The sequence below is a fragment of the Cricetulus griseus genome, chromosome X, assembly GCF_003668045.3.
Source record: "Cricetulus griseus strain 17A/GY chromosome X, alternate assembly CriGri-PICRH-1.0, whole genome shotgun sequence".
Classification (NCBI taxonomy): Eukaryota; Metazoa; Chordata; class Mammalia; order Rodentia; family Cricetidae; genus Cricetulus; species Cricetulus griseus.
The window spans coordinates 68662413-68794313 of record NC_048604.1 but is presented as its reverse complement, the minus strand read 5'-3'; the positions used below and the strand labels follow the sequence as shown (position 1 = coordinate 68794313).

The window sequence follows — 131901 nt, the reverse complement described above, 5'->3', positions numbered from 1 at the left end:
TCATAGCAAGCTGAAAAATGTAGACTTGTGATTTATTTTTAGTCTCCCTCAGCAGAATGGTCAATAATCTGAGAAAATCAAAATCTAAGAAACTAAAAAGATGGCTCAGGGATAAAGACAGTTGCTATGAAAGGCTGGTGGCATCCAATCCCTGGAACCAATGATAGAGAACCAAATGGTGAAAGGTGCCTACTGATCTCCACACATGTGCTATTGTATGTGGGTGCCTGCACTCACACATGCATGGTATAACACACATACACATACAATAATAATACATTTCCAAGACATACTCATCAAGGAAGCTCTTCAAACCTCAGACAATCTCAAGTTCTTTATTTCTCCTAAGTCCACACCCCATCCTCTCTCTCTGCTCAGCATCTCTCCTCCATCTCTCTCCTCCCTCTCTTCCTCTTTCCTCTCTCTAGAGTACCATAATGTAGCCCTGACCGGCCTGGAGCCCAATATGTGGACCAGGTGAGCCTTGAACTTGTGGAGATCCTCCCGCTTCCACACCTGCATCAAGCTCTTTGTTGGTATCTTTTTGATCTGATTGGGATCCAGGAGTAAAATGAATTGAGGGAACAAGTGTGGACAGTAGTGCACATGAGGATTTGGAAGCTGGGGAAAATTAGGGGATGGCAGGGAATGTCTCCAAGGATGTGAGTTCCACCCACAGAGGAGTTTGATGAGAGGTAGAGGCTTCCTGGGTTTATAGGATACATAACAATTCTCACTGCTCCCATTCTGGATTCGAGGGGCAAATAAAGTTTCTCCTTTGAACTAAAGCCTCAAGAGTCCTGTCTTCCTTCCTTCCTTCCTTCCTTCCTTCCTTCCTTCCTTCCTTCCTTCCTTCCTTCCTTCCTTCCTCCTTCCCCTTCTTTCTTTCACTATGTAGCCCTACTTGTACTGAAACTGAAGTTGAAACTGTAGACCAGGCTGACCTAACTCAGAGGTCCAATGCCTCCTGAGTCCTGGGATTGAAAAAGTTTGTGCCACTACATTCAGCCAAGAATACTTCCTAAACTTGGAAGCAGTTTACCCTTTAAAAAAATTTAGCTGGGTGGTGGTGCGTGCCTTTAATCCCAGCACTTGGGAGGCAGAGGCAGGTGGATCTCTATGAGTTTGAGTTCAGCTTGGCCTAAAGAGTGAGTTCCAGGACAGGCTTCAAAGCTACAGAGAAACCCTGTCTCAAACAACAAAAAAAAATCATTACATTTTTTTAGATGTACATGGTACCACATGCCTTTAATCTTAGATTTAGGAGGCAGAGGCAGATGGATCTCTGAGTTGGAAGCCAACCTGGTTTACACAGCAAGTTCTGAGTCAACCAGAGCTACATAGTGAGACCCTATCTCAAAAAGCCAAAACTAAAAAAATTTATTACATTTTAATTTATTTTGTGTAGGCATTCATGGGGTGATGTGGTATATGTACTGGTACAGAGGTCAGAGGACAACTTGTGGCAGTCGTTCTCTCCTTTTACCATGTCTATTCCAGGTATGGAACTCCATTGTCAGACTTGGGAGCTAGTGCCTTTACCCTCTGTCTTACCCTTACCAACCCACATTTACTCTTAATGTTATCTTTCAAGGGGTGAGTTGACATAGGTAGATTTGATAATATTTTTTAAAGTTAGAGGTGTCAGCCAGACATGGTGGCACATATCTGTAGTCCCAACACATGAGGCTGAGGCAGAAGGATCAATATGAGTTCAATATTAGTATAGGCTATATAGCAAGAGCCTATCTTAAAAACAAGAACAAAGTTAGAAGAAAAGCAGCCAGGTATGGACTAGATGTTGTGGTACACACCTTTAATCCTAGTGCACAGGAGGCAGAGGCAGGCAGATCTCTGAGTTCAAGGCCAGCCTGGTCTATAGAGCAAGTTCCAGGCCACAGAGGGCTATACAAAAATATCTCAAAAATCAAAACAGTGATCCCCCAAAGCCAGGTGTGGTAGTTCATACCTATTGGTAATCTTGGTACTTGGGGCATTGTGGCAAGAAGATCATGAGTTCGTGGCCAACTGAAGTACACAGCAACTCTGAGGCCACCCTGGGCTATGTAACAAGTTCAAGGCTAGCGTTGGTTTCATAAGGGAGACTTTCAAACAAAAAAAAATTGTGGTAAAATTACTAGAGAAAGATACATATATGCATTCATCTTAACTGTGTAGCATTTTTCTATCTTATCAAAATCAGGATAACAGCAACTGTCCCAAACTCCTGAAGAGAAAGGAGGTAGGGATTAAAAAAATCCAGGTAGTTCTTATATATGAAGTTTATATATAAAATACCAAATGTTTAGTGTTAACAAAGTATGGTACTAGTTCATTTTATAAAGCCAAAACTTAAAGTATAAGAAATTTCCAATTGTGTGTTCTGCGTAGTAACAACAAATCACACAGCTACTCTCTGTCTCCCCCCCCCCCGTGTGTGTGTGTGTGTGTGTGTGTGTGTGTGTGTGTGTGTGTGTGTGTGTAAATGCATATGTGTGGAGGCCAGAGTTCAACATAAGTATCTTCCTTAATTGTTCTTCACCTTAAAATTTTAAAGACATTCTCTCACTGCACCTATAGTTCATTATTGATTTGGCTAATCTGACTTGCCAGTGAGGTTCAGGAATCCCCTTCTCTCTCTCTGCCTTCCCAGTGCTGGAATTGCTTTTATTTTGTTTATTCTTTTGAGAGAAGGTCTAAATGTCCTGGAACTTGCAAAGTAGATCAAGCTGGCCTTGAACTCAGAGATCATCTTGCCTCAGCCTCCTAGGTGCTGGGGTTAAAGGCATGCACCACCACGCCCAGCTTGGGGTAGCTTTTATGTGGGTACTAAGGATCAAAACTCAGGTACTCATACATGGACAGCAGACACTTCACCAACCTAGGTATGTCCCCAGCCTTATTTATTTTATCCCCTCTTGTTGGGAATGTCTAAACATGATCAGGTCTCTTCTAGTCCTCAAAAGTTTCTCTTCATTTTATGCCCCTCTCTGGCTACTACTTAACTCCCTTTTCTTTCTTCTGGAAGTAACTATATTCTCTTTTCATTTCTCTTTTCTTTTGTGGTGCTGGGGATCATGCTGGGCTAAGTGTGACTCCCAAGGAGCTAAACCCTGAAACCTGTGCTGTCCCCCACACCTTGTTTCTTGTCTTTCTTTGGGTTTTGTATTGTTTCTTTTCAGGCAGGGTCTCATAGCTCAGGTTGGCCTCAAACTTGCCATCTATGTCGCTGAGGCAAAGTAGACCTTGAACTGTTTTTAAGACAAGGTTTCTCTTGTGTAACAAACAGCCCTAGCTGTCCTGGCACTCGCTTTGTAGACCAGGCTGGTCTGGAACTCACAGAGATCTACCTGCCTCTGCCTCCCAAGTGCTGAGTTTAAAGGCGTGCAAAGGTTCTATTTCTTGATAGTCATGTTTTGCTGTTCTATGAGGTGATGATATTTGCACTGAAGATTTGCATCAGCTTCAAGATTAGGGGGGCTGGCATTTGCTTGTCCACAATGCTACATACTTCTACTCACATTATTTTACCTAATACTTACAACTATTCTGATGTAGGTATTAGTCACTTATTTTTTATTGTTTACTTTTTGTTTTTTAATACAAGATCTCACTATATAATAGCCCATGCTGGCTAACAACGCACCATGCAGTGTAGGCTGGCCTTGAACTTGTGATCCTTCTACCTCAGCCTGAGCACTAGAATTACATGTGTTTATCACCACACCATTTCCCAACTTCTTAGAGATGAAGAAGCCAAGTAAATGGGGTGGGAGATGTGGCTCAATTGGAAAATAATTGCCCAGCATGTGAGGTCCTAGGTTCTATCCCAAACACCACATAAACCTGGCATGGTGGCATGCACTTGTAATGCCAACACTCAGGAATGGATGCAGGAAAATGAGTAACACAAGATTGTCTTTGGCTACATAGAGAGAGTACAAGGCATATCTGAGCTACATGGGATTCTAACGCCTCCCCCCGACCCCCGCCAAAAAAGGGAGAAAGAAGAAAAGAAAAATGATAGTCTGAGAATATAGCTTAGTGCTAAAGCTTGCCCAAGGTCATGCATTCAATTACAAGCACAAAAACAAAAAGAGATACAAGAAAGAAATGGATTACTTGGGTTGCTTGAGGCCACATAACTCCTAATTAAAGCCCCAGTCACTGTGGAGAGCTGTCTTAGTGCCATCTGAGAACATACAAACATCCTGACAGGGATCTTAGAAGAGAGCATCCCCAGCCTCCCAGTCTGTCCCTTTGACCAGCCTAACTGGGGACCAGAGAGCCTCTTGCTGAGTGACAACATGCACCAATGTGAGCCTTTTCTAAGTCACTCTGACCCCCTCTGATAGCCTGATCTCTGACCTCACTGGGACTACAGCAACCACACCCCCTACTTCCTCCAAATCAAGACATTCTCCCAGGTATACCTGACTTCACACTCCCTGGCACCAGCCACTTCAGTGTTACTGTCTCTGGGAGTCTCTTGTCTAGTATCCTCTCTTTCTCTTTCTACTCCCAAAGTCCCAGGTCACTGCTAGAGGGAGAACCAGGCAGGCAAATATAAATTCATGCTGTCCAGTTTCAAGTTGGCCCTTGCAGCTGCTCAGCAACCCTTTATTTGTCTCATACATTTCCTGGCACTCTCCCGCAGGGCTGTTCAGACCATCCTCATTTTAAATTCCCCTCCTCCTGTTCTACTCTTTCAAACTAATATATAGACTTTCATCAGATGCTTAGAATTCCACAACATTGTTATAAAACTTTTTTGTGTGTGGAGAATTTACAGCACAGACAAAAGTAGGCAGAATAGCATAAAGAAACATTTACCAAGCACTCAGAAGGAATACAAATTTCTGGGCAGTCTTGTTTCAAGTATCTTTCATCCTTTTCCTTCCTCCTATATTATTTTGGAGAGAATCCCAGACAGTGTATAATTCCATACTTAAGGGTTTCAGTGTGCATCTCTAAAAATAAAAATCCTAATTGTAATGCATTAGCACATAAAATAAATGACACCCAATACAAATTGGTATCTGTATTTACAAGTTCATAAATGTAAAATTATAGTTTTTTGTTTGGATCACTGTCCATATAAAGTTAGACCCTGTGACTGGTGGGCAGGTGTTATATGGCACCTTTTCTCTTTTCCTTTTAAATGTTTCTTATTAGCATATATTAATTATATACAATAATGGGTTTCTTTTGGGGAGGGGGCTTTCTAGACAGGGTTTCTCTGTGGCTTTGGAGGACATCCTGGAACTATTTCTTGTAGACCAGGCTGGTCTTGAACTCACAGAGATCCACCTGCCTCTGTCTCCCGAGTGCTGGGATTAAAGGTGTGCGCCACCATCGCCTGGCACAATAATGGGTTTCATTGTGACATTTTCGTGTGTGTATATGATGTGTTTGATACATTCACATGCACATAGCCATTACTCTCTTATCCCCTTGACCTTCTGCTAATTCCTTTCCTCTTCCCAGTCAGCCCCCTTTCTAGTCTCATATTTTTGTTTTTCGTGATCCAGTACGTGACGTTAGGATTGTTTACTGGACAGATTGTTTAGTGACTACATCACTAAAGAGCATGCTTCTTCTTCTCCCTTCAACTGTTAAATGTATATAAATCCCCAGGAGCCAGGCATGGAGGTGCATGCCTTTAATCCCAACACTTGGGAGGAAGAGGCAGGAGTTAGAAGCTAGCCTGGTAAGTTTCAAGACAGTCAGAGATACAAAACCTGTCTCAAGGAGACCCTGTCTCTAGGAGAAAAAGTCCTCATGGAGGGGTAGATCCATAAATCCCTCTCTTCCATGATAGGATGATGGCAGGCCCAACCTTGTGCAGATCATCACAGCTGTTATGAGTTATAAGAGTGCAATAGCCATGCCCTGTCTGAAGGTTAGCATCTATTTATCCTCCCTTCATCTCTTTATTCTTCCCATAGTCTCCTCCAATATTCCCTGAGCATTGTCATGGGTGATAAAGATGTCCCATTTATGGCTGATCACTCAGCAGTCACTTATTCTCAACACTTTGACTAGTTATGAGTCTCTGCGGTCACTGGTTACCACTGCAAAAAGACATTCTCTGATCAAAACCAACATCATTTCTATTCTGTAAACATCAACATAGTTATTTAGAAATTATGTGAATGGACATGCCCAGTTATCAAAAGAACAGTAGCAGCTAGCTTCTCCCTGGCCATAGGCTTTTGACTAAGTTTACAGTACTATATATGCCACCCTTAAACTAGTAGTTCACATTCTTCTATTTTTTTTCTTCTTGCAATTGTTTTAAGAATCTTCCTGGGGCCAGGCAGTGGTGGGGCACACCTCTAATTCCAGCACTCAAGAGGCAGAGACAGGCCAATCTCTGTGAGTTCAAGGCCACCCTGGTCTACAAAGTGAGTTCCAAGACAGGCTCCAAAGCTACACAGAGAAATCCTGATTTAAAAAAAAAAAAAAAGAATCTTACTGGGGCTGTAGCTATGACTCAGCAGTTAAGAGCACAGGCTTCTCTCACAGAGAATCCAGGTTCAATTCTCAGCACACACTCACAGAAGTAGACAACTGTCTATAACATCAGTTCTAGGGTATCTGTCTCCTCTTTTTTTGTTTGTTTGTTTTTTTGAGACAGGGTTTCTCTGTGGCTTTGGAGCCTATCATCACTTATATCTTCCTTGGAAGTTTTTTTTTTTTACATTAATCATAGAGTTTATTACAGGGCAGGAGAGGAAGACTGTGAGAGGAAGAGACAGACAGGGTAACAGAGAGAGTGTGTAAGAGTAAGAGCATACTTTTTTTAAAGTTATTTATTTATTTATTTATTTATTTATTTATTTATTGGTTTTTCGAGACAGGGTTTCTCTGTGTAGCTTTGGAGCCTATCCTGGCAGTCGGTCTGGAGACCAGGCTGGCCTCGAACTCACAGAGATATGCCTGCCTCTGCCTCCCGAGTGCTGGGATTAAAGGTGTGTGCCACCAACACCCGGCTAAGTTATTTATTTTTATTTCACATGAATTGGTGTTTTGCCTTCATGTATGTCTGTATGAGGGTGTCAAGTCCTCTGGAATTGGAGTTACAGCTGTGAGCTGCCATGTGGGTGCTGGGAATTGAACCTGGGTCCTCTGGAAGAGGAGTCAGTGTCCTTATCCACTGAACCATTTTTCCAGCCCCCCTTGTAAGGTTTTTACTGAAGAAATTTTGGACTGTTTCTTGGTAGTTTTGAAGCCTGGGTTTTACTGACTGTGTCTGTTGTGTTCTTTTTAACCTGTTCTATTTACCTCTTTGTATTAACATCATTGTCCTGTTTTATAGTGGTGTGGAGAAATTGTCCATGTGACAAAGGAAATGGGAGATTGCTCACAGGCTTGGAGAGTGACTCAGGACAGAACTGGGACCTCTTTACCAGGACTGAAACAGATGGTTGCAGTCAAAGCTCAATAAATAGTAACACAGGTCCAGAGAAGGTAGGATGTGCTAGGGGCCTTGTAGTGTCCAATTTCCACACAGCTGGTATGTGGACCAGGTCAGGCAAGGAACATTCAGGCTGAAGTCAGAGCTGAAAAAGGAGAAGCAGCAGTTTGAGGCAGCAGCTGGGATTATTGCTCAGGGGACTACTCTACTCACTACTCCTCTTTTCTAAATATATCTTATCTCCCTCTGTGCCTTTGCCCAGGATGAGTCCTCTGTTGGAATACCTTTCTCTTTCTTTCCTCATATACAACAACCAATGTACATTCCTTCTTTCTGTATTTTAACTGATAGGGTCATATTTAAGGAGAAATAAATGAGAGAAATGTTGATTACTTTTCCAGGAAGGGAATTGGATAGGTAAGAGAAAGGCCTGGAAGGCAAACAGATAATACTAATTTGTTGTGGAAGGAACAGTTAATCTGATCAGACTATCCAGCATGGAGTCTTTTGAAGTCCGAGTGTGACAGGAATTTGTAGTTTCAGAAGATGGGCGGTCTGAACAGCCCTGCGGGAGAGTACCAGGAAATGTATGAGACAAATAAAGGGTTGCTGAGCAGCTGCAAGGGCCAACTTGAAACTGGACAGCATGAATTTATATTTGCCTGCCTGGTTCTCCCTCTAGCAGTGACCTGGGACTTTGGGAGCAGAAAGAGAAAGAGAGGATAATAGACAAGAGACTCCCAGAGACAGTAACACTGAAGTGGCTGGTGCCAGGGAGTGTGAAGTCAGGTATACCTGGGAGAATGTCTTGATTTGGAGGAAGTAGGGGGTGTGGTTGCTGTAGTCCCAGTGAGGTCAGAGATCAGGCTATCAGAGGGGGTCAGAGTGACTTAGAAAAGGCTCACATTGGTGCATGTTGTCACTGAGCAAGAGGCTCTCTGGTCCCCAGTTAGGCTGGTCAAAGGGATAGACTGGGAGGCTGGGGATACTCTTCTTCTAAGATCCCTGTCAGGATGTTTTCATGTTCTCAGATGGCACTATGACAGCTCTCAGCAGTGACTGAGGTGTTTGTGGTTTTTTTTTTTTTTCAATTAAAAAGTTGCATTCATTTGTTGTGTGTGTGTTGGGAGAGGTACAATGTATGCCATGGTGTTTGGTGGGTCCTGGTGATCAGAGTCAGTCAGTCCTGGGGCAGTAACCTTAACTCGTTAATTCGTCTTGCCTGCCTGTATCTGGACGTTTTGTTTGTTTTTTAGACAGGGTCTTACTGACTGTAGTTCTGGCTGGCCTGGAAGGCAGGTTCACCACCTTGGCTCAACTAAAAAGAGATCTGCCTACCTTTGCCTGTTGAGTGCTGGGATTAAGGCAGTGTGCTGTCATGTCTAGCTACTTTGTTATTTTTAAAGAAAGTTATTATGGGGATGGAAGATATTAGTGCACAGACATATATACAGGCAAAACACTCATACACATAAAATGAAAAAAATATTAAATAATCCCTTAATCATCAAATCTTTCAACTCTCCCTTATTGGTGAAAATGTATAGATATGTCAGGCATGATGGTATACGCCTTTGATCTCAGTAAACAAGATGCAGAGAGGTAGACTCTGAGTTTGAGGCCCAACTGGTCTGCACAGTGAGTTTCAGGACATCCAAGGGCTGTGTATAGAGACCTTGTCTGCCCCCTCAAAAAATAAGCCAGTAAAAGGAAAGAAAATATACCAATAATTTTATAATAGGCTGGTTACAGGTAATGCTAGCTACACCTGCTTGGGGCTTGGTCAGGGTGATGTGAGAAAGGTTTAAGAGTGAGGGGCACACATGTGGGGCCCCTTTTACTTACCTTGCTCCCTGACACTTGGCTAGTCAGATCTGGGTGAGTGGTATTTTCCTAAATAAACTACCTTTATCATCTAGACCTGACTCCATATTGCCATCCACTACATCAGGGTTGTTAGCAAAATAATATTCATTGAATGAGGCAAGAGTGGTGGTGTGGCCAGGTGTTGGTGGCACAACCTTTAGTCCCAACACTTGGGAGGAAGAAGCAGGCGGATCTCTGTGAGTTCAAGACCAGCCTGGTCTACAAGAGCTAGTTCCAGGACAGCCTCCAAAGCTACACAGAGAAATCGTATCTTGGGGTGGGGGAAGTGGTGGTGTCTGCAGGGTTGTAATCCTATCATTTTGGGATGTGGAGGCAGAAGAGTGAGTAGTTCAAGGTCATCCTATGTAGAGAAGTTACGACTAGCCTGGGATACTTGAAATTCTATTCCAATAAGCAAACAAACCTACCTATCTAGCAGATGTGGTGACTCATATAATTGATTAATTAAGTTGAAGATGGTCAATAAAAGGGAAAAAATCCAACATTAACCTGTCTTTCCCAGGGGAACTAGACAACAAAATATTAGTTGTGTCTTTTTACAAACGTATTCCAACAAATTAGAATATCACCATTTTTTAAAGAAAAAAAATCTAGGTGTGGAGCATGGCATGGTGGCAAAAGCATTTAATCCCAGTACTAGGGAGATAGAAACAGGCAGATCTCTGTAGACCAACCTTGTCTACATAGTGAGTTTCAGGACATCCAACACTACATAGAAAGACTTTGTTTTGATAGATAGATAGATAGACAGACAGACAGACAGACAGATAGATCTGGGTGTGGTGGTGCAGGCCTGTAATCTCAGTCACTTAAAGCCCAGGTTGGCTTTGAATTCACAGCCCTCCTGAATGTTAGAATTATAGGCCTGTGCCACCATACCTGGCTCAGGAAGGCCATTCTAGACAATCTCTTCTAAATCAGCACCTAGTATTCCACTTATGTTCAGTGAAGCCTTGATTATTCTTCCTATAACCCTTATCAGCTGAAGTTTCCCTCCATGAGAAGCAATAGTACAGAAAAGTTAAGAGGACACACTATCTTGTCAGATTGAATTCAAGACGTCTTCTCCACTTTCTAGCTATATTACCTTGACAAATTTATGAACTATGTGCGTCAGTACCCCTAACTATAAAACAGGAATAAAAACACTATCATGAGGTTTTTGAAATAGTAAATAAAATAACATATATAATCCCCTCAGCACAGTGACTGTACAGGGCCCACTGCTAAATGTTAACGTTGTTAAATATTATCTTATTGTATGATCATTTATTTGTACATTGTTTCTTTTCCACTAGAATAAAATGCTATATTAATACAATATCCCCAGAGCCAAAACTTAGCAAGCATATACATAATTCATGATTAATAAATGTTTGTTGAATAAAGGACTTTGAGCTGGCAAGAATGGATAGGAGCCAGGTGCTGGAATGTGTGCCATTGTCCTAACTACTTGAAAGAGTGAGACAGGAGGATCCAGGTCAGTCTGGGTTACAGGAGACCCTGTCTCAACAACCAAACAAGAGCCAGGCCTTAATTCCAGCACTCATTGGGCAGAGGCAGGTGGATCTCTTGTGAGTTTGAAGCCAGCCTGGTCTTCATAGGGAGTTACAAGCCTATGGGGCCCACACAATGAAACCCTGTCTCAGAGAAAAAGTGGGAGTAGGCATGTAGAATAATAACAGAGAAGAAGAAAATCCTAGGGCTGGTGGTACAGCTTAGTGGTAGAGTATAGCTGAACATGTGGGAGGCTCTAGGTTTGTACCAGTGCCACAAAGAAGGAAAGAAAGGAAAACCCTAGAAGTGGAGGTGTGTGTGTGTGTGTGTGTGTGTGTGTGTGTGTGTGTGTGTGTGTGTGTGTGTGCGCGCGCGCACCTACATGCACTGTCATGTCAATACCATTGCTGACATGTGAAGTTCAAAGGGCACCTTTTAGACTCAGTTTTCTGTGTACAGCTTGTGGGTCTTGGAGACCAAACTCGGGTCCTTAGGTTTGAAAGATGAGGGCTTTTGCCTGATGAGCCATCTCTCTGGCCCCTAGAGATGACAATTTTCTGATAGGATGTATATATATATATATATATATATATATATATATATATATATTGTTTCTAACATTTTAAGTTGAAGTAGTAAGTAGAAAGTTAGTACTTTCTTCTTATGCCTAGGATTTTTTTTAAATACTTCCAATTTTCTTTTCAATATTTATTTCATGTGTATTAATGCTTTGCCTACATCTATGTCTGTGGACCACATATGTACTTGGTACCAGCAGAGGCCAGAGGACGGTGTTAGATCCCTTGAAGCTGGAGTTACAGACAATTGTGAGCCATCATATGGGTGCTGGTAATCAAACCTGGCTTTGCTACAAGAGTAGCCAGTGCTCTTAACTCCTGAGCCATCTCTCCAGCCTCTTATGCCTCAAATTTAAACCAGGATCTTGCATGTGCTAAGAAAGAACTCTCCTACTGAGCTCACCTTAAGCCCTGAAAGCTAGGACCTTAGAAAACATAGGAAAACAAGCTGGGTGTGGTAGCACACATCTTTAGTTTCAGCATTTGGCAAGCTGAGACAGGTGGATCTCTGAGTTTAAGGCCAGCCTGGACTATCCAGTGAGTTCTAGGACAGCCAGAACTACATAATAGAGAGACCCTGTCTCAAAAAACAAAAATAAGCCTGGCAGTGGTGGCAAACACATTTAATCTCAGCACTCAGGGGGTTCTCAGTGAATTTGAGGCCACACTGGTCTACAGAGCAAGTTCCAGGACAGGCTCCAAAACTACACAGAGAAATGCTATCTTGGACCTCCCCCCCACACACACACACACACAAAACAAAGCATAGAAAAACAATGAATGGGAACTAATATTATTTGAATATTGTTGTGAGAATGTTATCTTAGAAATGGGTTTGAGAAAATTGGCATGTAGAAATAGAAAAGCAAGAAGATACTTATTGGTAAATAGAATATTAGAGTTTGTGAGAAAAGTCAGCACTCAAAATAGGTATGAGTATTACCTGCATCCTTCTGCTACTTTAAAATATTCAACTTTATTCATTTATTCAGAATTATTTAGTATATATGAGTGTTTTGCTCCTATGCATACCTCTGCACTATGTGCATGCCTGCTGCCCTTGGAGGTCAGAAGATCATCACAATGCCCTGGAAATTGAACTACCCACACAGACACATACATATAGATCCAAAGAAAATCCATAACACTCAAAGGAAAAATTGAAACATAAGCTCTCATATATGATCCTCCTGCTACAATGTTCTGTGTTCTGGGGTTCCACTATGTCTGGTAGTATTCAATATTTTCATATAAGATTCCCTTCATTTTATGCCGGGTGTTGGTGGCGCACTCCTTTAATCCCAGCACTTGGGAGGCAGAGGCGGGCGGATCTCTGTGAGTTCGAGGCCAGCCTGGTCAACAAAGCGAGTGCCAGGATAGGCTCCAAAGCCACAGAGAAACCCTGTCTCGAAAAACCAAAAAAAAAAAAAAAAAAAAGATACCTTCATTTCTAAAGTGGAACCAGTTTGCTGGATGGTGGTGGCACACACCTTTAATCCCAGCACTCTGGAGGCAGAGACAGGTGGATCTCTGTGAGTTCCAGGCCAGCCTGGTCTCCAAAGTGAGTTCCACGACAGGCTCCATAGCTACACAAGGAAACCATCTCTGAACTACCCACTTCCTCCCCCCACCAAAAAAAAAAAATGGAACAGGTTAATAGACATGAGTGAAATGAAAATTAAAAGTTTGATTCTTCCAATTTATCCTTCAGAGAAAGTCACATTTAGCAGTTTAGTAGACTCATCCATCTATCTATTTCATTTTCCCTTTTGGGTGCAAGTGGAGACCTGTGAAACAGCATTTGATTCTGTAGCCCTGGATGAACTAGTAGAGATCCTCCTGCCTCTTTAATTACAGGCATGTGTCATCATGGCCCATGATTCATCTAGTTTCTAGGCATTTCAAATATACACTAGAACATTTAAAGCACTGTTTTTCAACATGTGGGTCAAGACCCCTGTGGGGGGTTGTATAGCAGATATCCTGCGTTTCAGATATGTATGTATTACATTGATTCATAACAGCAAAATTACAGTTAGGAAGTAGCAACAAAATAATTTTATGGTTGTGGTCCCCACAACATGAGGAACTGTAGTAAAGGTTCGTAGCATTGGGAAGGTTGAGAACTGCTGCTCTAGAGGTATAGACAAAGTCTGAGCAAATGCTCACAATACATAATATGCAGAGTTTTGTTTTTTCTTTCTGGATAATTTGGAATAAAAGAGAGTTTTGGTGCTGGGGATTGAACCCAGGCTTTTGTTCATGCTAAACATTCACTCTGCCACTGAGCTTCATCCCCAGCTGCCAATCATTTTGTAATAGTGTCCTGTAACTTCTCTAATCATTGACTATATCATCTTTATATAAACCACTTTACATGGAACTGGGGATCAAACCAGGAGCTTATGTGTGGTAGGCAAGCACTCTATTACTGACTATAGCCGGCCTCTACATATAATCCCTGAAGATATTTCCTTGTCAATGATACTCATTCTTGTGTTGCATTGTACCTTATTGGATGGATATTTTATACACTGATTGTTCCCCTATTGATAGACACTTAGGTTAGTTTTTGTTTGTTTTGTTTCACTTTTTTGAGATAGGGTTTCTCTGTGGAACAGGACTGGCTATCCTGGAACCCACTATGTAGTGCTCTTTTCTTTTTTTTTTTCTTAGGTCAGAGATGTAGTTTATTATTACAGTTCTTTTTATTTGATTTATTTTAATTAATTTTTTATTTAAATTAAAAACAATGTTATTTTACATACCAATCCCAGTTTCCTCTCCCTCCCATCCTCCCATGCCCTCCACCAACCATCCATTCCACCCCCATCCACTCCTCAGGGAGGGTGAAGCCTCCCATGAGGGGTCATCGTCAATGTCTGTCATATCCTTTGGAGCAGGGCCTAGGCCCTCCCCCTTGTATCTAGGCTGAGAGAGTATCCCTCTATGTGGAATGGGCTCCCAAAGTCCATTCCTATGCTAGGGATCTACTACAAGTGAGGCCTCCTCACTGACACCCACAGTGTTAAAAAGTAGGGTTCTTTTTTAATTTCAAATTCGTTTTCAGCCAAGCATAGTGATGCATGCCTTTAGTCCCAGCACTTGGGAGGCAAAAGCCAGTGAATCTCTGAGTTCAAAGCCAGCTTATTGACTTCCAGGATAGCCAGAACTACACAGAGAACCTCTGTCTTGCAAAAAGAAAGGAAGGAAGGAAGGAAGGAAGGAAGGAAGGAAGGAAGGAAGAAAGAAAGGAAGGAAGGAAGGAAGGTTTGTTTTGTTTTTTATTTTTTTCAGACAGGGTTTCTCTGTGTAATAGTCCTGGCTGCCCTGGAACTCACTCTGTAGACCAGGCTGGCCTCGAACTCACAGAGATCCGCCTGCCTCTTGAGTGCGGGGATCAAAGGTGTGCCCCACTACCACCTGGCAGAAGATTTGTTTTCATACAATATATTCAGATCATAGTTTCTGCTCCCTCATCTCCTCCCAGGTCCTCCCCACCCATCCAACTCCACACCTTCCTACCTTCTTTCTCTTGTGTGAAAACAAATAGGCCAATAAAAAAACACACAGAATAAAAGGAAACAGAGAAAAGAAAAAAGCACAAGAAACACATTCACATGCAGACACACACACACACACACACACACACACACACACACACACACACAGATTCACACAAAACCCAAAAACCCCCACAAAATCAGAAACCATAATAGTGCCAGGCAGTGGTGGCACACACAGATTTTTTAGTCCAGTTCCCTGATTCTCTTTCCAGATGCAACCACTATTGCTAATGGTTTTTGTTGTTGTTTTGAAAAGGGGTCTCAGGGTCTCACTGTTTAGCCTCTGGTGGCCTGAAACTCACTACATAGTCCAGGATGGCCTCAAACTGGAGAGTGCTGGTGTTACGGCTTGTGCCACCATGCCTGCTGCTACGTATGTGTTTACACATCTGGTCTTGTTTGTTGATAAAAAGCAGAAATTTACTTTCTTTTTTCACTTGGAATATATCAATATCTCTTTCTGCTTTTTACAGAAATAGTTACATGCTATTATTTTATCACTAATTCATCTCTAAGATTGTATTATACCAATATACACACAGTGAGTTATTTTTCTATATGTCTATGTCATACTTTAACCAGTCCTGAACATTTCAGTTATCTGCAGTTTCCTGACATGCAAATCCCCTTGAACACATTTATTTGCACACATGTGCAGTATAATGCAGGATAAACTTCTAGAGGTATTGCTGGATATCACAGCAATACCATTACCATTCCTTGGCCTGTGTATCCCACATCTTCCTCTTCCTCATTCTTTAGTACTCATAACATTGGAGCTAGAAAGGCAGAATTGACTTCCCCAGCTTCTCGAGTGGTGTACCATGGATGAAACTCAATCATGCCTGTAAGCCTCATTGATTGGTTCAAGCAACTCAGACTTACCCCCATGATACCATTTTCCTGTTCTAGGGGATTGTTTAGAATGCAACAGAAAACCAATAAAATGATTGAGGAGATTTGCTGTTCATAGAATATTTTTATGTTTTTCTTCTTCTTTTCTTTTAGATAGTGTGGTATGACTGCCTTCAAATACTTCATTCCTTTTGCTACCAAGGAATGAATCAAATTTAAAATGAAGCCCATAGACTTTGGAGGGCTGAGGGAAGGAAATTAGGTCTTTGATATTGTTTTCTCTGAAATCAAACTAATATAATACCTACTTCTCTGAGGCTTGCAAGTGAATGAGCCAAGAAATTTTCTTTTTTGTTGAAGCCTATTGGAATTGGGTTTTTTTGCTACTAATTTTTAAAAAGATTTGAGCTTTTGTTTGTTTGCTTTGTTTTTTAAGACAGGGTTTCTCTGTGTAGCCCTGGCTGTTTCGGAACTAAGTAGACCAGGCTGGTCTATTGAGTGCTAAGACTAAAGGCATGGGACATCATGCCTAGCAAGGATATGTACTTCTAAAATTTTTTGACAAGTTGCCTTTCTAAAACTTATACCAACAGTTGAACAACAAAAACAGGAGGGTGCCTGTTTATCTATATTCTTGCCAAAATAATATATTACCATACTTTCTGATATGGCCGTTTAAAATTATTAATTCTTTGAGAATTTCATACAATGTATTTTGATCATATTTACCCCTCCCCCAATTCCTTCCAGATACACCCCCACCTCTCTACCCAACCATGTAATCCAGTTTGTGTTGCCCAAATACTCTTGGTGGGAGGGGGTGCTTTTCCTGGAGTATGGTAAACCTACTAGGGGTTACACCCTTAAAAAAACTGACTCTCCCTTTCCCAGCAGCTATCAAATGCCAATAGCACCTCAGTTAGGGGTGGACTTCATGCCCACTATTGTAGGCCCCATTCAATTGTGGGACTTTGTCTGGTCTGAGCTTTCGAAGGTCTTATGCATACTGTCTTTCTGTGACCTCTTCCTCAATGGTCCCTGAGCCTTGGAGGGAGGGAAGGATGCATCTGAGATGCCCCTGATACTACCATTTTATAATACAAATTATTGTCTTATTTTGTATTTAATTAATAATCCTTTCATAATCTCAGTAAAATCAGGTTTATTTGTGTTTTTCACTACCACATCCTTCATGGCTCCAGGAATTGGCCTAACAGAGGCTGCAAGAGAATGAAGAAAGGAGAAACACAGGGATACATGAAAAAGCTGGGATCTGGTGGACTAAGCTGTCTGGTGGAGAAGCTGCAGCATCTGGAAGCTCAGGGTGTTTACTATATACAGCTGAACAAGGAGGCAGGTTTAGCTAATGTTGGATTAGGAGAACTTTCGGAGGGGAGCAGTCTTCAGGCCATAAATATCTGGGAAGAGAAAGCTTCAGTGGACGTTTTCAGCACACAGTGTCAAAATTTGTACTTAAACAAGAGGAAGGCTTTGCTATCCCACTAAATCTCACCCAGGAGAAAGGCTATGCCATTTGTCTGAGACTAGAGTCCTCCACATGGCCCGCTCATGTCAATAACACACATCCACTCAGGACTGCATACACTCAGGGTTTCCTCTGCTCTCCACATTTCACCTATTTAAAATCATATATGTGGGTTGGAGAGATGGCTCAGAGGTTAAGTGCACTGCCTGCTCTTCCAGAGGTTCTGAGTTCAATTCTCAGCAACTACATGGTGGCTCACGGCCATCTATAATGAGATCTGGTGCCCTCTTCTGGCCTGCAGAGATACATGCAAGCAGAGTACTGTATACATAATAAATAAATCTTTTTTAAAAAATCCTATATGCTAGGCATGGTGATACACCTTTAATCCCAGCACTTACAAGGCAGAAATAGATGCATGTTTATGAGTTTGAGGCCTGATTGGTCTACATAGCAAGTTCTAGGTCAGCCAGGACTATATATAGTGACACTGCTTTAAAAAAAAGCTGGCTTGGCATGGTGGTGCACAACTTTGATCCCGGTACTCGGGAGACAGAGGCAGGCAGTACTCTGTGAGCTCAAGGCCAGCCTGGTATACATAGTGGGTTCTAGGACAGTGAGAGCTACATAATAGAGAGATCCTGTCTCACAAAAGCCATGTATATTTCATTCCTGTGTGAGTATATATGCCATTCATGACCCCTGTCCAGTTTTTTGTTTTTTTTTCTTTATTCTTGGGCATTTTGTTTACTAAAAAAAGTCACTGGGAAAACTCTAAGGATGACCTTTATCATATGGGTTGAAATATGTTTCCTGAATTTCTCTCCTCCTTTTCTTCCTCTTCTCAACTCCACCACCCCTCTCCCCACTTACAGAGATCCTCCACACTCATCCCATATTTCTCTTTTGACAAAAAGAGTGTTTTTTTTCAGGCAGTGTACTGTTTTAGTAATTTAAAATGTATAAATTAATGCTATTAAGTACTGCTTATTGTATGAGTTTGCCTGCTAGTAACTAATGTAAGTGGAATCCCACCCCACTTGTGCTTTTGTCTGACTTCATCCACTTAGCATGTTTCAAGGTTGATTCATGTTCTCTAATTCTACCTCTGCAGTCCCAAATGACAAGTTTCTTTAAATTTATTACATGTATTCTTTGTATGTGCATGTGTGTACATGTGCTTGCTACAGTATGCGTGTGGAGGTCAGAGGACAATTTGCAGGAGTTGGTTCTCACTTCCCACCAAATGGGTCCAAGGGATTTGGATTGTCTCATTTGTCAGCAAGTACATTTACCACCTGAATCATCTCACTGGCCCCAACGTTTCTTTTCAAAACCTAAGTAGTGTTTCATTCTGTGCACATAAATTATCTTTTCCCTTATCTATTCATCTGTTTATGTATGCTTAGGCTGATCTCTACAATTTGGCTATTGTGAATAGCACTGCAATTACTGTATTTTCTCAATTATAATTAAATTCAATGAAGCGGAGTGCAGAATGGTGATAAGTAGATGCTGAGAGGAGTAGAGGGAATGGGGAGATGATAGGCAAAGGTCTGAAGCCTCAATTAGAATGAATAAGTTTCATTTTCTTTGAGATGTATTATACTGTGTGTTGAATACAATAAACAATAATAGTGTACTGTACATTTCAAAGTGGTTAAGAGGACTGAGAGTGTATGTATGGAGCACAGTGATGGAGGGATTTGTAACGTGGGTATTTATTTATTTATTGTTCTTTTCTTCTTTCTTTCTTTTTTTTTTTTTTTTTTTTTTGGTTTTTGAGACAGGGTTTCTCTGTGGCTTTGGAGGCTGTCCTGGAACTAGCTCTTGAAGACCAAGCTGGTCTCGAACTCACAGAGATCCCCTTGCCCCTGCCTCCCAAGTATTTCAATTAAAGGCATATGCCACCATCACCAAGCACATAAACACAATTTTTAAAAAAGAAACTGGACATGGGATCTAGGGAGACGGTTCAGTGGGTCAAGTGTGCCTGTAGAAAAGCTGGTCACAGCACCGTGTATCTGTGACCCCATTACTGGGGTGGAGGTGGAGATTCGTGGATCCTGGGGCTCACGGGCCAGCCAATCTAGCTGAATCAGTTTCAGATTTAGTGAGAAATCCTGTGTCCAAAAAAAAAAATGTGTAGGGCTGGAGAGATAGCTCAGTGATTAAGAGCACTGACTGCTCTTCCAGAGGACCCGGGTTCAATTTCCAGCACCCACATGGCAGCTCACAACTGTCTGTAAATCCAAGATCTGACACCCTCACACAGACATACATGCAGCCAGAACACCAATGCACATAAAATAAAAACAAATAAGACATTTTAAAAAATAAAGGTGTAAAGCAATAGAGCAAAATACCTGACTTTGACTTCACGTGTATGTGTACCTCGCTATGCGTAGAGCATGTATAAACATATACCACCCAATCATACACATACAAGACAAAAGAAACCTGGTCTGAGCTAGGTGAGCATGGGGCTGTACCCTTATAATCCTAGCACTTGGGAGGCTGAGGCAGTAATATTGCCTTGTGTGTAAGACCAGCCACAGCTACATAGGAAAGCTGTGACTGAAAAACAAAAGCACTACTAAAATAGAAATCCAGTGAGATGGCTCAGTGGCTAAACACATTTTCTGCCAAGCCTGACTACCTGAATTTGATTCCCAGAACTCACGTGTTGTCTGTCCTCTGACTTCAACTTGTGAGCTGTGGCCATTTGCGCAAACACATACTCACATATGCATGCACACACTCTAAATGAATGTGAGAAAATTTTGTTTTAAAGTATTAAAATTTTGTTTAAAAAAACAAGAAAGGGGGGCTGGAGAGATGGTTCAGTGGTTAAGAGCACTAGCTGTTTTTCCAGAGGTCCTGAGTTCAATTCCCAGCAACCATGCCGTAGCTCACAACCATCTGCAGTGAGATCTGGTGCCTTCTTCTGGCCTGCAGACATACATGCAGGCAGAACACACAATAAATCTTTAAAAAAAACAAACAAAACAAGAAAACCCAAGAAAACGAAAAGCTGTGTGGTGGTGGCACATGCCTATAATCCTAGCACTTGGGAGTTATAGGCACGGGGATCTCTATGAGTTCAAGGCCAGCCTGGTCTACAGAGCGAGTTCCAGCATAGCCAGGGCTACACAGAAAAATGTTTCAGAAAAAAAAAAGAGAGAAGAAAAAAGAAATTGGGTCTTGCTATAGTGCCCAGACAGGCCTGACCTCTTCGGCCCAAGAAATTTTTTCTTAGTCTTCTGAATATCTGAGTGCACACCTGATTTGCATTATTTTTTCAAGACAGTTTCTCTATGTGGCCCTGGCTATCCTGGAAATCACTCTGGAGACCAAGCTGGCCTCCAATGCAGAGATCTGCCTGCCTCTGCCTCCAAGTGCCGGGATTAAAGGAGTGTGCCACCACTGCCTGGCTTGCATTTGATCTTTTTCATCACTGGAAATTGAACCCAAGGCCCTATGCTGCATAAACACTCTACCACTGACCTACATTACCAGTCCCTTTTTTATTTCAAGACAGGTCCTCACTAAGTTATATAGTCTGGCCTCAAGCTTGCAATTCTCCTGCCTCAGTCTCCTGAGTGGACGTGGCAGGTACATGCTACTGCATCTGGATTGCAGTTAATTTAGTGGTTATTATTGAAGTTCTGGGGATTTAACCTAGGTTTTAAATTTTTAAATTTGTTTTTATATGTTCAGGTTTTTGCCTGCATGTATATCTGTGTACCGTGTGTGTGTGTGTGCCTGTAGAAGAGGGTATCAGATCCCCTGAGACTGGAATTACAGGTGGTTGTGAGCAACCATATGGTGCTAGGAATCGAACACAGGCAAACACAGGCCCTGTGGAAGAGCATCCAATACTCTTTACTGATGGGCCATCTCTCCAACCCATTGTGTTTTAATTACCTCTGTGTGTGTGTGTGTGTGTGTGTGTGTGTGTGTGTGTGTGTGTGTGTGTGTGCGCGCGCGCGCGCGCGCGCATGCACATGTTTGTAAAGATGCCATTGGATATCCTGCTCTACCACTTTTCACTTACTCCCTTGAAACATGGTCTGTCACTGAACCTGGAGCTAGACTGGTTGCCAGCAAGCCTCAGTGATTCTCTTGACTTCACTCCCCAATGCTGGGGTTACAGGTGTGACCATACCCAGCTTTTTGAAACATTGAAAAATTGCTAGGCATGCTGGCAAATGCCTTTCTTTAATCTCAGCACGTGGGAGGCAGAGGTAGGGTGCTGGGAACCAAACCTGGGTCCTCTGCAAGAGCAGTAAATGCTTTTAACTACCAAGATATCACCATACCCCCCTCTAACTCACTTTCTCTCTCTCTCTCTTTCTTTTACAGATTTATTAATCCCAGCACTCAGGAGGCAGAGGCAGGCGGATCTCTGTGAATTTAAGGCCAGCCTGGTCTACAGAGAAAGTTCCAGGACAGCCAGGGCTTCACTGTGAAACCTTGTCTCAAATAAAGAGACTTATTATTATTTATTATTATTATTATTATTATTATTATTATGTTTTTTTTGATACATGATTTCTCTGTGTAGCTTTGGCTATCCTGAAATTCTCTCTGTAGACCAGGCTGGCCTTGAACTCACAGAGATCTGCCTGCTTATGCCTCCCAAGTTCTGGGATTAAAGGCATTTTACACCAATGGGTGCCACCATCTTCTGGCTTATTTTTCATGTGTAGTGTTTTGCCTATATGTATGTGCACCACATGTGCCCTTGATGCCCTCAGAGGTCAGAAGAGGGCACTGGCTCCTCTGGAACCGGAGTTGTGGATGATTTAAACTATCTTATTGATGTACAGGCACGTGCCATCATGTCTGATTCATCTTCGATTTGATTAAAGAAGGTGTCTCTGTTCTTGGGTGAGTGATTTAACCCTGTCTTTTAGATGTAGGGCCTATCATGTTGCTTTGCTTGCTTTGACCTTGCCATCCCTCTGCTTCAACCTTCCAGGTAGTTGGGATTACTGGCATATGCCGCAGTACCTGGCTAGTAATTTATCTTAACTCTCAGCATTTTGCTTTATATAAAATATGGACAAAGAGCTGGTGAGATGGCTTAGTAGGTAAAATTCATTTGCTGCCAAGCCTGATGACCTGAGTTTGAGCCCTGGAACCCACCTGAAGGATTGAACTGACTCCTGTGAGCTGTCCTTAGACCTACACACACACACACACACACACAGAGAGAGAGAGAGAGAGAGAGAGAGAGAGAGAGAGAGAGAGAGAGAGAGAGAGGAGAGAGAGACAGAGACAGAGACAGAGACAGAGACAGAGAGACGGAGTGTGTGTGTGTGTGTAATATGGGCAATACAATCTACTTCAAAAGAAATAATCTAGTCACTTTCTGGTATGTTACTAGACATAGCAGTTAGGTTTCAATCTGGAAAATAGGAACCACAGAGAAAATTTAGTAGTGACTCAATGACAGGTACTGAGAAGCTAATGGGGGACTGTGAATCAACCCAAGGAGTAACAAAAGAACTGCCACCACAGAGCAACCTCATCTGCAGCTGGAGAGGGGGAGGGAAGAAAAGGGGGAAGGAGAAATACCCTACTTTTCCTTCCTATTGCCTGCCTTTTCCTTCTGCCAAATTCTGCCTGGAGACAGCTGTCCAGGAACTGAGAGCCTGCTCCTGCTCCCTCTGGCGGTCAGCCCTCTGCAGTGCCGTGCTTAAGAGAATGAAGAGGCTCTGTGGCAAATGGCAGAGAATGACAATGGAGTATTCTATTTAATTTCTATTAAACAGGCCTGGAAAATACCTTTATTTAGAAAATTCTTTTTTTAGCAGTGTCTTTACCACCACATTCAGCTGGAAAATCTTGTACTAAATACAATTCAAAGTAGCAAAATTACTTTTTGAAAATATATTGTAAGCTGGGCGGTGGCAGCACACACCTTAAATCCCAGCACGCACTCTCTATGGTTTTGTAGACAGTCTCCCGTAGTCCAAGTGGGTCCCAAACTATCACCTCAAACAGGCTTGCTTGATCCTTCTGCTTGTATCTCGTGAGGCTGGGCTCACAGATGCATAACCACGCCCTGCATCTATCTTTTCTTTCTACCTCCTTCTCTGGCCATGTAGCTGGCCTCTGGCCTGAGCTTTTACAAGTGCTGGGATTATGGAGTACACCACCACACCTGGCTGAGGTCCTCTGTCCATTGTTTCTGTTCACTGAACACATTTAAGATGGCTGATGTGGTAAGTTTCCCTGGAATTTCAATAACTGGGCTGCCTCTGATAGAGATCTGTCGTATCTTTTCTCTGAGATCAAGCCAGGCTTTCCTGTTTATTTGTATGTTTTTGTTACTTTTCTTTATGAAATCTGGGTATTGCAAGTAAACTATTAGCTCTGGGAAGATGACTCTTCCCCTCCTTCAGTGATTATGAATGTTGCTTGTTGAAGGTTATAGCCGTCTGTGACTTATAAACTACTTTTGCAGTCTATATTCTTTGTTGTGCATTGCTACTGATGCTTTTAATTACAAATTATGACATTTACAATTTATTTTTTGTGTGTGGTAGGGTGTTTGAGCTCATGTCATGGCTTGCTTTTAGAGAGGACAGTGTGCACGAGTCAGTTCTCTCCACCACATGGGGCTGGAGGACTGAATTTAGGCAATTAGGCCTGCACAGCAAGTGCTTTTCCCTACTGGACTGTCTTGCAGACTCGGTTTGGGTGTTTACTGCCATCCTGTCTCGTGTCTTCTGTGTGTGATGCTTTGACTTTTAAAATTTGCCCCTGACTTTGGCTTGACTGATCAAATTGTCTTTGTTCCTTTTTCTCTCTAGTTTTAGACACTCTTCTAAGTCAACAAATTGTCACCTTTATATCTTTCTAAAAAAGAAAAACACGTTTTCCTAGCTAGTTTTATGTCAGCTTGACACAAGCTAGAATCATGAGAGAAGGGAACTTCAATTGAGAAAATGTCTCCATAAGATCAGGCCTGTAGGGCATTTTCTTATTTAGTGATTGATGTGAGTGGGGCCATCCCTGGGCAGGTGGTCCTGGGTTCTATAAGAAAGCAGGCTGAGGAAAGCCATGAGGAGCGAGGCAGTAAAGCAGCTCCCCTCCATAGCCTCTGCATCAGCTCCTGCCTCCAGGTTTCTGCCCTGTTTGAGTTCCTGTCCTTTGATGATGATCAGTGATGTGAAGTGTAAGCTGAATAAGCCCTTTCCTCCCCAACTTGCTTTTTGGTCATGGTGTTTTCATCACAGCAATAGAAACCCTAAGATAAAGAAACATATATTTTCTGTACATAATAAATATATATAATATTTTCCTTTTCCCAGGTAAGATTTGTGATTATTTCACTTTTGCCTCAATTGCTTCTTCATTCCTAATGTTTTTATAAACTTGTTTTGATATTTTGGCTCTCGATTTATGAACTTAGAAGTCTTGGGGCTGGAGAGATGGTTTAGTGGTTAAGAGCACATACTGCTCTTACAATTCCCAGCACCCATGGCAGATGACTCATAACTGTCTGTAACTCCAATTCCATGGAGACCTGATGTCTCTGACCTCTGTAGGCACTAGTACTCACGTGCACATACCCACATACATAATTACAAATAATAAAATAAATATTTTTTTTGGAGATTCAAGGGAGCTCAGGAGAGAATCCACTACATGCCCCAGTGCCTCTTAACACGTGCTGGGGTCTAGCCATCTTGCTGCTTATTCCTGGACAGGCCCTTGCTCACAATACCTCCATCCTTCAGTTCCTCAGAGCTGAAGAGACAGACACTCACAGCAGTTGGCAGTGTGTCTGGCAGTATCTCACTAGACCCTTGGCAACCCTGGGGACACCTACCACTCCCACTTCACAGGGAAGGAAACTGAGGCACAAAGAGAGCAAGAGTACAAGGAAATGCAGTGGGCCTTTGAGCCCAGACTCCCAGATGCCAAAGCTCTCGATCCCACAGGCCCACCTCGGCGGATTATCTCCGCCTTCAGCAGCCCCTCCATGGCATCCGACTCAGCCAGGTCTAAAGGCATGTCTCCAGCACTGTTGATGGCGGCGATGTTGGCCCCATGGCTCAGGAGGTACCTGGCAATGTCCAAGTACCCACAGGAGGCTGCCACATGCAGCGGCGTCCTGCCCTCGTTGCCCGCCTGGTTCACAGTGGCACCCTGCTCCACCAGGAAGCGCACCACCTCCAGGTTCTCGTCTATGAAGGCCTGGTGCAGGGCGCTGATGCCGTCGGCACTGGTGGAGTCGAGCACCGCTTGGCGGGCGGCGGCGGCGGACGGGCCGGGCCGCGGATCAGGCGAGCCATCCAGATCGCCGCCCGCACCGCTAGGAATGCCGACGGTGTGAGCGCGACGCTCCCCGGGGCCCAGGTCAGCCTCTGCCCGCGCCCCCCACTGCCACAGCTGCTCCTGCTGCCGCCGCCGCCGCCGCTGCTCCGGGGCCCGCTGTCGGGCAGTCCTCGCCCGACTTTGCGCCCAACACCCATCCGCTCGCCCACCAAGCGAGCTGAGCGAGCGCCGCCCGGCGACGAATAGCCGCCACCCGCCCGCTCCGAAATAAATATTTTTTTAAAAAATTAAATTCCTGGGTTGGAGAGATGGCTCAGTGGTTAAGACCACAGCCCGTTCTTCCAGAGGTCCTGAGTTCAATTCCTAGAAACCACATGGTGACTCACAACCTTCTATAAGCTCTGGTGCCCTCTTCTGGCCTGCAGACATACATGCAGGCAGAACGCTGTATACATAATAAATAAAATCTAAAAAATATTAAATTCTTAGCCAGATGGTGGTGGCACACGCCTTTAATCCCAACATTTGGGAGGCAGAGGCAGGTAGATCTCTATGAGTTCAAGGTCAGCATGGTCTACAAAGCGAGTTCCAGGACAATCAGGGCTACACAGAGAAACTCTTGTCTCAAAAAAAAAAAAAATTAAATTCTTGTAGGGAGCATTGTTAGCCCAAGTGGTTTAACTTCCTTTAAGATACTCTCTCTCTGTCCCTCTCTCTTACACATACATGTGTACATATATGCATATATTCATATGTATTATATAATTTTAGGTAAATATAAAATTATATGATTTATTGAGGCTTTATCAAAGAAAAAACCTTGGTGTTATTTATCCCTCATCCCTCCTTCCCTTCTGTACTGACTTCCCTCCTCAGTTGGCATCCCCTCCAAGTTTTTCTATTTTATATTTCTTATCACCTGTATCTTGTTATTTTCCTATGAAGCTCAACACACCCACCTTTACTCCATGTTTTTATGATCACATCTGAGGATTTGGAGCTGGGAACCACAATGAGAGAGAACATGTGGTGCCTGTCTTTCTGGGTCTGGGTTAACTCACTCAATATGATCTTTTCTCTGTCCACCTAAAAGTTTCCTTTTTCTTTACTATGGACAGTATCCACAGTGTATAAGTACATTGTCATTTTTTTTTTCCGAGACAGGGTTTCTCAGTGGCTTTTAGAGGCTGTCCTGAAACTAGCTCCTGTAGACCAGGCTGGCCTCGAACTCAGAGATCCGCCTGCCTCTGCCTCCCGAGTGCTGGGACTAAAGGCGTGCACCACCAATGCCCTGCTTACATTGTCATTGTCCATTCATTTACTGAAGGACACTAAGGTTGTTTCCATTTCCTGGCTATTGTGAATAGAGCAGCAGTGAACATGGCTGAGCAAGTATCTGTGGGGTAGGATGTCAAGTCCTTTGAACATATATGCCAAGGAGTCGTATCGCTGATTTAGTTTTAGTTATTTGAGAATTCTCTATGCTAATATCCAGAGTGGCTACATCAATTTGCAATCCCACCAACAATGAGTGGGGCTTCCTTTCTCCAAAACCTCACAAGTATTTTCTTGACCTTAGGAACTATGACTGGAGTGAGATAAAATTCTCAAAGCTAAAAAAAGTCTTAAAATTGTTTTATTTTGCATTTCCATAATTGCTATGGATTATGAACACTTTTTGAGGTATTTCTTCACCATTTTTATTTCCTCTATTGAGAACTTTCTATTTATATGCCTACCCCATTTTTAATTGGATCATTTGCTTCCTTGATTTTTTTTTTGTTGTTGTTCTTTGTATATTCTTGACATTAATCCTCTGGCAGATATATAGCTGACAAAGATAACAAAAACTCTAGTACCAGGCACAATAAACCTCCTTTTGAATGGTTGCTAAGTGTAGTCCAAGTGACTTTCAAAACTAGACTAGCAATGGAACCTTGGTTGCCGTCATGTGAGGGTGGGCCTCCATTGCTAAAGATATTGCTCACTGAGGACATAGGATTAGGACGATAGAGCTGGAGCTGACCTGAAAGCCTCTTTCCTGCCATCTAGCTTCCATGGTGACAGAAATATGTTATGCAAGCTTCCAGTGGAGGGAAGCAATTACATAGTCCTACCTAGCTGCAACATCTATGAACCATGACAATCACCAGCAAGGCAAGGAGCAGAATGTGGCACTCACCTGTTGGTGACAAACAGCTGTGTAAAAGGCCCACTTACCAGGAGGGAAATCATGCCTGGTTCTGGAAAACTAGCCAACTTCCCAGGGCTAGTGAGGTCATGGACCTTAGAAAAGAATCTACTACTGCCACTTCAATAGACCATTGCAATTCTTACTACAGTCTAAGTGTTATCCTTACACCCACAGAGAAGTGTAGCTACCATCCCCATCGAAGACGCCTTGCTTTACAGCAATGGAGATCATCACAGAAAACCACCACCGGACACAATGCAGAGAACAACAGATGGTGTGGAGTCCTGCCCTAACAGACGCATCTACATCATAGCTCCTGCATCTATGGCTCAGGGAACTTCATGGAAGAGTGGGCAGAAAGATTGTAAGAGCCACAATAGCAGGACATCCACTGTGAAGTCTCTCATAGAAATGGCTGCATGAAAATGACCAGGACAGCTGGGTGGTGGTGGTGGTGGTGGTGGTGGTGGTGGTGGTGCACGCCAGGACAGAGAAACCTTGTCTTGGGAAAAAAACAAAAAAGAGAAGAAATAATTTTTAAAAAGAATATAGGAAAGAGTGACTACAAAAGAGTGGATTAAAATGCAGGAAAAATATTACACTTCACGGTTTAAAATGTCTGCTCATTTTATTTAAGAAAAGTAAAGGCAAGTATAGATGGACGGAAAAATACCTACAACATATGTACGTAACAAAGGCTTTGGATCTGGAGCATGCAAAGAATTTTATGACTCAAAGTCAGAAAGCAGCCCAACAGCAGGGACAAAGGGAAGTGGCTAGGGCATCACATGCTGTAGTTCTATCCCTGTCAGGCAGAACATTGCGGCTTAAGCAACATAGCCAGAACTCATCTCAAAAAAGATAGTTTTTAAAAGGAGGCTGGAAGACGAGTGGTTATTGAATGGTAATTTTGTTCTTACTCTTTTGGCTCTTCAGCCTTTGTGGGGGACTCGCCACCCAGCTGCCAAGTAAACCACACGGAGCTCATGCTTAGTTATGAATGCCCAGCCTTAGTTTGGTTTGTTGTTACCCACCTTTTCTTAACGTATATTTTTCCTCGGGCTTTTCTCTTTCTTATCTGTAAATCTTACTTTTCTTTTTATTTTGTGGCTGGCTGGGTGGCTGGGTAACTGGCTTCTGAGGTCCTCCTCCCATTGTTCTCTTCTTGTTCTTGCTTTCTTGTTTCTCCTATTTTATTCTCTCTGCCTGACAGCCCTGCCTATTCTTGCTCCTGCCTCGATGTTGTCTGTTGAGCTCTTTATTAGATCATCAAGTGTTTTAGACAGGCACAGTAACACAGCTTCACAGAATTAAACAAATGCAACATAAACAAAAGTCACACACCTTAAAATAATATTCCACCACGGGTGGTGGTGGTGCACAACTTTAATCCCAGAATTAAGGAGGCAGAAGAAAGTGGATCTCTGTGAGTTCAAGGCCAGCTAAGGCTGTATAGCAAAACCCTATCTAGGAAAAAAATAAATTCGTGTACACACACACACACACACACACACACACACACACACACACACACACACACACACACACACACGGAACCGGGGAGCTGGAGAGATAGTTCAATGGTTTAAGATCACTGGCTGCTGTCCTAGACATTCTGGCTTCAATTCCTAGCACCCACAAGGTGACTTTAAAATGGCTGTAATTCCAATAGCAGGGACTCTGATACCCACTATGGCCTCCCAGCCATGGAAAGAATGTGCTGCATAGATACACATGCAGGTAATACATCCATACTCATAAAATAATAAAATTAGAAAATTTTAAACAAAACAAAACATTGTAAAAGGGAGCTGAGAATGGTGATATGCACCTATAATCTCAACATTTCAGGGGCAGAAAGAACAGAATTCAAGGCCAAGGCCAGCCTGGTCTACACTGCAAGTTCTTTTTTCTGTTTGTTTGGTTTTTTGTTTTTCAAAACAGGGTTTCTGCGCTGGAGAGATAGCTCAGAGGTTAAGAGCACTGACTGCTCTTCCAGAGGTCCTGAGTTCAATTCCCAGCAACCACATGGTGTCTCACAACCATCCGTTATGAGATCTGGTGCCCTCTTCTGGTGTGCAGATATACATGGAAGCAGAATGTTGTATATATAATAAATAAATAAAATCTTAAAAAAAAAAAGACAGGGTTTCTCTGTGGCTTTGGAGGCTGTCCTGGAACTAGCTCTTGTAGACCAGGCTGGTCTCCAATTCACAGAGATCCGCCTGCCTCTGCCTCCCGAGTGCTAAGACTAAAGGTGTGCACCACCACCTCCCTGTGCTCCTGGAGTTTCAATTTTATTTAAAGTATTTTATTTTAGATTTATATGTATGCATGTTTTGATTTCGAGTATGTCTGTGCCCCACGTGCATGTCTGTTGCCCTCACTTGTCAAAAGAAGGCACCAGATCCCACTGAATTGTAGTTAATAGATGATTGTGAGCCACCATGTGGGTGCTGGTAACCAAACCCTGGGTCCTCTGCCAAGAACAGCAAGTGCTCTTTAACATGGATCTATCTCTCCAGCTCTAATATTTTATTAGTGGCGTGTGTGCACGAATTGAGGCTAGAGGATGTTTTGGGAATCTGTGGATTGTTTCCTTTGATCATGGGCTTTAGAGATCAAGTTCAGGTCTTCAGGCTTGTGTGACAATTACTTTTACCTACAGGGCCTAAAATTGTATTTAATGTTTTCCCTTCTTCCTGCAATCATTTTTAATCCACCTTTTATCCTTCCCATCACTACAGTCCTTGTGAAAGTGCACACCATCTTAGACATACTCCTTGCTCCCATCTGCAGGTTTTCAGGCCTTCCCCTTCTAGGGATCTTCTCCTTGAGCAGATCTGAGTCTGCCACTCCCTAGCTGAAAAGGCCCAGACTTGCACTCCCACCTCTAAACCTTCCATTTCCCAATCCTTTTCATTTTGTCTTTTGAGGCCCAGGTCAAATGATAGCTCCCCAGTGAATTCCCAGCTTCACTATAACCTTGAAAGGAGACTCATAGCCCTATTTATTTCATTCTGCCTGTACTATGCTCTCCCATACTCCTATTTATTCCATTCTGCCAGTACTGATTGTGTTTGCTTTGGCCTGAGTAGTAGCGAAAAGGGTGGCATGCCAGTGGCCTTGTTCCTATCTTATATACACTTTTTTTGTTTTGTTTTGTTCTGAATTGCTTTGGAGGCTGCCCTGCAACTAGCTCTTGTAGACCAGGCTGGTCTTGAACTCACAGAGATCCGCCTGCCTCTGTCTCTTGAGTGCTGGGACTAAAGGCGTGTGCCCCCACAGTCCGGCTTACACTGCAAGTTCTAAGCTAGCTAAAGCAACATGAGATTCAACAAGAAACAGGATAATGCCAGGTTGCCAGGTGTAGTTGCTCAAGTCTGTAATCCAAACACTCAGGATATTGAGGATGGTTAATGTGAGTTTGAGGCCAGCCTGAGCTACATGGTGAGACCATCTCAAAACAACAAAATTAAATGACAAAAAGCATAAAAAGGAACACATCACGGAGGAACATATATAAATAACTATAGCTAAATGAGGAAGTGCTCATGTCATTAGTTATCAGAGTAATACAAATAAAAACTATACTGATGGGGCTTGAGGGATGGCTCATCGGTTAAAAGCACTCACTGGCTGTTCTTCCAGGGGACCTGGATTCAATTTCCAGCACCTACAAAGCAGCTCACAGCTGTCTGTAGCTCCAGTTCCAGGGAATCTGACACCTTCCTACAGACACATATGCAGGCAAGACACCAATGCACATATAAGAAAAGTAAATTACTAAAAAACTATCTGACATATGACTATATATTCACTAAAAGAGCTAAAATTAATATCATTGGCAATATTCAATTCTAAATAATGAGGAGGATTTGGAGGCATTGGGATTTTCATGTAAGACTGTGAAACAATAGTTTTATAATATTAAAATAGGTAAATATATACCTACCCAATGACTGCTATTCAAGATAAATGCAAGCACATACCAAAAAAGACTCATAGCAGCTTTACAGTGCTGAAACAGAAACAGTTTTCTTTTTTTTTTAAGATTTTATTTATTGTTTACAACATTCTGCTTCCATGTATATCTGCACACCAGAAGAGGGCACCAGATCTCATAATGGATGGTTGTGAGCCACCATGTGGTTGCTGGGAATTGAACTCAGGACCTCTGGAAGAGCAGCCAGTGCTCTTAACCTCTGAGCCATCTCTCCAGCCCCAGAAACAGTTTTCTATGTATCCTTGTCACTGATGACTGCCAAGCCAGTAAAAGGAATGAAATGCTGTTTTAACTATATTTTGTATACGTCTCATGAACACACTGAAGAAAATTAGTGAAAAGGGGGGCTGGAGAGATGGCTCGTGGTTAAGCATATGTAATTCTCTTGCAGAGGACCCAGGTTTGGCTCTCAGCACCCACACTGTGCACTGGGAACAACTGCTTGTAACTCCAGCTTCAAAAGATCTGATGCCGTCTTCTGGCCTGCAGAGCACCACACACAAATGGCATACACTCCCACAGACATGCACATAAATAGAGTAAATTAAGTCTTTAAAAAATTTGCTGGGCAGTGGTGGTGCACTCAGGAGGCAGGCAGATCTCTATGAGTTGGAGGCCAGCCTGGTCTACACAGTGAGTTCCAGGAAAGTCATGGCTTGTTACACAGAAAAATCCTGTCTCATAAAACCAAAAATAAATAAATAATAAGAACAATAAATGAAAAGAAAAATAAACAAAAATAAAATCAAACTAAAGAAAAAATTAAAGATAAGAGCCTTCCAATCCATTTGATTCTCACAACCAACATCAGGTGGCTCACAGTCCTCTGTCTCTCCAGCTCCAGGGGACCCTCTAGCCTCTATGTGCACATATTCACATACAAACATGCACACCTACACGTAATTAAAAATGATAATACATTTTATAGAAAGAAGAAAAACACAAGGAATACAAAAGATTCATGCTGAGCTGGTGTGTGGTGACACAAACACCTGTAATCCCAGCATTTGGGAGGTCCGAGCAGGCTTGTGAGTTTAAAGCTAGACTTGGCTACTGGAGACCCTGCCTCAAACAAAACAAACAAAACCCACAAAGAAATGTAATTAGGTAATAAAAGTAGACAAAGTATTGGTGTACACTGTAATATGGACAACTTAAACTAGCCTCAAAAGATGAGATTATCTCTAGGAGATGTAAATTAACATCTGACTCTGCACATGATTTTAGCCAAAAGTCTGGGAAGAGCCCACATCTCACTCTGCATTGGGATGGCACAAACAGTTCAAAGAATGGTGCATATAAGTATATCTTTAATAACAGAGTCTATGTGTCTGCAAATGAAACTAGCATTGCAAGGCCTAGGGAAAGTTTATTAGAAAGCTGCTTACAGAGGGAAGGACAAATATGGACAGTTTCATTTCCCCAAAGTCACCAATCCCCTGCCTATCAACCTCCTATGGTTTACAGCTCTAAGGCTACAGTGTGCAACATTAACAAACCTGAAGTTAGAGCGCCACCTAGTGTTACAGGCTTGAACCAGACTGGGAACATTATTTTTGTGTGTAGCCCATTTATGTCCTTATGGGGGGACTTCTCTGGATTAAGCAAACACTGTCTAACTGTGAGCAGTTTTGCCTAAGTCTGACACACACAATATCTACCTGGTGGCTTGTTACAAGATGGGTTTACTTGCTAGGCAGTGATGGCGCACGCCTTTAATCCCAGCACTCGGGTCGCAGAGGCAGGTGATCTCAGTGAGTTCGAGGCCAGCCTGGTGTACAGAGTGAGTTCCAGGGCAGCCAGGGATACACAGAAAAACCCTGTCTCGAAAACAAAGCAAAAGGCCGAGATGGAGTTACTGTAGCTAGGAGCAGAGAACTAGTCTCACTATATGTAAGATCCAATTTAAGTGTTCAGGAAAGACACATTTATAGGAACCATAAATAGTTGCTGGAACCTGGAGGAAGGAACAAGGAGAAACTAAAAATAGGCAATTTTAAATGGTGATGAAAATGTTCTAAGATAAATTTTTTAATTTTATTTTTATTCTTAAGTATGAGTGTTTTGGCTGTGTGCATGTATGTGCAACACTTCATGCCTGTTGCCCAGAGAGGTCATAAGAGGGCACTGGATCCCCTGGAACTGGAATTATGGACAGTTGCAAACCACCATGTGGGTACTGGGAATGGGCCCTGGGTCTTCTGCAAGAACAATGCTCTTAACTGCTGAGTCATCTCCGTAGCCCCATTAGTTTTATTATTATTATTGAGACAAGGTCTCTACGTAGCCCTGCCTGGCCTGAAACTCATTATAGAATCAAGATTGGCCTCAAACTTGCAGAGATCCACTTGCTTCTGCCTCTTAAGTACTGAGGTTATTTATTTATTTATTTGTTTTTTTTTTTCCGAGGCAGGGTTTCTCTGAGGCTTTGGAGGCTGTCCTGGAACTCACTCTATAGATCAGGGTGGTCTCAAACTCAGAGATCTGCCTGCCTCTGCCTCCTGGAGTGCTGGGACTAAAGGCAGGCGCTACCACTGCCTGGCTTTTGTTTTGTTTTTGTTTAAGTACTGAGGTTAAAGGCATGCTTTACCACACCCAGATAAATTTTATGTTTTAAAATCATTTTATATTTTCTTTAAAGTTTCATAAATGAGCCATGCATCTACATCATTTGGGCACCTCCCTCTTCCTCCTTCAACTCCCCCTGCAAATCCATGCTCTCTTCTTTAGTATTGTTTTACACACACACTTATATACAAATATCTTACCTACCAAATTTATTTAATTATTTGTTTTGGGGGGGGGAGGTAGTTGAGACAGGGTCTCATTATGTAGCCTTGGTTGGCCTGGAACTCACTGTGTAACCCTGGCAGGCCTTGATCTACCCGCTTCTGCTTCTACCTTCCTGGTGCTGCTACTAAAGTTGTGCACCACCATGCCCAATGGTACAAAATTCTTGGAAGTAGGTTGTATACTCTAAGAATGTTGTAGCAGTCAGTAAAATAACAGAGAATTGAAGCTTGAGGAAGGAGTGGAGCTCAGGGGCAGAATGCTCACCTAGCATGTGTGAGACACTGGGTTCTATTTCCAATGATCCCAAACAAACAAAAGGGTTCCATGACCAGGTGTGGTGGTGCATGTCTTTAATCCTAGCACTCAGGAGGCAGGGACAGGCAGTTCTCTATGAATTCTGGGACAGAATTCCATAACAACCAGCCAGAGCTACATAATGAGACCCTGTCTCAAAATAGACACAAATCAACAACAAAAAGATAGATCCACAATTTGACCCATATATTTCTCCATATATTTCTTTGAGACAGGGTCTTTCTATGCAGCACACGCTGACCTGAAACTCAGGACATGACTTCTGCCTCAGTTTCCTGAGTGCAAGCTATAGATTTCAATGCTTCCTTTCAATAATGGATAGAACAGACAGACATAAATTTAACAATGATATTGTAGAAATGAATAACACCATCTTTCACCATGATCTGATTTGACTTTTATAGAAAATTCTCCCCAGACCTTTAGTACAACTGACTTGATGATGGAAGTGCCATTCAGGCTGTAAAACTCAGCATGTAGACAGCACCACCTGCCAAAACTAAAACAAAGGCCTAACCCACCAAAGCCCATAGTTATGGGAAAGTCTCTTAATGTCTAACCTTGCTTTTTGGTTTCTGTAGTTCTGCTTCTGGCCTTGTTAACTGAAATATGTCAACCCAGAACATGGTTTTTCTGCTTAAAGGCTCACCCTGATAAAAGCTCAGTGCTCCAGTGGGGTCCCGCACACCCTGGGTAGTCACCGGCCACCTAATAAAGACTTTCTATTGTCTGAGCAGTATTCTCTATCCCACAACATTTCTGGAGTTCCCAACAGATCCCAGAGCTCAGACCTGGAGACACCAAAGGTCTCAGAGCCCCTTGGATGGAAGAAGAGTGAGGTGGACAAGGATCTCCTAGGGGGTGCATAACCTGAGGTGTTCCAGGTCCCCAGGGTTCCCTTTGATCAGTTGCTGCCTAATGTTTCAGGGGTTCTGACACCTCCACCCCAAAAGGAAACAATCAGAAAGCCACCTGGCCTGTCACCTCCAGAGGTGAGTCTGGTTAAGGCACCTTCTGTTTGCACATATGGGCGTGGTGGGACATGATTGCTGGTCCAGTGTCTGGACCTATGTGAGACATCATTGGATCTGTCTGTTTAGGTGTATGAATGTGTGGTGGCCACCCCTGGTTCGCTCTCTCCCTCTCTCTGTTTTTGAGTTTTTGGCTTTCTCTGGTGTGAGACCTTCCTCACACATGGCTTAGGATCTGTGTCCCCTCCTGTTGGGGACCCGAATCTTTTTGGCTCTGCCAGGTCACCCAGAGAAACAAAACAAACAAACGAAACCAAAACCCCACCTGTCCCACTCTGCAAGCAGGAGTGTGTGCTTGTTTTGTTGCCTGACTCCTGCTCGTAATCAGAGTTGGCCCTTGTGGGGACGGGCTGGTCATCTCATCCAGGGTCGCCTGCCATCCGTCTAAGTGGAATGCACACAGGGTGAGGGGGACATAGCTTCCCCAGGTGAGCATTCTCTCTGCTCCTGCCTGCTCTAAGCAGCCCCAGGGAAAGGGGAAAATTCCCCTGGGCTGAGCCCAAAGGAAAAGAGAAAGTTCCACTCTTTTCTCTGCCACGATGTATGTCTCCTTTTAAACCAATGATCCACAAAACTCACCATTCTCTGAAAAAAGTAGAAAAACAGCCCCAGGGCTGGGCTGGGCAGAGGGCTCACTGCCAGACAACACAGCCTGGACAGAACCACTTTCCCCTTCTGCCCAACACTGACCAAGGAAACTTAAACAATTTTTTTAAAAGATTCATTTATTTATTATGTAACAGGATTCTGCCTGCACGTATGTCTGCAGGTCAGAAGAGGGCACCGGATTTCACTACAGATGGTTGTGAGCCACCACATGGTTGCTGGGAATTGAACTCAGGACCTTTGGAAGAGCAGGTAGTGTTCTTAATCACTGAGCCATCTCTCCAGCCCGACCTAAACAAATTTTTGCTAGGTCCTTTTGAAAGGATTAAAGACGGCTTCATGGGAACTGCAGTAGATACTTTAACTGAAACGATCTGGGCCCAAGCCAGGTCCCTCAGGCCAGAGAGCAGAACTGATTGTTCTGACCCTGGCTCAAAGGGGAAAAATAAAAGTCCACCAACATATACATGGTATGTCAGTCAGTGTGCTTTTACTACCGGCCATGTCCACAGTATGATCTATAGAGAAAGAGGGCTTCTCAAGAAAAAAAATTCTTGACCCTCCTGAAGGCCATTTGGCTTCCCCTACAAATTGCTGTCCTCCACTGCCAGGCTGCTCACCTGGCTGCTGGACAAATGCCCCAAGACCAGTGAGGCCTATTGCTATTCTGATGACATACCATGCCCCAGTGCTGTCTGAGACTCCATGGAAAAGAAGGAATGGACAGCTCAAACCCACAGGTTGATGGAGGACACCAGAGGGAAAGATATTCTCCCAGAAACAACTGGCAGGATTGTTGGCAACTGATCTTCACCAGGATAATCATCTGGGCTCCACAAAACTTTCGCATTTGCTCAGACCAAGGTATGTTATACCTAGACTGGACAGCCTAGCATGGGATGTCTCAGCCAGATGTCAGGTTTGTGCTCAAGTGAATCTAAACCATAGAGTCCTTACCCAGGCAGGAGTCCAAATAAGAGACCAACAGCCCCACAAAGTCTGGGAAAACTGACTTCACCAAGATCCAGCCTGCTGGGGGAAGATAAAAGAAAATACTTGCTATTTTTTTTTGTTTTGTTTTCTGTTTTTTTGAGACAGGGTTTCTCTGTAGGTTTGGAGACTGTCCTGGAACTCTCTTTGAAGACCAGGCTGGCCTCGAACTCACAGAAATCTGTCTGCCTCTGCCTCCCGAGTGCTGGGATTAAAGGTATGCACCACCAATGCCTGGCTTTTACTTGCTAGTTTTTATAGATGACTTTTTTCTGGGTGGGTAGAAGCATTCCCCACCTGGACTGAAACTGCTCAAAGAGTAGAAAAAAAGCTCCTCCAGGAACTGGTCCCCTGATTTGTCTCCTCCTAATAATGAGGTCTGACAATGATCCAGCTTTCCTAGCCAAAACCTCTCAATTAACATCCAAAGCTTTAGATAAAAATTAAAAACTTCATTGTGCATTTAGACCTCAGAGTTCGGGCCAGGTGAAAAGAATAAGCAAGACATTAAAAAGAAATTCTAACAAAACTCTAATTGGAGTCCAGCAAAGGATGAATAGGCCTCCTTCCTTTGCTGTGGTCCACTGCTCCCCCCATATAGGGAGGGATTTATCACCTATGAGATTATGTTTGGAAGATCTCACCACTGCTTCCCAGGCTCAGAGACCAGCAGTTGGCAGAATTCCCTAACCATTTGTTTCTCAAGTTACTGTAGGCATTCCTGTTCTCCATAAAGGTTATTCACTGGACTATTAGAGAGACACAGCCAACCCCTGAGTCCCCCACCAGTTTCCCCTTGTTCCGGTGCAGTGATACTATCTGGGTCAGGTAGGTAGCCAAAGGGGCACTGAAGTCAACCTGAAAAGGGCCCCACAGGTGATTCTCTCTTCTCGTATGGTGAAGGTGCTGACATCACACCGTGGATCCACCACACCCAGGGCAAGAAAACAGAAGCTACAGATGCTGCTGCCGAATGGACTGTCTCCAGACTATGGACCATGGAAATCAAGGTTTCATTGGACCTCTGGTACTTTCACTCTCTGCCACTCAACCTCCTCCTGAGTCTTGTGTTTTGCACTATGGGTATAAATAAAGGGTCATGGTCCAGCCTCCACTGCCCTCAGGCTTGGACTGGAAACTGAGGAAGACAGATATAAGAAAGGTATTAGCTAGTGTGACTATAGACCAGCTACCCATATTCATCTTGACCTTTGCTCATTGATGCCCACTTTAAGTGTCTGGTTGTATAGAGAAAAGGAAAGATATGGGAATTTATCTTTTGATGTAGGAATGCAGAGTTTACAATTCTGTGCAAGCCCTGAAACAAAGAAATTTCCATCGCAAAAATTGGGTTTGTAAAACTTGTGATTTCCAGAAACATTCCTTTAAGAAATTCTGGAAAAACCTGGGAAATCATATTCTATGCTGAAGGGAAGGACCCTGGGTATAGAGTTAATCATCCCCAGCCAGAAATCAGCCAGGATTGCTGGTTATGCTTAGATACCCAGCCCTGGTACTAAGAACTGGGCTGAAACTTGTCTAATATCAAACCCTAAAGGCACTTCCCCTTATTCTGCCTCACGGGTTAATTCATCTTGATAACAGCAATATTACTGAGCCCCTGGGACTACTTTGTGGGTATAGTCCAGTGGTTTGACTAAACGTGCCTTTTCTGGTGCTTTTCCAAAGTAAGTAGACAGGTTGATCAGGACCTCAAGGTATTAAAATAACAGTTAGATTCACTTGCAAAAAGGATCCTACAAAATTGAGGAGGCTTAGACTTACTTCTCATGATGTCTGGCTATGGGAAAGACCTGTTGTTTCTATGCTAATTTATCAGGAGTAATTTAAATAATCTTGCCATGGCTGGAAAAAAACCTAAAAGAGTGAAACAGACTAAGACATAAATTAGATAATTGATACCAGTATTTGTTCTCTTGATCCCCTGGCTATAAGCACTGACTGTGCCTTTAATTATCAATTCTGGTAGGATTAGTGGTGGGCCCCTGCATCTTAAACTACGTGGCCAGTTACATATCAGTTCAGTAAAATTAATGGTCCTTAGGACCAACTACGTCTCTTTAGAGCAGGATGAGTCCACAATTTGACTCATTCACTAAGACCAGTGAGCAATGTAACAGAGCCCCAGACCTTAGTAGGCCCTGAGCCCTTAGCACACTTGACTCCATGATGGAAGTATCATTCAGGCTTTAAAACTCAGCATGTAGACAGTACCATCAGCCAAAATCAAAATAAAGACCTAATCTATCAAAGCCCATAGTTCTGGGAAAGTCTCTAACTGTACTAACCTTGCTTTTGGCTTCTGTAGTTTTGTTTCTGGCTAACTGTTCTTGTTATCTGAAGTATGTCAAACCAGAACTTTTGTGTGTGTGTGTGTGTGTGTGTGTGTGTTTAAAAGCTCACCCTGAGGGGCTGGAGATATGGTCAGTGGTTAAGAGCACTGACTGCTCTTCCAGAGGATCTGGGTTCAATTCTCAGCACCCACATGGCAGCTCACACCTGTCTGTGACTCCAAGATCTTACAGCCTCACACAGACATACATGCAGGCAAAACATCAATGCAAATAAAATAAAAATAAATTAAAAAACATCTCACCCTGAGAAAGGCTCAGTGTTACACTAGGACCCTATACACCTCATTTATAGTAAATACTAATAAATACTTACTATTGGCTTAAACCTGTGTCCAAGTATCCTTCTCTGGTGAATACCCCACAACACTAGTAAGTAGGCAAATGCATTCTTTTTATGTATACAAGGACTACTTACCAGGATTGAACATATTCTAGGCCACAATGCAAGTCTCTTTTTTTCAAGACAGGATTTTTCTGTTTAACAGTCCTGGCTGTCCTGCAACTCGCTCTGTAGACCAGGCTAGCCTTGAATGCACAGAGATCTGCCAGCCTCTACCTCCCAAGTTCTGGAATCAAAGGTGAGCACCATCACCACCTAGCAAGAATCCATTTATTGATAAACAACAAGCCAAAGAAGAAACATAAGGATAATGTAGAAAACAACTAAAACCAAAGGAAAATGAAACCAGAACATATTGTAATTACGGGGTTCTGTGAAAGCACTAGCTGGGGAGTGCTTTTTTTGTTAAAGATTATTTTTATTTGCCTACATGTCTCTACGTGAACCACATGTATATAGTATCAATAAAGGCTAGAAGAAGGTGTCAATCCCTTGCAAGTGGACAGCTGCCATATGGGTGGCTGGGAATAGAACATGGGCCTCTGCAAGAGCAGCAAGTGCTCTTAACCATGGAGCCATCACTCCAGCCCCAGAGGTAATTTTTTAAAGGGTTAAACTGCCTACATTAGAGTACTAAAGGTACAGCTCAGAGGTAGAGCACTTGCCACGCACTGGGCCTGGGGTTCAAACTCCAACACAACAAAGTTCATAGCTCCTTTCCTCTGTGGGGTTTGGTCTCCAGTTTAAGCAATGAAAAGACTCCTTCTGCTTCATTCTTTTCTTTTTCTTTTTGTTTTTTCGAGATAGGGTTTCTCTGTATTGCTTTAGAGACTATCCTGGCACTCGCTCTGTAGACTAGGCTGGCCTAGAACTCACAAAGATCCGCCTGCCTCTGTCTCCTGAGTGCTGGGGTTAAAGGTATGAGCCACCACCACCCGGCCTGCTTCTTTTCTTTATGAGGACTTGTGCTGATGATTGGTCAGTCTTCTGTCTGCAATGTACCAATCACTGGTTCTACCTCAGGATTAAGGCCACACTATTCCCCAATATATTTAAGGAACTTGATGAAGTGTTTTTAGTACTTGGCTGCCCTGTGACCAGTGTCTGGCCAAATGATGTCTAGGAATTTACCTACTGTACTTACTCATGCAGCACTGTCAACAAAGTTCTTCATGATATCATTCTGCTTCAGACTAAACTTATGTATATCTCAAAAAACTCTACTATACCAGCTGGGATACCTCTGTCCTGTGTTCTGCACAATCGGTATCCTCTTTCCTGTGAAGCTGAAAGTAGAGGAGACTTCACTGGCAATCATCTTGGGTGGGGAGTAGATATGAGAACGCACAGAAATGAGAAAGCTGCTCCTGCAGTACCACCAAACTTTTCAACATCAAGTGAAGACCACCAGGTCTCCCAGGAGACTCAGACCTCTGGAACCAGCAGGCTTCAGCCTGCTGAAATATGCAGCTTCATGGATCAGAAATTGTCACTTCTCTATTTCTCGGGAATGCAAAAGGCTGGATGATGTTTCCTCTGATCCATTTTTTTAAAAAAGTGAATAATTTGCAATTTTAAATAAAATGACATGCTGCCTTTATGTAGTCTCATTTTTGAAAAATCTGTCCCTTCTTTTAGCTGTATCAAGTCTGGTTAATAAATAAAAAATTTCCGTTAAAAAAGTTCATAATAACTGGGGGTTGGAGAGATGGCTCAGAGGTTAAGAGCACTGGCTACTTTTGTGTATGTGTGTGGCATTTTTTTTTAGTTTTTTATTTTTATATATTTGAATTACAAACAAGATTGAATTACATGATGACCCCAGTTCCCTTCTCCCTCCCTTTCTTCCTCCTCTACCACCCCCCAACTAAAATCCCACCTATCATATGTCCTTTCTTCTAATCTACACCTGACTCAACCTTTCTGCTTCCCTTCTCACTCTCGTAGCTTCCTCCCCCCTCTTCCCATGTTCTCAATCTGCTCAGCCTACATGCCCCTCAACCGAAGAATGGAGAAAATGTGGTACATTTACACAATGGAGTACTACTCATAAGAAAAAAACAATGGAATCTTGAAATTTGCAGGAAAATGGATGGAACTCGAAGAAACCATTCTGAGCGAGGTAACCCAATTACAAAAAGACAAACATGATATGTACTCACTCATATGTGGTTTTTAGACATAGAGTAAGGGATTGCCACCCTACAATCCACACTGCCAGAGAAACTAGTAAACAAGGAGGACCCTAAGAGAGGCAAACTTTGTCCCCTGGAGAAGGGGAAAGGGTCACCATCCCCTGAGCAAATTGAGAACACTGGCTACTTTCCCACAGGTCCTCAGTTCACTTTCCAGAAACGTGTATAATGAAATCTGGTACCCTCTTTTGGCCTGCAAGCATACATGCAGGCAGAACACTGCATACATAAGAAATAAATACATCTTTTTTTCAAAGTTCATAATACTTTGTATTTTCTATTTTATACCTTTCTGTGATGAGCTCTTATAGCTCAGGCTGGCCTGAAACTCACTGTGTAGCTCAGGATGGCTTTGAGCTAGTAGTGATCTTCCTTCCTTAGCCACCTGAGCACTGGGATTATAGGTGTGAGCCACTGGCTTCATAATCATTTCAAAGTCAAAGTGGATTTTGAGGTTCCCCTCTGCCAAAGAAAACTCATCTGTAGTCCTCAAAATGAGTTCAGTTTCCCACTTAGTGCACAGGAACACAAAACAAAACTCAAAGCATACAAATATAGACTCAGGGTTGCAGTTTGATGGTAGAATACTTGCCTGGCATACACAAGCCCCATATTTGATCCTTAGCATCTCATAACAACAAAAGAGACATAAGCAAGTTAAGAAACCCCACAAAACTAAGAATGAACAATGTGGGAATTAGTGCAACAGTAAAGAAACAACAGCAGCTAAGCCTGTGTGGTTCCTGGGCCTGCACACAGCTCAGCTATAGGAGGCTGAGGCAGGAAGATGAACAGTTCATGCTCCAGACCAGCATAGGCATCTTAATGAGACCTTACCTCAATAATAAAGAATAAAAGAGGGGCCTCAAGATGGATCAGTGGGTAAAGGTGCTTTCTCTGATGACCTGAGTTTGATCCCTAGGACCCATGTTGTGGAAGGAAACTGATTCCCACAAATAGTCCTCAGACAGCCAGGCATAAATGGCACATGCCTTTAATCCCAGCACTTGGGAGGCAGAGGCAGGTGGATCTCTGTGAGTTCGAGGCCAGCCTGGTCTACAGAGCTAGTTCCAGGATAACCTCCAAAGCAATACAGAGAAACCCTATCTTGAAAAAAACAAACAAAATCAAATACAAAAACATAACACATAGACCTCTGACCTCTATTCATATGCCATGGCACTCGAGCATGCTGGAGATCTTGGGTTCCATCCCCAGCACTGAGAAAACAACTCAGAAACTGTGGGGAGAATGAATAAAACCAGATACATGAATGCCAATATTCCTTTTTGCTGTATTAGTTGCTCTTTGAGACAGGTCTCATTCTGTAATTCAGGCTGTTCTGGTATTATATATAGCTCAGGCTGGACTTGAACTCTGGGCAATCCTCCTGCCTTAGCCTCCCAAGTGCTGGGAATAAAGGTGTGTGCTAGCACACCAGCCCTGGCTGATTTTCTGCCTCTTTATGTATAAAACACAGTAAGAGGATTGGTACTGGCTCAGGACCCCCCCAAGACAGCACAAAGATTTATTTGCCCCAGAGGGACAAAGGTAGGGGCTGGAGAGATGGCTCAGAGGCTAAGAGCACTGACTGCTCTTCCAGAGGTCCTGAGTTCAATTCCCAGCAACCACATGGTGGCTCACAACCATCCGTTATGTTGGGTGCATGCAAGGTAGGCATTCTATCAAATGAGGTATATCCCTAACCTAATGTATGATCTTTTGAAAGTTATTTCACTCATCTGACATTTTTAAATTGATCCTTTTTAAAAAAGATTTTATTTATTATATATACAACATTCTGCTTCCATGCATATCTGCACATCAGAAGAGGGCACCAGATCTCATAACGGATGGTTGTGAGCCACCATGTGGTTGCTGGGAATTGAACTCAGGACCTCTGGAAGAGCAGACAGTGCTCTTAACCTCTGAGCCATCTCTCCAGCCCTGATCCATTTTTTAAAGATTTATTATGTATATAGTAGTTTGCCTGCATGCCAGAAGAGGGCAACAGATCTCATTATAGATGGCTGTGAGCCACCATGTGGTTGCTGGGAATTGAACACAGGACCTGGAAGAGCAGTCAATACTCTTAACCTGTAAGCTATCTCTCCAGCCCCCAAAACTGATCCATTTGATATCACACATCAGAGTTTCCATTTTTTTTTTCGTTTGAGACATGGTCACACTGTTTATTTGTTCTGAGATCCGCCAGCCTCTGCTTCCCCAGTGCTAGGATTAAAGACTGTGCCCGCACACCTGGCTCATTTCTTCTCACCACTGAATATTGCACTGTATAGATATCTCATTTTTGCTTGGCTTCCGAAATGATAGTTAGTCAGGTTTTCACTATTGTTTTTGGAGTCAGGGTCTCATTCTGCAATTCAGGTTGAACACAAGACTCTTGGAAGTCCTCCTGTTTTAGCTTCTCAAATTCTGGGATTGCATGTGTGAGCCACCATGCCCAACTTCAGTTTTCAATTTTACTACAAAGACCAATATGAGCATTTCTACACAAGGTTCTCCGTGAACATAGGTTTTTGTTTGAGAGTGGGTGTAACACTGGAGCCAAGACTATATAGCAACCTTCCTCCCTCAGCTTCTTGAGTATTGAGATTACCAGAGTAAGCTATTATACTGAGCTCTGTGTTATCAATTATTATAGTAGTAGAATTTGTTCCTGGCCTCGTGTATGTTGGGCTAGGTAAGTGTGCTATCACTGAGCTACGTGTATTACATATTTTTCGAGACAAAGGTCTTACCACATAGCTCTGGCTGGTATCTCCCAAGGGCTGTTGTTACAGGTATGAGCTATTACATCCAGTCTTTTTTTTTTTTGGTTTTTCAAGACAGGATTTCTCTGTGTAGCTTTGGAGCCTATCCTGGCACTCGCTCTGGAGACCAGGCTGGCCTCGAACTCACAGAGATCCACCTGCCTCTGCCTCCCAAGTGCTGGGATTAAAAGTGTGTGTCACCAACGCCCGGCTCACATCCAGTCTTAGACAGTATTTTTATTTTGTGTGGGTATGTAAATGTGTGTGTACAGATGAGAGGACAACTTGTGGGAGTTGGTTCTCTCCTCCCACTGTGTGGGTCCCAGGAATTAAACTCAGGACATCAGACTTGGTGGCAAGTACCTATACCCACTATATCACCTTACCAGCCCTGGATATATGTTTTTCCAATTTTATTTTATAGGTATTTTGCCTACATGTATATATGTACACCATGTTTGTATAGTGAACATGGAGGCCAGAAGAGGGTGATGGAACCCCTGTACCAATCATGTGGGTGCTGGGAACCAAACCCCAGTCCTCTGCAAGAACAGCAAATGCTCTTAACAGTTAAGCCATCTCTCCAGCCCCTGGAGATACATTTTTCATTCTCTTGGGTACAAAACTAGGAATGGAATCTAGATCACAGTAATATAAAACTATGTTTATTGGTGCAGGAAATTTAACTAGGGCCTAGTACAAACTAAGCATACACTATCACTGAGCTCTGTTACATGTCCAATCTCTAAAACCATGTTTTAAGATAGGTTTGTCTCGGGCTAGAGAGATAGCTCAGAAGTTAAGAGCATTGACTGCTCTTCCAGAGGTCCTGAGTTCAATTCCCAGCAACCTCATGGTGGCTCACAACCATCCGTTATGAGATCTGGTGCCTTCTTCTGGTGTGCAGATATACATGGAAGCAGAATGTTGTATACATAATAAATAAAATCTTTAAAAAAAGATAGGTTTGTCACTAGGTGTGGTAGTCCATGATTTTGATCCCAGCACCAACAGAGGCAGAGTTCTAGGACAGCCAGAACTACATAATAGAAACCTTATCTCAAAAAAAACAAAAACAAAAACAAAACAAAACAAGAATCAAAACAAGCCCAGCATAGTGGCACATGCCTTTAATCCTGGTACTGGGGAGGCAGAGGCAGGCAGATCTCTGTGAGTTCCAGGCTAACCAGGGCTATACAGAGAAACCCTGTCTTGAAAAACCAACCAACCAACCAACCAACCAACCAATAAATAAATAAATAAATAATTAACAAAAGTAGACCTAGTCTTAGAAAAACCAAATGAAATAAGTAAACAAAAATAGATAAGCATTTTGTAACACTGATAATACCTAAAATTCCTTTCTTTTTTTTTTTCTTTCTTTTTCCGAGACAGAGTTTCTCTGTGGTTTTGGAGGCTGTCCTGGAAATAGCTCTTGTAGACCAGGCTGGTCTCGAACTCACAGAGATCTGCCTGCCTCTGCCTCCCAAGTGCTGGGACGAAAGGTGTGCACCACCACTGCCAGGCCCAAAGACCCTTTCCACATACTACAAGCCTCTATCTACCTCTCATTGAATCTGCTTTTCCTCCAGCACAACCACCCAAGAGGCAATATAGTATAGTGAATAACTACTAGAAGGTATGTTTAAAAAGATCATCCCAGGGGGCTGGAGAGGTAACTCAGTAGTTAAAAGAGCACTTGCTGCTCTTTCAGAGAACCTGAATTCGGTTACGGGTACCCACACTAGGTGGCTCACAACCATCTGTAATTCAGGCTCCAGGGGAGCCAGCGTAGGCTACATACACAGTGAGTTCAAGACTAGCCTGGGAAACCTAGGAAGATCCTATCTTAAAAATTAAAAATGTAGCCGGGTGGTCTACAAAGTGAGTCCAGGACAGCTAGGACCGTTACACAGAAAAATCCTGTCTGGGAAAAAAGTGAGAGAAGGTTCAATCCCCAATACTATAAATAACTCCTCCACACACACACACACACACACACACACACACACACACACACACACACACACACACACACACACACAAACCAGGAGCTGTGGGTACGGCATGAATGAGGCACTAGGCTAAATCCCTAGTACCACACTCACAGAGAAACTATATCTTGGTACTTTGTTTTTTATAATTTGATTTTTTAGAGTCTTATGTGTCCCGCGCGCGCTGTATTTTCTCGGGCGGCAAGAAATACACGCAGGACACTCGGATCCTTCTGCAGACAAGCTTTTAATGCATCTTGTGAGGGGAGAGCATAAGCTTACCAGAGCGGAGACACTGAACCAAGAAAACCATCCCTTATAAAGGCTGGCCAGCCGCCTGGGACGTGTTACCCTATGAATGGCTTCAGCTCCTCAGGCCAAATGAGCCACGGGATAGGCAGAGATCAAAGGAATGGAGATTACCCAGCGCCTGTGAAGTAATTTACATCTTGGTGTCTTCAGGCACCATTATTGTAATGGATAATGCAGGAACCGGCTCCCTACACTTATGTAGCCAAAGTCAGTTTGAATTCCTGATCCTCCTTCCTCTACCTCTTAAGTTCTGGGACTAAGGGTGTTTACAACCACACCCTAATATCTTTTTTTAAATATTAGTATAGCAATATTATCCTATTGACTTTTAAATACTAAAATGCAGCATTTCAGTTACCTATGAAGGCTTAGGCAGACTTGTGTTGGGGGGGGGGTAGAGACCCAAAGACCACTCAGCTGGACCAAAGTCCAAATTGAATATATATTAAGTGTTTCTTTGTCTAGAGAAACAGTTTTATTTTTTTTCCAAGACAGGGTTTCTCTGTATTGCTTTGGAGGTTGTCTTGGAACTCGTTGTGGAGAGCAGGCTGGCCTCAAACTCACAGAGATCGGCCTGTGTCTGCCTTCAGAGTGCTATGATTAAAAGCTTGCGCCACTATTATAAGGATTCAGGCATTATGCTGGCCTTCCCATCACCTGGCAGAATCACTCAGACAGTACCCTGGTTAGGCCAGGTACAAAGGACCCCTTTAAAAGACCTCTAGCCAATAGGCCAGGAGGAGGTGGTGCACGCCCTTAATTCCGGCACTGGGGAGGCAGGGACAGGCTGATCTCTTTGAGTTCAAGACCAGCCTGGTCTACAGAGCAAGTTCTAGGACAGCCAGGGCTACAGAGAAATCCTGTCTGGCAAAACAAAAACCAAAGTAAATAAATAAATAGATAAAATAAAATAAACCTTAAAAATAAAAGGTCCCATAAATTCAGTTACTTGAAAACTGAGGCAAATAATAGAAAATTCAAGGGTAGGCCTGGGAAACTTAAGTGAGATTCTGTCTCAAAACAAATGCACAACAAAAGCAAAGTAGGAACCTTGAATAAATTCTAGGATTGGAAACAGGTGCTTCAATTCCAACAACTCTAGAAATTTAAATGTTAACTGTATGATAATGTAGATGTCTATTTTTAGAAGTGAAGAACAAATATGTACTTAAATTTTTTAGACAGGGTCTAGATGGAACTTATGTACACCAGGTTGGTGTTGGCTTCAGAGACAAGCCTAACTCAGCTACCTATACTCAGAAAAATAAGTGATTTTTTTTTAAGTACTGGGAATTGAACCTAGGTCCTAGAACTCACCCATGCTGGCAAGTACCCAGACAGTGAACTGTATCCCCCAACCCTGTATACTTACTTTCTCTCCCTCTTTTGTTTCTCGTCTCTCTCCCAGCTTTTAAATGTTTATTTTGGTGCTGGGGATCAACCCTAGCTAGAGTTTTGCCCACAAACGCTCTAAAAAACAAAACTATGGGGCTGGAGAGATGGCTCAGCCGTTAAGAGCACTGGCTGCTCTTCTAGAGGACCCAAGTTCAATTCCCAGCAACCACATGGCAGCTCACAACTGTTTATAACTCCAGTTCTTGGGAATACCACACCCTCACACAGACATACATGCAGGAAAAACCACCAATGTGCATAAAATAAGAATAAATATTTTTTCATTTTCTCTTTCTTTCTCTTTTTTTAGTTTTTCGAGACAGGGTTTCTCTGTGTAGCTTTGGAGTCTGTCCTGGCACTCGCTCCCACACTGGTCTTGAAGTCACAGAGATCTGCCTGCATCTGCTTCCCGACTGCTGGGATTAAACGCGTGCACCACCACAGCCCCGCAGAATAATCTTTTAAAAACCATGAAAACGGCCCAGCGTTGGTGGCACTCAGGAGGCTGAGGCAGGCGGACCTCTGTGAGTTCGAGGCCAGTCTGCTCTACAGAGCGAGTTGCAGGACTGCTTCACAGAGAAATCCTGTCTCAAAAACCCAAAAAAAAGAAAGAAAAGAAAAATAGCTTGTGTCTAATTAAAAAAATAAATAAAAACTATGAAAACTAAAATCTATGAGAACGAAAGGTGTGCGCCACCACCGCCCGGCAGAATACTTTTTTAAAACCTATGAAAATGTTAATAAATGCAAATATCGAAGTTTCGGTTGCTTATTTTACTAAGCTTTACTTTTTTATTTTTGTTTTTCGAGACAGGATTTCTCTGTTTAACAGTCCTGGCTGTCCTGGAACTCACTACGTAGACCAGACTGGACTCGAACTCACAAACATCCGCTTGTTTCAGCCTCCCGAATGCGAGACTAAGCTTCACATTTTGCTATGGGGAAACGTACGGTCAAAATAAGTAATTAGCATTCCTACCTCTGGCAATTCAGAGCCAGACGTTCCTTCGGGGAACGGCACAAACCGGAAGATCCGGTTAAAATCCTTACTTCCGTGTATTGTAGCCGGTGAACCGAGGTTTTCAGGGGGCATAGGTCGTGTGACCTCGGAACTTCTTTCTTATTGGAGGAAAATCTGCTTCTCTTGCCCTAGCAACCAGGACGTTCCCGCGCAGCCGGTGGGCGGGACAGAACGGTTCCTTTGACCAACCACCTTCCACTACCCAGCCTCCTGATGTTCGGTAGACCAATCAAAAACAGGTAGTGAAGTAGTACTCCTGAACCTCGGGTCTCGAGCGACAGCCCGGTCTTTCCTGTTTTTTCTTTTCAACTTCCGGTAGAATCTGGTAGGGTCAGGGAGCTGAGCAAGTCACTATCGTGCGACTGACGTACTTGTTTCCGGCCGATGGGACCAGGCTGGGCTATGCTGTTGCCTGCAACCGGTGCCGGTAGGCCTGCCGCCATCATGTCAGACACGGACAGCGATGAAGATTCCTCTGGAGGAGGCCCTTTTTCTTTGACCGGGTTCCTGTTCGGCAACATCAACGGAGCAGGGCAGCTGGAGGGCGAAAGCGTCTTGGACGATGTGAGGCTTGGGCGTGGGCCTGAGGCGGAGGGTGGTGTGGCTAGGGAGAACGGGTGGAGGAGTGGAAGCTGTTTAGGAAACGGTGGTAGAGGGTGTTACAGCCTGTTCTGAGGGCGGAGAGAATACCTCCTCATGATTTGAGGAATAGTAGGGAGACAGAGGGAGAAAGAGAGAGAGAGAGCGCGCGCGCGGGTGCGCGCATCCGCGCTCAACTCTGAGGAAAAATACGGAGAAAACATGAAAACGGCCGTGCGTTGGTGGCGCACGCCTTTAATCCCAGCACTCGGGAGGCAGAGGCAGGCGGATCTCTGTGAGTTCGAGGCCAGCCTGGTCTCCAGCGCGAGTGCCAAGATAGGCTCCAAAGCACACAGAGAAACCCTGTCTCGAAAGAAAAAAAAAAAAACAAAAAAAAGAGAGAGAAAAAAAAACAGAAAAACGGCTACGTACCAGTCACTGATACTGATGCAGAGGTGTTTGGTTTGAAGGTAAAATTCTACTTGCTTGGTGGGAAAAATAAGTTAAACCTCATAAAGTTATCAGACCTGTTACTGTATGAGAGCTTTTTTAAGGATTCTTGGAGGCCTGTTTTTCTGGCTGTCGTTGATCTGGAATGCCCCCAAAGCCAGAACTAAGGATGGAACCTGTGTTGTTTGGATCCAACCTATATAGAGTTTATACAATTTTTGCATGCGATGTTCCTTTGAGAAAATTGTTGAATCATTTGTCAAATGGATTTGTTATTTTGTTATGAGCAAGGGAAATAAACCTTGTGCAGGACCTTCAAGTTTAGTTGTTACTTTCGACTCTCGTGCTGTGCCTTTTTCAGGAATGTAAGAAGCATCTTGCAGGCTTGGGGGCTTTGGGACTGGGCAGCCTGATCACTGAACTCACAGCAAATGAAGAATTGACTGGGACTGATGGTGCCTTGGTAAATGATGAAGGTGAAGTGTGGGCCATGGGGAGTATAGTGTGGGTCAGGGGAGGAGGCTAGCTATTGTACATGTATTTTTAAGTGGGAATTATTTAAGTAATTGAGAATTATGTGCTTTTTCTTGAGATCTCCTTTTTTTGGTTTTTTGAGACAGGGTTTCTCTGTGGCTTTGGAGTCTGTCCTGGAACTAGCTCTGTAGACCAGACTGGCCTCGAACTCAGAGAGATCTGCCTGCCTCTGCCTCCTGAGTGCTGGGACTAAAGGTGTTCGCCACCACTGCCCGGCTAAGATACCTCCTTTTTATCCATAGGATGGATTAGAAGTAGAGAAGATGCTGTGGACTATTCAGACATCAATGAGGTGGCAGAAGATGAGAGCAGAAGATATCAACAGACAATGGGGAGCTTGCAACCTCTTTGTCACTCAGGTGATTCTTTGTTTTTGTGTTTTGGTGACAGTGTCTTTTTACATATTTCTGCCTGTCCTGGAACTCAATATGTACACCAGCTCACAACTGTCTGTAGATCCAAGATCTGACACCCTCACACAGACATACATGTAGGCAAAACCCCAATGCACATAAAATAAGAATAAATAATAAATCCCAGAATTGGAAGAGGTTTGTTTGTCTCTTTGCTCTCTGCCTTCAGAGTGCTGGGATTAAAGTCTATACCGTCATATTTCTGCTTTTATTTTATTTTTTCATGATTCTTTGAAATATTTTTTAAATTAAATTAGAAACCAGCTTGTTTTACATGTCAATCCCAGTTCCCTTTCCCTCCCACCGACCCCCTATCCCATCCCCTATGTGCTCCCCAGGAAGGGTGAGGCCTTCCATGGGGGATCATCATAGTCTGTTGTATCTTTTGGAGCAGGGCCTAGACCCTCCCCCATCTGTCTAGGCTGAGAGACTATCACTCTACGTGGAGTAGGCTCCCAAAGTCCATTAATATACTAGGGATAAATACTGATCCACTACCAGAGGTCCCATAGATTGCCCAGGTCTCCAAAATGACACCCACATTCAAGGGGTCTGGAACAGTCCCATGCTGGTTTCCCAGCTATCAGTCTGGGGTCCATGAGCTCCCACTTGTTCAGGTCAGCTGTTTCTGTGGGTTTCACCAGTCTGGTCTTGACCCCTTTGCTTATTTCTCCTCCCTCTCTACAACTGGGTTCCAGGAGTTTGGCTCAGTGTTTAGCTGTGGGGATCTGCTTCTGCTTCCATCAGCTACTTTTAGTCAGGGTCCCATGTAGGCCTCAAAATTAGTATGTATGTAGCTAAGGTTAGTTTGGAACTCCTGATAATACTGCCTCTACCTCTCAAGTTCTGGGATTACAGAATATGCCACTATGCTTGGCCTAGAACTCACAGAGCTCTTCTTGCCTCTGCCTCCCATGTACTGGGATTAAAGGCATGTGCTATTAGGCCTCAGCAGTTTTTTTTAAGATATGGGAGACATAATCCTAAGTAGGAAAAACCAAGGATAAAACAAATTTTGTAGTGCTCGCTTCAGCAGCGCATACACTGAAGTTGGAATGATACAGAGAAGATTAGCATGGCCCCTGTGCAAGAATGATATGCAAATTCATGAAGCATTCCATATTTTCAAAGAAAATTGGGGCCTTGTGATTTAAAAATATTTTGTAGCTTCTTTATGCATACATTATTTGAGATTTGATGTCATAAAGAGTTGCTAGCCGATGTGATTCTTAAATAGTGTCGTAGAATGGAAAGAACAGATTTCTGGGTAAGAATACTAAAGGTTGCAATCCCAACTCCATATTTCATTTATTATCTGACACTTGAATTTGTCATTGATAGTAATCCCCCAGTTTTCTTTTATAATTAATGAAATGGTAATGCTTTTTGGAAATTGAAGTTTGTGGTCACGTGATGGAAAATCATCTACTAAACACAAATAAGAGTTGGTAATCTGACTGGAAAGTTTCCTTTGGGCAGCCAACATGTGGTAGAATTGTAGAAATAAGGTAAATCAGGACAAAACATGTATATCTGGACTTCAATTAGTAGGTTGGGAGGAAGAGGAGGTAAATGGATTTCTAAATTTGAGGGTAGTCTTATCTACATAGAAAGTTCCAGGACAGCCAGGGATACATATAGAGACCTGGTCTCAAAAAAAAACCTACAAGGATTAATAAGGGTGATTATTATTTTGTGTGTGCACCACAGCACATGTATAGCGATCAGAGGACAACTTTGTGGATTAGGTTATTTCCTTCCATCTCTACATGGGCCCTATGGGTTGAACTCATTCAGATGGCCAAGCTTGTGCAGTAGACTCCTTTATCCAGAGGGCTGTCTCATTGACTCTTGGTGGCTTTTTTGTTTAAATTAATTTACTTTTATGTGTAGTGGCGTTTTTGCCTTTGTGTATGTCTGTGCATTGTCCACAGATGCCAATTAGATGTGCTGGAACTGAAGTTAGAGGTGGTTGTGAGCCACCATGTGGGTACTAGAAATGAAAATTCAGGTTGTCTGGAAGAAGAGTAGCCAGTGCTCTTAACCACTGAGTCATCTCTCCAATTCCCTCTACTTTAAAAGAGTTCCCCCCTTTAAAAGAGTCATGTCTTATATTTTAAAAGGATGTTTTTATTTTTGTGGGTGTGTGCATGGTTCCCTTGGTGTTCAGGCATCTGTACTGGCCTGCCCTTTGGGTTCAGACAGGATCTGAACCTTTAGCTGCAGACACTAAGAGTACCACCTATGCACATTCACTACTTCCCCTTTTAAAAAGGCTCTGCCCATCTCCCATCTTTCTCTCTCCCTTTCCCTCTATCTCTTTCACCACTCTTGTCCCCAAGGACCATTCTCTGCTCCCCACCCCTGCCCCTTTTTCTGCCCTTTCTCTCTCCTTTTCTAATAAACCTCCTATGTGAGTCTTATTGTATGGTGTGACTTTTCTTCAAGGCATTTTTTAATTAAAATTGGAGGTCAGAAGAACATTTCAGATTCCCCAGGAACTGGAATCACAGAAGATTGTAAGCTGCCTTAGGTCTTCTGCAAGAACAATATTTGCTTTTTTTCTGCTGGGCCCAGCAGAAAAATTTAATTTAAATTTATTTATTTAAATTAAATCTATTTATTTTGTGTGTTGGAAGCATATGTCCCGACAAAAAAGTCAGAAGGCAGCTTGAAGGAATCAGTTCTCCCCTCCTGTGTGGGCTGTGGGGAATCAAACTCTTGGGTTGTTAGGATTGGTGGTAGGTGCCTTTATCCACTGAACCATCTTTCCTGCTCCTTGGTGGCTTTTTTGTTACTGTCATGAGGCAGGATGTCAATACAGACCAGCCTTGAACACATAATCATACAGCCTCTAATTCTAAAGTGCTGGGATTACAGGCATGTTCCACCATACTGACTGGTTAGGATGATTGTTGTAAAGGGAAATATAGCACTTGGGAAGCAGAGGCAAGTGGATCTATGTGAGTTCGAAGCCAGCCCGGTCTATAGAGTGAGTTCCAGGACAGGCTTCAAAAGCTACACAGAGAAGCCCTGTTTCAAAACAACAACAACCAAAAAAAAAAAAACAAAAAAAGAAAGAAAAGGGAAATATTTAGAACAAAAGAATATTTGGACCAGCTAGATAGTATGTGCCTGTAATCCCAATACTTAGGTTTCATGAGTCCTTTTGTCGAAACAAAATAATGGGGCCTGGAGAGATGGCTCAGTGGTTAAGAGGACTCGCTATTCTTCCTGAAGACCCAGGTTCAATTCCCAGCAACCATGTGGTAGCTCACAATCATCTATAATGGGATCCAATGCTTTCTTCTGGTATACAGATGTACATGCAGACAAAGTGCCCATATACATAAAGTACATAACAAATCTTTAGCCAGGTGTGGTGGCACATACCTTAATCTCAGCATTTTAATCTCAGAAGGCAGAGGCAAGGAGAGCTCTGAGTTCAAGGCCACACTAGTCTACAGAGTAAGTTCCAGGACTACCAGAGAAACACTGACTGGAAAAAACAAAACATTTTTTTTTTTTTTGGTTTTTTTTTTTTCGAGACAGGGTTTCTCTGTGTAGCTTTGGAGCCTATCCTGGCACTCTCTCTGGAGACCAGGCTGGCCTCGAATTCACAGAGATCCGCCTGCCTCTGCCTCCCAAGTGCTGGGATTAAAGGCGTGCGCCACCAACGCCTGGCAAACATGCTTATTTCTTATGGGTGTTTTTTGGCATCCCTGCTGTATTCCTGTGTTTCAAAAATGTCTAGCATGATCCTACATTGTGGTGATAATGACTGATCACACTTATTTTCTATCTAGAAAGAAAGGCAAGAAATTTAACTATTTGCTTACTGAAAAACAGATGAAAATATAACAGAAACTATCATTTTGTTTACTTTGCACTTCATTTCTGGAGGTGATAAAAGTTCAATTAAATAACTGGATTTCCTATTCTGTTGGGAAGTTGAAAGATGCTAAGTGCTCAGGCAGAATTATATAGTGATTGGGGGAAATTTTGAATAGCTTTGGCAGAGAGCCACTAATTTGTGCCTAAAATACTTAGTCATCATGGAATATTGAGATAAAAGGATTAGCGAAACTTCTAAAACGTATTAGCCTCTCTAGATAAATGTGTTTACTAATTTAAGTCATTGCATCTCTAGATCTGGAAGGGTAAATGAATGTATGATATGGTCTTTTGTTAATTATCTTCACACAGAAGATAAAGTTAAAATGCAGTTTTTTTAGTATAAAACGTGACATGGTCTATATATATATATATATATATTATTTATTATGTATACAACATTCTGCTTCCATGTATATCTTCTGCACACCAGAAGAGGGCACCAGATCTCATAACTGATGGTTGTGAGCCACCACGTGGTTGCTCGGAATTGAACTCAGGACCTCTGGAAGAGCAGTCAATGCTCTTAACCTCTGAGCCATCTCTCCAGCCCTGTGACACAGTCTTTAATACCTTTATAACAGCTGACAATAGTATGAGAATACTAGGGATTTACTTTTCTTTTTTTTCAGATTTTTTTATTTCAATTAGAAACAAGATTGTTTTACATGACAATCCCAGTTCCCTTCTCCCTCCTATCCTCCCCTACAACCACCCCCAACTAAAATGCTTTTTTATTTTAGAATATTAAATTAGGAGATTGAATAAAGTGTAAAACAAAACCCAGTATGATCAGGAAAAGTAGCAATTGATCAAAAGTTTTCACACAGTTCCTGGGAGCTCTCATACCCTATGTGAGAGATGAACATTGGACCAAACCATATATTTCTGAAGGCAGAAGCTACATATTCTATGTATTTTTAATTTTTTTTTTTTGAGATAGGTTCTTACTATGTAGTACTGGTAGCCTCAAACTCAGAAAGCTGTCTACCTCTGTCTCCCGAGTGCTGAGATTAAAGACATGTTACACACATAGAGAAGATTCTTCTGTGTGTTCTTAAAAGGTACATAGTACTTCTGCAGTGCTTTAAATTCTTGAGATTTGAAGGGTGCTCAGAGGTATTGTATAGAATTCTTCATATTGAGATTACCTTGATTTTTAGCAGATTATGATGAAGATGACTATGATGCTGATTGTGAAGATATTGATTGCAAGTTGATGCCTCCCCCACCTCCACCCCCAGGACCAGTGAAAAAGGAAAAGGACCAAGATTGTCTTACTGGTGGTAAGTAAAGACTGTCTACTTTTCTTTTAAGAATGAGTTTATATTCATTAAACCAGGCTTTTGGCATGCTTAAGGGACTTTTAAAAACACTCTTAGAAAAGGATGGCACTTCCAGAAAAAAAATCATATGGTGTCAAATACTGATATTGAATAGAAAGTTTTCTTTTGGGCTAGAGAGATGGCTCAGCGGTTAAAAGCACTGACTGTTCTTCCAGAGGTCCTGAGTTCAATTCCCAGTAACCACATGGTGGCTCACAAACGCCTTGAATGAGATCTGGTGCCCTCTGCCTGCATGCAGGCAGAAGACTGTATACATAATAAATAAATTTAAAAAAGGAAAGTTTCCTTTTAAAATGTTCAATAGCACACAGTCAATAAGTAATAATTTAACACAGTGTTTCTCAAATTAGGCTGTCCAACACATTTACCTAGAGTCTTGTAAAAAGTAAAATACAGATACTTGGTTATTATGGAGTGTTTGATTCAGAAGATCCAGGAATAGAACCCAGGAATTTTTGTTGAGTTTCCCAATATTTTTTTTGACACAGGGTTTTACTATGAAGCCCCTTCCTAGAACTCTGTATAATAGCCAGGCTGCCTTCAAACTTGTAGCAATCCTTCTGTTTCTGCTTTCTCAGTGCTGGTATTACATGTATGAGCCATAAATGGAGTTCTTAATTGGTCTAAATAATAAAAATCCAGAATCAGATATAGAGGAAAATGCTGAGAGATCAGAAAGAAGAAGGAGCAAGCCAAAGCCACACCTTAGCATCTCAGCAGACAAGAGAGCCAGTTCCTGTTTCTGCCCCTTTATATCTTCTCTGCTAAGCCATCTCCCTTCCTGTCTGTCTGTACAGACCTCAAGACTTCTATGGTTAACTAGTGGCAAGCTCCATTCTCTGACCTTCAGACAGGCTTTATTTGTACCGGCAAGATATCGCCAAAAGCTATCACATATTTTTGTTCCTCCAAGACTTTCTTTCTTACTTTTTTTCCCCTAAGACAGGGTTTATCTGCATAGCCCTGACTGTCCTGGAACTCATTCTGTAGACCAGGCTGGCCTCGAACTCACAGAGATCCACCTGCCTCTGCCTCCCAAGTGCTAGGATTAAAGGCATGCTCTGCCAACTCCTGGCAGTCTTCTATATTTTCAGGCTTATGTTAACCTAAATTCCTCCAGTTGGTTCTCTGGCCATTTCCTTTAGTTTGCAAGGTAAATGTTATTTATGTGTGTGGAATTTATTTTTTGTTTTTCTGTGGGCTTTACAATTTTACATCTTACAGATCCCTGAAGTGAACTGAACAGTGCCTGATTAATGTGGAGTATTGTATATTATATTAAATTTTGCTACTAATCACAGTATTGGGCACAATATTGGTCATTTATGGAAAGTAGTAAATTGTAGTAATAGTGTTTGTTTTCTTTCATCACAACCCTAGGGTACCAGGTCCAAGGTGAGTTGGGGATGGTGGGAAATAATAAGTTGAATAAGTTTTTTGGGCTGCATACTAGTAATCTGGGTGCTTGGGACTATATCCCCTGCCACAGAGCCATGCATATTAGCTTAGAAGGGGATGTTGGCTGAATTTGAGGAAATGTGTTCACAGTTACATGCCAAGGGGTTTCTCTTCCTTGTTGCAGTGTCTGAAGATGGAGAAGGCATCATCTTGCCCTCCATCATTGCCCCTTCCTCTTTGGCCTCAGAGAAAGTGGACTTCAGTAGTTCCTCTGACTCAGAATCTGAGATGGGACCACAGGAAGCAGCACAGGCAGAATCTAAGGATGGAAAGCTGACTCTACCATTGGCTGGGATTATGCAGCATGATGCCACCAAGCTGTTGCCAAGTGTCACAGAACTTTTTCCAGAATTTAGGCCTGGAAAGGTACTTTGTATGGAGAATGTCCATAATGAAAACTGACTTCTTCCAGATTCCAAGTTCTGTTGTTATAATGCTGAATATACAGTGCATGAGATTTAATGATGTCCTTATTCAGTGACAGATAATTGTTTGTATAGGAACTTTTTTTACTGTATTAGATCATATTTTGAAGTTGTATGTATTCATAGGAAATGTGGCTTAGAATGTTTGCATTAAAAATTGTCCAGTTGCCAGGCGTGGTGGTGTATTGCTGTGAGTTCAAGGCCAGCTTGGTCTACATAGTGAATTCCAGAACAGCCAAGGCTATGTAGAGAGACCCTGTCTCAAAAAACAACAACAAAATTGTCGTGTCAGTGGCTGGTGAGATGGTTCATTGGGTAGAGGAACTTGCATGCATGCCTGAGGGTCTGAGTTTACTCCCTGGATCCCACAAGTTGGTTGGAGAGGACCAACTCCTGAGATTTGTCCTTTGACTTCCACACATGTATTATGGCATGTATACCTGTGCGTGCGTGCCTCTGTGTGTGTGTGTGTGTGTGTGTGTGTGTGTGTGTGTGTGTGTGTGTGTGTGTGTGTGTGTGTACATGAATAAATAAAATAAATAAAATAACTTAAGTTTCCCATTAGAATAGAAAGTAAACCAAGTGCCATTGTTCTGTTGCTATGAAGAGACACATGATCAACACAACTTAAAGGAAAGCATTTAATTGGGGGCTTGCTTACAGTTTCAGAGGGCTAATCCATGCACATCATGGTAGGGAGCACAGTGGCAGGCATGGCACCTACCTCAGAGCCTAAATCCAGATCTGTGGGCAGAGAAAGAGTGACACTAGGCCTGGCCTGGGCTTTTGAAACCTCAAAACCCACCCCAAGTGACACACCTCCAATAAGGTCACACCCTTAATCCTTTAGATAGTTCCGCTAACTGGGAACACAGCATTCAAATATATTTGTCTATGGGGGCCATTCTCTTTCAAACTATCATATCAGACCTAGTAGTATAGATGTATGACCCCAATTACTAGGGGAGCTAAGGAAGGAGGACCATAAGTTCAAGGCTTCCTGGATTTCAGAGTTAGTTGAAGAGCAACCTGGGCATCTTAGTAAGACCCTGTCTTAAAAGTTAAAGATTAGCCAGGCATGGTGGTGTATGCCTTTAAGCCCAGGCAGTGGCAAGAGGATCTCGTGAGTTTGAGGCCATCCTGTTCTACACAGAGTTCCAGGCCAAGGCTACATAGTGAAACCCTGTCTCAGAAAACAAAAATAAAACAAAGCTAAAGACTAGGAATTTAGTTCACTGGTAGAGTGCAAGTCCCTAGGTTCAAAGTGTAAGTACCACACGAAAAAGAAAAGGGGGAAAAAGAAATTGTCTTACTGAGAGACAATACTTTCATGGTCTGAACCTAGCACTCCTTCATTTTCTCCTCTGCAATTGAATAGATCACTGGAGAGTTTTTCAGACACCAAATCTCTGACATAATAGTATGTTCTATGTTCTAGGTGTTACGCTTTTTACGTCTTTTTGGACCAGGGAAGAATGTCCCATCTGTTTGGAGGAGTGCTCGGAGAAAGAGGAAAAAGAAGCACCGTGAGCTTATTCAGGAAGAGCAGATCCAGGAGGAGGAGTGCTCAGTAGAATTAGAAGTCAACCAGAAATCTCTGTGGAACTATGACTATGCTCCACCTCCACCTCCAGAGCAATGTCTCTCTGATGATGAAGTAGGCAAAGTAGACATGGGGGCATGTAGAAAGCTCTCTACCTTGTGTCAAAGTTGGAACTAACACTTTAACATTAAGAGTTCTTTGCTAGCTGGGCTTGGTGGCATGTGCCTTTAATCCCAGCACTTGGGAGGCAGAGGCAAGTGGATCTCTGTGAGTTCAGAGCCAGCCTGGTCAATAAAGTGAGTTCCAGGACAGCCAGGAATACATAAAGAAACTTTGTCTCAAAAAAAAAAAAACAAAAAAAGAGTTCTTTGCTAATTATCAATGAGTAATTATGAATTAAATGCAGTGGTCTCACCTTTCCTGTTGTAACAGAGAAATATTTGGTGGGGCAGGGTAGATGGTGATGCATTGCTAAATATAAAGCTATGACTCGTGGACAGAGCATGCCATGATATACTTCTGTTGTTTTTCATATTCTAACTCCAGGTAAAAATTCCTGTTCAGGAATCATCCTTGTGGTTCCTCTAAGTTTCCTTATGATTGTTAATTTTCTGTAGTTTTTGGTTATCTGGAATAGGGAAGCCCCACCTCTACATCTTTGATTCTGTTACAGATCACAATGATGGCTCCTATGGAGTCCAAGTTTTCCCAGTCAACTGGAGACGCAGATAAAGTAATGGATACCAAACCAAGAGTGGCAGAATGGCGTTATGGACCTGCTCGGCTGTGGTACGATATGCTAGGTGTCCCTGAAGATGGCAGTGGGTTTGACTATGGCTTCAAAATGAGGAAGAATGAACATGAACCTGCAATAAAATGCAAAATGATGACGGTAAGCAATTCTGGTATGTAAGAGAGGACTCAATGTGCTTGGGATTCTATAATTTTTACTAACTTCTCAGCTGAGAAGTTCTTGGGTAGAGTCTTTAGTAGAAGATTTGCATATTAATATCCTCATATAAATAAGCTTTATTCTAAGGATTCTGTTTTTGGAATGGGTGCTGTTCCAAGGTAAGAGTTGGAGAAAAGGCAGATTTTTTTTTCTTATCAGGTACTTTGCATAAGTAGAACATCACTTTTTTTCTGTATTGAAGATTGATCCCAGGGTGTTGCACATGCAGGGCAAGTAATCTTACCACTGAGCTACATTCTCAACCCTTGGATTTTTTGTTTTGTTTTGTGTTTTGTTTTTAGAGACAGGGTTTCTTTGTGAGGTTTGGAGCCTTTCCTGGCACTTGCTTTGTAGACCAGGCTGGCCTTGAACTCAGAGAAATCCACCTGCCTCTGCCTCCCCAGTGCTAGAATTAAAGGTGTGCACCAGCACCAATGCTGGGCCCATCTTTTGCTTTTTGAGACATGGTCCCACTATGTATCCCAGACTCTCAACCCAAAATTGGAATTCTATCTCCCGAGTTCTAGGATTGCAAATATTTGACACTAAGTCTGGCAAAGTGCCACCTGTGATTATAATGAATCATTTAAGATCTGGATTGGGAGCTTTGAACAGTAACTGATTTATTATTCTTTCTACTTGTACAGAAATTAAGGAAATTTGAAGAAAGCAATGGCATTGATCTTCTGGCAGATGAGAACTTCTTAATGGTGACACAACTGCATTGGGAAGATGATATCATCTGGGATGGGGAGGATGTCAAGCACAAAGGAACAAAACCTCAGCGTGCAAGTTTGGCAGGCTGGCTTCCTTCCAGTATGACTAGGAATGCCATGGCATACAATGTTCAGCAAGGTGTGCTTCTATGCCAGCAGTGTGTGGCACACAATTCTTCACCTCAGTCATAAGTAACCCTAGTTATGGTCTTTTAGGCTGTTGAGGGATAATGAAATGCTTTAAATCTAATCCCCTAGGTTTTTTTCATTTTTTGTTTATAAAGGTACTTTATCATTTTATTTTTTTCTCCACTCATGAAAACAGTGTCAAAAAGAAAAATTCTGATATTCTAGAGATTGTCAGTTATTAGCTTTTTGATGTAGTTTGTTTCCTGCATGTATATGGTTGAACTTAATGTTGAGACAAGGTCTTGCTCTATACCTACTCTAATCTGGAACTCACTGTATATCCTGGGCTGTCCTTAAACTCACCATCTTCCTAATTCAAGCTTCCCAAGTACTATTGTTAGAGGTGTTTGTTGCCATGCCTTATTTGAGTTCAGTGTCATACATGTTTTTTGTTCATCTTTTTTTGTTATTTTTTTAGGGGGGGTGTTCGAGACAGGGTTCCTCTGTGGCTTTGGAGGCTGTCCTGGAACTAGCTCTTGTAAACCAGGCTGGTCTCGAACTCACAGAGATCCTCCTGCCTCTGCCTCTCGGCTGCTGGGACTAAAGGTATGGGCAACCACCACCCAGCGTTTGTTATTTTTTTAAGATAGTGTTGCTATGTAGATCATGCTGGCCTTGAACTCACAGAGATCCACCTGACTGTTCCAACTACTGTAGTGGTGGTGTTCTTTTTGGTCTTGCCTATCTTGTATCCCAGGCTAGCCTCAGATTTGCTGCAATCTTCCTGCCTCAATCTCACAAGTGCTGGGATTACATCTCTAAGACATCATTTTGCTTTTTTGTTTTTTGAGACAGTTCTCACTGTGTAGTTCTGGCTGGCCTGAAACTTTATATGTATAGAACAGACTGGCCTACATTTACAGAGATCTGCCTGCCATTGCCTCCCAAGTGCTGGGATTAAATGTGTGTGCTACCATGCCTTATTGATTTTTTAACATATTTTATATGTAAGCTTTCAAAGTTGTTCATATAAATGTTTAAAGACATGGGAAGTAGTCATTATTTATTGAATTTTGAATGCGAAATGGTTGTTAAAACATCCCCATCTTATATCAGAGCTATCATTCAGACTTGAAAGTACCTTTAAACAAGTCCTTGGCAATCTCTAAATTATTCTTGGTGATCGTGATAACCCTTTAACTAACACGGAGGACAGAGGTGCATATTAAAAAGCCACTTTGATTTATTGGATTTTTTTCGACAGGATTTCATGCTATAGCCTTGGCTGACCTACTGCTTGCCTTATATGTAGTCTAGGCTTGCCTTGAACTTGAAGTAATCCTTCTGTCTTAGCCTCTTGAGTACTGTGATTAGAGGTAAATGCCAGGAAACTTTTTAAATAGAAAGAAAACAAGATATGAAACAGCTTATTTGGTATTCCATTTGTAAAAACGAAAAACATAGAACTGTGTAAACAAAATCTGACTAAAAGAAAATATACTAAAACATTTGTAGTGGTTATTTATAGTTTCTTTTTCTTTTTCTTTTTCTGTAAGGTTTTTGAGACAGGGTTTCTCTGTGTAGCCCTGGCTGTCCTGGAATTAGCTCTGTAGACCAGGCTGGCCTCGAACTCACAGAGATGCCTGCTTCTGCCTCCTGAGTGCTAGGATTAAAAGCATGCACCACCACTGCCTGGCTCTTTATTTTCTTTATACCATTCTGTATTATCCACATTTTCTCAATTATCCTGGATTCATTTTACAGTTCAAGCCCTACTCCACCACCCACCATTGATTTTTTTTTTTTTGAGACAGTCTTACTATATATAGCTCAGGCTGTCCTGGAACTCAGTATTCTCAGCCCCTACCTCTTGAGTGCTGGGTTTATACATAAATACCACCACACCCAACTCAAAAATGTCTTAAGATTTTTTTGGCTTTTTTGAGACAGATTTTCTCTTTATAGCCTTGCTATCTTGGAACAAGCTCTGTAGACCAGGCTGGACTTGAGCTCAGAGGTCCACCTGCCTCTGCCCTGTAAATGATGGGATTAAAGGCATGCACCACCACCATCTGGCTAACAACGTCTTAATTTTTAAAATCTTGTGAAAAGCTATTTCTCTTCAGTTGTAGTTAAATACTTTATTAGTTGCATAATTTTTCTTTTACATTTTTGGTTTTGTCGACAAAGTTTTAGAGTGTTGTCCTGGCTGGCCTCCACTTGTCTGTGCCTCTCAAGTGCTGAGATTAAAAGAGTACTACCATACTCAACTCAATTACATAGTAGTTTTGATACAAGGTCTTGATGTGTAGCCAGTCAGGCCGCAAGATCACGATCTTTCAGCCTCCCAAGTGTATAGTATTCTTATTTTATGCATAATGGTCTTAGAAGTTTGTTTTTCTTACTACCAATAATTGCTTTATTTGCTAATATAGTTAAATACAAGTATCACCGTGGTTTTTTTTGTTTGTTTGTTTGTTTGTTTGTTTGTTTTTTTGGTGTGTGTGTGTGTGTGTGTGTGTGTGTATGTAGTTTATTGAGATGGTTTTTCACTGTGTAGTCATAGCTGTCCTGGAATTCACTCTGTAGACCAGACTGGCCCTGAAGTCACAGAAATCCGCCTGCCTCTGCCTCCAGAGTGCTGGGAGTAAAGGCATGTGCCACCACCTCCTGGCTCACAATATTTTTTTTATTTAATTTGTTTATTTTTATTTTATGTGGATTGGTGTTGTGCCTGCAGTTATGTCTGTGTGGGGATGTCAGATTCCCTGGAACTGGAGTTAATGTGGTAAGCTACCATGTGGGGGCTGGAAATTGAGCCTGGGTCCTCTGAAAGAACAGCCAGTGCTCTTAACCACTGAGCCATCTCTCTAGCCCTTCAACATAATTATTTATTTAGACCCTTAGTAAGTTTTAACTGTTATAAACAATATTGCAGTGAACATTTTGTCAGCAATGGTTTCTGTCAAAGTGAGATATACATGATATCTAGTAGGTTCCTTTGGAATACCTGTATGAGTACTTGATAATTGTTCTTTTTCTGTTTGCTAGAATCATAACTGAAAGGAGAATTAATGTTTTGTTTGTTACTGTTTTCTCCTCTTGTTTTGGCCAGGTTTTACAGCCACACTAGATGATGATAAACCTTGGTATTCCATTTTTCCCATTGATAATGAAGATCTGGTATATGGACGTTGGGAGGACAATATCATTTGGGATGCTCAGGCCATGCCCCGGATTTTGGAGCCTCCTGTTTTGACACTTGATCCTAATGATGAGAACTTGATTTTGGGTATGTTGATGGGAGAAGCCAGTGTTCTTTATCTTTGACATCTTAGAATTAATGTAGAAGGGCAAAAGGAAATCCAAAAGGTTAGAGAGTGTGAAAACTAGAAACTTTTTTGTTAATTAAATTTATTCATATATTTTACATCCCAATTGCAGTTTCCCTTCTTCCTTTCCTTCCTTTCCAAAGTTCCAGGACAGGCTCCAAAGCTATACAGAGAAGCCCTATCGAGAAAAACAAAAACAAAATACAAAAGTTGGTCAAGAGGGCTGGAGATGTAGTTCAGTGGCAGAATCTTTGCCTAGCTTGTGTAAGACATTAGCTTCAATCTTTAGTACTGCATAGAGGGGTGGGGAAGAAGGTGGGAGGAAGTTGAGGAGAAAGAAGAGGAAAGAAAGAAAATGAGCATTTAGGTATAGCAATTTCAAAGTTTTCTGGTTGCATCCTCAGAGATCCCTGATGAAAAGGAAGAAGCTACTTCTAATTCCCCTTCCAAGGAGAATAAGAAGGAATCATCTCTGAAGAAGAGTCGAATTCTCTTAGGAAAAACAGGAGTCATCAAGGAAGAACCACAGCAGGTTTGTGAAAAGAAAAGAACTTATTAGTATTTAGAAGACCAATGAAAGGGGAAAGGTAGGGTTGTCTGACCAAAGCTTATTTGATCTACCATTAGAACATGTCTCAGCCAGAAGTGAAAGATCCATGGAATCTCTCCAATGATGAATATTATTATCCCAAGCAACAGGGTCTTCGAGGTACTTTTGGAGGGAATATTATCCAGGTACAAATAGCTGCTTTGTTTTGATGGAGGATATGGGTAAATCTTGCCTAGGAAGGAGTTAGTGTTTACTTCTAACTCTTCTATTTCCTGTTTAGCATTCAATTCCAGCAGTAGAATTACGGCAACCCTTCTTTCCCACCCACATGGGACCTATCAAACTCAGGCAGTTCCATCGACCACCTCTAAAAAAGTACTCCTTTGGAGCACTATCTCAGCCAGGTCCACACTCAGTCCAGCCTCTGCTGAAGCACATCAAAAAGAAGGCAAAGGTATAATTGAATCCTGCTTAGTAAAATGTTCTGTAAGATATTTGGGGTACAAATTGGAAGCGTATTCTGGATATTAGATTATATTAATAGAATTATTTTCTCAGTTGTTATAAAATTTTATTTTGGTTATTCAGAAAGGTAGTCTTAAAAGGTATATATGAGTATGCTTTATTCTGGACAGATGAGAGAACAGGAGAGGCAAGCCTCAGGTGGTGGAGAGATGTTTTTTATGCGCACGCCTCAGGACCTCACAGGCAAAGATGGAGACCTTATTCTTGCAGAATACAGTGAGGAAAATGGACCATTAATGATGCAAGTTGGCATGGCAACCAAGATAAAAAACTACTATAAGCGGGTGAGTCTGTGCTCAAAGAAATGTGCATGTCTTGTGTGTGTGTGTGCATGTGTGTGTGTGTGCGCGCGCGCGCGTGCGTGTGCGTGTGTGTGTGTGCGCGTGCGCGTGCGTGTGTGTGTGTGTGTGTGTGTGTGTGCGCGCGCGCGTGCGCATGCGCGCACGCGGGCGGCTAAAAACCCTCATTTAATTTTATGTGTATTGAGTGTTTCATTGCATGTATGTATGTGTGTGCACTACATGTGTGCCTGGTTTCTGGGGGGGACCAGAAGAGTGTGACGGATCCTCTGGAACTGGAAGTTTAGATGAATGTAAGCCACCCTGTGGGTGCTGAGAACCAAACCTGGGTCCTCTGTAAGAGCAACTCTTAACAATGAAGCCATCTCTCCAGTCCCTGAAATGTTATCAATATAACTTTAATTATGTTGTGATAATCTATGAGCATGTATTTTGACATATACATTTCTTGGGAGAAAGGAGTGATGTCTCTGGTTAATAGCAAATGCTGTGCTTTTGAAAGATTACATGTGCATTTATTGGTTTTATTTTGTGAGTCTGAGTTTGCTGTGTTTCTCCTAGAAACCTGGAAAAGACCCTGGAGCCCCAGATTGCAAATATGGAGAAACTGTTTATTGCCATACATCTCCTTTCCTGGGCTCTCTCCATCCTGGCCAGTTACTACAGGTGAAGAATTCTTTCCTGTATTTATTCTCTCCTAAGGAAATTGACAGATGAGGAGCAAGTTTGCCCAGAAAGAAACAATTTTGGTTGATTGAGGTACTGTTCATGTATAGATATAAGGTAGTATAATCCACTGGGTGTGATGTTGGGTGTGGTGGTGTACACCATTAATCTCAGCACTTGGGAAACAGCATTTGAGACCAGCTGGTCTACATATTGAGTTTTAGGTCAGCCAGGGCTATGTAGAAAGACCCTATTTCAAAAAAGAAGGAGTCTGGAGAGATGGCTCAGCATCTAAGAACACTGGCTGCTTTTCCAGAGGACTGAGTTTGATTCCCCAACAACTATATGGCAGCTCTAAAACATCTGTAACTCTACTTCCAGATCATCTAAACTGTTTTCTAACCTCCTTGGGCATTTTATCTATGTGATGCACAAACATAGATGAAGGCAAAACACTCATGCACATTTTAAAAAAGAAAAGATTAATCTACTGGACATGGAGGACAGGAGGATCAGGATCTTGCTCAAGGTCATCCTTGGCTATGTTGCAAGTTTGAAGACAGTCTGGTAAAACAGTAAAACAAAAAGATTAGATTAGTATAATTTAAAATTTAATACAAACTCTTTTTTTTTCTTAAAAAATAATTCTGTTAATTTTTAGATTTTTTAGGCTGAATATAGAATAGTGAGGTATTTTTATTGTTTGATTTATGTGTATGTGTGTGTGTGTGTGTGTGTTTTGACCTATAATTTTACTTTATAGAACAGACTGACCTAAAACTTACTGTGTAGCCTAGACTGGCCTCAAACTTAGACTTATGAGTGCTTGATTGAAAATATAAACTACTATAAATCAGCTTTTTGAAAATACACACTGGCCAGTGGTGGTAGTAGTGATGCACACATTTAATCCGAACATAAGGGAGGCAAAGGTAGGTGGATTTCTGTGAGTTTGCCTGGTCCACATAGTGAGTTCTAGGACAGCTAGAACTACATATTGATACCAGACCTCAAAAAAAAATGAAAGAAAGAAAACAATATAAAAATACACCCTGGTAACTGGGTGGGGGTAGTACCTGCTTGCAATCCCAGTACTAGGAAGGCACAGGCAGAAGAGTCTCAAGTTTGAGGCTAGCTTGGACTGTAGAGCAATACCTTGTCTTAAAAATGAAAAAAGCAAAAACAAAACACTGGAAAGTCTACTTAGAATTAATGTAGGCTATGAATATTTTAAATTTTTATATGAAATTAGTATGTTTGAGGGATTAGAAACGTAAGTTCAAGGAGCCGGGCGGTGGTGGTGCACACCTTTCATCCCAGCACTCAGGAGGCAGAGGCAGGTGAATTTCTGTAAGTTCGAGACTAGCCTGGTCTAAAAGAGCTAGTTCCAGGACAGCCTCCAAAGCCACAGAGAAAGCCCTGTCTCGAAAAATGAAAAAAAGAAAAAAGAAAAAAGAAATGTAAGTTCGGTAGTGGAGTGCTTACCTAGCGTGTTAAAGGCCCTGGCTTTGTGTCTAGTGCTGCAAAAAAGTAGTACATTTTGATGATAATTGGTTGTGGCCATTGTGAATAATGAACCATACTTGAATGTTATAGTCTTGCCAGAGTGAGGTGCTGCTTTTTGTGCTTTCTTCTGAAATTTGTGGTGAGGTCCTCTAGCAGTAGCTTTTAAAAGGAATTATGGAGATTCACAAATGATGTGGGATAATCTCCAGAATTGCCCACCTTTTATTCCTCCCATTTCATTTTCAAGGTAATCTTTTCCTTTTTTCTCTTTCTTTTTTAGACAGATAATTAAACTCTTTAGTCTAGAGGTGGCCTGGAACTTGGTATATAGACAGGTTTGATCTTGAACTTGTAGCAACCTTCCTGTTTTATCTCCCAAGTGCTAGGATTACAGGTGTGTGACACAGTGTCCATAGCAACGTTTTTGTTGTTGTTGTTTTGTTTGTTTTCTGAGACAGGGTTTCTCTGTATTGCTTTGGAGCCTGTCCTGGAACTTGCTCTGTAGACCAGGCTGGTCTCAACTCAGAGTTCTTCCTGCCTCTGCTTCCCAAGCATTGGGATTAAAGGAGTGTGCTGGGGCGGGAGAGATGGTTCAGAGAGGTTAAGAGCACTGACTGCTCTTCCGTAGGTCCTGAGTTCAATTCCCAGCAACCACATGGTGGCTCACAACCATCTGTTATGAGACCTGATGCACTCTTCTGGTGTGCAGATATACATGGAAGCAGAATGTTGTATACGTAATAAATAAATAAAATCTTAAAAAAAAGGAGTATGCCACCACTGCCCGACTTCCACAGCAGTCTTAAATGTTCCTTTATTCTTGTATCTTATTTATTTGTTTCACTGTCACTATTGCTAGCTTTTCTGCACCTGGAAAGTTCTTTTTTTGTAAAAAAAAAAAAATTCATTTCCTTCTAGGTTTGTAGTGCTGGAGGATTAAAACCAGGGCCTTGTGTATGCAAAGCACTTGATCTAGTACTGAGTCACACACTTAGTTAGCCCTTCTCACCAGATTCTGATTATTGTTGACTTTTATGTTCTTGTAATTTTCTTTAAGGTTTCTTGTTGGTGGTTTTTAACCAATCCATCTTCTTTTGTGACTACTTTTCATAGTTTCTTTTCTTTTACACTGTGTGTTCGGTAGGTTGAAGGACAATCGCAGGAGTCAATTCTTGTTCTACCATTTGGGTCTTGGGGATTGAACTCGGGTTTAAGTTTGGTGGCTAGCATTCTTACCTGCCAAGACATCTCAGTGGCTCTGACTTTTGTTTCCCTTTGAGATGGGAGTCTTATGTAGCAAGGCTGACCTTGAACTCCAGTTCTATCACTTCCCAAGTGCTGTAATTATAGGTGTGTATTAACACCATGCCCAACTTTTTGTAGTGCATGTTTTGTTCGTGTGTGTGATCACATGAGTGTGTGGGTGCATGTGCATGCAGAGGTCAGAGTAGGATATTTCACTTTTGTGGTTCTTAAATCAGAATATCATACGAGTGGTCCTGATAGTCTTTGAGGGACTCTCAAACTTCTTTCTAAAACTTCATAAGCCATGTTTCCATCATCTGCACTGTTCTCAGCATTATCTTAGAAGTTTCCATAGAACAGATGATTAAACTCTGAGCACTCAATGGCTTTTCCAGTCCAACATTCCAAACTCCTTTTAAAATCCTCCAAAAAACACATAGTTATGTCACAGCAATATCCATGATCCTGGTCCCAATTTCTGTCTGAGGATTTCTATTGCTGTGATAAAGCACCATGACACACTAGTATTTACATGGGGAAAAGAAAGAATTGACTCATGCAAATTATCCACTTCTATATGTACTTCATAACACACATGTGCCCACATATGTACATACACACATACTAAATAAATGAAAAATGTAATTAAAAATTTTAAAGATAATTTACTATCTCTATAATTCTATCTATAGTGAATGTTAAGAATTTAATTTCTCAACTGGGTGGTGGTGGCACATATCTTTAATCCGAGCACATAGAAGACAGAGGCAGGCAGTTGTCTGAATTCGAGACCAGCTTGGTGTATGGAATGGTTTCCTGGACAGCCAAGCTACAGAGAAACCCTGTCTCTAATCCTTGCCCCCCAAAAAAGAATTTAATTTCTCCACCAATGTGATGATAGTACTTCCTTTCCATGTTCATTAGTAGGATTTCTCTATCTCTCTCTTTTTGGTTTTTCAAGACAGGATTTCACTGCATAGCCCTGGCTGTCCTGGAACTCACTTTGTAGACCAGGCTGGCCTGGAACTCGGAGATTCTCCTGCCTTTGCCTCCTGAGTGCTGGGATTAAAAGAATGTGCCGCTACCACCTTGCGTCAGATTTTTTTTTTAAATGATTTATTTGTGTGTGTGTGTGTGTGTGTGTGTGTGTGTGTGTGTGCGCGTGTGTGTGTGCGCGCACATTATTGCTATGTCTGTGTGAGGGTGTCAACCCTGGAACTGGAATTACAGACAGTTTTGAGTTATCATGTGGGTGCTGGGAATTGAGCTCAGTTGCTCTGGAAGAGCAGCAAGTGGTCTTAAGCACTGAGCCATCTCCAACCCCCATTATTAGAATTTTTTTTTCTTTTGGTTTTTCGAGACAAGGTTTCTCTATGGCTTTGGAGCCTGTACTGGAACTAGCTCTTGTAAACCAGGCTGGTCTCGAACTCACAGGGATCCGCCTGCCTCTGCTTCCCGAGTACTGGGACTAAAGGTGTGTGCCACCACCGCCCGGCTCATTATTAGGATTTTTAAATATTTTTGTCTGCACACCTGTGAGTTTACCTGTGGAGGCAGAAGGGGGGCATGTCTGATTACTTGTATCTAAAGTTATAGGTGTTTCTTAGCTGACAGATATGGGTGCTAAAATTAGAACTCCAGGTCTTATGATAGAGTAGCAAGTGCCTTTAACTGCTTAGCCCTCTCTCCAGCTCATTTAGGATACTTTTCTTTAGATTCAGAGCTTAAGATAGTTGATCCCTGTCTGGCTTCTCCTTCTATCTCAAATATTTCTGTCCAACTGCTGTTCTGGTTTTGTTCATTCTGTCCTCTTAACATATTTGCTTCATTGTTTTTTGTTTTATTTTTAATTAATTAACTGATGTATTATACAATATTCTGAAGCCAGGCATGATGGTAGGTAGCATGCCTGTCATCCTAGTACTTAAAAGTCTTAAGTAATTCAGAATTGTCTTGTTTTTGAGACCTCCCTGGTCTTCTGAGACCTCATACCCTTAAATTGTTTTGTCCTCACCTCTTGTGTATGAGACTAGGGTAGGAGTATATTACTGTATTAATTTATAAAGCTCTTCATAACAGTCCTATGAAGTACAGGTATTTTAAGTATCCTGCATTTTGTAGCTAAGGAAACTTAAGTTTAGAAACTTTGACTTGTGTAACGTCATACAGTGACTGGCAAAGGCTATTTCTTCTGAATCTAAACCATATACCATTTAGTTTCTTTGAGTCAAGCATGTCTCTCTCATATAGCCTGTGTTGCCTTCAAATTTGCTATGTAGCCAAGGATGGCCTTGAACTCCTGATCCTTTTGCCTCTACTTTCCAAGTGCTGAGATTAAAGGTATGTGTTAGAGCACCTTTTCCTCAAATACCGTTATTTAATTAGTTTGTGTGTTTATGTGGGGATTATATACATGAGTGTAAGTGAGAGCCAGAGGTCAATATTGATTGTCTTTCTCTATTACTCACTACCTTATTTTTTGAGATAGCATCTCTCATAGATCCTGAGTTTACAGTTTTGCCTAGACTGGTTGGCTATTAGGCCTCTAGGATCTTATCTCCACTGTCCCTCTCCCTGTCATCACTGGGATTACAGACATATGCTCAGCTTTTTATGTGAGTGCTTGGGATCCAAACTCAGGTTCTCTATGCAGTCAAGGCTGATTTTTAATTCCTAATCTTCCTGCTTTTCCTAACAAAGGCTGGGACTAAAGGAATATGCCTTAGTCTGACTCAATATTTTTTTGAGAGTCAATCTCATGCCGTACCTCAGGTTGGTGTTCAACTTTCCTTTATCTTCTGCTTCAGCCTTCTGAATGCTAATATTATAAGCATTCACTGACATTCCTGGCTCTATTTTTACAGTTTTTATTTCTTTTTGTCTGTTAAGTTCTAAAAGGCAGTGGGTAAAAATATAATCTTAGCCAGGCAGTGGTGGCACATGCCTTTAATCCCAGCACTCAGGAGACAGAGGCAGGTGGATCTTTTGAGTTGGAGGCTAGCTAGCCTGGTCTACAGAGTGAGTTCTGAGACAGCTAAGGCTACACAGAAACCCTGTCTCAAAAACCAAAATAATAGTAATAATCTTGTTTGATATTCCATATCATTTGCTTTTTTATTGTATAGATTTTAGATCTAATGAATATAGATGGTAGTAAGTTTTATTTTCCTTTTTCAATAGTTGACTGAATTTTCTAGGGTTTCTTTGTAAATAACTTTTGTGATTTACTTTTTCTTTTCTTTTTGTGTGTGGCTTATTTTCATTAGGCATTTGAGAACAATCTTTTTCGTGCTCCAATTTATCTTCATAAGATGCCAGAGAGTGACTTCTTGATCATTCGAACAAGGCAGGGTTACTTTATTCGAGAATTAGTGGACATTTTTGTGGTGGGACAACAGTGTCCTTTGTTTGAAGTTCCTGGTCCTAACTCCAAAAGAGCCAATACACACATCCGAGACTTTCTGCAGGTAAGGTGGGAGTTGGGCTAAGATGCACATGCTAATAGAAAAATGAAAACATATCTGAGCTTAGTTGGGGAAGGGACCCTGGTGAGGACTTTTATTCTTTATCTAATAAAATATATTTGATTTATTGGACAGGTTTTTATTTACCGCCTCTTTTGGAAGAGTAAAGATAGGCCACGGCGGATCCGGATGGAAGATATAAAGAAAGCCTTTCCTTCACATTCAGAAAGCAGCATCCGGAAGAGACTAAAGCTCTGTGCTGACTTCAAACGTACAGGTCATCACTGTGACTACTTGTCTTCTCTGTGATACTCTCATAATCCCAAAGTATTCTGACTTTCAGTTAAAAGCAATCATAGCTAACAGAATAAAAATTAATGGCTGTCAAAAGGGAAAGGTACCAAATCTTGTAACTAGAGGCTTTGATTGCTTTTTTGATAATTGGTTACTAGGAGAGTTCCATGTGAGTATTTGCATGTCTTACATAAAATGTAAGAAACCTGGCAGCAGGGGTTTTGTTGACTAATCATATCTAGGCATTGCTTGGTTCAGTGTCAGTTTGCTAAACTGTTACTTTGGGGTCTTTAGAATTCAGAACAGTTTCTCCTTATCTTTTCCAGGGATGGATTCAAACTGGTGGGTGCTGAAGTCTGATTTTCGTTTACCAACGGAAGAGGAGATCAGAGCTATGGTATCACCAGAACAGTGCTGTGCTTATTATAGCATGATAGCTGCAGAGCAGAGACTAAAGGTGAGCCTCTTCTTCTTAGGAACTGCTTATGTCTATATTTCTTTTCAGAGAGAAGAGAATACTCTAGAGATGATAGTTACAGGATTCTTATCAGTTATTCAACAATTTAAACTGAGGAACTTTCTGTGTATGGATTCTAGGGAAAGCTATAGTGTAGCTAAATGTCAATGTGAGGCTCAGTGAGGGACTTAAATCCTGTTGACTTGCTTTAAAAATGATAGATCATTCATTTGGGTGGTGACTATTTTGTAAAATAGTTAAGAGCACTGGGTGCTCTTCCAGAGAATCCAGGTTCAATTCCCAGCACCCACGTGGCATCTTATAACTGCTGTATCTCCATCTCCAAAGGATCCAATACCCTCATACAGATATATATGCAGGCAAAACACCAATTCACATAAAATAAAGGATTTTAAAAAATCATTCTAAAAAAAAACATTGTGTGAACACAGGGCCTTGCACATGCTAGGCAAGCATTCTGCCACTTGAACTACATTCCTAGTGCAACAAATTTCTTAGAATTTGGCATATCTTCTAGTAGTTCAAGAATGCATAACAGGGGCTGGAGAGATGGCTCAGTGGTTAAGAGCACTGGCTGCTCTTCCAGAGGACCTGAGTTCAATTCCCAGCACCCACATGGCAGCTCACAACTGTCTGTAATCCATCTCCAAGTGATTTGATACCCTTATATAGGCATAAAATGCAGGCAAAACCCCAATGCTCATAAAATAATTGTTTAATTAAAAATGTACAACAGTAATACATGCATTGTAAACTATAGATACACTGATATAGTTTCTACACGGACATGGTTTGTTATTTTGTATTTGATATTTGGTAAAACTGTGTTTTCCGGGGGCTAGAGAGATGGCTCAGTGGTTAAGAGCAGTGGCTGTTCTTCCAGAGGACCTGGGTTCTATTCCCAGCACCCATATGGCAGCTCATACCTGTCTATAACTCCAGTTCCAGGGGATCTGGTATCCTTACACCAATGCACATAAAATAAAAGTTAAATATTTTTTTTAAAAAAAAAAACTCTGTGTTCCAAAAGAAAAAAAGCCCTGTGTTTATCAGTTGACTTTATTTATACATAGAGTTGTCTGTCCTCTTTCAGGATGCTGGCTATGGAGAGAAGTCCTTTTTTGCTCCCGAGGAAGAAAATGAAGAAGATTTCCAGATGAAGATTGATGATGAAGTAAGGCTTTACTGACCTTTTTTTTTTTTTTTTTTTTTGAGACAGAATCTTGCTCTGTAACTCAGTCTGGACTGGAAACTTTAAGTCTCTTACCCATCTCCCAACAGTACAGACACATACCACCATGCCCAGCAACACTTGTACTTTTTTATCTTTGTGTGTGTGTGTATACATAAGTAAGTGAGAATAGGTGGCTGTGGAGAACCAGAGACATTGGGTCTCTTTAGGTGGAATTACAGATGCTTGTTTGTAAGCTACATGACATGGCCATTGTGAACTGAACCCAGGTCCTCTGAAAGAGCAGCAAACCACTTCTTTCTTTTCTTTCTGTCCTTTTTTTGGGGGGGGGGCGGGGACAGGATCTATGTTGTCCTGGAATTCACTGTGTAGACCAGACTGGCTGGTGTGTGTGTGTGTGTGTGTGTGTGTGTTTATGCACAGAGTACGGAAGAGAAATCACATCCCTCAGAGCAGGAGTTACAGGCATTTGGCTTGGGCTTGTTATATGAGTGCTTGGATACACATTCCAGTCCTTAAGATTGTATATCAAATGCTTTTAGTCACTGAACCATCATCTTTCTGGCCCACATACTCATTTTTCATCAGTGCTTTTATTATCTCTTTTAAGAAGGTTTTTGGCTGGTGAGATGGCACACATCTGTAATGCTATCACTTTGAAAGCAGGAGGATCAGATATTCAAGATTATGTTCTATCCAGGCTTTGGTAGTGAATGCCTTACATCCCACTACTTGGGAGGCAGAAGCAGGCTGATTTTGAGGCCAGCCTGGTCTACAGAAGGATTTCCAGGACAGGCTCCAAAGCTATACAGAGAAACGCTCTCTTTAAAAATCCCCCCCCAAAAAGGCTATGCTCTAATACATAGGTAGTTCCAGGCCAACCTGGACTAGATACCCTACTGCAAAAAAAATCAGAATAAGAAAGCCATTTGAAGAATCGACCAATAAAATCGAGTTGTCCTTCTAACTATGAGCATCATGAATGTGGGTACAACACTACCTACTGAAATCTTAGGGATAATGTACTGAAGAACTGATAAACATCATATTTCTTATCCTGATTGCACTCTGAATCTCTTAATTCTGTGATTTAAGTATCATAAAGAAATCTGAGCATTGGATAGGTGCTATATTTACCTTCATATTATCTTAGGTTCGCACTGCTCCTTGGAATACTACAAGAGCTTTCATTGCTGCCATGAAAGGCAAATGTCTCCTGGAGGTGACTGGAGTAGCAGATCCCACAGGCTGTGGTGAAGGATTCTCCTATGTGAAGATTCCCAACAAACCAACACAGCAAAAGGTGAGTCTTTGGATTTCTAGAAATCAAAAGAGGAAGGAATGCGGTTTGAGCAGTAGAGATAAATAAGGTAGAAGACATGAAAATGGTTCATTTGCCAGAATGGCATAGATGCTTACTGTTAGAAGTTCAGCTTCAGATTCTCAATTGTTTTTGTTCAAAACAGGATGATAAGGAGCCTCAGCCAGTGAAGAAGACAGTAACAGGAACAGATGCAGACCTTCGTCGCCTGTCTCTGAAAAATGCCAAGCAACTTCTTCGTAAATTTGGTGTGCCTGAGGAAGAGGTGGGTGTAGAAGAGGAAAACTCTGAGTAAGAGGCTTTTTATACAGATAGAAAGGTAGGAAAGAACTACTTGGGGTTTTAAATGTGATGTAGATCACAATAGCTCCTAAATACTTTGCCAAAACTTCTTTTAGGCTTTCTTTTCTTGTCTCTCTCTCGCTCTTTCTTTCCTTTCTTTCTTTCTTTCTTTCTTTCTTTCTTTCTTTCTTTCTTTCTTTCTTTCTTTCTTTCTTTTTTGGCTTTTCAAACAGGGTTTCTCTGTGTAGCTTTGGAGCCTATTCTGGCACTTGCTCTGGAGACCAGGCTGGCCTCAAACTCAGAGAGATGCGCTTGCCTCTGCCTCCCAAGTGCTGGGATTAAAGGCATATGCCACTAACGCCCAGCGCTCTTTTCTTTTTGGTTTTTTGAGACAGGGTTTCTCTGTATTGCTTTGGAGAACCTGTCCTGGAACTTGCTCTGTAGACCAGGCTGGTTTGTTTTGTTTTGTTTTGTGTTTTGAGACAGGGTTTCTCTGTATTGATTTGGAACCTGTCTTGAAACTCACTCTGTAGACCAGGCTGGCCTTGAAGTCACAGAGATCCACCTGCCTCTGCCTCCCGAGTGCAGAGATTAAAGGCCTGTGCCACCAACACCCGGCTTCTTGTCTATTTCCTTTTTTCTTTTCTTTCTTTTTTTTTCTTTTTTGAGACAGGGTTTCTCTGTGTAGCTTGTCCTGGAATTTGCTTTGTAGACCAGGCTGGCCTCGAGCTCAGAGATTTGCCTGCCTCTGCTTCCTGAGTGCTGGAATTAAAGGTGTATGCTACCACCACCGGGTTTGTCTGTTTCTATTAATGACCCTGCTTTGTCCTTTTAGATTCCTAACCGAGTTACATATATGTAGTTCTGTGTTTCTTTCATAGATTAAAAAGTTGTCCCGCTGGGAAGTTATTGATGTGGTACGCACAATGTCAACAGAACAGGCTCGCTCTGGAGAGGGGCCCATGAGTAAATTTGCCCGTGGGTCAAGATTTTCTGTGGCTGAGCATCAAGAGCGTTACAAAGAGGAATGTCAGCGTATCTTTGACCTACAGAACAAGTATGTTAATTCAGTACTGTAGAAAGTTTAAGTTGGAAAGGGAAGGTTTCCTGGACCTATTTTTTTTTGAACTAATGGCTTTGTGCATGCAAGACATGTGCTTTAATCACTAAACTGTGTCTCCAGATCCCAGATACTATTTTTCTATTTTGGAACGAAGTCTTATTATGTAGCCCTGCTGATCTGGGACTTGCTGTGTAGGATAGGTTGGCCTTGAACTTTTAATGATCTTCCTGTATCTCCTAAATTCTGGGCCACAGGAATCCTCCACCATGCCCTACCAGATATTGTTGTATAATGAAGAAGACCTGAAAAAAATGTAACTTGGTAGTTGGGTATCTGAAATACAGGGCACCATCTGGTATAATACTTCCAGAGTACCTGTTCCTGGTTTTTTTTTTTGGAACGGGGGTGGAAGAGTTCGAGACAGGGTTTCTCTGTATAGCCTTGGTTGTCCAGGAACTCACTCTGTAGACCAGACTGCCTCAAACTCACAGAGATCCACCTGCCTCTGCCTCCTGAGTGCTGGGATTAAAGGTATATGCCACCACTGCCTGGCCCTTTTCTTGTTTTTGTTAATTTTTTAAATTTTATTTATTTATTTAGGTTTTTGGAGACAGGGTTTCTCTGTGGCTTTGGAGGCTCTTGTAGACCAGGCTGATCTAGAACTCACAGAGATCCACCTGCCTCTGTCTCCTGAGTGCTGGGATTAAAGGCATTTGCCACCAACGCCCGGCTCTGTTCTTATTTTTAAAGACAAGGTTAAACTATGTAACTTTGGCTGGCCTGGAACTCACTATGGAGACCCAGTTGGCCCTGAACCTGCTTTTTTGCCTCCCGGATGCTGGGATTAAAGGCATGTACCACTATGAACAACTTTTAAAGCCTTTTTTTTTTGAGACGGGTCTTGCCTAACCCATATTGGTTTCAAGCCTTTGGCACTCCTCTAGCCTTTGCCTCTTGAGTGCTGGGATTATTACCATGTGCCACCACACCTGCTAAACCTATTTTCAAAGTAATTTGCCAAAAGCTTTCAATGTCATGAAATGTTAAGCTTGATCTCTTGGTCCTGTGACAGTTCTTGTTGCCTACTTTGCCTGGGCCTGGTAGTTTTAAGTATGGTAATGGTTATATTTTTCCCTGTAATGACTTAGTTATGAAAGAATAGTAATGTGCTATTAAAGTGATCAATGAATCTAAATGTGGTGTACTGGAGAGCTGAGCAGCACTTGGGAGGCTAAGGCAAGAAGGATAAACAGTTCAAGGCATACGGTGCCGGGCGGGGAGGGGGGCGGCGTATGGGAAGCAAACAGTAAGAGTCTCTTTCAAGAAAATTTTTAAAAAATGGCCGGTGTGCTGTTTTCTTACCTTTTTTTTTCAGGGATTCTGAAACAATTACTGCAATTTTGCAAATTTGTGCAATGTCTAGGAAGATGTAGTTTTTCTGTTATGGATTTCATAACTTTGTGGATTTTTTTAAAGATTTTATTTATTTATTATGTATACAACATCCTTCTTCCATGTATATCTGCACACCAGAAGACTTAGGACCTCTGGAAGAGTAGTCAGTGCTCTTATCCTCTGAGCCATCTCTCAAGCCCAACTTTGTGGATTCTTAGTATATCTTTTTAAGTTGATTTCTCAATTTTTAATTGTTCCCACCCTACTTCTTTCTACACTTGTATTTCCACTGGTCTTTAACTTTTTTCCTTTCTTGCTAGGGTTTTGTCATCAACTGAAGTCTTATCAACTGACACTGACAGCAGCTCTGCTGAGGACAGTGACTTTGAAGAAATGGGAAAGAACATCGAGAACATGCTGCAGAACAAGAAAACAAGCTCTCAGCTCTCCCGGGAACGGGAGGAGCAGGAGCGGAAGGAACTCCAGCGGATGCTACTGGGTGAGGGGGCTTCTCAGACAAGAAAAGGAAGGGATCACAAATGGAGCTTGGATAAGTGCAGACTATAACTGAGTCCAAGCTGGAGACAAAGTAAAGAAAGTATAAAGAAACTTGTAGATGAGGTAGAAAAGTGTCTACAAACTGAATTCCAGTCTGTGTGGAAAAAATTGAAGAGATACTGCCAACTGCTTCCTCTTTCTGTATCAGGTACCTGGCCAAGCCAGGGCTAACAATGCTGTACTTAAAATCAAGTCAGCCTTCTGGGAATTCATCCTCCAGAGTAACAGTTTTAAAAAATACAGGAATTATCTGGCTAGGTGTGGTGGTGCATACCTGTAATCCCAGCACATGGAAGGCTGAAGCAGGAGGCTCTTGATTTGAAGGCCTACCTGGGCAACATAGACCCTGTTTTTATTTATTTATTTATTTATTTATTTATTTATTTAGGTTTTTGGAGACGGTTTCTCTGTGTGGCTTTGGAGCCTATCCTGGCACTCGCTCTGGAGACCAGGCTGGCCTTGAACTCACAGAGATCTGCCTTTCTCTGCCTCCTGAGTGCTGGGACTAAAGGCATGTGCCACCAACGCCTGGTTTCTGAAAGTTCGAGACCAGCCTGGTCTACAAGAGCTAGTTCCAGCACAGCTTCCAAAGCCACAGAGAAACCCTGTCTTGGGGGGAAAAAAATCTCAGGAAAGGGTAAATCAGGGTGCTCTTGTGACTAGTACCAATTCTGTTTTTAGTAGAACTAGAGTTTTGTGGTATGTTGAATGTCTCCATTTAACCTTAAGAAAGTGGCCATTTGGGTTTTAGAGAGAATGTTTGGAAATTGTTTTCAATTTGCAGCAGCAGGCTCAGCAGCAGCAGGAAATAATCACAGAGATGATGACACAGCGTCGGTGACTAGCCTTAACTCTTCTGCCACTGGGCGCTGTCTCAAGATTTATCGAACATTTCGAGATGAAGAGGGGAAGGAGTATGTGCGTTGTGAGACAGTCCGAAAACCAGCTGTTATTGATGCATATGTACGCATACGTACCACAAAAGATGAGGAATTCATGTGAGTTTGATGTGCCACTTTTGAAAATGCTGGGGAAAATAATGATGGAGACAAAGTATATGCATGAGTTGTAGTGACAGGAATATATATTGTTATCCCTGGAAATCTGATATTGTTTAGAACCTGAACAGAGCCAAATCACTGGGAAAATAACTATGCTTGTTATGTTTGGAATTACTCCTAGAACTTGGGAGGATTCGGCAGGAGGATCATGGGTTCTAGACCAGTCTGGGCTGTAAAACATTGTCTCAAAAATCAAAAGCAAAATCTTAATGATTATTCAAGACTTAGACTGAGAGATGTTACTCTGTGCATGCGAAGATGACGATGGCAGGTAGTTTATTTCACTTCAGCCTAGATGAATTATCATTTCCGAGGTGGTAGCTTTCAGGGTAGTCATCTTGATTTAGTTTGCTTATGGACCTGTTGTATTTTTTCTCCTGTTGTTCAGTCGAAAATTTGCCCTTTTTGATGAGCAGCATCGAGAAGAGATGCGAAAAGAACGGCGGAGGATTCAAGAGCAGTTGAGGAGACTTAAACGAAACCAGGAAAAGGAGAAACTGAAGGGACCTCCAGAGAAAAAGCCAAAAAAAATGAAGGAACGCCCTGACCTAAAAGTAAGTTTATAATAACCAAGTGTTGTGGGATACAATGTAATCCTAGATAGGCTGAGACAGATTTGTGAGTTTAAAGCACATAGAGACCCTGTCCCAAAAAGAAAAAGAAAAATTGCTTAATGATATGATTGCTGCTAACAAAGCAAAGGGAGATACCATACCTTTTCACTTAGCTTTTGTCATCTTAGGTTACTGGAAATGAAAGCAATATTGTGGAATGCTAGGTTATATTATTTATAACATACCTGTAACAATACCTGTAGTCCCAGTACTAGGGAAGGTGAAGCAGGAAGATCAGGAACAAATCTTCATAGTGAATTCAAGCCCTCAGAAAGAAAAGACACACACACACACACACACACACACACACACACACACACACACACACACACACACACACACACACGTGTGAATTCAAGCCCTCAGAAAGAAAAGACACACACACACACACACACACACACACACGTGTGCACTCACTTTCCTCTAGGAGTTGAGTAGGTTTGGTACATCTTATTTATATTTATATTCATATGACTTTTTTAAATTTATTTTTTATTTTATGTGCATTGGTGTGAAGGTGTCAGATCCCGGGAAACTGGAGTTACAGACAGTTGTGAGCTGCCTTGTGGATGGTGTGAATTGAATCCTGGTCCTCTGGAAGAACAGTGTTTCCTAACAGTGTTCTCAGCCCCATATAGTCATATACATTTGCTCTTGGGCATCAGACTCAGGACCTGATATGTATTTGGCAAGCATACTACTGCTGACCTACTACTTCCCAAACTTCATAACCCTTTTTAAAAATGGTAACTTTAAAAGAAGGGGCCAGAGAGATGGCTCAGTGGTTAAGAGTATTGTATGAGAGGACTGGGGTTTAGATCTTAGCACTTATATTGGATGGTTCAAAAACACCTGTAACTCCAGCTTCAAGAGGTCTAACACCTCCCTTCTGGCCTTCGTAGGTACCTACCTATGCACACACACTTGGATATATACCTATACACAGTGATGCACATACACAAAAAAGTCTTTAAAAATGAAATTAGAGAATGACAAGAATACATATCATCCAGGTTATTTTGTATCACTTAGCTTAAAGATTCTATGCACTACTATATAATGTACACCATAAGATAACTATTGCAATGTACGAACTGTATATAGGAATATAGGAACTGAATATAGGAACTGTGAACTTGGATACAGCATAACCGGGTCTGGTTTTGCTACTTATTAGCTCTGTGACCTTGACCTTTCCAAACCAGTTTTCAATAAAATGGTGTCTGTCCTTGTTTCTCCCCTACTCCATATACATTAGTTTCTACTCTTGACATGGTTCAACCTGTTTACCTCTAATGTGTTTTGTTTTGTTTTTTTTTTTCAGCTGAAATGTGGAGCATGTGGTGCCATCGGGCACATGAGAACAAACAAATTCTGCCCCCTTTATTATCAAACAAATGCTCCACCTTCTAATCCTGTTGCCATGACAGAGGAACAGGAGGAGGAGTTGGAAAAGACAGTCATTCATAATGATAATGAAGAACTTATCAAGGTTGAAGGAACCAAGATCGTTTTGGGAAAACAGCTAATTGAGAGGTAAGGGATACTGCTGTACCAGAGATCTGTTGAAGGTTGATAATGATGGTTGGCAGGGGTAAATGTGATGTAATTGTTCTCTGAAGTGGAACTAGGGGTTACAGGAACTTTGGATTATCATTAGTAATTTTTGCCAGTAATGAAAACTGCAGTGATCGTTAGGGCTTACTACTCGCCTTTGTACGTGCTGTTTTCTGAGTCTTAAGTGTTTTGGGGGAGTTGGTTTATCAATACAGAGTCTCTGCATGGCCCTGGTTGTTCTGGGAATCACTCTATAGACCAGGCTGACCTCAAATTCAGAGATCCACCTGCCTCTGCCATCTGAGTACTTGGAATAAAGGTGCGTGCTATCAAGCCTGGCTAAGTTTTTTGTTGTTGTTGTTTATTTTTATTTTATGAGCATTGTGTCTGTGTGTTTTGCCTGTATGCATGTCTGTGTGAGGGTCTCGGGTCCCCTGGCACCAGAGTTATAGACAGTTGTGAGCTGCTATGTGGATGCTGGGAATTGAACTTGGGTCCCTCTGGAAGAGCAGCCAGTGCTCTTAACCACTGAGCCATCTCTCCAGCTCCCTGGCTAAGTCTTAGTATTTAAACAAGTACCCTTACCACAGTAGTGTTTTTCTTCTGTTTTGTTTTACTTTTTTTGTGTGTAGCACTGGTAGGCACAGTAGGCAAGTGTTCTATCACTGAGCCATATGTCTTTGCAAAAATTTTTGAAGGTTTTGTTAAATTACCCAGGTTGGCCTCACACTTAGACTTTCTGTCTCAGCCTCCCATGTAGCTAGGATCACAAGGTTGGAGTACTATACCTGTCATGTGGGTAGTTCAGATAAAATGAAAGACTATAAAGCAGAATACACTTACACTGAATCTTCTTACCCTTAGAGAATTTAATAGATAAAAATGGAGATGTTAAAAAGTTTTCCCATTTTAAAAATTATAAACTGAGCCAAGTGGTGGTGGCATTGTACGCCTTTGATCCCAACACTTTGGAGGCAGAGGCAGGTGGATCTCTAAGTTCCAGGCCAGACTGGTCTACAGAGTGAGTTCCAGGACAGCCAGAACTACACAAAAACAAACAAAAATTATAAACGTATTGAATACTTGAAAGTTCACAATAAAGTATTCTAAACTCACCTGTTCACCTTTTGCCACATTTGCTTAATCTTTCTTTGTATACCTAAAATGTTTGAAAGAAGTAAATTGCAGGTATCATGCCAGTTCACTACAAATACACACATCTCCTAAGAATTGGGTTGTAAGACATGGTACTATTATCATAACTAAGAAATCACATTAATTTAGTAATATGCACTTCTCAGGCATTTTATTCAAATTACCCAAGTCATCTCATTGTCCTTTGTTGGCTCATTTCCTAGTTTTGGGTACAATCCCACTTTAAACATAAGTGTATTTTGAGTCTGTTGAGTCTATCTTAATCTAAAACTGTCCTCACTATTTGTGTACTTTTTTTTAGATTTTATTTATTTATTATGTATACAACATTCTGCTTCCATGTATATCTTCACACCAGATGAGGGCACCAGATCTCATTATAGATGGCTGTGAGCCACCATGTGGTTTCTGAGAATTGAACTCAGGACCTCTGGAAGAGCAGCCAGTGCTCTTAACCTCTGAGCCATCTCTCCAGCCCCTATTTGTGTACTTTTTATGACATTGATTTTTTTTGCAGCATATAGAGCAATTGTCTCACAAAATAACCCACTTTCTGGATTTTGTGTTAAGTAAAACAAAGATTTATTTTAGAGATGTAAAAATGCTCAAGTGTATGAGGGATACCAAGGGAGGAATACCTGATTAGACAAATATTAAATATTTTTTGACTAGACATTTAATAGACTACCTAGTTGATACTATGTATTTAACACACCATCAAGCACATAATGTCAGGTTTTCCCACTATTTTGATATCTTTCTTTCTAGGACTGGGGATTTAACCTAGGTCCTTGAGGTTGCTAGGCAAGTACTCTACCACTGACATGTGTCTCCAGACCGTTTGATCATCTTGAAGTAGTAATATAGTAGGATTCTTTTTGCAATTAACATGAGGATGGATATCCTGTTTCAGCCCGAACAGCTTCACTGGTTTTAGAGCTACTGATGATCATTGACAAGTTATTTTATTGGCACTTGTAAAGTGATGTTTCTAATTCTAGAATTGGTCTATTCTAGCTGGTGGATTTGGTTTTTTGGGGGGTTAAGGAAAACTTCATCCTTTCCATTTTAATATATTATTGTGGATTCTGAAATTCTTCCTTTATAAATTTAATGCATTATATCCCAATTTGACTCTTTTAAGCCAGATCCTGTGGTGATTTTAAGAATACTTAATTTCATTTTATGAATATTTTGCCTGCATGCATGTATGTGTACCACACAAATGCCGGTTATCCACAGAGACCAGAATTGAGAGTTGGATCCCCTGTAGTTAGAATTATAGATCATTACAAGAGCTTCCCTATAGGTGCTGGGAACTATACTGAGATTGTTTGAAAGAGCCATAAACACTTTTATCTGCTGAGTCATCTTTCAGGCCCATCAGAACTGTGGTTTTGAAATGATCCTATAAATCTTTGAGAAATCATTTGCTTTCAAGCAAATGAAAGTACAAGATATTAACAACATGCCTTGTCTCAGACTTAGAATTGACCATTTCTTTGCGGTATTCAGGCTTTTCTTATTAGCAAATGGTATTTAGAAACCAGTATCTTGCTGGGCATTGTAGTGCATGCCTGTAATCCTAGCACTTAAGGGGCAGAGGCAAAAAGATTACAGATGTGAATACAGCCTGGGCTGAATGATGAGACTCTGTCTCGAAATAACAAAACAGGCCATGTGGTGGTGACACATGACTTTAATCCCAGCACTCAGGAGGCAGAGGCGAGCCTGGACTACAAAGGAAGTTCCAGGATGGCCAGGGCTGTTACACAGAAAAAAACCCTGTCTCAACAAAAATAAAAATAAGAAATAAACAAAAAATGGGGCTGGAGAGATGACTTAGCTATTAGCCATCTTGCTTCTCTTCAGAGGACCTAGGTCTGGTTCCTAGTACTTAAACCAGGTGGCTCACAACCATCTATAATTCCATCTCCAGGAGATTCAGTGCTTCTGGCATCTGCATGTTTCTGCAGTCATATACACATACCCACATTCAGACATACATACCTCCTACGTATAGTTAAAATTTAAAAAAAAAAAAGTAACTCTTAGCCAGGAGGCAGAGGCAGGCCTCTGAGTTTGAGGCCAGCCTGGTCTCCAGAGCGAGTGCTAGGATAGGCTCCAAAGCTACACAGAGAAACCCTGTCTCGAAAAACCAAAAAAAAAAAAAAAAAAAAAAAAAGTAACTCTTAAACAAAAGGAAGGAAAGCTAAGATATTGGTGGTGTGTTTGTTGTTGCCACTGGGACATCCTTGAATTTTGGCTTTTTAGTGAATAGAACTAGTAAGTATACATGTATTTTAAATTATAACTTCATACCAATACTTTAATTTGCGTCATACATATCATTCCATTTCATATTCGTATCTTTTTTCTGATTTCAACATCAGTATATTTGTCCCTTTTCTTTGACTTGTAAGTATAAAGTAGTTTTAGAATTACTATACCATTATTAACAAAAACCCCTATAAAATAGGTTCAGGAGTTTTGGAGTTTGTTGTCTGACTATGCCACTGAAGTTATACAGTGAGGTATTATGTTCAGAACGTTTGAGCTGGGCCTAGTGGTGCAGGCCTGTAATCCCAGCTACCTGGGAAGCTGAGCCAGGAGGAGCGAAAGTTGAAGACCAGCCTGGGCTACAAAGTGAGTTCAAGGTTAGCCTTGGAGGGAAGTGGGAAGGAGGAGGAAAAAAGAGAGTAATGGAATACATGTAACGTGAAGGCTGAATGGGAACTATTTGAGGAGACTTAGGGGGACGATAAGAAAGAGTCTTAGGAAATGAGGGTGGCTAGTGTGGAAGGAGTGAGTGAAAACAAAGCAAAATGACATGTGTATGAAATGTCAGTAATGAAACCCATTACTTTTTATGGTAACTTAAGAAAACAGATCAGCCTGGGCAACTTAGTAAGACCTTGTCTCAAAAATAAAAACACCAGACATAGTGGTGTATTCCTTTTACCCCAGCATTTTCTGGGAGTTCAGAGTCAGCCTGGTCTACATAGCCACTTCCAGAATACCCAGGGCTACATTGTAAGACTGTCTCAAAACACACAATCCAAAAACAACATAAGGGCTGGAGAAGATGGTTCAGTGGTTAAGAGCACTTGATGCTCTTGGCCAAGACCTGGATTCAGTTACCAGCACCTACATAGCAGCTCACAATTATTTGTAATCCCACCTCTATAGAGGTTATCCTGTACCTTCTTCTGGCCTCTCAGGCACCAGGCACACACATGGTGCATATACATACATACATACATACATACATACATACATACATACATACATACATACATACAGGCAGGCAGGCAAAGCATTCATGCACACAAAATAGAAATGTTGAGGCTAGAGAGATGGCTCAGTTAAGAACACTAGTTGTTCTTCCAGAGGTCCTAAGTTCAATTCCTAGCAACCACATGATAGCTCAAAACCATCTGTAGTGAGATATGGTGCCCTCTTCTGGCCGTCAGGGATACATGCATACAGAACACTTTATATAATAAATAAATTTTTTAAGAATAGAAATGTCTCTTTTTAAGGAAAAGAGGGATAGGAATATAGTAATAGCTCATTTGTAGATTGTTGCGTATGTGCAAAGCCCTAGATTCCATCTTTCTGTATATAATTGTAAACATCAGTTTGGTACAATTACGGTTGCTTTTTTGCATTCAATTCAATGTACATTCTTCTATCCTTATTGATTTATCAACATATGTAAGTCATCTTTTTTGTTTTTTGTTTTTTTGACACTGGTTTTCTCTGTAGCTCTGGCCGTACTGGAACTTGCTTTGTAAACCAGGCTAACCTCCACCTTCCTCTGCCCCTTGAGTGCATGTACCACCATGCCATGTATAATATATTAAAAGTACATTAGAAAGGGAAAATGTGCCATCTTGATCCCTTACAGTGGAAGGGGAGAAGGTGGATTGGTTTTAAAAATTGCAGGAACCCTTGCCGGGCAGTGTTGGCACACGCCTTTAATCCTAGCACTTGGGAGGCAGAAGCAGGTGAATCTCTGTGAGTTCAGGACCATTTGGGTCTACAGAGCAAGTTCCAGGACAGCCAGTACTGTTTCACGAGAAACCCTGTTTCAAAAAATAAAAACGTTTCAGGAACCCCTCCCCTCCATTTTTTCCTACACTGGCTTTTCATTTCTTTCCTTTTTTGTCTTTTGTTTGTTTTTTTACCTCCCTTTCTCCCCTCTCCCTTTCTTTCCTTTCTTTCTTTTTTCTTTCCTAGGATGAAAGACATATGCTACTACACCCGGCTTCTTCATTCATATTTTGTTTTTCTTTATGTTTTGGTTTTTTGTTTTGTTTTGAACAAGGTCTCACTGTGTAGTCCTGACTGGCTTGGAACTTCTTTGTAGATCAAGCTGGCCTTAAACTCACAGAGATCTGCCTACCTCTGCCTCCCCAGTGTGCCATCATGTCCACACTCATTTATATTCTGAATGAGTCAAATGTTCTAGCTTTTGAATCCCAAGATAAAATGTTAGAACTGGGAAGAGTCTTAAAATGCCTTTAGCCTAGTTCCCTCATTTTCAGAACAGAAAACTGAGACAAAATTTTGATTTGATTAGTTCTTTACTAATTTGGAGGTCCTCATGTCCTGCTTACTCTGAGGCTTAGAAGGTGACTGTTTGGCCTTTGACTTTTCTCACCCTGTGCTCATACTTAGTTACTTTGGACCTTTTCATTGTAGTTGTTTTATTTCTGGGAACTATAAAAATCTGTTTTGTGTTATATGATTTATTTTATGTTTATGAGTGTTTTGCCTGCATGTATGTAAGTACACCAGTGTGTATGCCTGGTACCCACAGAGGTCAGAAGGGGATATCAGATCCTCTAGATATAAAGTTACTGTTTAGTTGTGAGCTACTACCCTGTAGGTGCTAGAAGCTGAACCAGGGTCCTCTCTGTAAGTGTAGCAAGTACTCTTAACCACTAAGACATCTCTTCACCCCATCTCTGGGAACTATAAATAACACACTACGGCAATGTTACTGATTGCAGTGCAGATGAAGTTCGCAGAAAATCTCTGGTCCTGAAGTTTCCAAAACAACAACTTCCTCCCAAGAAAAAACGGCGGGTTGGAACCACTGTTCACTGTGACTATTTGAATGTAAGTATCCACATTGTCTTCATATCAGATGGGTTCTCATTGATTCCTGCAGCCTTCTATGACATGGCTCTGTAAGTGTGTCAGATGTTCCTTATGTCTGTTCCTTGAGACTTACGTATACTGTTCATTATATGACTTATTAAAATTTATTTATTTTAATTTTTGCATTTTTGAGACAGGGTTTCTCTCTGTAGCCCTGGGGCTTTCTTGTAACTCACTCTGTAGAGCAGGCTGGTCTTGAACTCAGAGATCTGCCTGCCTCTGCCTCCTGAGTGCTGGGATAAAAGCATGTGCCTTTATCTGGCTTTAAATTTTATGTATTTATTTGGTTTTTGTTTATATTGCATGTGTGTATTCATCTGTGCATGTGCCATGATGCACACATGGAAGTCAGGACAGGTGGAGTTAGTTCTCTCTCCTTCCTTTACATGGAGTCTGGAGATCAAATTATAGTCACTGTCTTGTATTGCAAGTGCCACTGAGCCCAGCTCCTCTTTTTGATGTTGCATAAGTATATTACCTGTATGTTTATAAGTGCACTATGTGTATGCCTGGTGCCAGCAGAGCCCAGAAGCAAGTGTACTGTGGTTTTGGTTGTAAATCACTATGTGGGTGCTGAGATCTGAACCCAGGTCCTGCAAAAGCAGCAAGGGTTCTTAACCACTGAACCATCTCTTCAGATTCCCTCTTCAAACATTCCTTTAAGACTGGGTTTCCCTCTAACCCAGGATGGTGTGGAACTTACTATGTATTCTATTCTGGCCTTGAACTTGCATCAAGCCTCCTACCTTAGCCTCCCAGTTGCTGGGATTATAGGCTTAAGCTCTCCAAGTCTGGCTTTATTGAAGATTTCTAAAATGTATCAGTATATTTGGAAAATATATCAGAATTTTTTATCTAAAGAATTTTGATTTCTTGTTTTTGTTTTATTTTGTGTTGTTTTAGAGACCTCACAAATCTATCCATCGGCGCCGGACAGACCCTATGGTGACCCTGTCATCTATCTTGGAGTCTATCATCAATGATATGAGAGATCTTCCAAATGTGAGTTCATTACATTAGATGTATAGAATAGGAAAACCAAGACCTTTGTTTTTCTGATACTTCAGCTAGATGACAGTAGTGTGTATACCTGTGTATCGGGAACTCCTAATTCTTTGGGGTTTTGTCTATTTTTAAATTGTTTGATAGAATATTAGGTGATGAAGGACAGAATGTAGGCCAAAGGACACATGAGTTATAACAGGATATAAAACTATTTTTTTCTAGTTTCAATTTAATTTTCATTTTTTGTAATAGGTATGTGAATTCAATTTTCTGAGTATTGAAGTAGCAAGGATCATTTTTTAAATTATGTATATATGTATGTGTCTGTGTATACATAATGCAAGTTCCCTTAGAGGCCAGAGGCATTGGATCTCCTGGAACCAAAGTTTCAGGAGGTTGTGAGTCCCCAGACATGGGAGCTGGGAATAGAACTTAGGTACTCTGGAAGAGCATGATGTGCTCTTGTAACCACTGAGACATCTCTCCAACCTCAAACTTGTATGTCTTACAGGAACCATTTTTGCATTCCATATGTGTCTAGCATATATGGAGCTAGAAAGAGACAGCTCAATGGTTAAGAATACATACAGCTCTTACAGAGGAATATGTTTGGTTCCCAGCAGTCATGTTGGGTGGCTCACAGCCACCTGTAACTCTAGCTCCAAAGAATTCAGTGCGGTGGTGGCACAGGCCTTTAATCCCAGCACTCGGGAGGCAGAGGCAGGCAGATGTCTGTGAGTTCGAGGCCAGTTTGGTCTCCAGAGTAAGAGCCAGGATAGGCTCCAAAGCTACACAGAGAAACCCTGTCTTGAAAAACCAAAAGAAAAAAAAAGAAAGAAACAGAGAGAGTTGTTAAACCAATAAGATGTAATTGGCTCTGTCAAGTTCTTTGCTCACAAATGGTGCTGGCTCTTGTTTCTACAGACATACCCTTTCCATACTCCAGTTAATGCAAAGGTTGTAAAGGACTACTACAAAATCATCACTCGTCCAATGGATCTACAGACACTCCGTGAAAATGTTCGCAAACGCCTCTATCCATCTCGGGAAGAATTCAGAGAGCATTTGGAACTAATTGTGAAAAATAGTGCAACCTATAATGGTAAAAGTCCCTTGTTCCTTAACTGCAAAGGTCACCATTCCAAGATTCTTAACCCCTTGCTGATTGTAAATTCAATAGATTAGAATGAACAAAAAGACTATATTGTACATTCTTAGGTATGAACATCAGGTAGTATACATTTCAGTCATATAATAAGTATTGCTTCTTTTTAGTTCTACTATTTAATCCTTTGTTTTAAAGATATGGTCTCACAATGTATCCCTGATTGACCTAGAACTAATTATGTATACCAGACTGGCCTCAAAATCACAGAAATACTTTGGCCTCTGCCTCTCAGAAAAGTGTCATTATTAAAGCCATGAAATGTATTTTCTGGTAAATTTGAAGTCTTATGTGTTGAAACAGGGTGAGTAGTAAGACAAAAAAGTAAATCTAGGTAAGTCGGAGAGGAATTAGATATGGATGAACTCTATAAAGGATATTCTTGTGCCATATTTGTGTGTTTTAATTCAGTTAGCATTTTTGTTACAAGGACTAGATACTCATTTTGTTATTAAAAAAACAAGAAAGGCAAGGAGGAAGAAATATGTCCCGCGCCCGCTCTGTATTCCTCGCCAGCAAGAAATACACGCAGGACACTCGGATCCTTCTGTAGACAAGCTTTAATGCATTTTACCAGAGTGGAGACTGAACAGAGACTGAGCAGAGACAGTAAACTAAGAAAACCATCCCTTATAAAAGGCTGACCAGCCGCCTGGGACGTGTTATCCTATGAATGGCTTTAGCTCCTCAGGCCAAAATGAGCCACGGGATAGGCAGAGATCAAAGGAATGGAGATTACCCAGCGCCTGTGAAGTAATTTACACCTTGGTGTCTTCAGGCAACATTATAATGTAGGAACCGGCTTCCTACATATCACCCTTTTTTTATTAATTAATGAAAAGGCTTTATATTATTACAAGCAAATAGGTCACCCATATGTTGAGGGATAGAGGCAGGGGTTGACCTTCCCAAAATCAAACATTAAGACTGTGTACGGGAGTCACCATCAGGCTGTTAGCTTGACCCGAAGTACTCCCGACCTGTCCTCTGCCGTTTTTCTGGGAAAGGGGGACTGGGGCAGGTAACCCTTATGCAGGTCAACGTACCTTCCAGAGAAGCCTGTATAATAGGCAACTCTGTGCGATGTCTATGTTCAGCATCCCTCTTTGGGCTGCTCAGACCAGACACTCTACCCTGTGCAGTGAGCCTAGGCTCCGGGTGTGCAAGAGCTGTCTGGCCGGCGGCCTATTGCTAGTAGCCAAAAATATAAGCGCTTGGGCGGATCTCTTGGTTTGAGCCCTGGAGCTTATATGCCAGTTAAAAGTAACAGCAATTTGCAGGCGGCTGTATCAAACAATTATATCCACCCCTTTTCTCACAGACCAGCCAAAAATAACAGCAATCTGTAAACGGCTGTATCGAACAATTACCCCCATCCCTTAAGTAGAGACAATCGCTCCGCCAAGGGCAGGAGTTAATCTGGATAACAATAGCGGCTCTCAACTCCCGGGGGTAGAGGGTGGAGTTTCGACTTTTGAAGGTCTGTAGAGGCTCTTTAGGTTGAATCTTTCTGGGATCCACAGGGGATTTTCTTTATCCTGTGAGAAAACACAATATCGCTCCCCTGGATCTTATGAGAATAGGATCCGGGCCTTTCCAAAAATCAGTTAAGATATCTTTTCATTTTACCATTTTCTTTTGGCCTTTTAGTTTTTGAGGTGAGACGCTTGGCCTCGGTATGGCCCCCAGCGTTAATGTTAATGAGGCTTTAAAGCCCCAGGCATTCTAGGCCTTTAAGAAGTGTTGAATAGTAGGCATGGCCTTTTCCCCTATCAAAGACTGTAATTTTTTCCGCTCCTCTGATGGTAAGAAGGAGTCGGTTTTAAATAGTGGATGTGCTGATAGAAGTACACCCGCTGAATTAACAGGCGATGGCCTCATATTTGTTTTTACTTTTGGCAGCTCCTCCTCTAGCTCTGTTTTTTTGTTAGAGTCTGAAATCTCAGAGTCTGAGCTGCTCAGCTCCAAGGCTTCCAGTTTCGTTGTAGGGCAGAGGCCAGGTTTTGAGTCCTCATCTCTTTTAAATTTACCGGGGTGTGACCGGCCATTCCCCATTCTTTTTCCCTCCTTCTCTGTCTCTCCCTCATCCAGCTGAGCTGTTCCTTTTAAAACTTTATCTCTTGAGCTTTTAGAGTCATTAGAGCTATCAAGATTTAAAGCTTTATACACTCCCTTGTCAGTAGACATTCTAGGAGGTCTTTTTTTCTTATTTGTTGTTGTATACACTCCCTTGTCATTAGACACCCCGGGAGGTCCTTTTTTCTTATACGTTGTAGTTTCTCTTCTTACATACATTCCCATGTCATTAGACATCCCGGGAGGTCCTTTTTTCTTATATTTTATTGTTAGGCGCGCCCCATCTCTCACTACATTTGGTTTTTGATATGTAATTTTGGACTTCTTTAAGATTGCTACAACAGTGAGAAAAGTCAAAATAGCTCCTAGTAAAAGCATAGAAGCCTCTATATTAACCTCCCAAAATAGCAACATTCCCAAGCCAAAGTCTAGAAAAATCATACCTCTCCGAATTTCTCTCATTACATTCGGTTTCTGATATGTAATTCTGGACTTCTTTAAGATTGTCCCAAGCCAAAGTCCAGAAAAATCATACCTCTCCGAATTTACCATCCTGCAGTTCTGAATCCGCCCTGTAGCCAAGGGGTCTCTGTGGTGCTGGAGATGTTAAGCGTCCCGGGTTTCGGCACCATATGTCCCGCGCCCGCTCTGTATTCCTCGCCAGCAAGAAATACACGCAGGACACTCGGATCCTTCTGTAGACAAGCTTTAATGCATTTTACCAGAGTGGAGACTGAACAGAGACTGAGCAGAGACAGTAAACTAAGAAAACCATCCCTTATAAAAGGCTGACCAGCCGCCTGGGACGTGTTATCCTATGAATGGCTTTAGCTCCTCAGGCCAAAATGAGCCACGGGATAGGCAGAGATCAAAGGAATGGAGATTACCCAGCGCCTGTGAAGTAATTCACACCTTGGTGTCTTCAGGCAACATTATAATGCAGGAACCGGCTTCCTACAGAAATCAGTTTGCATTAATTCATTTTTCTAGTTTCAGTTCAATTTTATTTTTTGTGATGGATATGTGAATTCAACTTTTTGAGTATTGAAGTAACAATCATTTTTTAATTATATGTGTGCGTATCTGTCTGTGTCTGTGTGTGTCTGTGTGTCTGTGTCTGTGTCTGCATATGCAAGTTCCCTTGGAGGCCATAGACATTGGATCACCTGGAGCCAAAGTTACATGAGGTTGTGAGCCCCTAGAAATGGGAGCTGGGAATAGAACTTAGGTCCTCTGGAAAAGCATAATGTGCTATTATAACCACTGAGCCATCTCTCCAGCCTGAAACTTGTATTGGCATTCAGAGTAGATAATACCAATAGAGCTATGATGGATACATTATTTAACATCTCTTAACCTCTTCTGTTTTCTCATGTATAAACAGGACAATAATATCTACATTCTGAAGCTTTCCACAAGCCAGTCCAAATTCACCAAATTTCATCTCCAATGACTAGCTTCCATGCTCACTGTTACATTTCACTTGAACATCCCATGGTACTTCTTCATATTGTGTCTTTACAGTCTTTTCCCTCTTTCTGAAGTTCCCTTTCTTCCCTGCAATGGTGAATTTCCATTCATATTTTCGGATTAAGTCATATCATTCTTTCTAAAAGACTGATTAATCAGATTGCTGAAAAAACTGTTTTTTGATCCTCTGTATTGTTACTGAGCAAAGTGCAGTCAGCTTTAAAGCTCTTATCCCATAGTTATTTATATCTGATATATCTGGCCAGTTCGTAACTTCTTTTTTCTTTTTTTTTTCTTTTTCTTTTTTTTTTTTTTGCGAGACAGGGTTTCTCTGTATGTAACAGCTCTGGCTTTCCTGTAACTAACCCAGTAGATCAGGCTGCCTTTGCTGGAATTAAAGGTGTACACCACCTCCACCCAGCCCAGTTTGTTACTTTCTAGAGATATTGTTATTTAAGTTTATCGATCCAGAGCTGAGTACCAGATCATGTACAAGGAATATGGTTGGGTATGGTGGCACATGCCTATAATCCCAACACTTGGGAAGTAGAGGCAGGAGGATCATAAATTCAAGATCATCCTTGGTGGCTACATAGCAACTTCAAGGCTAGGTTGGGCTATATGAGGCTCTGTCTCAAAATTAATAAATAATGCCAACCAGGTGGCTCAGCAGATAAAAGTACTTGCTATGTGGGGCTCACAACCTGAGTTCAATCCCCAGAACCAACAGTGGAAGGAGAGAACTGACTCTTGAAAGTTGTCCTGACAACACATGTGCCATGGCTTATTTACCCACATTTACGCATACACATAATAGAAAAATAGAAGGAAATAAAAAGAGAATTTAAACAAAGTCCCATTGGGAGGAAATAGCTCAGCAGTAAAGCACTTAACCAGTATGCATGAGGTCCTAGTTTCATTCCCTAGTGGCAAAAAAAGTTTTTTATAGCCTTACTTTCTATGATTCACTTTTTTGACTTTTTCATGTGTCGGTGCTGATGATGATAGTGGTGGTAACATTGACATGAAATTCTTTATTTGACCAGGCAGTGTTTGCGCACACCTTTAATCCCAGCACTCTAGAGGTAGGGGCAGGCCGATGTCTCTGAGTTTGATGCCAACCTGGTCTATAAAAACAAATTCCAGGATAGGACTGTTAAATAGAGAAACCCTGTCTTGAAAAAAAATTGTTTTTGTTTTTTCCGAGACAGTATTTCTTTGTGTATCCCTGGCTGTCCTGGAACTCACTCTGTAGACCAGGCTGGCCTAGAACTTAGAGATCAGTCTGCCACTGCCTCCTGAGTGCTGGGGCTTAAGGCATGCACCACCACCACCTGGCATTTACTTTATTGTTTTAATTATGTGTATGTGTTTGGGTGTATGTATGTGATTGCAAGTATCTACAGAGACCAGAAACATTGGATCACCCTAGAACTAGCGTTATAAGCAATAGTGAGTTGATGTGGGTGCTGGGAACCGAAGTATAAGAACAGTACACACTTTTAATCACTTTTTTAATCATCTCTCTAGCTTCTAACTCTTTTTCATTACTTCTTCAGCTACTAAATATCTACTGATGCCCCTTTCTTCTCTGTCTCTACATATATTCAAGACTTCAAACCCTTGCTTCAAATTGTCTTCTAGACATTACTAGTTTTCATTTCCTACTGGAAATTCATTATCTGATTGCCTGTGTAGATAAATGGTTTTGCTGACTGCCTAGTTGTACAACCTAGAAATTTTAGTCATAATTGATCCCATGTTCTCTTCCTCACACTTATAACTAAGTCCTATATAAAGTATACTGTCTGCATTTTTTGGAACTTGACCCTTTCCTTGTCACCATTGCTACTTTAATTGAAGCCCTTGTTATCTCTTGTTTAACCTATTGTAACAGCTTCCAAACATTTATGCTTAAATTCTTCCTGTTGTTGACAAGGTGACAATTCTCCCCTAGAACTCAAATTTAGGAAATTACTGTCTTAGACTGACGGGTATAGCTCAGAGGTAGAGTACTTGGCTAATATGTTTGATGTCCAAGTACCATAAAAGTGAACAAAGAAAAGAAGCATCATTAACTAGTTTAAAGTACTCAGTAGCTTTGTAGTGCCTATAAGACTTTCTAATGTGGTCCCTTCTGACTTTGCAAGTTCATCTCTTGTCCTTTCCTATATATGTGCAAGTACATACAGACACACATAAACCACACACACACACACACACCCCTACCCACACCTACCTTTATTATAATGGTATTAAAACTACTTGTGACCCTAATGAAATATACTATAGAATGTTTCTATGAATTTGACTAATTAGTTCTGTGTCTTTGTGTACTTTTCCTTCTCTCTGGAATGTCCTTCCCTGTTGTTTGCCTGTTGGACTTCTGTTCTTTAATCACTACCTAGATGTGAGTCAGAACAAGCCTTCCCTACTTCCCCAAAGCAGATTTTTTTCCCTTTCTTTTTATTTTACTTAGCTATATCCTAGACCCCCTTTTATTTTTTATTGTGGAATGAGATCTTGATAAGTTGCACGGGCTAGCCTTGAACTTTTCTTGTAGCCCAGCTTGCTTTTAAACTTGCAACCTATGCCTCAGCCTCCAGTGTAGCCAAAATTACCAGCCTGCATCACCAGTCCTGGTTTCCAATTACAGATTTGATGTAAAATGATATAGATTATAGCTTATGTACAACCAATGTATTTCATTTATACTGATAGTTTAAGTTTATTGTGGAAATTTAAGAGGGATAAATGTTAGTGTATATACTCACTGAATTTTACAATTGTCAGTTTGTGGTGAGTCTTGTTTATTATGTACATTTGACAGTATATCATTTCATCCATAATAGAAACTCATAATTGTCCTTATATTCCTGTCATTGACTGTGTTCTACACAAGGCATAAAACATTTGAATGAATAACAAAATGCTGAAATAAATAGGGTTGAGGTTAAGTCTCTGTCTGGGTAGACACTTAACAACAGTTAGATGGAAGAAGATAATCTAATAAATGATACTGAAAAGAAGTGGTTAGAAATACTAGTTAGGATCCAGGCGTTGATGGCACACACCTTTTACCCCAGCACTCGGGAGGCATAGGCAGGCAGATCTCTGTGAGTTTGAGGCCAGCCTGATCTTTAAAGAGAGTTCCAGGACCTACAGAGAAACCCTGTCTCGAAAAATCAAAAAAAGAAATAAATAAATACTAGTTAGGGTGGGTGGTGTTAGCACACACCTTTAATTCCAGCACTTGGAAGGCAGAGGCAGGAGGATCTCTTGAGTTTAAGGCTAGCCTTGTCGACAGAGCAAGTTCCAGGACAGCCAAGACTACACAAAAAAACCCTGTCCTGAAAAGAAAAAAAAAACAACAAAAAAGAATACTAGTTAGATGGAAATATTTTGGGGTTGGGGGGAGATTTCTTTTTGGATTTGAGATGGTCTTATCACCATATAGTCTAGGTTACCCCAGATCTCCTAGTCCTCTGGTTGAAGCATCTTAAGTGCTGTGACTACAGGTGTGTGTCCATGACTCACAGCTTAAAAATGTTTTAATTAGCCAGGAGTTGGTGGCACACGCCTTTAGTCCCAGCACTTGGAAGGCAGAGGCAGGTGATGTCTAGTGCCAGGACAGGCTCCAAAGCAATACAGAGAAACCCTGTCTTGAAAAGAACAAAAATGTTTTAATTATTCCAAAGATGAGCTTAATTAAATGGAACAGCTTTAAGCAGAGAATGTACAAGAGAGGTCAGATAGTTAAAGAATTTTCTGAAGCTCCTGGTAAGGATTTCTGGGAAACCGAAATAATAGTCTATGTGCTGGAGAATCTGTCTACTAAGCAGAAAAATTTTAAATGTTCCAATAAGTGTTACCATTCTTAAATACATTCTTCATCCACAGAATGATTTTTAAGGTATTAAAGTCCCAATAGAGCTGATTCATGCCTTTAGCCCCAGCACTAGGGAGACACAGAGACAGGTGGATCTCTGAGTTCAAAGCTACCCTTGTCTACATAGAAAGTCCCGAGCCAGCCAGAGCTACATAGTGAGACCCTGTCTCAGAAAACAAAAACAAACAAAAAAGTAGTTATAATACAAGTGTGTGTGGACACAAATAAAAAGCAGTTAAAATTCATTCATAGTTTACCCATTATATGTTAGGAACAAAAAAATGGAGTAAAGACTGGTTGGTGGTGTCTGTACCTGATGTACACCTATAATCCCAAGAAAGTAAAGACAAGAGGATCTAAAGTTGAATGTCATTCTTAGCTATATACTGAATTCTAGACCAGCCTGGGATACAAGAGACTCTGTCTTTAAAAACATAAAAAGGAAGCCGGGCATTTGTGGCGCATGCCTTTAATCCTAGCACACAGGAGGCAGAGGCAGGTGGATCTCTGTGAGTTCGAGACCAGCCTGGTCTACAAGAGCTAGTTCCAGGACAGCCTCCAAAGCCACAGAGAAACCCTGTCTCAAAAAACCAAAAAAATAAAAAATAAAAAGGAAAAAATATATCTCAGTTACTAAGCTGGTGCCTGGGACCTTTTAGGTTGTTGTTTAGTAAATGTGTTAAATGTTGGAAACATGGCAACTTTGGGCTCCCATTTATAATGGCCATTTCTTATTCCGCTGTAGGACCGAAACACTCACTGACTCAGATTTCTCAATCTATGCTTGATCTCTGTGACGAAAAACTCAAAGAGGTAAGAAAAATAAGAGAAAGTAGTGGGCATACTGACATACACCTATACTGACATACACCTAGCACTTGGGATTGAAGACTGGAGGGTCAGGAGCTTAAAGTCATCCTCAGCTACATACTGAGTTCTAGAGCTGCTTGAACTACATGAGAATTTGACTCAAAAGTTGAAATAGATTTTTAAAAACAAGAGAAATGCTGTGGTATATGAAGGTGGAGAATAGTGGAGTTTAGGAACTAGAGTATTTAACAGAAGCAACAGTATCTGAGGGAATGGCAAATCTTTGGTACGTTTGACAGATAGGGATTTATATATTATATAGACGGTATCTTCTATAGATGGGAAAGCCAAGTACAAAGAAGAAAATTACTTGCTCTGGAATCATGCTAGGATTAGGATCTCAAACTGGATATAACTTTAGAAAGGAAGACGGAAAATTGAGATCTCCTGTAACTCACATTACAACTCATTGCTGTACCAGGGAATCATATTGAAAAAAATTATTTTTGAGATAGAGCCTTATCTAGCTCAGGCTTGCTTGGAACTCACTGTGTCTAATAGGTTGGCCTTAAGTTCACGGTGTTCCTTCCGCCTCAGCCTCCTAAGTTCTAGGATTATAGGTCTGTCTGAGCCATTAGACCTAAAGACAGTTTAATTTTTAAAAAGTAATCTAAAAAAATTAAAGGTGGACTGGAGAGATGGCTCAGGGGTTAAGAGCACTGACTGTTCTTCCAGAGGTTCTGAGTTCAATTCCCAGCAACCACATCATGGCTCACAACCATCTGTAATGTATACAGTGAGTGCCCTCTTCCGGCACACACTGTATACATGATAAATAAATAAATAAATCTTTTTAAAAAATTAAAGGATAATATGTGTCTTCCATCTTGTTGGCTGTTTTTTCCCCTGTGAGCTAGAAACTGAACCCAGATCTTGCCATATTAAGTAAGCATTCTAACACTAAAGTTACAGCCTCAGACCTTCTGTAAGCCCCAAATCAAAACGAATTCTGTAAGCCCCTATTCTTTTTTTTATGTTCATTGGTGTTTTGCCTGTGCGTATGTCTGTGTGAAGGTGTTGGGTCCCCTGGAGCTGGAGTTAGACAGTTGTGTGTAACAAGAGGTTCTTGTAGCCTGGTCCTGCTGCCCTTCTCATCCCCAAATAAACACACAGACGCTATATTAATTATAAATCTCTTGGCTGGTAGCTAGGACTTTTTATTGGCTAGCTCTGTCTTAATTATTAACCATTTCTATTGATCTGAATATTTCCACATGTTCTTACCTGACCAGAGAACACCTGGCGCATCCTCTCTTCCAGTTTCACATGGTGTCTAATCCCTGGTGGGCTCTCCTACCTACCTGTCTTAGAATTCTCTTCCTCCCTAGTCCTGCCTATCTCTCTGCCTCTATTGACCACAGGATTTTATTCATTAACCAATAAAAGAAACATATACAGAAGGACAACCCCCATCTGTTGTGAGCTGCCATGTGGTTGCTGGGAATTGAACCCAGGTCCTCTGGAAGAGCAGTCAGTGCTCTTAACCACTGAGCCATCTCTCCAGCCCCATAAACCCCTATTCTTAACAAAGAAGATTGTGGTACCTTATACCTTACAAAAGCACAGATAATAATGAAGTTGATACTGATATAGATATTTCACAAGAGAACATGTTTGATAAACATGGAAAATTTTCTCAACTTGATTGACATAAATTGCATGTTTAAGCCACAGTTAACTGAGCATAGTAATACATACCTGTAATGGCAGCACTTGGGAGTCAGAGGCAAGATAAACACAAGTTTCAGACCAGCCCAGGCTATATGTTGAGACCCAGTCTCAAAATTAAAAACACACGCCAATTAGATTCATCTGTATCTGTTAGAAGGTTAAAGTTCTGTATCCAATGTGGATATTCAATATTGGTACACAGGAGAAGTAGAAGTAGAAATTCAAGGTAACTTGTGGCAATATTCAAGTTCAAGGTTAGCCTGTGACTTAGAAGACCCTGTCTCAAAGGGAGGGTGGGGGCTAACTAGACTAAGTATCAGACAGTGAGAAGACAGATTTTCATAGTACACAGACTGAAAAAAAAATTCTGGTTTTTTGAGACAGGGTTTCTCTGTGGATTGGAGGCTGTCCTGGCACTAGCTCTTGTAGACCAGGCTGGTCTCAAACTCACAGAGATCCACCTACCTCTGCCTCCCAAGTGCTGGGACTAAGTTTCCTTTGTACTAGTCACTAATCAAGCTGAGGTTGTATACTGAATGGGAAGCCAGCCTGGGATACATAGGATACATACCCTATTAGAAAAATGGAGCCAGGCGTTGGTATCACACGCCTTTAATCAAAGCAGTCAGGAGGCAGAGGCAGGCGGATCTCTGTGAGTTCGAGGCCAGCCTGGTCTACAGTTTGTGTTCCAGGAAAACCTCCAAAGCAATACAGAGAAACTGTCTCGAAAAAACAAGAAAAGAAAAGAAAAGAAAAACAGAGGGCTGGAGAGATAGCTCAGTGGTTAAGAGTACTGACTGCTCTTCCAGAGGTTCTGAGTTCAATATCCAGCAACCAACCACATGATTGTAGGCTCACAGCTATCCAGTAATGAGACATACATGCAGGCATAACACTGTACACATAATAAATAAATAGATCTTTTTAAAAAAGAAAAACAAAGAGAGCCATTAACTAGTGATAATGTTTGTTCTGTATTTTCACCATTCAATTTATAGAAAAGACAATGTTATTAAAGCCTGATTTGCCAAAGATGTTTTTGTTATTCTAGTTAAACTAGTGATGTCTTGAGCTTTCTATTCTTGGTGCTATACAAGAATGGGATGTAGAATGCTTAAGGGAGCCAGCCAGGTGTGGTAGTGTACGTCTTTAAACCCAGCACTCAGGAGGTAGAGGCATGTGGATCGAGGACAGCCAGGGCTGTTACACAGAAACTCTGTCTCAAAAAACAAACAAAAGAGAATACTTAAGGGATTTGCTGACATGTCCATTTGTGTTGTTTCTTTAGCTAAAGTATCATTTATCTAGATTGGCCTGAAACTGAATAATAGATAATTCAGAGGTAAATTTTGGGGGACTAAAGTCATAGACAGCTAGCTGAACTTTAAATTATCTATAGCTTTTCTGTGGTGATCATACTTCATGAAAACTGCCTTTATTTATTTTGCTTTATTTCAGAAAGAGGATAAGTTGGCACGTTTAGAGAAAGCTATCAACCCCTTGCTTGACGATGATGACCAAGTAGCGTTTTCTTTTATTCTGGATAACATTGTCACTCAGAAAATGATGGCAGTTCCAGATGTAAGTAATATTCATGCCAAGTATTGTAAGGATAGTACTATGGGATGAAAAGAAGTAAGTAGGATATTAAGAAATTCTATGTAGTGATGTATTTCCATAGTAACTGGGATGTAATTTTAAATACTAACCTTTTGCTATATTCATTATCATTGAAAGCAAAGATGCCAGTGGGCAGTGGTGGCACACGCCTTTAATCCCAACACTCAGGAAGCAGAGGCAGGCGGATCTCTGTGAGTTTGAGACCAACCTGGTTTACAAGAACTAGTTCCAGGACAGTCTCCAAAGCCACAGAGAAAACCCTGTCTCAAAACCAAAAAAGAAAGAAAAAAGAAAGAAAGAAAGCAAAGATGCCAAGTATCTTTGAATATTAAAAGATTCTTACTTCCTGTTCTCAGCACTTAGTATTTATAAGCTCTTGAATAGCCTGGGAGAGAAGACCTGTCAACTAGTTGTAAATTCTTGATTTAGAAATGCTCCTATACAGTAGTGGGGCAGTGGTGGCACATGCCTTTAGTCCCAGCACTCAGGAGGCAGAGGCAGCCTGGTCTACAACAGCTAGTTCCAGGACAACCTCTGAAAAACCAAATAAAAAGCTCCTATGCAAGTAACATTTTTTACATTTATTTATTCATGCATGTGGTGGAGGAAGGTATAAGCCAAGGTTTGTGTTAGGTCAGAGCAATTTGGCTGCGTGTGGTGGCACACCTTTTATTCTAGCACTTGGGAAGCAGAAAGCAAGTGTTCCTTTGTGAATTCAAGGCCAGCCAGGGCTACACAATAGGGCCTGTCTTTACAGGCACTTGGGAGACAAAGGCAGGCAGATTTCTGAGTTTGAGGTCACTCTGGTATACAGAGTAAGTTCCAGGACAGTGAGAGCTTTTAAACAGAGAAACCCTGTCTCTGAAGAAAAAAGGGGGGAAGAAAAAAAAAACAAAACCTCAGAGAATTGGAACCCCTTTCTGTCCTGTGGTTTCCAGGAATTAAACTCAGTCATTTGGGTTTATTGGTAATCACCTCTACCCACTGAGCCATTTTGCCTATCCATAAAAAATAAGTAAACAAATAAATAAAACAAGCCACCTCAATAATTACTCAATGTTTGTTTTCCTTTTTTCCCTTTTTGTTCAATATTTTATGGCAAAGTTATCTATCATTTTGTTTTGTTTTTTTTTTGAGACAGGGTTCTCTGTGGCTTTGGAGACTGTCCTGGAACTAGCTCTTGTTGACCAGGCTGGTGTAGAACTCACAGATCCACCTGCTCCTGCCTCCCAAGTGCTGGGACTAAAGGCATGCACCACCACTGCCTGGCTACTTTTGCAGAACTTAGTCTTTAATGCAGAAATAAGATTTTAGTTGTTAAGTTTAAAGGAGGGATTTTTACTTTAAAATCAGTGTGTAAGTATCCCTAATAAGACCCTTAAATTACAGAGAATTTTTTGTGAGCTTTTGTATTTCTGTGGAAAGAGTCTATACTTTTCATCAGAAATTTGTAACTCAATGAAACTTGGAACTCTATGATATAAATAGTGGTTTTCATTTAACTGCCATACTTTCTTTTTATTAGTCTTGGCCATTTCATCACCCAGTTAATAAGAAGTTTGTTCCAGATTATTACAAAGTGATTGTCAGTCCAATGGATTTGGAGACTATACGTAAGGTTAGTGATTTTTATAACCAATGGCTTTTTATAATCAATGTTTATATATATATATGTATATGTATATGTGTGTATATATATATATATAGCTGAGTGCCTGATTGTTTTTATCATAGAATATCTCCAAGCACAAATACCAGAGTCGAGAGAGCTTTCTAGATGATGTAAACCTTATTCTGGCCAACAGTGTTAAGTACAATGGTGGGTATTTACTTTTTTCCTTTTTTAGCAGTTTTATCTATCCAGCATTAATTTATCTTATTAAGATTTTAAGGGTGTAAGCCGCTTTGAGCAGTGATAGCTAAGTCAAATAACTTGGTTTACTTTTTAAAAATTTGTTTTTACTTTTTTTTTTTTTTTTTTTGGTTTTTCGAGACAGGGTTTCTCTGTGTGGCTTTGGAGCCTACCCTGGCACTCGCTCTGGAGACCAGGCTGGCCTCCAACTCACAGAGATCCACCTACCTCTGCCTCCAGAGTGCTGGGATTAAAGGCGTGCGCCACCAACACCTGGCTGTTTTTACATTTATATGTATGTTGTAAGAGTAGGAGTGCTGCAAGGCGTTGGTGACTCACGCCTTTAATCCCAGCACTCTGGAGGCAGAGGATCGAGTTCCAGGACAACCTCCAAATACAGAGAAACCCAATCTTGAAAAAAAAACAAACAAAAAAAGTGGGAGTGCTGAATGTTTTTGGAGGTTAGAGGACAACTTGGAGAGTTGGTTCTCTGCTCACACCATGTGGGTTCCAGGGACTGAACCTAGGTTGTCAGGCTTGGCACCAAACCATTTAGTCTGCTCAGTTTTGTTTTGTTTTTTGAGATAGGGTTTCTCTGTATAAAAGCTCTGGATGTCCTGGTACTTGCTCTGTAGATCAGGTTGGCCTTGAACTCACAGAGATCTGCCTGCCTTTGCCTCCTAGTGCTGGGTTTAAAGGCGTGTACCACCACCACCCAGTGGGAATTTATTTTTGAACTGAGTGTTAAGGGATGTTGGCTGTTGTGGTTAATACTGAGCACCTACTATGCTGAATAGATCATCAAGAAGAGAAGGATGATGAATTTCCAGATAGAGACCAAATGTAAAAAAAAACATATCCAAAGTGCTTTGGATGAGGAAGTACAAATAAGTTTGATTTTATTGCAAAATGAGACAAGGGAGATAAGACCGAAATTATGAAAGGCCCAGTAAGTCACACTAACCCAGTAGGAGGGAAGAGGGATATAGTTTTAGTAATACTGTTTAGGAAGTTATCCAAATAATGTAGTGGAGGTGAATGAGATTTGGAGACCAGTAAAGAAACTCTGAACAGCTGGGCGTAGGTGGCACACGACTTTTAATCCCAGCACTCCGGAAGCAGGGGCAGGCGGATCTCAGTGAGTTGGAGACCAGCCTGGTCTACAAGAGCTAGTTCCAGGACAGCCTCCAAAGCCACAGAGAAACCCTGTCTCGAAAAACCAAAAAAAAAAAAAAAAGAAGTAGGAAGAAGGCCTGGCATGGTTGCACAAGCATTTAATTCTGACACTCTGAAGGCAGTGGCAGGCAGATCTCTGTGAGTTCAAGGATAGCCAGGACTCTGTAGAGAGACCTGGTCTCAAGAAAGCAAAACAAAACACAAAGAAACAATAAGAATGGGAAGGTGGGGTCCCTAGAAGTTAAGGGAGGAGGGAAGGGGGAAGGAACTGGGATTGACATGTAAAACAAATTTGTTTCTAATTTAAATTTTAAAAAGGGAAAAAAGAATTGGGAAGGTTGGGCAGATTATACAGATAGTAAGAAAATAGAATTGATATCTTCATACTTGGTTCATACTTGGACCAGATAGAATGCACACTCTGTATCTCTGTCTGTGTGTGTGTGTGGGGGGGGTGTCTGTGTCTGTGTTAAATAGGACATTAGAAAAACATATTGGTGTCGATGACTTTAATCCCAGCACTGGGGAGGCAAAGGCATGTGGATCTCTGAGTTCAAGGCCAGCCTCGTCTACAGAGACAGTTCCAGGACAGCTGGGGCTATTACACAGAGAAACTCTGTCTCAGGGGAAAAAAGTGGGACATTAGAGTTGAACTGCCTCATTAAGGAAAGCCTTGTATTGACTCACACCTTGATTTCCAGCACTCAGGAAGCAGAGACATCAGGTTTCTTTGAGTTCTACATAGAGTTCCAGGCCAGCCAGGATTACATTGTGAGACTCTATCAAAAGTAAACAATAACAAAAAGACAATATTATAGAACCACTGAACCACCTCTCTGGCTTCATAAAATAAATATTAGAAAGAAAAACCAAACGGGTAAAGATAGAGGTACAGTGTCCAGAAAGTGAGGTGGTACTGTAGAATGACCGAAGTGTTAATTTCATGTGTAAGAGGGCCTCTAAAATCAAGTCTGGGGAGTTGGGTTTGGCAGTTAGTGTTTCATCACTGAATAAAAAGTTAAATGAAGTGTTCCTTGTCACTCTTTATCGGTGGTTCCTTTTGCTACACTTTTGTAGTACTGCATGCTTTATTGAAATTTGAAGTTTGAGCTGGGCATAGTAGTAGCATGCTTTTAATCTCAGCACTCTATAAACAGAGGCAGGCAGTTCTCTGAGAGGCTAGCAAGGTGGTGAGTTCCAGGCGAGGCCAGCTAGAGTTACATGGTTAGACTCTGTCTAAAACAAAACAAAAACCTTAAAGATCGTCCTGCTTTTTTTTATTTTTTTTGAGACTGTCTAACTATATAGCTCTGGCTAGCCTGGAATTTCCTATATAGACTACTGCATCTATTTTAAACTAAGTGCTTAAAATAAATATTTAAGCAAGCCATGATAGTGCATGCCCATAGAATCCTAACTAACTAAGGTACTTTGAACTTTGGAGTTCAGGACAAGCCTAGGCAACATAGTAAAGACCTGTCACAAAAAAAGTAAATCAAAAAATATATTTGGGGTCTCCATATTACTATTTTTTATAATTCTAGAGATTTGAGGTGAGAAAGGGATTGTGATGGTTCATTTGAAAGGTTAAAAAACTGGGCAGATTTTGGTCTACATAGTAAGTCCCAGGCCAGTCAAAGCAAGACCCTGTCTCAAAAAATAAAAGTAATAAACCTCATTAGTAATAGCCTCTTTTACTATTTTGTTTGTTTGTTTGCTGGAGATAAGTCATACTTTGTAGTTTTGGCTAGTCTTGAACTCACATAGATCTGCCTGCTTCTGCCTCTTGAAATGGAATTAAAGGCATGCATGTCATGTTTGCTATATAACACTGGCTGGCCCAGAATTTTGTTATGTAGACCAGGCTGGCCTCTGCTTCTTAAGTGTTGATATTATTTTCTGTTTGTTTTGTTTGGGTCTTTTTTTGCATACTCATTTTCTTAGGAGGGAATTATTTCTAGTATCGTAAAAATGGTATTAAGGGGACTGTGAGCCTAGAAGTAATCACAAACCTGCTTACAGGTGATTTTTCTTTGAAACTTTACAACTATCTAGCAATAGTAATGCTTGCTTTCCCTTCTTGCTTTGTTTGCTTCTCCTTACATCACTGTAAGCATGGGGGAAAATAATTTTTTTTTAGCTTAGTGACATGTTGGTTTCCTGGAGCAGTCATTGAAATTACCACATTACCAAATTACACTATGGTAATTTCTTTTTTTTTCCACTATGGTAATTTCAATATGGGTATGAATTGCATGTGATTCTCGAGGCTTTGCAAATCTTTATTTAACTGGGTAAAATCTAAGCAAATACTTTTTTCAGTAAGACATTTACAATTTCTTTGGCCATGAGTTGATAAAAATAGTGAAATATGCTCAATTTTTTGTTAGTGGGTAACTTAACCTGTTGGGTAGGGTGATAATTTATCTTATTTTTCATGGTAATTATGGCACCATTCTGGAAACAACTGTGTGTGGTTTTCCTTTTAGGGTTTGGGAAATTGTACTTCGATTTCTGTTTAATTCTCCCTCCCAGTAGCCCCATTACTTTTTTTTTTGTTCCCAGAGAGGCCCTGTTACCTTTGCTTGTCTCTTCATGTTTTTTTCCCCAAAGCTGTAAAACTGATCCTACTACTTTTAGTAAGCTCCCATGTTTTTCAAGATATAGAATAGTATTTTTAGGGGCCTCTGGTAGTAGATCAATATTTATCCCTAGTATATGAATGAACTTTGGTAGCCCATTCCACATGGAGGGATACTCTCTAAGCCTAGACACACGGCGGAGGGCCTAGGTCCTATCCCAAAGGATATGATAGACTCTGATGACCGCCTATGGAAGACCTCACCCTCCCTAGGGAGCAGAAAGGGGATGGGATAGGTAGGATTTTAGTTGGGGGGGTAGGGGAGGAGGGGAGGGAGAGGGAACTGGGATTGACATGTAAAACAATCTTGTTTCTAACTCAAATAAAAAAATCTGCAAAAAAAAAAAAACATAGGTAAGGGAAATCATTTGTAAATTTTTTTATGTTCTAGAGGCATTTATTAGTGAATATTTCTTTTCTTTCTTTTTTTTTCAAGACAGGGTTTCTCTGTGGCTTTGCAGGCTGTCCTGGAACTAGCTCTTGTAGACCAGGCTGGTCTCGAACTCACAGAGATCCGCCTGCCTCTGCCTCCTGAGTGCTGGGACTAAAGGCATGTGCCAACACCGCCCGGCTAGTGAGTATTTCTTTAGAGGCATTTGTTTCAAAGGAAGTGGGGACGGGAAGAGATTTTTTTGTTGTTGTTTTTTCAAGACAGGGTTTCTCTGAAGGAAAGAGATCTTTTCAAAATGATTTCCAGAGAGAAACATTGCAAACATGTAAAACTAATTGCCCTTGTATTGACATGTTGAGAGATTGATCTGTATTTACATGTCAAAACTGAATAAAGGCTGAATTTCTAAATGGTGTCCTTGTAGGAATAAGAGCCAGTATACAGAAACTGGTGTTATTATTAGTTTTTCTCTGTCATTATGTGACCAGCACATGAAAGCTTGATCGTTTTAAGTTCATATATAATGTCTCACTTTAAAAAAAAGAAAGTGTATGTGTTCATGTGCCTATGTGCAGACACCAAGACTAAAAGGTATTGGATATCTTCTCTCTTTCTCTGTATATTCCTTTGAGGTAGGTTCTCTTCCTGAAGTCTCGATAGACTACAGGAGAACAAGTCCCAGCAATCCTCCTGTCTCTGTTCTTCTCAGATCTGGGATTATAGGTGTTTGGGGGGATTCTCACCTTGTCATGTATTTGCTAGACTGAGATCTGACTAGTGTTCAGGTTTGCAGAACAAATGCTCTTAACCACTGAGTCATCGCTCTGAGCCTGCAATAACTTGGTGATACACACCTTTAATCCCAGTACTCAGGAAGCAGGAGCAGTTGGATCTCTGAGTTCAAGGACAACCTGGTCTACAGAGTGAGTTACAGGACAGCCAGAGCTACACATAGAAATGCTGTCTCAAGCCGGGCATTGGTGGCGCATGCCTTTAATCCCAGCACTCCAGAGGCAGAGAGGCAGGAGGATCTCTGAGTTTGAGTCTAACCTGGTCTACAAAGTGAGTTTCAGGACAGCCAGGATTGTTACACAGAAAAACCCTGTGTCAAAAGAAACAAAACGGGCTGGGGAGGTGGCTCAGAGGTTAAGGGCACTGACTGCTCTTCCAGAGGTCCTGAGTTCAATTCCCAGCAACCACATGGTGGCTCACAACCCTGTCTCGAAAAACACAAAAAGAAAAAAAATAAAGCTGGCGAATTGGGATACTGATTAGTCTGATTGTGTAAGTTTAAAGTTTTCCACTAATAGCTAGCTAGGTATGATGGCAGAGGCAGGTGGATTTCTATGAGGCCAGCCTGGTCTATATAATGAGTTCCAAGAGAGCTAAAACTACATAGTGAGACCCTACCTCAAAAAACAAAACAATCCAAAAATCAAATTCAATTTTTCATTTATAAAAGTAGAGAAGCCTGGCGTTGGTGGTGCACGCCTTTAGTCCAGCACTCGGGAGGAAGAGGCAGGTGGATCTCTGTGAGTTCAAGACCAGCCTGGTCTACAAGAGCTAGTTTCAGGACAGCCTCCAAAGCCACAGAGAAATCCTGTCTCAAAAAATAAAAATAGGGGAGGGGTCCAAGTTTCCAAATAGGTTTTTCTAAATGGTAAATAATGATAAACTATTGGATAACAAAGTATAAAATTCTTGTTTTTGAATTGCAATGTATGAGGCTGGAGAGATTATTCAGTAATTAAGAGCACTGGCTGTTCTTCCAGAGGATCTGGGTAAACTTCCCAGCACTTGCATAGCAACCCAAAACCATTTGTGACTCCATTCCAACATTCTCTTTGTGCCTCTTTGGATACCAGGCATGCAGAAATGTATGTAAGTGAAACACCCACATATATAACACAGAAAAATAAATTTTAGCTGGGTGGTGGTAGTGCATCCCAGCACTCAGGAGGCACAGGCAGGCAGATCTCTATGAGTTCAAGGCCAGCCTGGTCTACATTGTGAGTATCAGGACAGCCAAGATTACACACTGACTGCTCTTCCAGAGGTCCTGAGTTCAATTCCCAGCAATTGAATTAAATAAATCAATGAATAGCACAATGTGTTAAATCAGTGTGTTGAAGAAATACAGAATTCTTGAAATTACAAAGGTAATGACATTTTACTTCTTTCATAGGGCCTGAGAGTCAGTATACTAAGACTGCTCAGGAGATTGTGAATGTTTGTTACCAGACATTAACTGAGGTAGGTGGTTAAGGAGATCTAGCTCCCTGAAACTTTTCTGTTGTATCCTTGAATTTGAAGCTTTCCTGACTACCCTGTTTTCTTTCCATTGTAATATTCCATCTTCTACCCTCATTCCATCGTTTCTTTCTCTGCTTTGTTTAGGTTATCAGCTGTGTTCTGCTGTTAGAATAGAAACAGTCTGAAGACGGGGATTGTGTGTGCGAGCGAGCATGCGTGCATGTGTTTTATTTTTGCCTACCTAAATGTTGAATGAATTCATTAATTTTATTGTTTCTCAGTATGATGAACATTTGACTCAACTTGAGAAAGATATTTGTACAGCTAAAGAAGCAGCTCTGGAGGAAGCAGAATTAGAAAGCCTTGACCCAATGACTCCAGGACCTTACACACCTCAGGTGAGCCAAAGGATTAGGGATTTCTTGCAGTTTTCTTATGGTTTGGGAAATTGGGAGCATGTTAATAGATGTGTTTACTGAGATACCGTTCTTCTCTGTCCTTCCTCTTCATATGCCTTTCGTGTGCTTTCTTGTCTTCTCAAAGGCTAAGGTGAGTGAGGGCCATGTACCTTCTTGGCCTTGTTAAACCCAGAAGAGGCAACTATGGGATAAATGAGTGGGGTGGTTGTTTATAGACAGTGTATGAGAATACCAGATTCCTGACTACTATAGCAAGTGGTATCCTCTAGGTCTGCAGTTCTCTTGTCAGTAAATTTTGGGGTTCTAGGACATCCCTAGAATGTTGGTTGCTCAGTTACAGATGTGCCATATCTTGTATCTTCTAGATACCTGATTACCATTACCTTAGAGGTATGTCAGCATATCTTACATCACTCAATTTCCTGGGTTAATTTCCTTTTCTACTAAATGAAGACTTTATATTTTAAGTTTGTACATTAGAAGACTAATAAATTCTTGTTAGTAAATAAGAATTTTTTTAGTTTTTCTGGTCTGACTGAATGAACCCTTTGAGTATTTCCTGTATGTTACAGTCTGAGAAAGTTGGCATATTTGAAGAATGGACTTTAAATGGAATATTAACAGGTCCTTGGTTTCTTTATTGGAGACACAGTGGTAGAGTGGAAAGGACATGAGGTTTGATGTAAAACAGTCCTGGGTATGAGTCTCAGCTCAGCTACTGTCTAGTTTTGCGATATTGAAAAATGAACATTTCTATTCCCTTTTCTCTAAGATGTGCTTTCCAACATTCAATGATTAGTTTGTATGGTACATGATAGGCATTCAGTAAATGTTTCCTTCTTTGTATGAAGGTTTCTTGTTTTGTTTTGGTTGTTTTTAAAGTTCCCAGAGACTCTTTAAAATTTAACCAAATACTTTAATGCAGAATTTCTTCCAATTCCCATAGGATTATTTTCCATTCTATCCAGATTTCACTCTGAATTTAAATGCAGCATACATGATCTCTGTTGGATTTTTGCTGTCTCTCTGTCTCATTCGTACACTTTCTCTATCTATCTTTTACTCTCTCTTTCATCCCAAAACCTAGGTTACTGAGGGGCCAGGTATAAAGAACCCTCAGATACTTCTTCAAGGTCCAGAACAAGGAAAGGCTCTTGGAGTTGTATGGGCAGATTGGGTCAAGGGGGCTTGGGTGAGTGATGTTGCCAAGGAAGGCCTTGTTTGCTAATAGGCTCACAGTTTCTACAAGGTACTTTCTGGTAAGTTAAAGCTTGGGTACTAGCCATCATTCTCCATAATAATCTAACCACCAAGTGGCATGTGCTTTTCTCAGGTCTTGGACAGTCATAAGCTGAGACCATTGGTGAATCAAAGTCTTGTCTTTGCTGATCAATAGCTATTTTGGTATACTTAGTGAGTTTCCTATGGAGAGTATGGTATGGATAGTACTGTTTCATTCTTTTCACTTTATGCTCTCATCATTCCCTTTATTTATGTGTATGCATTTTAAGATAGCCAAGGCATTGCCTGTTAACTCAAGGAAGAGCCTCATGTGTGATCACCCTTACTCATTACTATATAAAATCAAAACTATTAGAAAGTGTCTATGTAAGATTAACCTATCATGGCGGATCTCTGTGAGTTGGAGGCCAGCCTGGTCTCCAGAGTGAGTGCCAGGATAGGCTCCAAAGCTACACAGAGAAATCCTGTCTCGAAAAACAAAAAAACAAACAAACAAAAAAAAGATTAACCTATCATAATACAGTTGTGATTGTATAGAAGCATGGCAGTTAATCATGTTATTTTCACCTTCAAATGATGGGAATCAATAATGTATTTGCACCTGGATATTTCTACCGAGCTTGCACTGAGCTCAATACTTTGGAATTATTCATTTTACAATTTCCCACAATCCTCTTTATTTTCATACTACACTTTAAAACTTTGCAGAAAGTTCCTGATTTTCCCTTATGTTACATACTGGTTTATCTGTGCACTTATCTGTCTTTAAACCTGTTTTGCCTCTATTTTGGAAACTCAAATGTTCTCAGTCAGTGTTGTTTACTTACTTGTTTACAGAGGAATACATATGGGCATGCATTTGTTTCTTTGAGACAGGGTCTGGTCTTGTGATCCAGACTGGCCCCATGTTTGTGATCTCCCTGACTAAACTTTTCTAGTGCTGGAGCTACAGGATTGGACTCCTATTCCTTGCTCATAAGCAGGTTTTGTATTGATCAAAGTAACACGATGATTGGAGAAAATTACAAGCTAGGGCTGGAGAGAGTGCTTGCTGCTCTTTCAGAGGACCTGAGTTTCATTCCTAGCACCCACATTGTGTAGCTTGCTGTTTTAACTCCATCTCCAGAATTTCTGACACCTTCTTCTGGTCTCTATACACACTGCAGTCACATGCTCAAACCCATACTCAAGCATGCACATATACACATGATTTTTAAAAATAAATATATAAATCTTTTTTAAAAAAAGAAAATTGGGAGAGCTGGGCGGTAGTAGTGCACGCTTTTAATCCCCGCACTCAGGAGGCAGAGGTAGACAGATCTCTGTGAGTTTGAGAACAACCTGGTCTACAAGAGCTAGTTCCAAGACAGCCTCCAAAGCCACAGAAAAGCCCTGTCTCAAAAAAAGAAAATTGGAGCTGGGTGGTGGTGATGCACACCTTTAATCCCAGTACTTGGGAGGTAGAGGCAGGCAGATCTCTGAGTTTGAGGCCAGGTTGGTCTACAGAATGAGTTCCAGGATAGTCAGGACCCTTTCACAGAGAAACCCTGTCTGCATAAAAAAGGAAATTGGAATATACAAAGAAGAGGTGTTATTATGAACCACTGAATATTTTGAGTTTCTTCATATCTGTGGTATGTGTGTTTATGTCTGTAAATATACTTTAAAAGTGAAATTGATGGATACTATTTTTCTTTAAAACTTCATGAATATTTTATCTAGTCCCTCCTACCATTGACTAGAATCCATTTGCTAAAACCCTGTTCTTTTCAGGGGCAATAAGAGAGGGATCTATCAAGTACCAAGTATTGGTACATAGCTCCTAACAAGCCTATGAGGTAGATAACTATCATCCTTGTTTTACAGTTGAGGAAAACAGGATGATTAACAGTGGTAGAGCCAAGACTCAATCCCAGGGCTGGTTACTTCAAAGCTCAAGCTTTGTTTTGTTTTTAACAAACCATTTTGCTTAGAAGCATCATCTGTAAGCTTGTGAACTGTCAAACCATTCCATGTCCTTGTTGAAATTTAAATTCTTTTATTCAGTTTCTTCTTATATGCCTCTAAGTCAATAAAACTATCACTAATATTAATCTCTGAGTTTAAAAACAGCAAGGGGAGCCAGGCAGTGGTAGCACACACCTTTAATCCCAGCACTTAGAAAGCAGAGGCAGGCAGATCTCTGTGAGTTGAAGGCCAGCATGGTATACAGAGCTAGTTCCAGGACAGCCTTCAAAGCTACAGAGAAATCTTATCTCGAAAAGAAGGAAAAAAAAAGGGAAGGCTTAGAACAAGAAAGTAGGTTACTAACCAAAGAGGCTGTTAGTATATAAATTTGTCCCTAAGCTTTATGCATTTCTGCTTTAGTTTCTGAACACATACACTAGATTTCAATGTGCTAGAGTGGAAGTCATTTGTAGGATTCTAAAAATTTGTCTACAAAGCTGTACCAAATTGTGTTTCCTCTTTAACTGGGTTGTCTTACATGTCCTTTTCTTCAGTGAATGTTATAAAGGAGACTTCTTTGTATTTCTTCTAGCTGTTTCCTTGGTAGAAACTAAGTTGTATGTTTTATGCCACAGCCTCCCGATTTGTATGATAACAGTACATCCCTCAGTGTTTCTCGAGATGCCTCTGTATATCAAGATGAGAGCAATATGTCTGTTTTGGATATTCCCAATGCTACTTCAGAAAAGCAGCTAACCCAGGTAGGATGTTATTTCTCTTTGTGAGATTGGTGGTTTGCCTGATGGGTGAATGTGGAGGGATGAACTAATACCATGCATACATGAAGGATGGCTAGATCCTTGGCCCTGAAAACAAGGCTTTGAAATTTGATTTCTGAGGCATGGTTGGCAGAATTAAGCACAACAGAACTTCAGGGAAAGTATTGAGGCATCAGAGCAGCCTACTAGGTGACTGACTAGAAAGACCAGCTGCATTCAGAGACAGGGTTGGCAACAATGGGCGTACTATTTTGTGCATCTTATAAGTTATAAACCAAAATAAAATTATATATAATTTTTTAAACTGGCTTTTGCCAGAGGTAGCAAAACCTACTTTTCATCTGAAGCTGTACCTATTCGAAAGGTTCCATGAAAGAGTACAAAACCCAGAAGGATTTTCTATCTCAAAAGCTTGAGTTAGAAAGGAAACATTCCACTGGGCGTTGGTAGCTCACGCCTTTAATCCTACCACTCCAGAGGGAAAGTAGAGGCAGGCGGATCTCTGAGTTCAAGGCTAGCCTCCAAAGCAGTACAGAAAAACCCTGTCTCAGAAAAAAAAAAGAAAAAAGAAAGGAAATATTCCCTTCTGATGACAGTTAAGAGTAGACCAAAAAACGTTCCTGTTCTTTGGTTTTTATTCCCTGTCTGTTATTTCCAAAGAAAGACTGGGGGGTAATGCACATGCCTTGAGCTGTGTCAACAGCCTCCACTAGTAGTGGGGTTGGCTGGGATATCAGGGAAGAGCATCTGTGTAGATTATTGTGTGCTGCGTGCGCTCAAAGATGATCCGTAGCCCGTAAGGCTAAGATTTCTTTATTCAGATAAACACCAGCCCAAACGCAAGCCAGAGCATGCCAGGGGCAGCAAGGCAGCCAGGCCAGAGAGAATGGCTCTTCACATGTGTTCGGTCCCTTAAGAACCTCCTACTTGTCATCCTGAACACCCCTTGACCACGCCCTGACAGGCGTGGTTAAGTATGCCTGTAGCCGGCCCTTAGGCGTGGTTACGATGTCTCCCTACACATCTGTCCTTGGTAAAGAACTCCTACAGGCACATCCCCCAATGATGTGCTATTTGTGTTCCTTACTCAGATTCGCCAGGGCCGAGGTAGGCTGGGCAAGGAAGACTCTGGTATAGATATTGAAGGGTATGATGAGGAGGATGGGAAACCTAAGACTCTAGCACCAGTGAGTATGCTTACAGAAAGCTTATGGTTACATTATACATTTATATGATAGGAGCCCCAAGTGGTACAGGGCAGGACAAATCCCAAGGTTATGATATCATAGAATTTTTCCATAGTGAGCCTCAGTCTGACTTTAATCCTTAGAATGAGCTAGACAAATCCATCCACAATTATTTAACTTCTTGTGAGGCAGCAAAAGGAATGTGGGGGAAAGAAGGTATTCTGATATCTTACTTAGTCAGTGATGGGACTGCTACCTGGACTTGTTTAGGAAGGTGAAGATGGAGATGGTGATCTTGGAGATGAAGAGGAAGGAACTGTACAACAGCCTCAAGCCAGTGTCCTGTATGAGGATTTGCTTATGTCTGAAGGAGAAGATGATGAGGAAGATGCTGGGAGTGATGAAGAAGGAGATAACCCTTTTTCTGGTGAGTCTTGCTCCTTTGCTTTTGCTTTTATATTGCTCACTGAATGGAAACCTCTTTGGTACTTATTATGTGCTATTATAAAAAAAAAATCTGTCCTTTTATTGGAGTCCCATTAGACCTGAGAGTACTGAACACACTCAGAGGATGATCATGTTCATTAGCATAAGGGGGAAGTGAAGATGAACCAGACACAGGAGGCGTAACAGTGGAAAAGGCAGTGCCCAGGCAATAGCTTTGAAGGATTGTGTTTGGGAATAGGAAAGGAAAATTAAGAAAAATAACTACAATGGTAAGGTAAAGGTATTGAAAATGATATAAAACAGATAGATTCGACTGAGATAGGAGAAATAAGTCACTTGCATTCAGTTTCTAAACTATAGATTGTGCTACTACTGACATTTGATAGTTAAAAAGAGGCCTGAGAGGTGAGGACTATAGGCATGAAGTCTATATAGACTAGTTTTAGAGTACTAGTCTAAAGATGGTAATTCTGACAAGAACTTTTCATTCTCTTGCTCTTGTTTTTGTTATTTTGGTGCTGTGGCTCAAAATGTACTCTCATACATGTGCAGTCAGTACTCTAGCACTGAGCCATACCTCTAGTCTATCAAGCTTATCTCATAATGAACCACAATCTGTCTTTTTACAGCTATTCAGCTAAGTGAAAGTGGAAGTGACTCTGATGTGGGATCTGGCAGTATAAGACCCAAACAGCCCCGTGTGCTTCAAGAGAATACGAGGATGGGCATGGAAAATGAAGAAAGCATGATGTCCTATGAGGGAGATGGTGGGGAGGTTTCCCGTGGTTTGGAGGATAGCAACATCAGGTAATGGGCAGCAATATGCTACTGGGCTCTCGTATGATTTTCCAGCTATGGTGACAAAGGGCCTAGCATCAGATAGCTTTCACCTGTCAAACATTTCCTGAGCTCCTCTACTTGAGCCAGGCATTGTCTAGACCCTGGGAATGCATAGATGAATAACATAGCCTGCCCTTGAGGAGCTCTTCTAGTGGAGGAGATTGACACAAATCATTAGAAATACAATGTCATAAGTTCTTAAGCACAAATAAGTACAGTGCTGAGGTGTCCCTAAAAAGGGCGTGTCTTACTGTGCTTTCAAGTAACTGGTAAATTTCACATAGAAGCATTTGAACTATGCCTTAGAGGGTGGATAGGAATCTGCTAAGCATATACAATGGTAGCAAGGGGGATAGAGCTTCACAGATGAAATAATATGTCAGAGGCATAGAAATACAGCATGAAATGTGTTCAAGAGTAAATTGAAGTGGTTGGGAAATTAAGACTTTTGAGATAGGAAAAACCTATATTGTAGAGGAATATAAATGGCATGCCAAGGCATTTGGATTTTGTTCTGTTAGGAGCCCATACTTTTAGGAAAAGGAAGTTGTCAGCTATGCTGGCACACTTGTGTGATCTCAGTATTTAGGGCATAAGATAGGAAGATCCTAAATTCAAGGCTAGCCAGGCGTGATGGTGCCTGCCAAAGAAGGGACAGGTGGATCTCTAAATTCAAGGCCAGCCTAGTCTGCATAGTGAGGTCCATGCCAGTAAAACCCTGTGTCCAAAAAAAAAAAAAAAAAAAAAAAAAAAAAACCTCACAAACCTGGGCTATGTATTGAGGTTCTTTCGAAAAACAAACAAAATAGCTGGGTGTAGTAAAGCTCACCTGTACACACTTTTCAAGGTACAGGTAGGAAAGTCAGGGATTAAAGGTAATCCTCAGTCGGTGTTAGTGGCACATGCTTTTAATCCCAGCACTCTGGAGACAGAGGCAGGTGGATCTCTGTGACTTCGAGGCCAGCCTGGTCTTCAGAGAGAGTGCCAGGATAGGCTCCAAAGCTACACAGAGAAACCCTGTCTCGAAAAACAAACAAACAAAAAAGTTAATCTTCAACTATAGGGTTAGTTCCAAGTCAGGCAGGGTTACATGAGACATTAAACAAAATAGGAAGAGAAAGTAGCATTAGTATGTTAAGTAACTTTTAAAGGCAGATGGGACAGAAAAATAGCAGTATTCAGTTGACTTTGGGAGTTAAGTCAATAATAAGAATTTCATTGAGGAAAAAAGGATGGGAAAATGATTTTGGCTTCAGACATGTTGGATTTACATAAAATATTTTATATAGTTATCATAAGTACAAACAAAAATAAACTTTGGGTTTCCCTCCTTTAAGAAGGAATTACAAAACAGGTTAACAGGCAGTGTAACATAAAAGGCAACCTCAGGGTTTTTCTGGGGCATGGAGAGGGACGAAGAGGAAAACTGATTAGAGAAGGAAACAATAACACCTTTTTTAAAAAATTTACTTATTATGTATATAGCATTCTGCCTGCATGTAGGTGTGCAGGCCAGAAGAGGGCAACATTTCATTATAGATGGTTGCTGGGGATTGAACTCAGAACCTATGGAAGAGCAATCAGTGCTCCTGCTTCCCCCCCCTTTTTTTTTCTTATTTTTTTCTTTCTTTTTTTTCTTTTTTCTTTTTTTGGTTTTTCAAGACAAGGTTTCTCTGTGTAGCTTTGGAGCCTATCACACACCCTTTATCCCAGTACTCAAGGAAGCAGAGCACTATGGTTCTGGGGCAGCCTGGTCTACATATCCAGTTCTAGGACAGCCAGGGCTACATAGTGAGATATTGTCTCAAACAAACAAAAATGATGTACAAAGATTTTTATCACAGCCCATTATATCTAATGATGAAATCAGAAACAGCTAAATGTACTAGTAAAAGACTATTAAATAAATCTGTACAGCCATATAGCAGAATATCATTCAGCTGTTAAGTCTGGCGCACTGTAATCCCTACACTTTGAAAGTTGCGACAGGAGAATCACAAATTTGAGGCTATTTGGAACTGAATAGTTAGACTGTCTCAAAGAGTTATGCTATAGAGTGTACTTGTTTTTTTTGTGTTGGTTGGTTGGTTGGTTGGGTTTTCTTTTGTTTTGTTTTTTTAAGTCTGGAGGCCTGCCATCCAGCTCCCAAAACAGAGACTTATTCTTCCTTACGAATGCCCAGGCTTAGGTTGGCTTATTTCTAGATTTAAATTAACTTAATTTTTTAATTATTAACTTAATAATTAACTTAAATTATCCCATCTCTCTTCTTCTACATTTTACTTGTGGGCTTTTTACCATTCTCTATTCTGTATACCTTTCTTTCCTTCTTACTCTATGACTGGTTGTGTGTGGCTGGGTGACTGGTTCCTGCTGTCCTCTTCTCCTTTTTTCACTACTTGCTCTTCTCTCTTCACTCTTTTGTTTATGTTCTCTGCCTGGAAGCCCCACATATTTCTCTCTCCTGCCTAGCTATTGGCCATTCAGCTCTTCATTAGACCAATCAGGTATTTCAGACAGACAAAATAACACAGCTTTACAGAGTTAAAGAAGTGCAACACAAAAGAATACACTACATTTTTACATCATTAAACAAGTATTCCACAGCATAAACGAATGTAACACATCTTTTTGGGGGGAGGGGGTTCGAGACAGGGTTTCTCTGTGGTTTTGGAGGCCATCCTGGAACTAGCTCTTGTAGACCAGGCTGGTCTCGAACTCACATAGATCCGCCTGCCTCTGCCTCCCTAGTGCTGGGATTAAAAGCAAGCGCCACCACCGCCTGGCTCGAAGGTAACACATCTTAAACTAATATTCTACAACAGTAGAGCTGTATTTATTGACATAGAAGGATGTCAGTGTTTGTTATAATCATTCAAAAAAGCAAATTTCTAGGAATGAGTATCTTATTTATTTATGTATTTATTTATTTATTTATTTGGTTTTTTGAGACAGGGTTTCTCTGTGGCTTTGGAGGCTGTCCTGGAATAAGCTCTTGTAGACCAGGCTGGTCTCCAACTCACAGAGATCCTCCTGCCTCTGCCTCTGCCTCCCGAGTGCTGGGATTAAAGGCGTGCGACACCACCGCCCGGCTATTTATTTTATTTTAATTAATTAACTTATTTATTTCAAGGCAGGTTTTCTCTTTGTAACATTGGCTGTCCTGGAATTCACTATTAGACCAGGATAGTCTCAAACTCAGAGATCTGCCTGCCTCTGCCTCCCGAGGGCTGGGATTAAAGGCATGCACCACTACTCCTGGCAAGCATTTATATTTAAATATAAAATACTTAAGTATTGGGGGCTGGAGAGATGGCTCAGAGGTTAAGAGTACTGACTGCTCTTCCAGAGGTCCTGAGTTCAATTTCTAGTAACCACATGGTGGCTCACAACCATCCGTTATGAAATCTGGTGTCCTCTTCTGGTGTGCAGATATACATGAAGGCAGAATGTTGTATACATAATGTATAAATAAAATATTTTAAAAAATACTTAAGTATTATAAATGTATAAGTCATATGTAAAAATATCTCTGCCAAAATTATCTCTGCATGATAGAAATATTGCTGATCCCCCCTTTTTCTTTCCTATTATATGTTCTAATTTTGTTTTTTTTTGAGACAAGGTTTCTCTTTGGCTTTGGAGGCTGTCCTGGAACTAGCTCTGGTAGACCAGGCTGGTCTTGAACTCACAGAGATCTGCCTGCCTCTGCCTCCGGAGTGCTGGTATTAAAGGCGTGCACACCAACGCCCAGCTATCCTCTAATTTTTTAACAGCGAATATGCATTTGTGATTTTTTTTCAGAAATAAAATTAGAATAAACAAGCAAAAAATAGAATACTCTGGCAGAAGGAACTCATTACTAGGGCCATGAAGACTTATTTCAGTAGTGCAGGCCAGGGTAGTTAACACAGGATTAAGCAACAGCAGGCAGCAGGAATAAAAAGGAGGTAATAGAGACAAGACAGGTTAGATTATTCAGGGCTACTTCCCAATTTTGGATACATAGATGAGTAAAACTAAGTACTGGATGAAACAGTAGAGCTTGACAGCATTTGTGGTCATGTTAGCTGGTAATGTGTGTTGGTTGGTCAGTGTCAGGAAGTTTATTTCAGGTTTTCATGTGTATAAAGTCGACAAGTTGATGTGTTTAAATGGGATCATTTTTTTTCTTAGGGGCCTGTGGAACAGTCAAGAACCTATTATTTTTGTGTCCCGGGGAGGTTGAGATGAGCTGATCCCTTGTCAGTACAAAGCGTGGGGATGGTCAGGTTCCCAAGTTTGAGAGATGTCGTTTCTCTTCTCAGTTATGGGAGCTATGAGGAACCTGATCCCAAATCGAACACCCAGGATACAAGCTTCAGCAGCATCGGTGGGTATGAGGTATCAGAGGAGGAAGAAGATGAGGAAGAGCAGCGCTCTGGGCCCAGCGTACTAAGCCAGGTCCACCTGTCTGAGGACGAGGAGGACAGTGAGGATTTCCATTCCATTGCTGGAGACAGTGACATGGACTCTGATGAATGAGGCTTCCTTTAAGCCTCTTCAGTCAGCCTAGGTTGATTACCTTTCCCCAGCTTATTTATATGTGCATAGTAGCTGATAATGATATCACCAGATTACCACTTTAGCTTTAGTAATAAGTAAATAGTAATCATCTCTCCAGATCCTGGAGTAGCAAGTTCTTTCCCCTAATCACTGCCAAGAAGAGAGAGCAGACTCACTCTTCCCCATTACACTCCTTTAATGCCATTTATTGCTGTTGGTATATAAACATGGCACCGTTTCACTTTCTAATTTGCAGGCTGGAATAGAGAATTAGGTACTTATGGGCTGGCTCTCTGCCACGCCTAAAATACAAACATATTGGACAAACTGTATTATTTGGATATACAGTACCTTGTTCCTAAATAGATAACAGGGACATACTATAAATCTTTGAAACAGCCTATGTATCCAAAATGATAGGTGTCCATGTAAATGTGCTCTCCTCTGCCGTAGGAAAAATTATGGGTAAATGGTAAGCTTCTTAGGGCAAAGACTATCTTTTGTTTCTTTTTTTGCTTAAGATGTGGTTTTATGCAAAGTAGCTACTCAGCAAATGTTCTTAAAATCATGAAATCCTAACGATGTATTACTGTGTAGCTGTTCCATGCCAAGCACTCTATCAAATCATTGGAGTGCAAAGGTCTAAGTAAGAGCTTGTCATCAAGTTGGGGGAGGGAGAGTGGAATTCAAACCATGTTTATAAATTATAGAACTGTAAGACAGGTACAATTAAGAAGCTTAGCTGTAAAGTGTAAAGAAAAATTGAAAAGAGGTCATGTGTGGAAAAGCAGAGAAGCCTTCCAGAGACCACCTGAAAGCTGATTGTTGAAGTCATTGGTAGGAGTGTACCAGCCCAAAAAGTCCAGGTAGGGTGTTATCATGAAGGGAAATGTTCAAAGTCTAGATATGACAGAATGTATTCCTTATTTGTTTGTACCTGCCTTGTTTCAGAAAGGATGCTGGAATGACTAGACATGACACTGAAAGACGGACAGGAAGCATATCTTCAAGAGCTTTGCATTTGAGCCAGGTGGTGGCGCACGCCTTTAATCCCAGCACTTGGGAGGCAGAGGCAGGTGGATCTCTGTGAGTTTGAGGCCAGGCTGGTCTACAAAGTGAGTTCCAGGACAGCCAGGACACAGAGAAACCATGTCTCAAAAAAACAATAACAGGGAGAGAGAGAAATTTTCATTTGATACCAGCGAGTGAATTTTTTATTTAAGGAAATAAAGTCTAGAGAAGTACATTAGATTTGTTTCAGAAACTTTCTGAATATTGAAGATAGAAATTGAGTCAAATAATAGAAGTGTATGATCCCATTTGTATGAGTCAAAAATCAGGTGTATATGATATGTTTGTATATACTTGTATGTGCAAAGGAAAAGATCTGAAAGAGTATATGTTAAATTGTTCAGAATGAACCTTGTGGGGATAGGAATGGAGAGGAGGTGGTTCATTTAGTTTATGTATACTGAGTGAATATTCTGCTTTTATTTCTGTATCATTTGCATTTTTAGTGTGTATTATTTTTATAATAAAAGTTTTTAAAATACTGACATTGGTGTGTTGAGTGATTTGGAAGGAAGAAAAAAATGTAGTTCAGGCTAAGGGGAGTGGAGCCTAACATAGGGGTGGTGGTGGCATTGAGACATCTTCAGAAAGGGGTGTAATCAACATCACTTTATAACACTAGCACTTGGGACAGAAAAGGAAGACTAGAAAAGGTTTCTAGAATTTTGACTTGTGAGATTAGATGGGTAATCATATTCTTTTGTTTTTGTTTTATTATTTTGGGTTTTTTGTTTTTGTTTTGTTTTTTGAGACAGGGTTTCTCTGTAGCTTTGTAGCCTGTTCTGGGACTCGCTTTGTAGACCAGGCTGGCCTCAAACTCACAGAGATCTGCCTGCCTCTGCCTCCTGAGTGCTGGGATGAAAGGAGTGTGCCACCAACACATGACACATGGTACTCATTTTATATTGCTCATTTATTTATTTGTTTGTTTATTGGAGGGAGGTTTGGGACAGAGTTTCTCTCTGTAACAGCTCTAACTGTCCTAGAACTTGCTTTGTAGACCAGGTTGGCCTCAAACTCACAGAAATCCACCTGCCTCTGCCTCCCTAGTGCTGGAATTAAAGGCATGCACCATCTCTGGGCTTAGATTTATTTTTATCTTTTATTAAAATATAGTTACATAATTTCTTCTTTCCACCTCCTTCCACCAACCCTTCCCATGAGCCCTCCCCCACTCTCTCAAATTCATGGCCTCTTTTTTTTATTATATTTACTTCTATTAAGTATTTAGTATATTTATACTTATTTCTATTAAGCAGTGTGAGACATAGCTGGGTGTGGTGGTGCATGCCTTTGATCCCAGGCATATCTCTTGAATTCAAGACCAGGACAGCTGGGGCTACACAGAGAAACTCTGAACTGAAAAAGAAAAATAAAATTAAAAACTAATAGAGAACATGTAGTTTCTGATCGAAAGAATCTTAAGATCTATAATAAGAGACTTGTAAATACCAGTGTATTAAAAAGTGATGGTGTTATACACATTTAATCCCAGCACTCAGGGAGGCAGAGACAGGCAGATCTCTATGAGTTCAAGGCCCACCTGGTCTACAGAGTTAAGTTCCAGAACAGCCAAAGCTACACAGAGAAACCCTGTCTCTCAAAACAAAACAAAACAAAATTATCCTTGAGGCAGGTGGATCTCTGTGAGTTTGAGGCCAGCCTGGTCTACAAAGTGAGTTCCAGGACAGCCAGAGATGTTACACTGAGAAACCCTGTCTTGAAAAACGAGAGAGAGAGAGAGAGAGAGAGAGAGAGAGAGAGAGAGAGAGAGAATATTTACAATGAGAAGGCTGATCTCGGCTTGTCAAGAAAGTATAGGAATGTGCCACAGAGAAAACTGAAAAGCTAGATCATGAAGGCAGTCATGGTGGTTATACCTGTAATCCCTGTAATCCCAGCGCTTGGGAGGCTGGAAATAGATTATTTTCTCAAACAATATATCCTGATTACAGTTTCCCCTCCTTCTATACCTTCTAGTTCCTTCGTACCTCTCCCCCCCCCATCTAGATACACTCCCTTTGTGTCTCTCATTAGAAAAGAGCAGGATTCTAAGAGGTAATAACAAAACATAACAAAATAAAATATAAAACAAAACCACCACATCAATATTGGACAAGGCAAACCAACAAAAGGAAAAGAGCCCAAAGACAAGGCACAGTAATCAAGACCCACTCATTTACACACTCAGGAGTCCCATAAAAACACTAAACTGAAAGCTATAATATATACACAGAGGACCTGGTGCTGACCCATTGTAGCCCCTGTGATTGCTGCTTTAGTCTCTGAGTTCATATGAACTAGCTCAGTATTTTTAGAGGGTCTCATTTTCCTAGGATCCTCCATCCATCCCTTCTGGCTCTTACACTCTTTCCACCTCCTCTTGCTTGGGGTTCCCTGAGCCCCTCCCTCTCTCCTCCCTCCCTCCCTCCCCTCCCCCTCCCTCCCTCCCTCCTCCCTCCCTTCTTTCTCTGCCCTGGCTGTGGGTCTCCATTTTTTGTGGGTCTCCATTTTTGTTCTTATCCACTGTAGGAGGAAATTTCTTCAATGATGGCTGAAAAAGACACTGATTTGGTTCCCTGGCAGGAGTCTAACAATTTCTTTAAAAAATAAAATGTAGCTGGGCATTGGTGGTACACACCTTTAATCCTAGCACTCAGGAGGCAGAGGCAGGCATATCTCTGTGAGTTTCAGACCATCCTGGTCTTCAAGAGCTAGTCCCAGGTCAGCCTCCAAAAGCCACAGAGAAATCCTGTCTCAAAAAAAAAAAAAAAAAAAAAAAAAAAAAAAAAGCACACGGACCCCAGTCATAAAGCTGGGGAACCAGCATTGGACCCATCCAAACCTTCTGAATGTGGGTGTCAGTTAGGAGGCCTGGGCAGTCTATGGGACCTCTGACAGTGGAACTAGTATTTATCCCTAGTACACAAATGGACTTTGGGAGCCCATTCCCCATGGAGGGCTACTTGACAGACTTTGATGATTCTCCCCATGGAAGGCCTCACCCTCCCTGCGGAGTGGGATGGGGGGGTCAGTGGGAGGATGGGAGGGAGAGGGAACTGGGATTGATATGTAAAATAAGATTGTTTCTAAATTACATAATAGCATAAAATATCCAACAGGAGCTGGGCATTGGTGGTGCATACCTTTAATCCCAGCACTCGGGAGGCAGAAGCAGAGGATCTCTGTGAGTTGGAGACCAGCCTGGTCTACAAGAGCTAGTTCCAGGACAGCCTTCAAAGCCATAGAGAAACCCTGTCTCGAAAAACCAAAAGAAAAATATACAAGAGCAAAGGGAATTGAATGGTAATATGTCTATTCAATGAAAAAACACAGCTGCTAATAAGGAAAATCTGTGATGTGCTAATATGGAAAGATATCCTTGAGAAAATAGATCATGAAATAATGGACTGGGTTTGATGTCATTTGAGGAACAAAGGAAAATATTAGTCTATGCTCATGTACTTACAGAGTATAAAATTTACTGAGCAATATGCCCTTTGAACTGCTGAAATCTTGGAGTGAGACAGATGGGCAGGGTTTACTTTTGAATCTAAGCCTTTCTGTTCATTTTTTTTCAATTTGGGATGAGTGTTATACGTACTTGTAGGTACAAATTTGTAGAGGCCAGAGGTTGATGTTAGATGTCTGTACCTAATTCTACTCCACTATTATCCTTTGAGACAAGGTGCCTCAGTGAACTGGAGCCTCACTGATATTACTAAACTAACTGGCCAGAGAACTTCAGAGGTCATCTGTCTCTTCCCTGTTCCCTACCTTCATTGTAGTTAAAGCCACTGTGCCTGGCTTTTTACATGGGTTCTGGGGCCTGCCAGGTGGTCAGAGGTAAAAGTGCTTACTGCCAAGCCTGAAGACTAAATCCAATCCCTGTCAACCACAAGGTAGGAGAAAAGTACTCCCCAAAGTTGTCCTCTGACCTCCACATGCGTGGTGTTGCATACATGCTTACACATGAGCAAGAAAGAGAGCACCAGTGAGATAAAAAGTGAGTTACAGGGATCCAAACTCAGGTCCTTATGATTGGGAGGTACACACCTTTAATCCTAGTACTCAGGATTAAGAGGCAGTCAGATCTCTATGAGTTCAAGGCCACCCAGGGATACAAGAGATTGAATCAGTATAAAAAGTGGCAGATCACATGCCTTTAATCCCAGCACTAGATGGGTATAAAAGATAGAAGCAGGATATTCAGTATGAGGCATTCATTCTCCAGCCACGCTGAGGAGAGGTAACAGTCTGAGGCTTGGTGAGAGCTCATGGAGACAGGATCAGCCCATTCAGCCTGAGGTAGAGGTAAGAAGCTAGGGGACAGCTGCTTTGCTTTTCTGATCTTCAGCTTGAGGCCTGAACCCCAATATCAGTCTCTGTGTCATTTATTTTTTGTGTTAAAATGATTGTAACTTTTGGTTTATTTTTTAATTATATGTATGTGTCTGTGTGTGGACAGGGATGTTGGATGTAAACTGCCTGATGTGGGTGTAGGAAATGTAACAGAGGTCTTCAGAAGAGTATTGTATATACTTAACCAATGAGCCATCTCTCTAGTACCATAGACTCAGACCTTGAAAGCTGCATTTTATTGCAGACTGATCCTTTGTGTCTTGTTCATAATAGTCCAGGCTGTCCTCAAACTCACACAGATCTGCCTGCCTCTACCTCCTGAAAAGGTGTGTGCCACCACCACCCAGCAATAGTTAAGATTTGTTAGATTTATTATTTCTTTCTGTGTTTCTCTCTCTCTCTCTCTCTCTCTCTCTCTCTCTCTCTCTCTCTCTCGTCTCTTTGTGTGTGTGTGTGTGTGTGTCCCCAGCCAAATCTATAGTTAGATCTTGTCTCAAAAAAAAAACACAGCAGGGAAGTGGTGATGCACACCTTTAATCCCAGCAATCAGGAGGCAGAGGCAGGATCTCTGTGAGTTCGAGGCCAGCCGGGTCTACAGAGAGAGAGTTCCAGGACAGGCTCCAAAGCTACACAGAGAAACCCTGCCATGAAAAACAAACAAAAACAGTCCAACTTGACTCATGTGTAATTACTTACAGTAATCCTGTAAGGTGTCAGAAGTGGTCAAATAGCAAAGTAAGTGGAATTCATTTATGTTTTAGTACATATAGGGATGTCACATAGATGATGGCAAAATTACTACCTAAGAGAAGGAAATTGTTATGTTGGGAAGGTAGAAGCACAAATACATGGTCAAAAGTAGAGAAATTGGCCCAGCAGTGGTGGTGCACACCTTTGATCCCAGTATTTGGGAGGCAGAGGCAGGAGCATCTCCTGAGTTCAAGGCCAGCCTGACCTACCGAGCAAGTTCCAGGACAGCCAGGGCTATATACAGAGAAATTCTGTCTCAAAAAAACAAAAACAAAAGCAAAAACAGGGGCTGGAGAGATGGCTCAGAGGTTAAGAGCACTGGCTGCTCGTCCAAGGGTCCTGAATTCAATTCCCAGCAACCACATGGTGGCTCACAACCATCCGTTATACATAATAAATAAATAAATTCTTTTAAAAAAAGATTTTTAAAAAAAAAAGCAAAAACAAACAAAAAGAACAATGTTCTAGGTGACCAGGATAACAGAAACACACACACACATCTGTGCCTAAATAGTTCTATATTTTGAGATTAATAATCATAAGTGGGGGCTGGTGAGATGGCTGAAAGGTTAAGAGCACTAACTGCTCTTCCAGAGGTCCTGAGTTCAATTCCCAGCAACCACATGGTGGCTCACAACCATCTGTAATGAGATCTGGTGACCTCTTCTGGTCTGCAGATATACATGGAAGCAGAATGTTGTATACATAATAAATAGATAAAATCTTTAAAAAAATAAAAATAAAAAAAAGAATTATAAGTGATTCTTTATAATAGATGATTTGGGCCGACACATTTTCCTTGCTTGAAGTAAACTTTCTATTCTTCCCACCTCCTCCAGCTTTCTAAGTGAAATGCCAGCTGGGACTCCAGATTCCAGCTGAAGTGCTTTCTGGACCAGAAGGAAGAAAACACTTTAGCAAAAATCCACATTTCAGATCCAAGGGCCTTAGAATTGTATTATGAGGTTTGTGATTTTGCGGTCTTTGTCATGCTAAGTAGCTTTCACTTTTGGTGACCTTGAGCAGTTTACTCAGGTTCCATTTCCTCATCTAGCTGACAGGGTTAGAGTTTCATAGATGACTTTGTCAATAAAGTATGTGGCTGTTGTAATTGGATGTGAGTTGACTGTGCCCCCAAAGGGCTCACATGTTGTAAGCTTGGTTCTCAGTGTAGCATGGTTGGAAGGTGGTACCTTTTTTTTTTTTTTTTTTTTTGCGAGACAGGGTTTCTCTGTGTAGCTTGGAGCCTATCCTGGCACTGGGTCTGTAGACCAGGCTGGCCTCGAACTCACAGAGATCCACCTGCCTCTGCCTCCCAAGTGCTGGGATTAAAGGCGTGTACCACCAATGCCCAGCTGGAAGGTGGTATCTTGACTGAGGTTTACTAGTTCATTAGGGGTACTGCCCTGAAAAGAGATTCAAATAGTATCTGGAACTCCAGGTAGTTTTGAGAAGGTAAATCATTTTTTTTTCTTTTTTTTTTTTTTTAGAATTTATTTATTATGTTACAGTGTTTTGCCTGCATGTTGCCTACAGGCCAGAGGAGGGCACCAGATCTCATTATAATGGTTATGAGCCACCATGTGGTTGCTGGGAATTGAACTCAGGACCTTTGAAAGAACAGTCAGTGCTCTTAACCTCTGAGCCATCTCTCCAACCCAAGAAGGTGAATTATTATAAAACAGTAAGCCTAAAGCTGGGTGGCTGGTGCACACCTTTAATCCCAGCATTCCAGAGGTAGAGGCAGAGGCAGGTGGATCTCTGTGAGTTCCAGACCAGCCTGGTCTACAGAGCAAGTTCTGTTGCTGTACACAGGGCTGTTACACAGAGAAACCATCTCAAAAAAAGAAAAAATAAGAAAAAGAGTAAGCCTAACCCCTCCCCACTCTCTGATATCCTGTCTTAAATATGATCTCTACCTCTCACATGAGCTGTCACCATGATGCCATCCTGTGTAATGTAACACAGCCACGGAGGTCCACACCACAGGCTGAGTTGATGCGGTTACCCAAGCTTGAGCTTTCTTCCAAAACTATGAACTAAATAAACCTGTTTTCTTTGAAAACTATGTAGCTACGTGCATTTTCTTAGAGCATTAGCAAATTTGTCTGGCTTGCAGTTATTCTATTCTCAACATGAAATT

At 41.3% G+C, this 131901-nt stretch overlaps 2 protein-coding genes and 1 non-coding gene across 9 annotated transcripts; all 3 read left to right on the top strand.

Annotated features, from left to right (window-relative positions):
* Positions 1–38618: 38618 nt before the first annotated feature.
* LOC113837513 (oocyte-secreted protein 1-like) lies at positions 38619–41762 on the top strand. The gene is given in 2 exon segments (XM_035449731.1): positions 38619–38681; positions 41160–41762. Coding segments are annotated over 2 exon segments (666 nt in total).
* Positions 41763–50230: 8468 nt separating this feature from the next.
* Taf1 (TATA-box binding protein associated factor 1) lies at positions 50231–125131 on the top strand. 7 transcript variants are annotated; one of them, XM_035449826.1, is made up of 39 exons: positions 50231–50489; positions 51316–51430; positions 51731–51847; positions 56959–57081; positions 58724–58965; positions 60463–60681; positions 61241–61459; positions 62167–62374; positions 65480–65656; positions 66101–66228; positions 66324–66431; positions 66527–66700; positions 66882–67055; positions 67632–67736; positions 73754–73954; positions 74087–74228; positions 74572–74702; positions 75817–75897; positions 77069–77218; positions 77382–77501; positions 78400–78575; positions 80297–80475; positions 81319–81532; positions 81984–82149; positions 83534–83745; positions 89940–90048; positions 90994–91092; positions 92020–92197; positions 100441–100508; positions 103695–103817; positions 105382–105474; positions 105591–105675; positions 112102–112169; positions 112451–112567; positions 116413–116538; positions 118014–118170; positions 118820–118997; positions 123338–123402; positions 124527–125131. In XM_035449826.1, the coding sequence occupies exons 1-39, from the start codon at positions 50310–50312 to the stop codon at positions 124541–124543; spliced, it is 5544 nt and encodes a 1847-aa protein (XP_035305717.1). In that variant the 5' UTR covers positions 50231–50309; the 3' UTR covers positions 124544–125131. The 7 variants fall into 7 exon arrangements, with proteins under 7 accessions (XP_035305717.1, XP_027287576.1, XP_027287574.1 ...); XM_027431775.2 differs by having other exon boundaries at positions 56962–57081; positions 58787–58965; positions 123338–125131; XM_027431773.2 differs by having other exon boundaries at positions 56962–57081; positions 123338–125131.
* On the top strand, positions 52922–53028 carry LOC113837520. Its single transcript, XR_003488149.1, has one exon. It is a non-coding gene; the product is annotated as a U6 spliceosomal RNA (small nuclear RNA).
* Positions 125132–131901: the final 6770 nt, after the last annotated feature.

Bases quoted from the DNA above. Each gene is read 5' to 3' on its own strand.
- Taf1 (XM_027431772.2), top strand. From the start codon at position 50,310: ATGGGACCAGGCTGGGCTATGCTGTTGCCTGCAACCGGTGCCGGTAGG. The intron at 57,082-58,723 runs GTAAGTAAAGAC...TCCTTGTTGCAG, and splicing joins CCAAGATTGTCTTACTGGTG to TGTCTGAAGATGGAGAAGGC. The intron at 66,701-66,881 runs GTATAATTGAAT...TATTCTGGACAG, and splicing joins ACATCAAAAAGAAGGCAAAG to ATGAGAGAACAGGAGAGGCA.